This window comes from Oncorhynchus mykiss, chromosome 28, assembly GCF_013265735.2.
Source record: "Oncorhynchus mykiss isolate Arlee chromosome 28, USDA_OmykA_1.1, whole genome shotgun sequence".
In the NCBI taxonomy this organism is placed as follows: Eukaryota; Metazoa; Chordata; class Actinopteri; order Salmoniformes; family Salmonidae; genus Oncorhynchus; species Oncorhynchus mykiss.
The window spans coordinates 25,344,129-25,488,307 of record NC_048592.1 but is presented as its reverse complement, the minus strand read 5'-3'; the positions used below and the strand labels follow the sequence as shown (position 1 = coordinate 25,488,307).

At 42.2% G+C, this 144,179-nt stretch overlaps 1 protein-coding gene across 2 annotated transcripts; it reads left to right on the top strand.

Moving 5' to 3' along the window:
• The first annotated feature begins 75,975 nt into the window (after nucleotides 1-75,975).
• LOC110508789 (zonadhesin-like) lies at nucleotides 75,976-143,858 on the top strand. Of its 2 annotated transcripts, XM_036966784.1 has the most exons (24): nucleotides 75,976-76,050; nucleotides 123,329-123,438; nucleotides 123,927-123,967; nucleotides 124,346-124,593; nucleotides 126,619-127,171; nucleotides 127,359-127,555; nucleotides 127,812-128,192; nucleotides 130,919-131,220; nucleotides 131,399-131,664; nucleotides 132,058-132,111; nucleotides 132,229-132,366; nucleotides 132,660-132,922; nucleotides 133,034-133,118; nucleotides 133,228-133,299; nucleotides 133,411-133,548; nucleotides 134,090-134,352; nucleotides 134,534-134,618; nucleotides 134,711-136,195; nucleotides 136,411-136,619; nucleotides 136,724-136,880; nucleotides 138,728-139,107; nucleotides 140,593-140,722; nucleotides 141,928-142,088; nucleotides 142,367-143,858. In XM_036966784.1, the coding sequence occupies exons 2-23, from the start codon at nucleotides 123,362-123,364 to the stop codon at nucleotides 142,059-142,061; spliced, it is 5,658 nt and encodes a 1,885-aa protein (XP_036822679.1). In that variant the 5' UTR covers nucleotides 75,976-76,050; nucleotides 123,329-123,361; the 3' UTR covers nucleotides 142,062-142,088; nucleotides 142,367-143,858. The 2 variants fall into 2 exon arrangements, with proteins under 2 accessions (XP_036822679.1, XP_036822678.1); XM_036966783.1 differs by lacking the exon at nucleotides 75,976-76,050 and having other exon boundaries at nucleotides 123,237-123,438.
• The last annotated feature ends 321 nt before the right edge of the window (nucleotides 143,859-144,179 follow it).

The window sequence follows — 144,179 nt, the reverse complement described above, 5'->3', positions numbered from 1 at the left end:
GAATTCTCTTAGGAGGTAATACAATTGTGAGGTATTCTAGGTCGGGTGAACAAAAGGACTTGAGTATGTTATCACAATCACACCATGAGTAGTTAATCATGATACATACACCCCGCCCTTCTTCTCCCCGGAGAGATATTTATTCCTGTCTATGCGATGAACTGAGAACCAAACTGGCTGTATGGACTCAGACAGTAAATCCTGAGAGAGCCATGTTTCTGTGAAACGAGTATATTACAATCCCTGATGTCTCTCTGGAAGGTAATCTTCGCCCTCAGCTTGTCGACTTTATTATCCAGAGACTGAACATTAGCAATTCATATATTTGGAAGTGGTGGGTGGTGTGAGCGCCTCCTGAGTCGGACTAGAAGTCCACTCCGAGGATCTCTTCTCTGCCGGCAATATTTTGGGTCAGCCTCTGGAATCAATTCAATTGCCCTGGGGGGTACGAACAAAGGATCCGATTCAGGAAAGTCATATTCCTGGTCATTGTTCTGGTAATGCTGGTGAGTTACCGTCGGTTTGATCTCCAAAAGTTCTTCCCGGCTGTATGTAATAACACCAAAAAAATTCTGCCCTGATAATGAAAGAAATAACACATAAATAAAACAAATACTGCAAAGTTGCCTAGGGGTTGGAAGCTCGGCTGCCCTCTGATTGTTCTGTTTCTAATATCAATTTCACAATTTCTCTCATTTGTACTAGGAACAAGGCTACCTCAAAGCCACATTTACATGCCATGGTAGAATTCATTATAATTTGGAAGCATATCAAATATAATTCAACCAAGTAAAAAAATACTTTCGGTATTATTAAAACGTCTTAGATGTAAAGTCCCCTGTTTAGGGGACCTGCATGGTTCTGGTACCAGTCCCAACCAACATTTCCACTTATAAATTGATCTGTGGACACCGAAGATCGAAATGGCTTGCATTGAGCAATAGTCCTGGTTCCCAAGGACACAGTCGGTTTTGCGCCTGTGTGAAGTAGGATGTGAAATCTGAAACCACTTGAAGCTGTATGTACCTCCTACCATTTAATTCGCTCTTCCGACTGTCCATCAACCCCTGGCTAAACCCTACGTCACAGCCACTGACAAAGCACATGCCTGCAATCCTTACATCGTAGCGCAGCAGGAGAGCGTGGTTTCATCATTATAGCACAGAGATCGATTTGTAGCCATTCATCTAAAATAATGAATAGATGTTAAACATAAAACACTTTCTGTTTGTCATGATGGACAATATTATTATGAGATAAAAGGCGAGTTCCTACGGAGTGCAGGAAGCCAAGCTAAAGCTCTGTGTGACATTCACAGTGGTGTGGACAGATGTAAGGATCAAGAGATATCTTTAGAAAATATGCACATTTTCTCTAGCACTAAACATACAAATATGTATTTTACAGTTATATTATAGTGAAATATTATACAGTGCCTTGCGAAAGTATTCGGCCCCCTTGAACTTTGCGACCTTTTGCCACATTTCAGGCTTCAAACATAAAGATATAAAACTGTATTTTTTTGTGAAGAATCAACAACAAGTGGGACACAATCATGAAGTGGAATGAGATTTATTGGATATTTCAAACTTTTTTAACAAATCAAAAACTGAAAAATTGGGCGTGCAAAATTATTCAGCCCCCTTAAGTTAATACTTTGTAGCGCCACCTTTTGCTGCGATTACAGCTGTAAGTCGCTTGGGGTATGTCTCTATCAGTTTTGCACATCGAGAGACTGACATTTTTTCCCATTCCTCCTTGCAAAACAGCTCGAGCTCAGTGAGGTTGGATGGAGAGCATTTGTGAACATCAGTTTTCAGTTCTTTCCACAGATTCCCGATTGGATTCAGGTCTGGACTTTGACTTGGCCATTCTAACACCTGGATATGTTTATTTTTGAACCATTCCATTGTAGATTTTGCTTTATGTTTTGGATCATTGTCTTGTTGGAAGACAAATCTCCGTCCCAGTCTCAGGTCTTTTGCAGACGCCATCAGGTTTTCTTCCAGAATGGTCCTGTATTTGGCTCCATCCATATTCCCATCAATTTTAACCATCTTCCCTGTCCCTGCTGAAGAAAAGCAGGCCCAAACCATGATGCTGCCACCACCATGTTTGACAGTGGGGATGGTGTGCTCAGCTGTGTTGCTTTTACGCCAAACATAACGTTTTGCATTGTTGCCAAAAAGTTCAATTTTGGTTTCATCTGACCAGAGCACCTTCTTCCACATGTTTGGTGTGTCTCCCAGGTGGCTTGTGGCAAACTTTAAACAACACTTTTTATGGATATCTTTAAGAAATGGCTTTCTTCTTGCCACTCTTCCATAAAGGCCAGATTTGTGCAATATACGACTGATTGTTGTCCTATGGACAGAGTCTCTCACCTCAGCTGTAGATCTCTGCAGTTCATCCAGAGTGATCATGGGCCTCTTGGCTGCATCTCTGATCAGTCTTCTCCTTGTATGAGCTGGAAGTTTAGAGGGACGGCCAGGTCTTGGTAGATTTGCAGTGGTCTGATACTACTTCCATTTCAATATTATCGCTTGCACAGTGCTCCTTGGGATGTTTAAAGCTTGGGAAATATTTTTGTATCCAAATCTGGCTTTAAACTTCTTCACAACAGTATCTCGGACCTGCCTGGTGTGTTCCTTGTTCTTCATGATGCTCTCTGCGCTTTTAACGGACCTCTGAGACTATCACAGTGCAGGTGCATTTATACGGAGACTTGATTACACACAGGTGGATTGTATTTATCATCATTGGTCATTTAGGTCAACATTGGATCATTCAGAGATCCTCACTGAACTTCTGGAGAGAGTTTGCTGCACTGAAAGTAAAGGGGCTGAATAATTTTGCACGCCCAATTTTTCAGTTTTTGATTTGTTAAAAAAGTTTGAAATATCCAATAAATGTCGTTCCACTTCATGATTGTGTCCCACTTGTTGTTGATTCTTCACAAAAAAAATACAGTTTTATATCTTTATGTTTGAAGCCTGAAATGTGGCAAAAGGTCGCAAAGTTCAAGGGGGCCGAATACTTTCGCAAGGCACTGTAGTTAGTGGTTTTCTAATTTAATTATACTATATTTAGAAAGGATGTAAGTCATTTCAAGCCTTTTTCATACAATAGGAAATATGTCATATAAAATATTTCATATGTTCATATTTTTTTATCATATTTGTACTGTGTCCTTGAGCTTGTGTCCTTAAAAGTGACTACACAGTAGCAACCTTTCTTGGAGCATGTAGCATTACTAGTTATTGTTCCTGGTCCTCATGATAAATAATTACTTTCGGGGATTACGTAAATGTCATGTATTGTCATGTTGTGTCTTGTTTCTGTCCCTTCTCTTCACCCTGTCTCCCTCTGCTGGTCGTTTTAGGTTACCTTTTCTCCCCCTCTTTCCCCCAGCTGTTCCTTGTCTCCTCCTAACTACCTCGTCGCCTTTTCCCACCTGTTCCCTTTTTCCCTCTGATTAGTCCTCTATATCTCTCTCTGTTTTTGTTTCTGTCTTTGTCGGATTCTTGTTTGTGTTATTCATGCCTGAACCAGACTATCGTCATGTTTGCTGCAACCTTGTCCTGTCCTGTCGGAATCTGCCGGTCCATCTGAGCCTACGTATGTTTTGTTATTAAAGAAGCTCTGTTTACGTTAATTCGCTTTTGGGTCCTCATTCACGCACCGTAACAGTAAATTGCATGTTAGATCACATGTAGTTACATTTATGAGGTTTGAAGTATTGTTGTATCGTTTACCTTTTTCCCTTGATTCACATTGATGAATGGAAGCTTATATGTGGCACCTTAAAACTATATTTAACTATATACATAGGTGGATATTACTGTGGAAACATGCTCAGTTTGACAGTTTTTCCCACATTTGAGTTCATCATGAATACTGATAGCCTCATTTAGGCCAAACGCACAGTTCCATATTCATTACATCACATTGTTTCCTAAATCATTGAAAGAAATAACACATTGTCCAAATGACAGCCTAAGTGTGTTGAAACAAATAAACCAAGAAACCAAAACATTCATATCATGTATTGTACACATCTGTTCCCTTATTTGATATCTCATCTTCATGCATTCATTAAAACATGTTGAGTCATCCAGTTGGCTGTCTTAGTATGTGAGGCCATACCTGCCTCTTAAATATTTGCCAGCAGCAAAGTCCAGTAAAATATTAATTTTCTTTTGACCTCCGGCTAGGGTGGGCAGCATACATTTGAGCTTCACAGTAAAATATATATATATATATATTTTTTTAAATGTATATAAGTATTCAGACCCTTTGCTTTGAGACTCAATATTCATCTCAGTTGCATCCTGTTTCCATTGATCATCCTTGAGATGTTTCTTCAACTTGATTGGAGTCCACCTGTGGTAAATTGAATTGATTGGACATGATTTGGAAAGCACACACCTGTCTATATAAGGTTCCACAGATGACTGTGCATGTCAGAGCAAAAACCAAACCATGAGGTTGAAGGAATTGTCTGTAGAGCTCCGAGACAGGATTGTGTTGAGGCATACAGTGAGGGAAAAAAGTATTTGATCCCCTGCTGATTTTGTATGTTTGCCCACTGACAAAGAAATGATCAATCTATAATTTTAATGGTAGGTTTATTTCAACAATGAGAGACAGAATAACAACAAAAAAATATAGAAAAACACGTCAAAAATATTATAAAATTATTAGCATTTTAATGAAGGAAATAAGTATTTCACCCCCTCTCAATCAGAAAGATTTCTGGCTCCCAGGTGTCTTTTATACAGGTAACGAGCTGAGATTAGGAGCACACTCTTAAAGGGAGTGCTCCTAATCTCAGTGTGTTACCTGTATAAAAGACACCTGTCCACAGAAGCCATCAATCAATCAAATTCCAAACTCTCCACCATGGCCAAGACCAAAGAGCTCTCCAAGGATGTCAGGGACAAGATTGTAGACCTACACAAGGCTGGAATGGGCTACAAGACCATCGCCAAGCAGCTTGGTGAGAAGGTGACAACAGTTGGTGCAATTATTCGCAAATGGAAGAAACACAAAAGAACTGTCAATCTCCCTCGGCCTGGGGCTCCATGCAAGATCTCACCTCGTGGAGTTGCAATGATCATGAGAACGGTGAGGAATCAGCCCAGAACTACACGAGAGGATCTTGTCAATGATCTCAAGGCAGCTGGGACCATAGTCACCAAGAAAACAATTGGTAACACACTACGCCGTGAAGGACTGAAATCCTGCAGCGCCCGCAAGGTCCCCCTGCTCAAGAAAGCACATATACATGCCTGTCTGAAGTTTGTCAATGAACATCTGACAGATTCAGAGGACAACTGGGTGAAAGTGTTGTGGTCAGATGAGACCAAAATGGAGCTCTTTGGCATTAACTCAACTCACCGTGTTTGGAGGTGGAGGAATGCTGCCTATGACCCCAAGAAAACCATCCCCACCGTCAAACATGGAGGTGGAAACATTATGCTTTGGGGGTGTTTTTCTGCTAAGGGGACATTACAACTTCACCGCATCAAAGGATACGATGGACGGGGCCATGTACCGTCAAATCTTGGGTGAGAACCTCCTTGCCTCAGCCAGGGCATTGAAAATGGGTCGTGGATGGGTATTCCAGCATGACAATGACCCAAAACACACGGCCAAGCCAACAAAGGAGTGGTTCAAAAAGAAGCACATTAAGGTTCTGCAGTGGCCTAGCCAAATCCGTGGAAGGAGCTGAAGGTTCGAGTTGCCAAACGTCAGCCTCGAAACCTTAATGACTTGGAGAACATCTGCATAGAGGAGTGGGACAAAATCCCTCCTGAGATGTGTGCAAACCTGGTGGCCAACTACAAGAAACATCTGACCTCTGTGATTGCATTGATTCAAATAAACCTACGATTAAAATTATAGACGGATCATTTCTTTGTCAGTGGGCAAACGTACAAAATCAGCAGGGGATCAAATACTTTTTTCCCTCACTGTAGATCTTGGGCAGGGTACTGTCGTGACTTTGTATTAGTTAATGTGACGACTGTTGCTCATCGAATGATTAAAGGTTTCTAATTGCGTGATTAACTGAATCAAGAAATTATTAACTCATTAACCTGGGGCACCATGGGAAAATTCGTTTTATTGAGTTTCTATTTCCCAAATTAACTCAAAGAATATCAGAATCTTCGATTTTACAACAGTCGCTAGTTAACCAGTTATCTCTACAGTCTTGTTCTGAATTTCGGATAATCTGCACGGACCCGGGTCTCTTCAATGAGTTCGTACCACACCAATCTTAGTTGAGTATTTATTTACGAGAAAGCTAAAATTATGATAAAATATATACATACAACACATTCTAGGCTATTGATTAGAACTTAGTATAACGTCCAACACACTATGGCGCGTGTTACCCAAAATGGGGATTTAAAAGAGAGAGAAAAAGAGAAAGTACACGAGAGAAATATTAATTCGGGTGAATTTGTCAGCTATGCTTATTCTAACCCTAGCCTTGCCCCAAACTGTCGCTCTTATGTGTTAGAATATAATGATATATATATATATATATACATATATATATAATTAGGTGGGGAAGGTCTCCGTGGATTCTCTGTGTGGACCGTTCAGGCGCAACTCTTTGGTTGTCCTCACGATGTCAGTGTCCTTTTGGCTTAGGAGTCTGTTCCCTCGCCCTTGCTCTGGAAGGGCTCTTCTGAGGACAGACATCTCTGTAGCTCAGACCTCACAGCATAGGAATGAAACAGTGTAGATACACTGATTTGATGAGGAGTGGAGGCTAGGTGGTTCGACTTGAATTCACCCGCTTAGACACAGCTACTCATCCGTAGCTTGGGTAGAAAAATATTTCTTTGTCTTCAAACTTGTGTTGCGTTTTGGATTTGTTGACTTTTTAGACCTTGGCTGCAGCTTGGGCCACGTAGTCTTCTCTGTAAATTCTTTACTCACAGGTTTATACCCTCGTGTCAGAAGTGGGCGTAACCACCTTTAGGGCAATTCTCTGGGCGAAACCATTGTTCCAAAGTCCCTTTATTTAATGTTTAATGTTCTGAGGATGGTTCTCCATATTGAGGGGACACAGGAATGTTGTGTGGCCTAAGATTGACCAGGGGCGATAATCTTTAGGGTTGTGGTCTCCTGTAACCTGACCTGATCAGGACAGTCATGACAGTGCCATAACATTTCTGCAGCATTGACAAGTATCCATTAAGGTTAACATGATTATAAACAGATTATCTCCTAATATACCTGTCCAATATTGAAAACTAAATTCCCCCTTTGCAAAAACATTTAAAATAATAATAATATTAACACTAATAGGAAAAATAAAAATAATAACTCGCAGAAATCTACAGCAATCATTTAGGTGGACCACAAAAAATATTAAATACACAGTAAAACAATAAATATACTGTACCAGTCAAAAGTTTGGACACACCTACTCATTCAAGTGTTTTTCTTTATTTTGACAATTTTCTATATTGTAGAATAATAGTGAAGAGAACAAAACTATGAAATAACACATGGAATCATGTAGTAACCAGTCTTGAAGGAGTTCCCACATATGCTGAGCACTTGTTGGCTGCTTTTACTTCACTCTGCGGTCCAACTCATCCCAAACCATCTCAATTGGGTTGAGGTCGGGTGCTTGTGGTGATTGATGGTGTCAAGAATATGCATATTCTTGCTTCAGGTCCTGAGCTACAGGCAGTTCGATTTGGGTATGTCATTTTAGGCGGAAAAAAAGGGTCCTATCCTTAACTTCTTATGGCTGGGGTTAGTATTGAGAAGCTTGGATGAATAAGTTGCCCAGAGTCAACTGCCTGCTACTCAGGCCCAGTTGGTAATATATGCATATTATTAGTAGATCTTGATAGAAAACACTCTGAAGTTTCTAAAACTGTTTGAATGATGTCTGTGAGTATAACATAACTCATATGGCAGGTCAAAAACCTGAGAAAAAATCAAACCAGGAAGTGGGAAATCTGAGGTTTGTAGTTTTTCAACTCTTTGCCTATTGAATATACAGTGTCTATGGGGTCAAATTACATGTCCTATGGCTTCCACTAGATGTCAACCATCTTTATAACCTTGTTTGATGCTTCTACTTTGAAGGAGGGGGGAATGGGAGCTGAATGAGTTAGTGATCTGGCAGAGTGGCATGAGCTGGTCACGCGTGTTCACGTGAGAGTTAGCTTGAGTTCCATTGCATTTCTGAAGACAAAGCAATTCTCCAGTTGGAACATTATTGAAGATTCATGTTTAAAACATCCTAAAGATTGATTCTATACTTCGTTTGACATGTTTCTACGGACTGCAACGGAACTTTTTGACTTTTCGTCTGGCCTGGGCATCATGAATTTGGATTACTGGGCTAAACGGGCGAACAAAAAGGAGGTATTTGGACATAAATTATGTACTTTTTCGAACAAAGCAAACTTTTAATGTGGAACTGGGTTTCCTGGGAGTGCTTTCAGATGAAGATCATCAAAGGTAAGTTAATATTTATAATGCTATTTTTGACTTCTTTTGACTCCAACATGGCGGATATCTGTATGGCTAGATTTGTTGTCTGAGCGCTGTCCTCAGATTATTGCATGGTGTGCTTTTTCGGTAAAGCTTTTTTGAAATCTGACACAGCGGTTGCATTAAGGAGAAGTGTATCTATAATTCCATGCATAATAGTTGTATCTTTTATCAATGTTTATTATGAGTATTTCAGTAAATTGATGTGGCTCTCTGCGAAATCACCGGATGTTTTGGAACTACAAAACATAACACGCCAATGTAAACTCCGATTTTTTGTTTTGGAACTACAAAACATAACGCGCCAATGTAAACTCAGATGTTTGTATATAAATATGAACTTTATCAAACAAAACATACATGTATTGTGTAACATGAAGTCCTATGAGTGTCATCTGATGAAGATCATCAAAGGTTAGTGATTCATTTTATCTCTGTTTCTGCTTTTTGTGACTCCTCTCTTTGGCTGGAAAAATGGCTGTGTTTTTCTGTGACTAGGTGCAGACCTAACATAATCGTTTGGTGTGCTTTTGTCGTAAAGCCTTTTTGAAATCGGACACTGTGGTGGGATTAACAACAAGTTTATCTTTAAAATGGTGTAAAATACTTCTATGTTTGAGGAATTTTAATTATGAGATTTCTGTTGTTTTGAATTTGGCGCCCTGCACGTTCACTGGCTGTTGTCATATCGATCCCGTTAGCGGGATTCAAGCCATAAGAATTAAGAGGAAGTTACACATCATGAAATTTAGATTTGAAATATTTTGGACGTCAGAGCAACCTTGAGGGAATCTTATTTGATTCAAAGAAAGATATCCATATCATAGGGAAGATATACAAAACCTTGCAGAGAGCATATCCATATCCAAGATTTAAAAGAACTGATGTTGGCACAAGATGCAGGGAATGTTGGAGCATAACAGTTAACAACAATTTAAGCTTAATCCAGTATAAACTAATGTATAGAATGTACTATACAAGAGACAAAATTCACAAATTCTACAGCGCAACTGCAGAGTCATGTGTAAAACTAAGAATGACTCAATAATCCAGGCTTTCTGGGAATGCTATGAAGTCCAAAAGTTAGGGGCAGAGTTAGAAAGTCGAAAGTTGTCTGTCAGAAATATTACAATATAAACTTACCTTTAGTCCGTCTGTCTGCATATTTCAAGACATGTCATATGGGACTGTAGTGAGATACCCAATGGCCTGGATGATTCTCTTCTTATCCTTATCTTGAAAAAACGTATACTAAAAACGTGGAAATCAATCAATCCGCCATCGTTAACATGGAAAAATCTAATTATTTGTTATTGAAATATTGAAATAGCATGGACAACCCGAAAAAACAAATTGGTACAATTTAAGGCCACGTGGCAAACAATAATGTGGACACTAGGGATGGGGGTGTGAGCAATTGGGTGGGAAGATGAGATGTAGTCATTGTTTGTGTGCTTCTGTAAGTTGTTGTTCGTATGTGTATGGTGTGGTGAATTAAAAAAATAAGTAAATATTATTTTACAAATAATCAGATGTTTCTCAAATGTCAAATGTCGAAGTTGTTACAAATGTCAAATTTCGAAGTGTTTAGTTTCTTCGCTGTATGTTCCAAGGTCAAGTTTAGGTATTAACCATTACCTTAACCGTTCGGATTTACTGCCTAACCTTAAGAGTTAAGGTTCTAGGATAGGCTTAAGACAAAATTATCAAAAACAACTTTCAATCACTGGAATCGAACATGCGACCTTTGGAACCAGAAGCAGATGCCCATCCACAACACCCTAGCAAAACCAAAGCCTACTTGAAGTGATTACCGCTCTGAACTGCCATGAATTGCTTTGAAAGGCTGGTCATGGCTCACATCAACAGCATCCTCCAGGACACCCTAGACCCACTCCAATTCGCGTACTACCCCAACAGATCCACAGATGACGCAATCTCAATCGCACTCCACACTGCCTTTTCTCACCTGGACAAAAGGAACACCTATGTGAGAATGCTGTTCATTGACTACAGATCAGCGTTCAACACCATAGTGCACACAAAGCTCATCACTAAGCTAAGGGCCCTGGGACTAAACACCTCCCTCTGCAACTGGATCCTGGACTTCTTGACGGGCCACCCACAGGTTGTAAGAGTAGGAAACAACAATCATGCCACGCTGATCCTTAACACTGGGGCTCCTCAGGGGTGTGTGCTTAGTCCCCTCCTGTATTCCCTGTTCACCCACGACTGCTTGGCCAAAGACGACTCCAACACCATCATTAAGTTTGCTGACAACACAACAGTTCAGAGACTTCAGTCACCCAAGTTATAGACTGATTTCTCTGCTAACGCACGGAAAGCGGTACCGGAATGCCAAATCTAGGACCAAAAGGCTCCTCAATATCTTCTACCCCCAAGGCATAAGACTGCTGAACAATTAATAAAATCGCCATGGACAATTTACATTGACCCCCCCCCCCCCCCCCCCCCCTTTGTACACTGCTGCTACTCAATGTTTATTATCTATGCATAGTCACTTCAGCCCCAGCTACATGTACAGATTACCTCAACTAACCTGTATCCCCACACACTGACTCGGTACCGGTGCACCCTGTATATAGCCTCGTTATTGTTATTCTTATTGTGTTACTTTTTATTATTTATTTTTATTTTAGTCTGCTAGGCAAGTAAGCATGTAAGTAAGCATTTCACGGTAAGGTCTATACTTGTTGTATTCGGCGCATGTGACAATTAAAGTTTGATTTGATTAGATTGTTTGATTTTAGTGGACAGTTTCCATATCATCTCCTCAGACATGGGTGGATGTCGAATACTGACTTGAATCACAGGTGACCTTCCTGACACTAAGTAGCCTGTCACTCTCTCTTTCCCTCTCTTTCTTTCTCTCTCTCTATCTCTCTCACTTTCCTCTCTTTCTTTCGCTCTCTCTCTTTCGCTCTCTCTCTCTTTCGTGCTCTTTCTCTCTCTCTCCCTCTCGCTCTCTGTCAGTATTCTGTACTCTCATTCAACTACAAGACATACTGTAGTGGGCTTTTAGATCTTTAGGTTTCAGGCAAGGTTTAAAGTAGCATTGTGAACTGCCTCCCTTAGACCAATTAGGCTTACTGTTCTGAAAGAACTGTATTAGTGAAAGAAAGTTACTGTATATTGGTGTAAGGGGCAGCAGGTAGCCTAGTGGTTAGAGCATTAGACTTGTAACTGATAGGTTACAAGATCGAATCCCTGAGCTGACAAGGTAAAAATCTGTCATTCTGCCCCTGAACAAGGCAGTTCACCCACTAGGCCATCATTGAAACTAAGAACTTGTTCTTAACTGGCTTGCTTAGTTAAATAAAGGTAAAATATGTAGACAATGTTCTTTCCTTGCAGTAGTATCAATATGACATTTAAGTTAATTGATTATACAATCCCTGCTTTAATAAATAAATGACCCTTAACAACATATTTAACTAATTGCAGACATTAATGTAGTTCTATCTTACTAATACTTTGTAGACTATATGCATTAAATACATGTTCAAATCAAATGTTATTTGTCACATACACATGTTTAGCAGATGTTATTGTGGGTGTAGCGAAATGCTTGTATCCACCCTACTAGATGTATGTCCATGCCCTTTTCCAAGGAACTTGTTACAGCAATGGTAAATATTTAATGGAGTCCATGGTGTGCTTTCTGATCGGAGATAAGAGAACACTAATTAGGGTGTGATAAGAGAACACTAATTAGGGTGTATAAACTCCAGCTGGTGGGATGTGCAGGATAGATAGAAAGAAGGAAAGTAGATAATTGGCCAGTATCTGCTCTGTTGTAGTATAATTTTTTATCTATGGCTTGTGCTTGCCTTTGCTACGCTACTGGAAAAGTTACCGCTATGTGAACGATGTCAACTCTTCTGCCATGTTGTGCATGGCAAAAAGATGAAGAACTCTACATTCACTCTGGAATAACAGGGCTGAAAGGAACATCTTTGAAGACTGGGTATATCAATACTCAAATTCAGTAGTAAACACTGTTAGCATACTACATGGACATGCCTTTTGACTGCTCATAGTTTTTTGCTAGAACAGCATCTCTGAGATGGTACAACTTCAACAAGCTTGTGATTGAAGCCCAAACAGTGTCTTATCTAATATCAGTATTCAGTACCTTCCTCCATTCCTTAAATTCAATCCGGCAGTGAAAAACCTATCTAGCTGAGCTCCGAGGGCACACAATCGCCTGAATCTCAATGTGGCTGCAAGATTAATGTCGGGCCACCTGCTGCGGGGTTTCAATTAATGCCTCAGCCCGTGACACATCAGCATAACAGGGGCCCGTTCTGAGAAATACATTGAGTATATGAAACATTAAGAACACCTGCTCTTTCCATTACATAGACTGACCAGGTGAATCCAGGTAAAAGCTATGATCTCTTATTGATTTCACTTCTTAAATCCACTTCAATCAGTGTAGATGAAGGGTAGGAGACAGGTTAAAGAAGGATTTTTAAGCCTTGAGACAATTGAAACAATTGGAATGCTCTCGGCACCTTGTACAGTCCAAATTGAGGCTATTCTGGGGACAAAAAGGGGTGCAACTCAATATTAGGAAGGTGTTCCTAATGTTTTGTGCACTCAGTGTATGTCACATTATATGAAAGTGCCCTCTCCTGTTGGCTTCCTTTTGAAACTGAACTTCCTGGCTCCTCTAGATTCGAGACTCCTGGTGTCTTGTGTTCTGTAGATCAGAGTTGGGTGTGTACGCAAACTCAGTGTCTCAGTATCTCTGAAGCTCCAGTGGTGGGGCCCTGGAGGCTTGATGGGTGCTTTGAAAGGGACGGCTCCTAAGTACAGGCAGTGGCTCAGCGTGGGACACTGGTTGCCTGCTGGCTAGTGTCTCATTAGTGGAGATATAAAAGAGGGTTTCAGAATGCATTTGGGTATTTTCATCTCATGGGCCTCACAGAGAAGAGGCACACTGTCATCCCTTTGTTTTATAGCACCTGTAAACCTAAAGCAAAAAGCAATTATCTTGTGGATTGTGTGCAAATAATACACACAATTGTATTGTATTGTACTGTAGAAATGTCCTGATTGTTATGAATATCGATTTAGTAATTTTTGAAGTCATTTTATTAGCTGCTTTTAAGTATAAATGTACCCTATTTAAAGGTCCAATGCAGGTGCTTTTATCTCACTATCAAATAATGTCTAGGTAACAATTACTGTAAGTACCTTAATTGCAGAAATAGCTTCTTAGCAGAGAGCAATTTCTCAAGCAAAAATTTTGCGAGAACTGTCTGGGAGTGGTCTGGGTGGTGAGGGAAAAACAAAAAATGTGTTGTTATTGGTAGAGAGGTTAAGAACTCTCTTTCCTATTGTTCTATTAACTAATTTATCACCTGGTGATGTCACCAGTCTGGCCAAAAGTCGATCCCACCAAAACAGGCTGAAATTTATTTTCAAACCAGCTCTGACACTAAAAGGGCATTACTATTATTTTCACAACTTCACAGTATTATTCCATTCTCATAGTGTGGAAATATACTGTACCAGTCAAAAGTTTAGACACACCTACTCATTCAAGGGTTTTTCTTTATTTTAAATATGTTCTACATTGTAGAATAATAGTGAAGATATCAAAACTATGAAATAACACGTGGAATTATGTAGTAACCAAAAAAGTGTTAAACAAATCTAAATATATTTTATATTTGAGATTCTTCAAAGTATCCATCCTTTGCCTTGATGACAGCTTTGCACACTCTTGGCATTCTCTCAACCAGCTCCACCTGGAATGTTTTTACAACAGTCTTGAAGGAGTTCCCACATATGCTGAGCACTTGTTTGCTGCTTTTCCTTCACTCTGCGGTCCAACTAATCCCAAACCATCTAATTTGGGTTGAGGTTGGGTGATTGTGGAGGCCAGGTCATCTGATGCAGCATTCCATCACTCTCCTTCTTGGTCCAATAACCCTTACAAAGCCTGGAGGTGTGTTTTGGGTCATTGTCCTGTTGAAAAACAAATGATAGTCCCACTAAGCTCAAACCAGATGGGATAGCGTATCGCTGCAGAATGCTGTGGTAGCCATGCTGGTTAAGTGTGCCTTGAATTCTAAATAAACCACTGACAGCAAAGGACCATCAGACCTCCTCCTCCATGCTTCACGGTGGGAACCACACATGTGGAGATCATCCGTTCACCTACTCTGCATCTCACAAAGACACGGTGGTTGGAACCAAAAATCTCAAATTTGGACTCATAAGACCAAAGGACAGATTTCCACCAGTCTAATGTCCATTGCTCGTGTTCCTTAGCCCAAGCAAGACTCTTCTTAGTATTTGTGTCCTTTAGTAGTGGTTTCTTTGCAGCAATTCGACCATGAAGGCCTGATTCACACAGTCTCCTCTGAACAGTTGTTGTTGAGACGTGTCTGTTACTTGAACTCTGTGAAGCATTTATTTGGGTTGAAGTCTGAGGTGCAGTTAGCTCTAATGAACTTATCCTCTTTAGCAGAGGTAACTCTGGGTCTTCCTTTCCTGTGGCGGTCCTCATAGAGCCAGTTTCATCATAGCACTTGATGGTTTTTGTGACTGCACTTGAAGAAACTTTCAAAGTTCTTGAAATTATCCATATTGACTGACCTTTAGGACTTAAAAAGTAATGATGGACTGTCGTTTCTCTTTGCTTATTTGAGCTGTTCTTGCCATAATATGGACTTGGTCTTTTACCAAATAGGGCTATCTTCTGTACACCGCCCCTACCTTGTCACAACACAACTGATTGGCTCAAATCATTTAGAAGGTAAGAAAGGTAAGAAGGTAAGAAATTCCACAAACGAATAAGGATCACCAAAATTGAAATACATTACCTCATGAAGCTGGTTGAGAGAATGGCAAGAGTGTGCAAAGCTGTCATCAAGGCAAAGGGTGGTAACTTTGAAGAATCTAAAATATCAAATATATTTTGATTTGTTTAACTATTTTTTTGGTTACTACATCATTCCATGTGTTATTTCATAGTTTTGATGTTTTCACTATTAATCTACAATGTAGAAAATAGTCCAAATAAAGAAAAACTCTTGAATGAGTAGGTGTGTCCAAACTTTTGACAGGTACTGTATATATAAAACACAGGAAAATCCATTTTTGGACTGCACTGGGCCTTTAAACGTGAATATATGAATAACAGCACTATGCAAGCAAGGACTCTTTAAGTCACCCTCAAGGAATCTTTGATAACTGAAACCCTGCATTATCTCCAGGAAGAGCCTAAGGTTGTCCGAGACATTTGCTGATAAAGCAACTTTTGCTGAAGTATAGATATTATGCAGATAATATCAGATAATATAAGATGTTACATACAGATATAATATGAAACGGACACAGGAAAGTCAAGCCCTAGTGTTCCCCAATGACATTCAGAAAGTTAAATATGTACTGTATAAAACAGCATTTACTCACAAACCTTGTCCGTCCTAGATACGTTTTAACACTGACACCCTGAACGTAGCCTAAACAAACTCTCTCTGGCTTTCTCCCAGTAAGCTGCGTACCCTGTGGCTAGCATACAGTACCTGTGCTTATTATAGAAAAGCGAGGAAGTAGAGGAACATTCCATTTGCATTTAATTATCCTTTTCCCCGGTTGTAAAATCAAGGGAACAAGCCTGCATGTGTATTACTTTGTAAATAAACAACTGTATTAAATTGTGCTCTGCTATTGTACCATTACAGTAGTATAGCGCACTCCAATAATGTGTGATATGGACTGTTTAAGTCTCTTTTTCAGATTCATAGTTAGCAGGGCTGTGTTACAATTTAACTATGTAACCTGTAACTACAGGTCAGTTCCACAGTGACAGAGGGACACTGAGGCTCACTTTATCACTTTAAAATATATGCCAAGCTAAAACCATTGATTGCAAAGTTTAACAATCTACATCATACACAGGTGTACTTTTAACAATTGCCACTGAACATTTTACTAAATCAGATTTACTTGAGGAACAGTGCATGTGCAAAGTTAGATAACTGAATGACAGTCAAATCTATTTATCCAAAAACACTGTGAAATATCTATTTTGAATGAAGATTCAAAACGTCTGCAAAAAAACCAACATGTGGTGTCAGCTATGATATGACACCTTGAGTTTGAAAAATCTTTTGGGGTTATTGAACAGTAAGTGAAGCGGATTAACAGAATGACGGTAACAGAATGACGGTAACAGAATGACATAAGGGATCCTAGATCTGAACTATACAGAAATGCATTGTGAATGTCATTCTCTTCATGGTGATGTATCCTGAATAGCTGAGCAAAGGTAGATACATGTAATATCCTCATTTGCATGTTTGGGTATTATTCTACACACTGGCTATTATCCCAATGAGCTTCGCCCCCAAACAAGACCAAATTTGGTTGATCCAGACCGGACCAAATCTGTACCAATCATAGACGTCTATGTTTCACAGGTTTGGGCATCACAGTGCAGCACAGTAGAGTTCAGTAGAGTACAGCACAGCAGAGTACATTACAGTAGAGTAGAGTTCAGTACAGTAAAGAAAAGTACTGTTGAGTACTGTATAGTCCAGTAGAGTACTAAACTCTACTGTACTGAAATATTCTCTATTCTACTCTACTTTACTGTATTGTACTCTACTGTGCTCTACTGTACTATACTGTGCTCTACTGTACTATACTGTGCTCTACTGTACTATACTGTGCTCTACTGTACTATACTGTGCTCTACTGTACTATACTGTGCTCTACTGCGACTGTGGTTTGTGACTACTATGATTTCCCATTGTGGCCAATTCAATTGCAGTCTTTCTGTTACAGATTTTGGTCACCCTGTTGCTGATTTGGCAACAGTGACATGTTTTAAAAACATAATATTTCATAAACAAAATCTTACAGAAGGCAAATACGACTAAACTAAATATAAATTATTTTTCTAGTAGATATTTTTAAGACACATTTTCTATCGGAAAAACGAATAATCCTTAATGAATTGTGAACAATGATGAGGGAGAAAGTTACAGAAGCACAAATATCACCCCCCCAAATAAATACATGCTAACCTTCCCTGTTATTGTAATGGTGAGAGGTTAACAAGTATGATATTTGTGCTTCTGTAACTTTCTCACTCATCATTATTCACGATTCATTCAGGAATATCCGTTATCATGGTAGCATCGACATGAATGTAGAATTGTTTAGAAACATGTTTTATTCTTATTTACAATAAAAGTGACTCCAAAATGACGCAATACATTATTTATCATTAATTTCTATTTCAAAAATCATCTAAAACACAACCTAAACAAACAGCAAATGCATCCAACAAATGTGTAGAATCACAAGCTCGATGTAGTTATTGCGTTCTATGGATATGGGACAAAATACTGAACTTTTTACTATTTTAATACACATATGCATGTAAGTCAATTTGTCCCAATACTTTTGGTCCCCTAAAATGGGGGGACTATGTACAAAAAGTGCTGTAATTTCTAAACGGTTCACCGATAGGATTGGAAAAACCCTCAAATGAATGCAGTCAGTCTAGACTTTAACCTCATAATCGTTGTATAATTAAAATCCAAACTGCTAGAGTACAGAGCCAAAACAACAATATAAAATGTTGCTGTCCCAATACTTTTGGAGCTCACTGTATGGCTTCATTTCCCCAAAATGTAAACTCTTAGCCTTCACTTGACACCAGATTTGATATGTTCCTATAAACGTCACACTGGTGCTCATGGTACATGGAAATGGCCTACAGTAGAAATGCCTCTTTCGATATTGTCTCTTGTTTAATTTGTTCCAAACGTGGGTTCCTTTTCGACGTCAATGTGTGAAAAGAAAAGTTGGGCTGATGATAAAATTGTTCTCGGACCTACATATAGTGAATATTGTTTATCAGGAACCAGATTGATTCGGGCATTCAACGGACAACCGTAAATGAAAGTATGAAATCACAGACGCTGGTGCAGATGTTTAATGCATGTTCTTGGACTATTCTGAGGCATCCCAGAAAAGAAACACAATTGTTCCAAAGACGAGAGAAAAGAGAAAGGGACTAAAATAGCCACCCACTGCATATTCATTCACATGACACATCAAGGTTTATTCTATACTTTCCCAAACACGTTTTTTTCCCTTCACAGCATCAGCATAAATCATTTTTGCTCATCCGTTTCCTGTGATTCCTAAAGTATAGCTCAGGTTAAGACTAAACAGTTGTGGTGTGGGCAAAACTGACATATCTAAATTTGTTAGTAGGGGTAGCACAGGAAATGTTGAGTACAGTAGGAAACTAGAGTAACTTAACTCCTCAGATCCAGGGTAAGAAATGCAGTAGAATTCATGAGACTGGGAAGGAGCGGTCGTTATGGAAAAACATGTACGGGAGGTTCTCTGATTGATTTGTCAAACTTATACATGTGATAAAATACTGCAGTGATGACATTATTACTGTAACTAAGTTGTCTAACATACTTAATGCATGAAATGAATGTGTTTCCCCCATAGAACTGTCCACATACCCCAATCTAAACTCTTAGCAAAAAGGGTTCCAAAAGGGTTCTTCAGCCGTCCCCTTAGAAGAACATTTCTTGGTTACAGGTAGAACAGGTTCTTCAAAGGGTGTACAAGTGTTCTTATGACAGTATTCCTTTGATACGTAGCTCATAGAACACACAACTTAAGATTACCTCTCAAGTTGGATCAGAAAACACTTGAGTTAAAGTGTATCAGATAGTCTTCAGAAAGTATCCCGTAGGAGCATGTCACTGGAGTTCTTCAGCGAGTATCTCTGAGCTGTTCAGTCTATGGGAAATTAGATTGAGATTGCATCCCACGCCCCTCCTAATACACTCGGTTAGCGGACCGTGCCGCTGTTTCTGGGTGATGGGATCAATACAGACATGCAGGATGGGAGGGAGTTGGGGGGACGTTAAGTGTACTATAGGAAGAAAAGACAGGAGAAATCGAGAAAAGAAGAAGGGAGGAGAGAGAGAAATAAGAGGAAATTGAAAGACAATGAAAGCAGAAAGGATAAGAAATAGAAAATAGAGGTGATAAAGGAAGAGAGGATGAGAGGAAATAAAGGGATGCTATGAAAGGGATGGAGGAAGAATGCCCTCTAATGGGTATTTCTGCTTTGTCTGAGAGGTGTCTTATTGTTATGATTTATTCTGATCCTTAAACTGCGGCGGCAGGGTAGCCTAGTGGTTAGAGTGGTGGACTAGCAACCGGAAGGTTGCAAGTTCAAAACTCCTGAGCTGGCAAGTCTGCCCCTGAACAGGCAGTTAACCCACTATTCCTAGGCCGTCATTGAAAATAAGAATTTGTTCTTAACTGACTTGCCTAGTTAAATAAAGGTAAAAAAATATCCTGTAGTCTCAGATATTGTGATAGCACTGACTCATTTTCACTGAGGAGCAGATACTTATTGAGTTATTCACGAGAAGGTCATCAGTGATGTAATCTCAGCATGTACACTGGATCAAGGTAGCAACTTTAAACTTAAAGTGCAAAGTGGTGTAAGCCAGCCAATGTTAGTGGAATGTGTTGTTTTCCTCCTTTCACTGTATTCAAAAGAGACAGATAAACAGCCTCAGGGAGACAATGGAGGAGATGCTCAAGTCTAAGGTCACCTTGACGACTGGAAGAACCCTCATCCCGCTCAGACACAAGGCCTCACGTGAAATCGTCTGAAAAAAAAAAACATTTGTCTGAGATTGACTCTGCAGAGAGAAAGAGAAAGAAAGAAAAAAGGAATGTTTTATTATTGGATCATTGTATGAGTGTGTGTTTGAAAGGAGAGCACTGGGGAGTTTGGAGGGGAAAAATGTAATTTAGAAAATATGAGACCACCTGGCCAATGTTTCAAGCACAGCTTGTTCCCCTCCTTGCTGTCTAAAATACGTTGTTTATATCGCCCAGGGCCATTGCTCTGAGCCTCCGAAGCAGAGCTGTGTCGCTATCCTCTATCCAACCCCTGTTTGGTACGGTACAGTACAGTACAGAGCATGCCGTTTTATCAGTGGCTCTGCGGGATGCCCCATGCCCCCTCGCGCAGCTCCATCCCAGGGTCCAGCGCCAGGGTGCCCTAATCGCAGGCCTCAATGTCTTCAGTCTTGGCATCCCTGGGTCCTACTCAAAGGGTTCGCCACACTCACCCCATCTCTAGCACTACCATTTCCCATTACAATATGCCCTAACTTCCATAATCAGCAGGCATTGCCATTTTTCTCTTTTCTTTCTCGGCTTGGCAGTTTTTTTTCCATTCCTGTTTTGGACGGCGTAGTCGGCAGGGTTAAACAGGAGGTGTAATAAGTGGGACTGCTGTGTTGATGGGCAAGGACACTCTGTTCTTCTCTCTTTGTAAATGCAGGAGAATGACCGTGGTTATTGTAATAGCACCTTATCTACAGATCACTGACAGAACAAAAGAGATGAGAAGTTTCATTCCTTCGCCTACCCAAGAATGAAGTGGAATTCTACTCTAATCGTCCTAACAATTTAGCTGAGGAGTCTGAGTTTTTTGGGGGGCTGTAAAGTGTGTGTGTGTGTGTGTGTGTGTGTGTGTGTGTGTGTGTGTGTGTGTGTGTGTGTGTGTGTGTGTGTGTGTGTGTGTGTGTGTGTGTGTGTGTGTGTGTGTGTGTGTGTGTGCTCACTTTTAGGCGTGTTTCTACAGATTTGTGAGGCTGTTACTACTACAGATCCTCAGTGTCCTCAGCCGAGAAGAGGATAGGAGAGAGACCAATTACAAAGACTCAGCAGCTTACGGCCTCTAAGGAACCAGCTGGAACATCACCATTTATACAGCATCAGTAAAACATCCTGGACAGAGCCCATTCTCTTATGATCTTAGGTAAACTGCCAGATTCCACATTGACAGGCCCTATTTTGCCCCTGTATTTTTTCTCCTCACATCTCCCTCCTGTCTATTTACCATCAGTTCCTTGAACTCAATAGAATAAAAACTCACCCCCTTTTTTCAAGTCCCTTAATTTATGCTCTCAGACTTTCCCAAAAAACAATTGACATCCAAACACCTCTCAGAGAGTAAATACTAATGACAGTGTTTACAGGGAGAACAACACCACACACTAACCCTGCTTATATTCTAATCACACCACCACTGCTGAATTCCTGTCCCTCTGGCTCACCGGTGCTGTCCTGAAAAAGACCCTAGACCCGTGTTGGGAGGATCCCAAAGCTGGCCACTCGGATGCCACTGTCTTCTCTGACGCTGCCTGGGAGCAGGAATCCAATCGGACAGATGGAGGGCTGTTTGAGGAGCGGAGTGGGGCGGCCCGCCTTGCCAGTAAATACTGGCAGCTCACAGATTTAATTACATTCACAGTATGGTAAACGGAACCATGCCAGGGGCCCCAGAACGCACCCACCACCACCCTCCTGTTTTTAGAGAAGACTCCAAGATGCAGAGCAGTGACTTCATTTAAGGGCCTGTGGAGAGACCTAATGGAGAATCAAAAGGTAGAGAAATCATTGTCATCGCTCTGCTGTCTCCGGTGTAGTGCTGATAACACCATTGCTGAAGAATTCTTAGTCAAAAGACTGCTACTTTCCAACCTCTTGTAATGCTGTATATGTCAGTACTGTAGGTACCTTATATGAAATATCTGAAAGCAAGTATATGCCACACAGTGTTGTAAATTCATTACTTTTCAACCTACAGTAGGGGATAGTGAATCAAACCTCTTTCTGATGCAGAATGTCCTCTATCAACTTCCCAATGTGTATTCACGTATGCATTTAGCATTTTCGATTTGCACAGTGGCCCTGTGAGTCCAAAGTCCAATTCGCAGTATGATACTCATCATATGCAGTTATTGTATACCGTGCCCCAAATCACCATCGTAAAGTGTAATATTTTACCGCGAACACTGTAGCGGAAGCAAACTCCTTCCTCCGCTATTCTTCCATCCGCGTGAGGCTACAATACATTGAGTATCCCGGGGAGTTGTGAAGCATGGGGAAGTGAACTGTATCCTACTGCCTGATTGTGTTCATGTCTCTGTAATTAAATGTGTATGTTTACTGCTTTTCATTCAATAACGTTTGGCTACAAATATTGTATCGTTCATAGTTGCAGAATATTGTATACACTGTATAGCCTATATAAATGAGTTAGTTATGGCCTAAAATAAATGTATTCATATGGGCAGAATTTTGTATATACATTTGTTCACATTGTTATATAAAGGCTTAAGGGTAAAAACTGCCCATTCTACAGTTGAAGTCGGAAGTTTACGTACACTTAGGTTTGAGTCAATAAAACTAGTTTTTCAACCACTCCACAAATATCTTGTTAACAAACTATAGTTTTGGCAAGTCAGTTAGGACATCTACTTTGTGCATGACAGATTATTTCACGTATATATATGTATCACAATTCCAGTGGGTCAGAAGTTGACATACAATAAATTGACTGTGCCTTTAAACAGCTTGGAAAATTCCATAAAATATGTCATGGCTTTAGAAGCTTCTGATAGGCTAATTGACATCATTTGAGTCAATTGGAGAAGTACCTGTGGATGTATTTCAAGGCCTACCTTCAAACTCAGTGCCTCTTTGCTTGACATCATGGGAAAATCAAAAGAAATCAGCCAAGACCTCAGAAAAATATTGAAGACCTCCACAAGTCTGGTTCATCCTTGGGAGCAATTTCCAAATAGCTGAAGGTACCACGTTCATCTGTACAAAAAATTGTACGCAAGTGTAAACACCATGGGACCACACAGCCGTCATACTGCTCAGGAAGAAGACGTGTTCTGTATCCAAGAGATTAACGTACTTTGGTGCGAAAAGTGCAAATCAATCCCAGAACAACAGCAAAGGACCTTGTGAAGATTCTGGAGGAAACAGGTACAAAAGTATCTATATCCACAGTAAAACGAGTCCTATATCGATATAACCTGAAAGGCTGCTCAGCAAGGAAGAAGCCACTGCTCCAAAACCACAATAAAAAAGCCAGACTACGGTTTGCAACTGCACATGGAGACAAAGATCATACTTTTTGGAGAAATGTCCTCTGGTCTGATGAGACAAAAATAGAACTGTTTGGCCATAATGACCATCGTTATGTTTGGAGGAAAAAGGGGGAGGCTTGCAACCCGAAGAATCACCATCCCAACCGTGAAGCACGGGGGTGGCAGCATCATGTTGTGGGGGTGCTTTGCTGCAGGAGGGACTGGTGCACTTCACAAAATGGATGGCATTATGTCGAAGGAAAATTACGTGAATATATTGAAGAAACATCTTAAGAACACATTCAGGAAGTTAAAGCTTGGTCGCAAATGGGTATTCCAAATGGACAATGACCTCAAGAATACTTCCAAAGTTGTAGCAAAATGGCTTAAGAACAACAAAGTCAAGGTATTGGAGTGGCCATCACAAAGCCCTGACCTCAATCCTATAGAACATTTGTGGGCAGAACTGAAAAAGCGTGGGCGAGCAAGGAGGCCTACAAGCCTGATTCAGTTACACCAGCTCTGTCATGAGGAATGGGCCAAAATTCACCCAACTTATTGTGGGAAGCTCGTGGAAGGCCAAAAACGTTTGACCCAAGTTAAACAATTTAAAGGCAATGCTACCAAATACTAATTGAGTGTATGTAAACTTCTGACCCACTGGGAGTGTGATAAAATGAATAAAAGCTGAAATAAATAATTCTCTCTACTATTATTCTGATATTTCACATTCTTAAAATAAAGTGGTGATCCTAACTGACCTAAGACACAGGATTTTTACTAGGATTAAAAGTGAGGAATTGTGAAGAACTGAGTATAAATGTATTTGGCTAAGGTGTATGTAAACTTCCAACTTCAACGGTATATCTAGGCCTATATGTGTTTTCTACGATGTATTTTCATTTTAAATAATATGTTTTCTAGTTTTTACGCCATCCATGGTGTAAGATTATGGGGCAGCAATATGTAGGCCTAAAACATGTATTTCAATTAAAACAATTATAAAAGAGTAGGCTGCATGACAATTCAACGCCATAAAAACAAGTTCAGGAACAAATCGTCCAAGAATGTTCTTAGTGTTCTGGTCTCAAGGATTTTGGAGTCATTGAAAGGGTTTAAATTGATAAGTGTCACGGAAAAGTGTCAAAGTAGGCTAGGTGGTCATTTTTCCCAGATGGATTTCGGAGTATTCACGACTGCAACTTAAAAGTGTAGGCAACGCTCTTCAGGTAAGTCTCCAGCCGTTGAGTCGTGGTGTACTTCTCAACCAGTGACTTCAGATCCTTCTGTTGTTTGCAGTAGAGTGGTCTTTGCCATGGTGGTGGAAAGCCAGCAAGACACTGTTCCATTGTCAATTCACCTCTTTGCTGCTGTCATTGCAATGCCTTGATGAACTTCCAAATGGTAGGGATGGTACAGCCAAGATTTGCCGAAAAACGTTGATGCCAGCCCTCCACTCCATTGTTGGTCTTCATCAAGTCTTTCAGGACATTATAGTAGCATTTTCATAATTCAGAAAATAAAAAAAGAGAGAGAAGCAAATTAGTAACCATGTTATTGGCATTGAGCATGTTATCATTGATAATAAGAATATGAATACTAAAGCCATTATTATGTTAAACAAGACATACCTACAGGAAATGTTGGCTTTCTTCCAATGCATCCAACCTTCTCTGCAACCGATGTTGCCTGAAAGTATGTCAGGAGCTCTTTCAGCATAACTTGGAAATAACCCCATCAGTGAGGGTTATATGATCTTGGCATTCAAAAGCATCATATTTGATGCACTTCCAAAAGGACTTATTTGCGGTCCAAATAGGCCTACAAGGTAACTCAATGTATCTTGAGGGGGTCTGTGCACTGCGTAGTACCTTCCACAAAAAGTTTTGCTTGACAAAAAGACACGTAGGCCAATGCCCCTGATGCCACTCTTCTCCACTCTCCACACTAGATGCCGGAGAGCAGACAAATTCCATTGTCCCCAGGCCAGACTCTCCTCCCCCTCCTCTTCAAACATTTCCTTTCTCATTACTCCTGGTCCCTGAAGAGGTGTGGAGGGCTAATACCAGGGAGGCAGAGAGAAACAGCTTTCCACCTGCCGGGGTCGTTGGAGCTGCTCCCATGAAGGGCACAGCTGTTGAATCATTACATGAGTAGATAGGGCCAGGGAACTTCAGTGGCTGCAATAACAACCCCTTCACCACCCCCTCAGCTCAATCGGGGTGAGATGTAAAAAAAATATATATAAAATGGGCACGGTGGCTTGTCTTTAAAAGCACTTAGCGAGGTAGCTAGCGTTGTTTTTGGGTAGATATGTTTCAAATGTGGTTCATCTCTAAAAGCACATACTACCTTAGATGTGATGTTAGCGGGCTAGCGACACAGCCAAGTGTTGATGTGCGATACATCCTTAGACCTTAGATGTTAGCGAGGTAGCTAACTAGCGTTGTATGTGAGGTGTGTGTGTGAGGTGGGCTGACATTGCTGATACTTATGCTTCATTACAGAGACCTAGTTAGGTTTTTTTGGCAGAGAGAAATCAGAGATCAGAGTAAGCTGTATCTGATTAGGCAGGGCGAGCTGAGTGCTGAGACCTTGAAAGCCTAATTGATTAGTTTGTCTCCCCCCACACACTCTTTCTCTCTCTCTCTCCTCTTAAATAAGTGAGATGAATACAGATACACAAAACCGTTGATGCAGTGAGGTTTGCGGGACAACAAGCTGCCAAGTGATGCACTCCACCCGCTAACAAGCAAGTTTCTGGCAATATTTGAACATGTGATTTTTTATAACCGTTTTCTGCCTGTCTATTGAAAAGTTATTTCCGATTGCTCGAGATGTTGTTGAGGAAAGACATCAGCGAGATGACGAAATGGGATGAGATCGGAGAGGAAACATTTCATGCATTAAAATTGGAAATGAAATAAATGAAAGCCATTTTAATGGAATAGCCACAGTGGCAGCATACAATCCAGGATGAGTTTCTGTTGCTGTTGTGAAGGAGATGATCATTAAATCTGGGCACAGGGATATGTGGATAGCACATCAGTACTACCTAAATCAGCTGTCCTTAAATGGCTCTGCCTAGGTAAAAGAGGCAGCAACGAATCAGTGTTAGCAGACTGTGTGTGTGTGTGTGTGTGTGTGTGTGTGTGTGTGTGTGTGTGTGTGTGTGTGTGTGTGTGTGTGTGTGTGTGTGTGTGTGCGTGTTGTTTGTGCTTAGAGAAAGAGTACTTTGAAACCATTTGTTATGATTAATTATGTCTGGAAAAGAGATATTGCTCTTGTAAAGCACTTCCATTAATTCTGCCGCTCTCATTAAACTCTCAAGAAGTCTAATCTATATTAAAGCTCCATCCTTATAAACCAATACAGTATAATCAGTACACACAGTGTTTTGTTTGATGGTAAATAACTACATATTGGATTTGTTGTAAGTAACTGCCATTCCAATGTTCAGTCACAATGTCATGGAGATAAGCAGTCATCTGAACCATAGCGAGACATATCTCCCCTTTGGCCTTCTTAGACAGATATATATTTTTGAGGAGGTCACACCAGGCAATTGTATTGAATCTATGCTTGAGGATATGCTTCCTCACTAACAAAGTAAGGAAATATTTCTAACAGCGAAGGGCATTACAAACCTAAAAATCGTCACAGAATTATGGCCACACCTTTTCCACATAGTAAATTGTGGGAGTATCTTCCTGACGTGAAGATATGTTAAGCCCCATTGAAGCCCATTGACCACAAGTCATCAGTTATTTACATGCACAATTTAATCCACCTTGTTGTTTACACTTCCCAACTAATCATTTTCTTTCTCTCTATTTGGCTGTTTTCATGTTCCCTCTCTGGCCTCTGGCCCCTATTCTCCTCTCAGAATGCCAATACTTCTGCTTCAAGTGCAGAAAGCATCCCACTGTGGAGCAAGGTGACAAATCAAATCAAAATGTATTAGTCACATGCGCCGAATACAACAGTGAAATGCTTACGAGCCCCTAACCAGAAATACAGCTTCAAAAAAATACAGATAAGAATAAGAAATAAAAGTAACAAGAAATTAAAGAGCAGCAGTAAAATAACAATAGCGAGACTATATACAGGGTTAACGTTTATTGATTTATATTTATTTAGCCTTTATTTAACCAGGTAGGCAAGTTGAGAACACCTTTATTTAACCAGGTAGGCAAGTTGAGAACACCTTTATCTAACCAGGTAGGCAAGTTGAGAACACCTTTATTTAACCAGGTAGGCAAGTTGAGAACACCTTTATTTAACCAGGTAGGCAAGTTGAGAACAAGTTCTCATTTACAACTGCGACCTGGCCAAGATAAAGCAAAGCAGTTCGACACAAACAACAACACAGAGTTACACATGGAGTAAAACAAACATACAGTCAATAATACAGTAGAAAAATAAGTCTATATACAATGTGAGCAAATGAGGTGAGATAAGGGAGGTAAAGGCAATAAATAGGCCATGGTGGCGAAGTAAATACAATATAGCAATTAAAACACTGGAATGGTAGATTTGACAGTAGATGAGTGTGCAAGTAGAAATACTGGGGTGCAAAGGGGGCTAAATAAATAAATAAATACAGTAGGGGAAGAGAGAGTTGTTTGGGAAATGTATAGACGGGCTATGTACAGGTGCAGTGATCTGTGAGCTGCTTTGACAGCTGGTGCTTAAAGCTAGTGAGGGAGATAAGTCTTTCCAGTTTCAGAGATTTTTGTAGTTCGTTCCAGTCATTGGCAGCAGAGAACTGGAAGGAGAGGTGGCCGAAGGAGGAATTGGCTTGGGGGTGACAAGTGAGATATACCTGCTGGAATGCGTGCTACGGGTGGGTGCAGCTATGTTGACCAGTGAGCAGAGATAAGGCGGGACTTTACCTCGCAGGGTCTTGTAGATGACCTGGAGCCAGTGGGTTTGGCGACGAGTATGAAGCGAGGGCCAGTCAATGAGAGCGTACATGTCACAGTGGTGGGTAGTATATGGGGCTTTGGTGACAAAATGGATAGCATTGTGATAGACTGCATCCAATTTGTTGAGTAAGGTGTTGGAGGCTATTTTGTAAATTACATCGCCAAAGTCGAGGATCGGTAAGATGGTCAGTTTTACGAGGGTATTTTTGGCAGCATGAGTGAAGGATGTGTTGTTGTGAAATAGGAAGCCAATTCTAGATTTAACTTTGGATTGGGTATGTTTTATGTGAATCTGGAAGGAGAGTCTACAGTCTAACCAGACACCTAGGTATTTGTAGTTGTTCACATATTCTAAGTCAGAAACGTCCAGTGATGTGAGTAGTGATGCTGGACGGGCGGGCAGGTGCAGGCAGCGATCGGTTGAAGAGCATGCATTTAGTTTTACTTGTATTTAAGAGCAGTTGGAGGCCACGGAAGGAGAGGTGTATGGCATTGAAGCTTGTCTGGAGGGTTGTTAACACAGTTTCCAAAGAAGGGCCACAAGTATACAGAACGGTGTCGTCTGCGTAGAGGTGGATCAGAGACTCACCAGCAGCAAGAGCGACGTCATTGATTCATAAAGAGAAGAGAGTCGGACCAAGAATTGAACCCTGTGGCACCCCCATAGAGACTGCCAGAGGCCCGCACAACAGGCCTTCATATTTGACAAACTGAACTCTGTCGGAGTAGTTGGGGAACCAGGCGAGACAATCATTTGAGAAACCAACGTGCTGGGGCCCCCGTTTAGTTGAGGTAGTATGTACATGTAGGTAGAGTGATTAAAGTAACTACAGAGAGACAACAGAGAGCAGCAGTGGTGTAAAGAGGGGGTGGGGGGCATGCAAAAAGTCTGGATAGCCATTTGACTAGGAGTTAGGAGTCTTATGGCTTGGGGGTAGCAGCTGTTTAGAAGCTTCTTGGACCTAGACTTGGCGCTCTGGTACTGCATGCCGTGCGGCAGCAGAGAGAACAGTCTATGACTAGGGTGGCTGGGGCCTTCCTTTGACACCGCATGGTATAGATGTCCTGGATGGCATGAAGCTTGGCCCCAATGATGTTCTGGGCCATTCGCACTACCCTCTGTAGTGCCTTGTGGTCGGAGGCTGAGCAGTTGCCATACCAGGCAGTGATGCAACAAGTCAGGATGCTCTCGATGTTTCAGCTGTAGAACCTTTTGAGGATCTGAGGACTCATGCCAAATCTTTTCAGTTTCCTGAGGGGTAATTGGTTTTGTCGTGTCCTCTTCACATCTGTCTTGGTGTGCTTGGACCATGTTATTTTGTTGGTGATGTGGACACCAATGAACTTGAAGCTCTCAACCTGCTCCACTGATGCCCCGTCGATGAGAATGGGGGCGTGCTCGGTCCTCTTTGTCCTGTAGTCCACAATAATCTCCTTTGTCTTGATCACGTTGAGAGAGAGGTTTTTGTCCTGGGACCACACAGCCGGGTCTCTGACCTCCTCCCTATAGGCTCTCTCATCGTTGTCGGTGATCAGGCCTACCAATTTAATGATGGTGTTAAAGTCGTGCCTGGCCATGTAGTCAAGAGTGAACAGGGAGTACAGGAGGGGACTGAGCACGCACCACTGAGGGGCCCCAGTGTTGAGGATTAGCGTGGTGGATGTGTTGTTACCTACCCTTACCACCTGGGGCTGGGCCGTCAGGAAATCTAGGATCCAGTTGCAAAGGGAGGTGTTTTGTCCCAGGGTCCTTATTAATGAGCTTTGAGGGCACTTTGAGGGCACTTTGGTGTTGAACGCTGAGCTGTAGTCAATGAATAGCATTCTCACATAGGTGTTGCTTTTGTCCAGGTGGGAAAAGGCAGTGTGGAGTGCAATAGAGAATGCATCATCTGTGGTTCTGTTTGTGCGGTATGCAAATTGGAGTGGGTCTAGGGTTTCTGGGATGATGGTGTTGATGTGAGCCATGACCAGCCTTTCAGAGCACTTCATGGCTACAGACGTGAGTGCTACGGGTCGGTAGTCATTTAGGCAGGTTACCTTAGTGTTCTTGGGCACAGTGACTATGGTGGTCTACTTAAAACATGTTGGTATTACAGACTCGAACAAAGAGGTTGAAAATGTCAGTGAAGACACTTGCCAGTTGGTCAGCGCATGGTCGCAGTACATGTCCTGGTAATCTGTCTGGCCCTGTGGCCTTGTGAATGTTGAGCTTTTTAAAGGTCTTACTCACAATGGCTGCGGAGAGCATGATCACACAGTCTTCCAGGAACAGCTGGTGCTCTGATGCATGTTTCAGTGTTATTTGCCATGAAGCAAGCATAGAAGTAGTTTAGCTCATCTGTTAGGCTCGTGTTACTGCGCAGCTCTCAGCTGTGCTTCCCTTTGTAATCTGTAATGGTTTGCAACCCCTGTCACGTCTGACGAGCATCAGAGCCGGTGTCGTGATACTCCATCTTAGTTCTGTTTTGACGCTTTGCCTGTTTGATGGTTCGTCTGAGGGCATAACGGAATTTCTTATAAGCTTCCGGGTTAGATTCCCGCTCCTTGAAAGCAGCAGCTCTAGCCTTTAGCTCAGTGCGGATGCTGCCTGTAATCCATGGCCTCTGATTGGGGTATGTACGTACGGTCACTGTTGAGACGACTTCATCGATGCACTTATTGATGAAGCCAATGACTGATGTGGTGTACTCCTCTATGCCATCGGAGGAACATATTCCAGTCTGTGCTAACAAAACAGTCCTGTAGCTTAGCATCTGCTTCCTCTGACCACTTTTTTATTGATCTAGTCACTGGTGCTTCCTGCTTTAATTTTTGCTTGTAAGCAGGAATCAGGAGGATATAATTATGGTCAGATTTGCCAAATGGAGGGTGAGGGAGAGCTTTGTATGCGTCTGTGTGTGGAGTATAGGGGGTCCAGAGTTCTTTTTCCTCTCGTTACACATTTAACATGCTGATAGAAATTTGGTCAAACAGATTTAAGTTTCCCTGCAATAAAGTCCCCGGCTATAGGAGCATGCCTCTGGGTGAGCGTTTTCTTGTTTGCTTATGGCGGAATACACCTCATTCAATGTTGTCTTAGTGCCAGCCTCTGACTGTGGTGATATGTAAACAGCCAAAAATAATACAGATGTAGGAAGTGTGGTCTACAGCTTATCATGAGATACTCTACGTCAGGTGCGGAATTGCTCCCAACTTCCTTAGATATCGTGCACCAGCTGTTGTTTAAAAAAATACATAGACCACCGCCTCTTCTCTTCCCAGATGCCGCTGTTCTATCCTGCCGGTACATCGTTAAACCAGCCAGCTCTATGTTAATATTGTCGTGGTTCAGCCACGACTCCGTGAAGCATAAGATGTTACAGTTTTTAATGTCCCGTTGTTAGTTTAATCTTCCGCATAAATCATTGATTTTTTCACCAAAGATTGTATGTTTGCTAGCAGAATGGAGGGAAGTGGGGGTTTATTCGATCTCCTACAAATTCTCAGGAGGCGGCCCGACCTTCGGCCCCTCTTTTTCCGCCTCCTCTTCACGCAGATTGGAGCCTGTTCCCGAGGAAGCAGTATATCCTTCACATCGTGGCTCGTCAGAGTCATGTAAGGAAAAAAAGGATTCTGCTAGTCCGTGCTGAGTAATCGCAGTTCTGATGTCTAGAAGTTATTTTCGGTCATAAGAGACGGTAGCGGCAACATTATGTACAAAAATAGTCCAAAAATAAGTTACAAACAACGCAAATAAACTAACACAAAAACACAATCGACTCTTACAATGCCCTGTGTCTCAGATTATGTTTGTGAACAATTTGTGTGTGTGTCATATATGTGAATGTGAATCAATGAAATGGCAGGGGGCAAGGAGAAGGAGATAACTGAATTATAAGAAACGTTGTCTCAATGGTATAGAACTGATGAAAGAAGAGTAAATTAACGTAAACCACAATCAAGGACAATGTGTTTCAATGTGTTTTTTTTACCATGCATGTTTAATAGCACGTCACAACCGTTCAACTATACATCACTGCATCATAACAGATCATATTATTTGCAAGGCTGCAATGCCCCCCAAAGGAATGGTTCAACATAACGCACATCAAGGGAACACATTTATAAATGTGTTACAGTGGACTGTATAGTGAGTCTGTACAATATCTCCTTTGTCTCAATAGTCCTTAATAGTCCTTTGAGTCATGTTGGGATGGTGGATTACATGCTGAACACAGGATACACATGCACAAGTATGAAGGAGAAAAGCTTTCCCTTGGAACAATAACATTTCCAGTGAGCAAAATGGATTGAAAGACATCGTTTCGACGTCCTTTCAACATTTTTTCAATGTTTTCAACACATTTTTTAATGTAATTTCAATGTCTTTTCAACCAAAAATAAATATTTCAATGTCTTTTCAAGGTCTTTTCAACAAAAAAATACATATTTCAACATTGTGTGCTCATAGGGTTGTCCCGACAGTAGGCTACTCTCCAATAATGTGGAAGCATCAATCCTTTCCCTGACCTTATTCTGTTATTCTATGAAGAAGTGTAGTCAACTATGGTTTAAGTGTAATCAAGGACACGTATTGCAATTCTTGGACACCTTTTGAATGTCTGCTTCAGATTAATCAATTCCTGTTCCCGCTCATCATGACAGGAATAGAAAATATATATCTTTTGACATTGTCCATGAGGACCCATCTATGTAGGAAGGACAACACATGGGAGGGATGTGGTCCTTGCGGTAGTGTGGGGTTTGAGTACAAATATTGACCGCTACGGCTTTTATAAAATGGTATATTCAAACGGATCAACATAAAATTGTGCGTTGTGGTACTTTGACATGCAAATGATCCTTCAGCAGAATCAATAGCAGGTCACAAACACTTTGTCACTCTTACTTTGGACCATTCCATTTATCATAAAAGACAGCATGGCAATATTTCTGTCCACACATATTCAGACTAAACTGCATCTTTCTTGCAAGATACATGATAGAGGAAATTGTCATTATCTTACAGACAATAGGCCTACAGTGAGTCAGTGTAAGCAATGCGTTTGACTCAGTTTGTCATAAGCAAACAGTGTGTCGTCAGCGATAATTCTGCCACCAATGTAGCAACCTTGCTTCCCCCCCGTGTCTCTGTGTGGTCAGAATCCTCAGAGGGTTCCCCTCTCTGATGTCCTCTCTTGTTTCATTTGCAATATATATACAAAGCCCACGTCTCTCTACTTACTGTATCTACATGATGGAACCGATGATAGGCATGTTCCTTTACTGCCCTTTACAGCCGCTTTCTCTCCACGGCGGGCCAATGCAGAACTGGGATTAATCTCACATTATCATAACATTATTTATTTGGGTAAAGGCTGACATTAAGCCTGGATCCCTTGGTTTCTGGAGGATATCTCTCTCCCAAAGTAAATACATTCAAAATGCCCCCGATTCAATGCCACGCCAGGCAGGGACGAACTGGGACCAAAAATCGTCCCGGCATTTCTAACACACTGGCCCGTTTTTTTCTAGTTCCCCACACCAGCTGATTTTATTCTCTTGAGTCCAGCACTATTAGCCAAATAATGATAATTCTGCACAAAACCTCCAGGCCATCTGGAATTTGCCCGAACTGCCCTATGGCCAGTCCGCTTCTGACACCAGGCCAATGGAATACACATGAGATGGCTGTTTCATGATTTCATGCAGTGTGGGGGCTGGACCATTGTAATGGAAAATGGGGAGATTTGGCGTTGATAATTCACTCCAACACCTGGATTGTATGGCCACCTACTGTGATGATACCCAAGAGTACAGTCACATGAAGTCAGACTGATTGGTTGACACTATAAATAGAGACATTTTCTGACTAAACTTAACAAAAATAAGAATAAATTATATTACCAAACCAAGACAAATTATATAAAACACAATGGAAAAATACTTTGGAGTACCTTAAATGATTTAATGGGCAGAAGACTCAATTAATTTACATCATGCATTGAAGTTGATGGGTCATTTTTAACAAAACCAATCTAAAACCAATACTAGTAAAGTGGAAAAACCCAGATGTGAAATGGCAAGATTGAACAGTGAACTATCATATTTTTTGTAAAAAATATCTAATAATGAAAGAGAAAAAATGCTTTTTTTGAATTTGATCAACTTAGTGTGGGAGAGGTGGAAAAACTGTTGTCATCCATTAATATTTTTTTTAAATGTATTTTATTTAACCTTTATTTAACCAGGTCGGCTAGTTGAGAACAAGTTCTCATTTACAACTGCGACCTAGCCAGGATAAAGCAAAGCAGTTCGACACATACAACAACACAGAGTTACACATGGAATAAACAAAACATACAGTCAATAATACAGTAGAACAAAAGAAAACAAAAAGTCTATATACAGTAAGTGCAAATGAGGTAAGTTAAGGAAATAAATAGGCCATGGTGGCGAAGTAATTACAATATAGCAATTAAACACTGGAATGGTAGATGTGCAGAAGATGAATGTGCAAGTAGAGATACTGGGGTGCAAAATAATGATTAGCCACCAGGTATAGAAAACCTTGATGGGAAACTATTGAGGATGGTAGCATTCCATATTGCCACCCCTATTTGCCATGTCTTTAACCAAAGTCTAAAGGAGAGTGTGTGTCCACAGGCATGGAAGGAAGCTAAAGTCATTCCACTGCCTGAAAATAGTAAAGCACCCCTTTTCTGGCTCTGACAGCCACGTAATCACTTTGTTGCCTGCTCTTAGTAAACTGATGGATTTGACCAAATACAATGCTATTTTTCAGAGAACCAGTTAACTACTGACTTTCAGCATGCATATAGAGAAGGGCACTCAACTTTTACTGTACTGACTCAGATGATTGGTTGAAAGGAATTAATAACAAGATGATAGTTGGAGCTGTATTGTTAGATTTCAGTGTAGCCTTTGATGTTAATGATCATAAATAGTTAGAAGAAACACACTTGCTCTGGCTTTACATCACCATCCATTGCATTGTTGTAGAGTTATTTATCCTATAGAACCCTGAGAGTGTTTTTCAATGCAGCTTCTCTAACATCAATTACAGTATGCACAGTGCCGTGTCACTCAGAGCAGTTGCCTCGGGCCGTTACTCTTCTCTATTTTTACTAATGATTTGCCAATGGTCTTACACAAAGCTAGATTGACTATGTATGCGAATGATTGTCACCTGGCTTTGGGTGCTACATGTCGGCACCCAAAGCCAGTGAGCTCACTGAAATTCTAAATAAGGAGTTCGAGTCAGTATCAGAATTGGTGGTTAATAATAAACTGGTTTTAAATACTGGACATCTAAAACTATAAGCATTGTATTTGGTTTAAAACATTCTCTAAGACCTACTGTAAACCTCGACTGGAGTTGTGAATAAAGGGTGTGACCATTGAGGAAGTTGAGGAAGTTAAACTCCTAGGTGTAACATTGGATGGTCAATTATTATGGTCAAGTCATATTGACAAAGTTGTTGTGAAAATGGGGAGGGTTATGTCTGTTATAACACGATGTTATGTGTTTATTACACAAAAATCAACTGTACTACAGTTGTTCTGTCTCTGGTCTTGTCCCATCTTGATTACTGTCTGGTAATTTGGGCAAGCGCAGCAAAGAAAGACCTAGGAGATCTGCAGCTGGCTCAAAACAGAACAGCACACCTTGCCCTTAACCGCACATCAAATCTAACATCAACAACATTCATGCCTGTCTTTCGTGGTTGATGATTGATGAGAGATTAACTGCTTCTTTTCTAGTTTTATGAGAGGTATTAATGTAATTCCAGATCATCTGCTAAATCAAATAACATTCAGCTCAGACACCCATATATACCCCACAAGACCTGCCACCAGGGGTCTCTTCATAGTCCCCAAGTCCAAAACGAATGAATGGCGATGCATAGTATTACACAGAGCCATGATCACATGGAACTCCCTTCCATCTCCAATTATTCAAGCAAACAGCAAAATTACATTAAAAAAATATTAAACATATCATGCAATGGTGGCGTTTTGTTGTGGTACAGCCTGAATTTAAAATGGATCGCTGGCCTACACACAATACCCTATAATGTCAACGTAGAATTATGTTTTTACATTGTTTGACAAATTAATAAAACAATCACAGCTGAAATAGGTATTTAACAAGTCACAAGTTGAATGGCCTCACTCTGTGTGCAATAATAGTGTTTAACATGATTTTTCAATGACTGCCTCATCTCTGTACCCCACAGATAGAATTATCTGTAAGGTCCCTCAGTCCATACACAGATTCAACCACAAAGAACAGGAGGTTTTCCAATGCCTTTCACCTCTTGGTAGATGGGTAAAAAAAGCAGACATTGAATATCCCTCTGAGCATGGTGAAGTTATTACACTTTGGATGGTGTATCAATACACCCAGTCACTATGAAGATACAAGTGTCCTTCCTAACTCATTTGACAGAGAGGAAGAATTTCACAATTTTACCATGAAGCCAATGGTGACTTTAAAACATTTACCGAGTTTAATGGCTGTGATAGGTGAAAACTGAGGACGGATCAACAACATTGTAGTTACTCCACAATACTGACCTAATTGACAGAGTGAAAAGAAGTAAGCCTGTACAGAACAACATATTCATCCTGTTTGTAATACTGCAAAAAATGTGGCAAAGCAATCCATTTTTTGTCCTGAATGCAAAGTGTTATGTTTGGGGCAAATCCAGTACAACCCATTACTGAGTAGCACTCTCCTTTTCAAGCATAGTGGTGACTGCATCATGTTGTCGGTATGCTTGTAATCATTAAGGACTGAGGAGTTCTTCAGGATAAAACAAGAAATGGAATGAAGCTGTAACGATTTTCTTCTGTGGAGGAAGGATCAGACCAAAGCGCAGCGTGGTTAGTGTTCAACATGTTTAATAAAAGACAATAAATGTGAACACTACAAAATACCAAAACAACAAATGTGAAAAATCAACCAAAAAATAAATAAATCCTATCTGGTGCATAGACACAAAGACAGAAGACAACCACCCACAAAGTACCCACAGAATATGGCTGCCTAAATATGGTTCCCAATCAGCGACAACGATAGACAGCTGCCTCTAATTGAAAACCAATCTAGGCAACCATAGACATACTAACTACCTAGAAAGGAAACAGCCCCATAAACATACAAAACCCCTAGACAAGACAAAACACATAAATGCCCCATGTCACACCCTGACCTAACCAAAATAACAAGGAAAACAAAGAACACTAAGGTCAAGGTGTGACAGAAGCTAAGCATAATCCTGGAGGAAAACTTGGTTTCCACCAGGCACTGGAAGATGAATTCACCTTTCAGCAGGACAATAACCTAAAACACAAGCCTTACCAAGAAGACAGTGAATGTTCCTGAGTGGCCGAGTTACAGTTTTGACTTAAATCTGCTTGAAAATCTACGGTCAGATCTGTAAATGGTTGTCTAGCAATGATCATTAACCAAATTGACTGAACTTGAAAACTTTTTAAAAATAATAATGGGCAAATGTTGCACAATCCAGGTGTGGAAAGCTCTTAGAGACTTACCCAGAAAGTCTCACAGCTGTAATCGCTGCCAAAGGTGCTTCTACAAAATATTGACTCAGGTATGTGAATATGTAAATGAGATTTGTGCTAACATTTCTAACAACAGGTTTTCACTGTCATTATATTGTGTGTAGATTGATGAGAATTGTTTTTTTATATAATCAATTTTGAATTCAGTCTGCAACACAACAACATGTGGAATAAGTCAAGTGATATGAATACTTTCAGAAGGCGCTGTAGCTGCTGCCTGTATAAAAGCTAATGGGGATCTAAATAAACAAATAAACTCATTACAGTGTGTGTTTATCATTTATTTTTGCCAGGGCCACCAGTCTTGCCTGCACCACTTGTGTAGTTGTTGTCACATCTAGGAATTGTGTAGCATCTTCATGATTAACGGCATCTCCATCAACAATCCATTCTCTTTGACCTATTGTGATGTGCTGTGGGTGTGTGCACATGTGCATGCTAATGCATGGACATTCCTGTATGTGTGTGCATGCATGTACAGTATGTGCTAGCATGTGTAAACACTACCGTGGACTAACCCTGTTATGATTTCAGTGAGAGAAGCCTTTTCTCTGGCTGACTCCAGTTGCTAAAGTGATAATATCCGAGTTTCAGTCTGCTATTCACCTTGTGCACTGTAGACTGTGGGACATGTGCTTTTTACAAGGCTGTATTATCCCCACCATAATGCACTCTCACAATGGACTCACTCTGCCATGCTGTAGTAATACTGAGGGAGAAAATTGCAGGCCACACAGTGATACGATTTAATATATTTTTTCAGCTGCACAGTTCCACACTACCTGCATATCAAATAATGTCCGAAATAGACTGATTCAATTAAACCCATTGTACAGAAGTGCAAAGTTAAAAGGAGTGGAAAAGTGGACAATATGCAGCTTTTAAGTCTCTGTTATATCACATTTACAGTCACTTTGATTGTATTGTTTTTTTCTATCAAATGTAATAAGCATTATAGATTCAGAATCTAAAGTCAGCTATTGTATCTATGACACTGTACAAATCCAAGAGCCAAAGTGTCAATACAGGACTAAGATTTAATCCTGCTACACCTTCTCTGAAGCTCATTGGATGTAGTGTAGCAAGTCTTGCAAACTATCACGGATAACAAAGGGAAACCCAGCCGCGATCTGCCCAGTGACGCGAGCCTACAAGACGAGCTAAATACCTTCTATGATCACTTCGAGGCAAGCAACACTGAACCATGCATTAGAACACCAGCTGTTCCGGATGACTGTGTGATCTCGCTCTCCGTAGCCATTGTGATTAAGACTTTTAAATAGGTTAACATTGACAAGGCTGCAAGGCCTGGCGAATTCCCAGGATGCGTGCTCAGAGAATGCACAGACCAACTGGCATGTGTCTTCACTGACATTTTCAATCTCTCCCTGACCGAGTCTGTAATACCTACATGTTTCAAGCAGACCACCGTAGTCCCTGTGCCCAAGGAAGTGAAGGTAACCTGCCTAAATGACTACCGCACCATAGCACTCACGTCGGCAGCCATGAAGTGCTTTGAAAGGCTGGTCATGGCTCATATCAACACCATCATCCCAGGAACCCTAGACCCATTACAATTTGCATACAGCCACAACAGACCCACAGATGACACAATCTCAATCGCTCTACACACTGCCCTTTCCCACCTGTACAAAAGGAGCACACGTGAGAATGCTGTTCACTGACTACAGCTCAGAGTTCAACACCATAGTGCCCACAAAGCTCATCACTAAGCTAAGGGCCCTGGGACTAAACACCTCCCTCTGCAACTGGATCCTGGACTTCCTGACAGGCTTCCCCCAGGTGATAAAGGTAGGCAACAACACATCTGCCACGCTGATCCTCAACACTGGGGCCTCTCAGGGGTGCGTGCTTAGTCCCCTCCTGTACGCCCTGTTCACCCACGACTGCATGGCCAAGCACGACTCCAACACCATCGTTAAATTTGCTGACATCACAACAGTGGTAGGCCTGATCACCAACAACAATGATTTAGCCTATAGGGAGGAGGTTAGAGACCTGGCAGTGTAGTGCCAGGACAACAAACTCTCCCTCAATGTGAGCAAGACAAAGGAGCTGGCATGGCACTTGGCATGGGTCCCCAGATCCTCAAAAATTTCTACAGCTGCACCGTCGAGAGCATCCTGACCTGTTGCATCATCGCCTGAAATGGCAACTGCTCGATATCCGACCGTAAAGCGATACAGAGGCTAGTGCGTATGGCCCAGTACATAACTGGGGCCAAGCTTCCTGCCTTCCAGCACCTATATACTAGGCGGTGTCAGATGAAGGCCCCAAAAATCGCCAAAGACTCCAGTCACCCAAGTCATAGACTGTTCTCTCTGTTACGACACGGCAAGCGGTACCGGAGCGGCAAGTCTAGGTCCAAGAGGCTTCTAAACAGCTTCTACCCCCAAGCCATAAGAGTGCTGAACAATTAATTAAATGGCCACCCGGACTATTTGCATTGATCCCCCCCTTTATTTTTACGCTGCTGCTACTCTCTGTTTATAATCTATGCTTAGTCACCTTACTCCTAAGTACATGTACAAATTACCTCAACTAACCTGTACCCCTGCACATTGAGTCGGCACCGGTGCCCCCTGTATATAGCTTCGTTATTGTTATTTTATTGTGTTGTTATTTGGGACAGAGAGATAGCTGGAGGGGCATATTTTCTTAATTTTTTTTCTTAAAACTGCATTGTTGGTTTAGGGATTGTAAGTAAGCGTTTCACAGTAAGGTCTACACCTGCTGTATTCGGTGCACATGACAAATACAATTTGATTTGATACATATTAGTATTTCATCACTGATGTAACTTTAATGGTTACAGTTAAATGTTTGAGTTATTTCAATTGAATTTATATACACATATTATGTATCTGTTGTGACGATTGTCGAAAGAAGCGGACCAAAGCGCAGTGTGGTGTGAATGCATCATTTTAATGGATGACGAAAACACAAAGTAAACTGAACAAAACAATAAATGAACAACAACCATTAAGCTATATATGAACTGTGCTGACACAAACACTACACATAGACAATCACCCACAACCCACAATGACAAAACAGGCAACCTAAATATGGTTCCCAATCAGAGACAACGACTAACACCTGCCTCTGATTGAGAACCATATCAGGCCAAACACAGAAACAGACAAACTAGACATCCAACATAGAATGCCCACTCAGATCACACCCTGACCAAACAAAACATAGAAACATACAAAGCAAACTATGGTCAGGGCATGACATCTGTCATTTACAAAAGTAATGGTATTTTATTGTAATTCATGTGCTTTAAAACTATTTACATCTTTCTGTTGCATTAGTTACCAGAATACCTTGCATTAGGAAGTGAGAACACATTTTTAACCCATCAAGTGATCAAGTAGCATGTGGTGAGTTAGCTACCTTTCTTTTGATGTTTTGCACAGTCTAAAGTGGTAAAACATAAGGTGAACAATTTAAATCACTAAAATTACTTTTCATCTCATAACCGAAGTTCTGAGTCATTGATTTGAAGATAATTATGTTTTGGCCTTTTCCTAACAATGGTTTTAGTGCTACAGATTATCTTTATATTTTTGGGAATCTCACCTTTGCTAAAAACACAGAGATGAAAGAAAGGAATCAAAGTTCTTCAACCTCAAAATTTCTTCAACAGGCACATACTGGTAAGTGATTCCAGTTGGAAAGAGGAAAACTACACAACAAAATGAGAATAAGTTCTCAACCACTTTTCCAAAGCTACAGTGCTGCTGTTAGTGTCAAGTTCCATAAGACAGAGGCTGAACAGTCTAGCTGCCTCATCAATCTCACAGTGGATAAAGGACTGGCATAGACTAAGCACAGCTAGGCAGGACGGATTCCCTAAGTAAGACAAATCGATGTGTCTGAGACTGATCAGACTTATCAAAGGACAAGAGACGTAACATGGGAAGACATTTTAGAGAAGGCTCTCAGCTGATGGCACGTGGCAGAGATTGGTTGGTTGGGTGAGGAGAAGTGAGTGAAGAGAAGTTGAGAAGTTCCAGGGTTCATTGCTTTCAGGGTAAAAGACATTGAGCTCTGTCTTGAAAATCTGCATCTTAGCAACAGGGTTTGGTATCCCATCCCTTAACGATGTGATGAAGGTTGTTGTTATTCCATGACCGATATGCCTGGTAGTTTCTCAGAGTAGTATCCAGGACAAAAACAACCTGCCTATCAGTCCAACATGTGAAGAACAGGATGCTGCTGAGGGGAGAACGGCTCATAATAATGGCCAGAACGGCGTGAATGGAATGGCATCAAACACCTGGAAACCATGTGTTTAATGTAATTGATACCATTCCACTGATTCCTCTCCAGTCATTACCACGAGCCCTTCCTCCCCAATTAAGGTGTCACCAACCTCCTGTGATGTGAAGAGGAAATTGCTTTGTATAATTTTGGTCATTTTCTTAACACTGCTGCATGTTGTGTGTGAGTTGTGTCTGTTCATATAATCAAGTTGCGTTACCTGCATTCTGATCTCCACGATGAAAGTGAAGCCATAATTGCCATAGAGGACTGTGTTCTTTATTCAGCCCTGATATCAACTACTGATGTACTATTCAAGGCTGATGGTCAGCATTGATGATTTGCACGTTGATAACCTTGCCACTTACACGGTGCTTTTAATGACAAGGTTTCCACTGAAGTGAGAGAAAATGTGATTTGCCCAAGGACAATTGCACAGTAACAGAATGATACCTAGACTCCAAAACCAATGATTGCAAAGTTAAACAAACCATACAACTCTGTACACAATGACTACTTTTAACCATTTCCGCTGAAAATGTTACAAAACACATTTACTTGAAGAATGATGCAGATGCAAACTTTGGTAACAGAATGAAAGAACAAACAGCACCAACCGTCACTCTGTTACCAAACATTGCATCTGCACCTTGTTCAAGTAAATGTGGTTGTGTACATTTTCAGTGGGCATTGTTAAATGTAGTCTGGTTGTATGGTGTGTTTGACATACAGTTGAAGTCGGACGTTTACATACACCTTTACCAATTAAATTTAAACTCAGTTTTTCACATTTCCTGATTTTTAATCCTAGTAAAAAGGATCACCACTTTATTTTAAGAATGTGAAATGTCAGAATAATAGTAGAGAGAATGAATCATTTCAGCTTTTACTTCTTTCATCACATTCCCAGTGGGTCAGAAGTTTACATATACTCAATTAGTGTTTGGTAGCATTGCTTTTAAATTGTTTAACTTGGGTCAAGTGTTTCGAGTAGCCTTCCACAAGCTTCCCACAATAAGTTGGGTGAATTTTGGCCCATTCCTCCTGACAGAGCTGGTCAGGTTTGTAGGCCTCCTTGCTCGCACACGCTTTTTCAGTTCTGCCCACAAATGTTCTATAAGAGGTCAGGGCTTTGTGATGGCCACTCCAATACCTTGACTTTGTTGTTCTTAAGCCATTTTGCCACAACTTTGGAAGTATGCTTTGGGTCATTGTCCATTTGGAAGACCCATTTTCAACCACGCTTTAACTTCCTGACTGATGTCTTGAGATGTTGCTTCAATATATGCACAGAATTTTCCTGCCTCGTGATGCCCTCCATTTTGTGAAGTGCACCAGTCCCTCCTGCAGCAAAGCACAGTCCAGAACATGATGCTGCCACCCCTGTGCTCTACGGTTGGGATAGTGTTCTTCGGCTTACAAGCCTCCCCCTTTTTCCTCCAAAGAAAACGATGGTCATTATGGCCAAGCAGTTCTATTTTTGTTTCATCAGACCAGAGGACATTTCTCTAAAAAGTACGATCTTTGTCCCCATGTGCAGTTGCTAACCGTAGCAGTGGCTTCTTCCTTGCTGAGCGGCCTTTCAGGTTATGTCGATATAGGACTCGTTTTACTGTGGATATAGATACTTTTGCACCTGTTTCTTCCAGCATCTTCAGAAGGTGCTGTTGTTCTGGGATTTATTCGCACTTTTCACACCAAAATACGTTCATCTCTTGGAGACAGAACACGTCTCCTCCCTGAGCGGTATGATGGCTGCATGGGCCCATGGTGTTTATAATTGTGTGCTATTGTTTGTACAGATGAACGTGGTACCTTCAGGCATTTTGAAATTGCTCCCAAGGATGAACCAGACTTGTGGAGGTTTACCTTTTTTTCTGAGGTCTTCTTGATTTATTTTGATTTTCCCATGATGTCAAGTAAAGAGGCAGTGATTTTGATGGTAGGCCTCAAAATATATCCATAGGTACACCTCCAATTGACTCAAATGATGTCAATTAGCCTATCAGAAGCTTCTAAAGCCATGCCATCATTTTCTGGAACATTCCAAGCTGTTTAAAGGCACAGTCAACTTAGTGTATGTAAACTTCTGATCCACTGGAATTGTTTTACAGTGAATTATAAGTGAAATAATCTGTCTTTAAAAAGTTGTTGGAAAAATGACTTGTATCATGCACAAAGTGGATGTCCTAACTGACTTGCCAAAACTATAGTTTGCTAACAAGAAATTTGTGGAGTGGTTGAAAAATGAGTTTTAATGACTCCAACCTGTGTATGTAAACTTCCGACTTCAACTGTTGATTTTATGCTCATGCTTACATGGTTCTGCGCATGCTTCAGGTTATGAAATCTGAATGCGCTAGCAGTGCTTTGAAAATTGTATGTAATTATACTTTCCTGTGGATATATTGTCTCACATTCCTGCCGCCAAAAGGACCAACAACACAGACAACCGACACTGGGGACACCCCATACACAGCTCTGAGAGAACACACCGAATGCTAATACACAGCCGGGCCCGTGTGTAGCAAGGACCAGCCGGCGACCAGTCACTAACAACCGACCCAGACATCACCCACCCCCTTCCGCTTCTCTCTCGCCCTTCACATTCAAAGAAAGACAGACAACAACACATTTGTGTGGGGGACTGGTGGGGACGTCCTCAGCCATGGAGGGAGAATCTAAGTCCCCAGCAGAGCTGGGAAAAGTTTATTCCCTTGGACTGTCGGCGTGCAGCAGTGATAACTCCTTTGAATCTGCTGGGGACTCACGTGCTATTAAATGTATTATCTGTGACATGCTCATAGTTGTCACGGGAAAAGTTCTGATGGATACTTGAATTTGTGAAAAAATTTTTGAACTTGATGCCGCTAAGAAGCTACTCTTCATGAAGACATAACAAATGTTAACTGAATAAGGAGACTATCAGTGTCTTTAAATTGTTCCTATCAAAACTTCCAAGAGGATCATAATGGGACCTTCCTGGACTATGATCCATTTCCGCCACTGTAACCCTCTACTACTGTAGTTGTACCAGAAAATGGCTGCTCATTGTTCTACTCCAGGTGAGCGTAAATGGATGTGTATTGGAACCAGAAAGAAGGAGAAGAATTGTTCTCGGTGCACCTGCCTTCTTCCTCCGCGTCCAGACAAAATACTTTCAAATCGCTTTGAGGCCCTGTACCAGCTGTCTTCTGCCGAGGACTTGGGTGTTCCCTCCATGGCTGTGGATGCCCCTCCAGCTAGCTACCTCTCTCTGTTCTAGTCAAACTGCCTGGCACAGTCTGGACCACCACTGCCCCCCTCCGCTGGGCCATGCTCTCCGGATCAGAGCTCTGTCCCTGTTGTGGCCTGATTCCATAACACATATGGAATCATGTAGTAACCAAGCAAGTGTTAAACAAATCCAAATATAATTTAGAATTTAGATTCTTCGAAGTAGCCACCCTTTGTCTTAATGACAGTTTTGCACACTCTTGGCATTCTCTCAACCAGCTTCACCTGGAAAGCTTTTCCAACAATTTTGAAGGAGTTTCCACCTATTCTGAGAACTTGTTGGCTGCTTTTCCTTCACTCTGCTGTCCAATTCATTCCAAACCATCTCAATTGGGTTGAGGTCAGGTGATTGTGGAGGCCAGGTCATCTGATGCAGCACTCCATCACTCTCCCTCTTGGTCAAATAGACCTTACAGAGCCTGGAGGTGTGTTGCTTCATTGTCCTGTTGAAAAGTAAATGATAGTCCCACTTAGCCCAAACCAGATGGGATGGCGTATCGCTGTTGTAGCCATGCTGGTTATATGTGCCTTGGATTCTAAATAAATCACCAACAGTGTCACAAGAAAAGCACCCCCACACAATCAAACCTCCTCGTTGATGCTTCACGGTGGGAACCACACATGCGGAAATAATCGGTTTACCTACTCTGCCCCTCACAAACACATGGCGGTTGGTAGCAAATATCAAAAATGTGTAATCATCAGACCAAAGGACAGATTTCCACCGGTCTAATGTCCATGCTCATGTTTCTCGGGCAAAACAAGTCTCTTCTTTTTATTGGTGTCCTTTAGTAGTGGTTTCTTTGCAGCAATTTGACCATGAAGGCCTGATTCACTCAGTCTCCTCTGAACAGTTGATGTTGAGACGTGTCTGTTACTTGAGCTCTGTGAAGCATTTATTTGGGCTGCAATTTCTGAGGCTGGTAACTGAACTTATCCTCTGCATTAGAGGTTCTCAGGGTCTTATTTTCCTGTGGCGGTCTTCATGAGAGCCTGTTTCATCATAGCGCTTGATGGTTTTTGTGACTGCACTTGAAGATACTTTTAAAGTTCTTTACATTTTCCATATTTTCCAGTATTGACTGACCTTCATGTCTTAAAGTAATGATGGACTGTCATTTCTCTTTGCTTATTTAAGCTATTCTTCCCATAATATGGACTTGGTCTTTTACCAAATATCTTCTGTATACCAACCTTGTCACAACACAACTGATTGGCTCAAATGCATTATGAAGGAAACCAATTAACTTTGAACAGGTACACCTGTTAATTGTAATGTATTCCAGGTGACTACCTCATGAAGCTGGTTGAGGGAATGGCAAGAGTGTGCAAAGCTGTCATCAAGGCAAAGGGTGGCTATTTTGAGGAATCACAAATATAAAATATATTTTGATTTGTTTAACAGTTTTTTGGTTACTACCTGATTCACTATTAATTTACAATGTAGAAAATAGTCCAAATAAAGAAAAACCCTGCGATGAGTAGGTTTGTCCTAACTTTTGACTGGTAGTGTGTATCTGTCCCTGTTGCAAAGACTTTGTGTTTTTCTGGGGCAAAAGTTCAGGATATCACCAGGTTGCTTCCCGAGGCTGTGAGTCAGTCACCGGGGGCTGATACTGTCATGGTCGATGTTGGGTCGAATGACATTACGAAGGGCTGCTCAAAACAGCTGAAGATGAATTTTAAAGAACTGATTGGGTCTCTAATTGACACCAACAAACGCCTCATAATATCTGGCCCTCTGCCCTCCCTAAATTGTTGCATTGAACGGTTCAGCAGACTTTTAGCCCTCTATGACTGGCTACGAGACCATTGTAGCTCTGTAGGTGTAACATTTATTGACAATGTTGATACCCTCTGGAAACAAAGCTTGTATTATAAGGAGGAAGGGATTCACCAAAATCATTTGGGCTCCTGGATCCTTTCACAGCATTATAAGGCTGCGTTGAGACTATGACTTATCAATGGCATTGCTAAGCTTCCCAGTAAAGCAAGAAAAACATCTCAGAAAAGTGTTAAAAATATCCCACGTTAACATATGTAGCTTGAGAAACAAGGTTTATGGAATCAATAATTTGCTAGTAACAGATACCATTCATATTCTGACAATCTCTGAAACTCATTTAGATAATTACTTTGATGATACAGTGGTAGCAATACATGGTTAAAAGAGCTACAGAAAATACAGAAATGCCAAAGGAAATGCCAAATGTTAAATACTGTTGAAGTAATATCAATCAAATGTATTTTTCGATCAAATGTATTTATAAATCTCTTCTTACATCAGCTGATGTCATAAAGTGCTGTACAGAAACCCAGCCTAAAACCCTAAACAGCAAGCAATGCAGCTGTAGAAGCACGGTGGCTAGGAAAAACTCCCTAGAAAGGCTGGAACCTAAGAAGAAACCTAGAGAGTAACCAGGCTATAAGGGGTGGCCAGCCCTCTTCTGGCTGTGCCAGGTGGAGATTATAACAGAACATGGCCAAGATGTTCAAATGTTCATAGATGACCAGCAGGGTTAAATAATAACAATCACAGTGGTTGCAGAGGGTGCAACAGGTCAGCACCTCAGGAGTAAATGTCAGTTGGCTTTTCATAGCCGATCATTCAGAGTATCTCTACCGCACCTGCTGTCTCTAGAGAGTTGAAAACCGCAAGTCTGGGACAAGATAGCACGTCCGATGAACAGGTCAGAGTTCCATATCCGCAGGCAGAACAGTTGAAACTGGAGCAGCAGCACGACCAGATGGACTGGGGACAGCAAGAAGTTATCAGGTCAGGAAGTCCTGAGGCATGGTCCTAGGGCTCAGGTCCTCCGAGAGAGAGAAAGAGAGAGAGAGACCCTAGCCCCCGAAACAAACTATTGCAGCATAAATACTGGAGGCTGAGACAGGAGTGGTCAGGAGACACTGTGGACCTGTCCGACGATACCCCCGGACAAGGCCAAACAGACAGGATATAACCCCACCGACTTTGCCAAAGCACAGCCTCCACACCACTAGAGGGATATCTTCAACCACCAATTTACTATCCTGAGACAAGGCTGAGTATAGCCAACGAACATAAGTCAACCCGGACAGGACTCAACCCACTCAAGTGACTCACCCCTCCTAGGGACGGCATGGAAGAGCACCAGTAAGCCAGAGACTCAGCCCCCGTAATAGGGTTTGAGGCAGAGAATCCCAGAGGAGAGAGGGGAACCAGCCAGGCAGAGACAGCAAGGGCAGTTCATTGCTCCAGTGTCTTTCCGTTCACCTTCACACTCCTGGCCCAGACGACACTCAATCATAGGACTTACTGAAGAGATGAGTCTTCAATAAAGACTTAAAGGTCGAGCCGAGTCTGTGTCTCTCCATAAAAATGGAGCTCTATAGGAGAAAGCCCTGCCTCCAGCTGTTTGCATAGAAATTCTGGGGACAGTAAGGAGGTTTGCGTCTTGTGACCGTAGAGTATGTGTAGGTATGTACGGCAGGACCAAATCGTAAAGATGAGTAGGAGCAAGCCCATGTAATGCTTTGTAGGTTAGCAGTAAAACCTTGAAATCAGACATGGCCTTAACAGGGAGCCAGTGTAGAGAGGCTAGCACTGGAGTAATATCAATATGGCTACAGGTTAATCTGCCTCACCTACTGTATATCCCATTCTGGTGGGAAGCTGCTATAGACCACCAAGTGCTATTAGTCAGTATCTGGATAACGTTTGAAATTATTGATAATGTATGTGATATCAATAGAGAGGGTGATTTAATAAATATTGACTGTCTTTCATCAGGCTGCCCATTCAAGAGCAACTGTAACTAGTGCCTGCAACCTGGTTCAGGCTATAAATCAACCTACCAGGGTAGTTCCAAACAGCACAGGAATGAAATCATCAACATGTATTGATCATATCTTTACCAATGCAGCAGAAATTTGTTTGAAAGAAGTATCCAAGTCCATCGGATGTAGTGATCACAATATAGTAGCCATATCTAGGAAAACCAAAGTTCCAAAGGATGGGCCTAATATAGTGTATAAGAGGTTATACAATAAGTTTTGAAGTGATTCCTATGTTGTTGATGTGAAGAATATTTGTTGGTCCGTGGTGTGTAATGACAAGCAACCAGACGGTGCACTTGACACATGTATGAAATTGCTTATCCCAGTTACTAATAAGCATGCACCCATTAAGAAAATGACTGTAAAAACTGTTGAATCCCCATTGATTGATGGGGAATAGAAAAATGATATGGTTGAGAGGGATTAGGCAAATTAGATGGCAAATATGTCTAGCTGTACAACCGATTGGCAAACGTACTGCAAATTGAGAAGTCGTGTGACTAAACTGAATACAAACAAGAAGAAACTACACTATGAAACACAGAATGATAGTAAAAAGCTTTGGAGCACCTTAAATAAAATTTGGGGCAAAAAGGCAAACTCTGCTCCTTCATTCATTGAATCAGATGTCTCAGTCATTACATTGATATTGCCAACTACTTTAATGATTTTTTAATTGGCAAGATTAGCTTAGGCATGACATGCCAGCAACAAATGCTGACACTACACATACAAGTATATCTGACCAAATTATGAAAAAGAAGCAATGTCATTTTGAATTCCGTAAAGTAAGTGTGGAAGAGGTGATTTATTTTTTGTCCATCAACAATGACAAGCCATTAGGATCTGACAACTTGAATGGAAAATTACTGAGGATAATAGAGAATGATATTGCCACTCCTATTTTCCATATCTTAAATTTTAAGCCTACTAGAAAGTGTGTGCCCTCGGCCTGGAGGGAAGCGAAAGTTATTCCCCTACCTAAGAATAGTAAAGCCCCCTTTACTTGCTCAAATAGCCGACCAATCAGCCTGTTAACAAACCTTAGTAAACTTTTGGGAAAAATTGTGATTGTCCAGATATAATGCTATTTTACAGTAAACAAATTGACAACAGACTTTCAGCACACCTAAAGGAAAGGACATTCAATAAGCACAGCACTTACACAAATGACTGATGATTAGCTGCGAGAAATTGATGATTAAAAGATTGTGGGGGCTGTTATGTTAGACTTCAGTGCGGCTTTTGACATTATTGATCATAGTCTGTTTCTGGAAAAACGTATGTGTTATGGCTTTACACCCCCTGCTATATTGTGGATCAAGAGTTACCTGTCTAACAGAACACAGAGGGTGTTCTTTAATGGAAGCCTCTCCAACAAAATTCAGGTAGAATCAGGAATTGCCCAGGGCAGCTGTCTAGGCTCCTTACTTTTTAAAAATCTTTACTAACAACATGCCACTGGCTTTGAGTAAAGCCAGTGTGTCTATGTATGCGAATGACTCAACACTATACATGTAAGCTACCACAGCGACTGAAGTTAACATGGTGCCTTACAGGCAGACAGGCAGGGAGACAGAAAGGGTCTTGGTGCTACAGTATGTTGAAACAGCAGGCCCAGGGAAGATGAAGACAGAGTGAAGGCACACAGCAAACATTTTTGTTTTCACCTACACACACACTTTTCCACACTTTTATTATCCTCGGGTCCAATGGAACCGAACACCACATATGTAATACAAATGTGTAGTGGGGTGCACAGTGTGCACTCAATGAAAATGTTTTATTTTACATGTTCTTCACAGAAAATGTGGCAAAGCCAATGAGTCTCAGGTTGAAAAAATAATTAATTGTATCATTTTTCTTTTAGTAAACATTGAAAATGGTTCCCACAGACCCGAACACCTTTATACACCAAGGGTTAATATCATTCTGAATCGAACATCCAACTAAAGTCTAATCTATTGCTGTATAAAGACGCCATGGCCTCCGAGAAAAGCAGAATAAAAAGAAAGAGAAAGCGAAGAAAAGAAAGAACAGGGAAGAGAAAGAAATAAGTGGACCAGAGAGTTAGTGATTCCTATAATGGGAAACTCCATTTTCCTCCTCCTGCTTCCCTTTTATCCAGGCAGTCCCATTACGGACAGGAACATGTGTTTGTGAGGTGGCAGGGAAATGGGTCTGCTTTGTTTAGTCTGGTGTCAGCTTAATGAAAAAGTGCCATCGACTTGGAATGGGAGGCCATGTGCAGCAGTGTCTGTCTCGGTCTCTGTCGCCACTCTCGGCAGAAAATAACTATTGATCACTCACCAGAGACAGAGAGAAAGACAAGGATGGGAAGAGGAGGAGGAGAGAGAGAAAGACAGAGAGGGATAGAGAAAGAGAACATGGTGTAATAGGTTTTTCTCAGCAATCATGACTTGGCGGTTAGATTTTCCTGATAACAATATGCACTGAGAAGATGTCATTGATGAGAAATGTTGTCAATAACACAAAAATGTTACTCCGAAAATGTTTATTCCGAAAGCCATTGGAAAAAAAACATCTCAAGACAAAACAGTAAACACTTAAACTTGAAATATCAAATGAAAAGATTAACCCCAAAACACAAGTCCTGCTATCCATCTATTCATCTGTCCCTCTGACCCGCAATTTCACTACTCCTCTGCCCCTTCACCTCTCCACCCTTCTACCCCTCTATCTCTCTTCGCCCCAACCCCTCCACCTCTCCTGCCCTCTACCCCTCCACCTCTCTTCCCCTCTACCCCTCCACCTCTCTTCCCCTCTACCCCTCTACCTCTCCTGCCCTCTACCCCTCCACCTCTCCTGCCCTCTACCCCTCCACCTCTCTTCCCTTCTACCCCTCCACCTCTCTTCCCCTCTACCCCTCCACCTCTCTTCCCTTCTACCCCCCCACCTCTCCTCCCCTCTACCCCTTCACCTCTCTTCCCCTCTACCCCTCCACCTCTCCTGCCCTCTACCCCTCCACCTCTCCTCCCCTCTACCCCTCCACCTCTCCTGCCCTCTACCCCTCCACCTCTCTTCCCCTCTACCCCTCCACCTCTCTTCCCCTCTACCCCTCCACATCTCTTCCCTTCTACCCCTCCACCTCTCTTCCCCTCTACCCCTCCACCTCTCTTCCCCTCTACACCTCCACCTCTCTTCCCCTCTACACCTCCACCTCTCTTCCCCTCTACACCTCCACCTCTCTTCCCCTCTACCCCTCCATCTCTCTTCCCTTCTACCCCTCCACCTCTCCTCCCCTCTACACCTCCACCTCTCCTCCCCACCTCTCCTGCCCTCTACCCCTCCAACTCTCCTGCCCTCTTCCCCTCTACCTCTCCTCCCCACCTGTCCTCCCATCTACCCCTCCACCTCTCCTCCCCACCTCTCCTGCCCTCTACCCCTCCTCCAGCTCTCTTGCCCTCTTCCCCTCTTCCCCTCTACCTCTCCTCCCCATCTGTCCTCCCATCTACCCCTCCACCTCTCCTCCCCACCTCTCCTCCCCTCTACCCCTCCTCCAGCTCTCCTGCCCTCTTCCCCTCCATCTCTCCTCCCCTCTACACCTCTCCTCCCCACCTCTCCTGCCCATCTCTCCTCCCCTCTACACCTCCACCTCTCCTCCCCACCTCTCCTGCCCTCTTCCCCTCCATCTCTCCTCCCCTCTACACCTCCACCTCTCCTCCCCACCTCTCCTGCCCTCTTCCCCTCCACCTCTCCTCCCCTCTACCCCTCCACCTCTCCTCCCCTCTACCCCTCCACCTCTCCTGCCCTCTTCCCCTCCATCTCTCCTCCCCTCTTCCCCTCCATCTCTCCTTCCCTCTTCCCCTCCATCTCTCCTCCCCTCTACCCCTCCATCTCTCCTCCCCTATGCCCCTCCACCTCTCCTCCCCTCTACACCTCCACCTCTCCTCCCCACCTCTCCTGCCCTCTTCCCCTCCATATCTCCTCCCCTCTACACCTCCACCTCTCCTCCCCACCTATCCTGCCCTCTACCCCTCCACCTCTCCTGCCCTCTTGCCCTTCACCCCTCAGCCCTCTTCTCCTCCATCTCTCCTCCCCTCTACCCCTCATATTTAATGAGTTGTCAGTCCCCTGCTGAGATCCAAACAGCTGTACCAAAAAACACCACTCCGTATTTCATGAGATGAAGCGAAAAGGGCCTGGTGACATTTTGACTCCTAACTTACTGTGACTCTGCGAATGTTTTTAGTGAAACTAGTGAGACATTTGAGTCGATAAAGGTGGCACTCTGGTAATGGTAATGCCTTCCTCTTGGCCTGTAGTAAGTCATAACTTGACTGTCTGGTCCATTGATAGGGATTTTTGGTTGGTACAGTACAGAGTGGATTTCATTTGTAGATACACTGTGAGGTTTGACATGTAGTGGACAGAACATGAGGATGGATGGACGGACACACACACACACACACAGAAAATCCTACTATGTGTGCTTCTGTAGATGTATTACCATTTGTATTCACACAGTATCGATAACAAAGCACAGCCAATCAATCTCGGGGAATGAAATCCAACTGTAAACCAATTGTTTTGTGTGATGTTCCAGCTAACGGCTAGTCGTATTAAAATTATTGATTAACTGCATGTGTTTTTACACACAAAAAAAATCCCATTACAATCTATTTCATTACAAAAAGCCTCTGGTATTGTATTTAACAAAGCATTTACCTCAACTAAATTACAGGGGGAAACAATAACAATAAGAAGCAGTTTTGTCTACATTTTGTTTTGAATTCATAAATATTTATTTTCAAGCTGCTGCAACCGGGGCTTAATATAATGTTGAGCATTAAACTGCAACACTCAGAATACGCCTGGAATGTGGATGACAAATCCACCTGATTAGATGTCACAAAGAGACATCATCCGAAACCGTGCATTATATTTCTCATGCCATCTATTCTCAATGTCCCAGTGCTTGGTGAGACAGCCTGCTGATAGGAATCGGAGAGCATTTGGATAAATAGAAAATAACTGATGGTTTCACTTCTCACAATATGTATGGCTGTCAGAAAGATTCTGGAATGATGCATATGCTGATTGTAAAGGTACTGTATCAGTTTATTGACAGTGAACAGGAGTGCATGTTGATTTTATAGGGGTGGTGGGAGATAAGTTATAGGCTGAATCGGAATAGATGTTTATGTCAATCATGAAGAAGTATGTTGATTCCATACATATTATTATTGTCCAGTTATCCAAAGCATGTATAGGGGGAAATAAGGCATTGTCTATTATAGGATGTTTGGTGTCACTTTAATGCCAACAGATGATTTAGAATCTGCATTTGAGTTTGTAGAGTTCTATGTACTCTATATCTATATCCCTGACATGAATCTACCGTTTCAGCATCACTGTTAGCACCAACATTCTGTACACCTATGGCTGTGCTCCTATCATGGTGACATCAATACTTCACCAGCAGCTGGTCCCTGGGTTTTTTCCCTTACTCCCTCCAACCCCTCCGAGGCCAGGTTTCTGGCCCCTTGCCCAGGGTCATGTCACCACCACGCACACCCATCTTGTTGTCTGCTGCGCATCACCGCAGAGTTCAAGAAGGGGCAACCGCTTGGTAAGGAGCCGTCTGTCGGAGACGCTGACACCGCCCAGGGAGAATATCAACCACCACTCTTTCCTGTCTCTCTCTCTCTCTCTCTTTTTCTCTATCGCTCCTTTGCAAAAAAACAACAAATAAAATGGTATTTGTCACATGCGCCGAATGCAACAGGTGTATACTTTACTGGGAAATGCTTGCTTACGAGCCCTATACAGTGGAAATACACAAGAATGGAGCTAATTACAGGGATTACCAGTACCAGATCAATGTCCACGGGTATGAGGTATTTAAGATAGATACACTATATACACAAAGGTAAGTGGAAACCCCTTCAAATTTGTGGATTCAGCTACTTCAGCCACACCCGTTGCTGAAATTGAGCACACAGCCATGCAGTCTCCATAGACAAACATTGGCAGTAGAATGGCCCGTACTGAAGAGCTCAGTGACTTTCAACATGGCACCATGATAGGATGCCACCTTTCCATGGAAGATTTTAGCATGTAAATCTTGGTAATGTAGAGTCCAAATGAGTGAGAGGACACTGAGCCAATCATGACGCAACTAGAGTAGATTACCAACCCCTAAACTACGTATTTTCCGCTGGCTGCCCCACAACCACAGAAAGCATTGAGCTAGGCTGAAACACCTGCATTTTGGAGCTGCCTTACTCAAGAAAGCAAAAAACAGTCCAAGTTTATATGCAGCTTTATTAACTCAATTATACATATTTTTACATTGTTTGCAAATTGATATGTGTTAATGCCAAAATAACATGCAAAACTGCCCCACCTGCCCTGAATGACGGGTTGCCACTGCACCTTTCCAACAAGTCAGTTTGTCAAATGTCTGCCCTGCTAGAGCTAACCCGATCTACTGTTATTGTGAAGTGGAAATATCTAGGAGCAACAACGGCTCAGGCGCAAAGTGGTAGGCCACACAAGAGGACAGAATGGGACCGCCGAGTGCTGAAGTGCATACACTCATTACCGAGTTCCTAACTGCCTCTGGAAGCAATGGCAGCGCAATAACTGTTTGTCGGGAGCTTCATAAAATGGTTACCATGGTCGAGCAGCCACACAGAAGCCTAAGATCAACATGCATAATTCTAAGTGTCGGCTGGAGTGGTGTAAAGCTTGCCGCCAGTGGACTCTGGAGCAGTGGAAATGCGGACAAAATCTGGGTTTGGTGGATGCAGGAGAACACTACCTGCCCCAACGCATAGTGCCAACCAAGTTTGGTTGAGGAAGAATAATGGTCTGGGACTGTTTTCATGGTTTGGGCTCGGCCCCTTAGTTCCAGTGAAGGGAAATCTTAAGAATACAATGACATTCTAGATGGTTCTGTGCTTCCAACTTTGTAGCAACAGTTTGGGGAAGGCGCTTTCCTGTTTCAGCATGACAATGCCCCCGTTGACAAAGCGAGGTCCATACAGAAATGGTTTGTCGAGATCGGTGTGGAAGAACTTGACTGGCCTGCACAGACCCCTGACCTCAACCCCATCGAACACCTTGCGATGAATTGGACACCGACTGTGAGCCAGGCCTAATTGCCCAACATCGGTGCCCAACCTCACTAATGCTCTTGCAGCTGAATGAAAGCAAGTCCCCTCAGCAATGTTCCAACATCTAGTGGAAAGCCTTCCCAGATGTGTGGAGGCTGTTATAGCAGCAAAAGGAGGACCAACTCCATTTTAACCTCACTAGGGTAGGGGGCACTATTTTCACCTCTGGATGAAAAGTGTCCCCAAAGTAAACTGCCTGTTACTCAGGCCCAGAAGCTAGGATATGCATAATTGGTAGATTTGGATAGAAAACACTCTAAAGTTTCTAAAACTGTTACGATAATGTCTGTGAGTATAACAGAACTGATTTGGCAGGCGAAACCCCGAAGACAAACCACCCCAAAAAAACTAATTTTCAGCTTACTATTTTCAATGGCTAGTATTTTAATAATAAGGTTAAGTCCTCCCAGATTGCAGTTCCTAGAGCTTCCACTAGATGTCAACAGTCTTTAGAAAGAGTTTCAGGATGGTTTTTGGAAATTGTAGTTTTTCTCTGTGGCTCCCATTTTGGCTGGAGTGTTTCGGAGTGCATGGAGGAAAGCTCGTTCTTTCTTATTTATCTCCGGTAATGAACATACTATTCTCTGTCTTAAATTTGATCATTTATTTGCATATTAGGATACCTAAGGTTTGAATATAAACGTTGTTTGACCTGTTTGGAGAAGTTTATTAGTAACGTTTGGGAATAATTTTGTATGCATTTTTATGGATGGAAACTGAGTGGATTATTGACCTAATCTCGCCAGCTAAAATGAGTTTTTATGGATATAAAGAAGAACATTATCAAACAAAATGACCTTTTGGAGTGCCAACAGAAGAAGATCATCAAAGGTAGGGCATTTTTTTAATCGATATTTCTGACTTTCGTGTCGCACCTGCCTGGTTGAAATATGATTTTCATGTGTTTGTATGCGGTGTGCTGTCCTCAGATAATCACATCGTTTGCTTTTGCCGTAAAGCCTTTTTGAAATCTGACACGGATTAACAAGAAGTTAAGCTTTATTTTGATGTTTCACGCATATATTTTCAAGAATGTTAAATATTTTAATTTAATATTTTTGAATTTCGCGCTCTGCAATTTCACTGGATGTTGGCCAGGTGGGACGCTATGGGAGGGAGATGTTCGATGAGCAGGTGTCCACTTACTTTTGGTCATGTAGTGTATGTACATGAAACTGCACATGTGCTTGGCGGTCATATGTGAAAGTAATATGAACTTTCTGTACAAAAAAAGTAAAGGTAAACAAGAAAAAGTCACTAAATAGCAAAGTCGGGTTGGATATCGTAAAATGATGCCCTTCTCTGTTAGCACCATATTGTTGTAGTCCCTGCTTCTTCTCTCATTTCATCATTCCCTCCCTTGCTGTCTCTCCTTACATCTTTCCTTCCCCTCCCTCCCTTTGCCGGCTCAAGTTACTGGCAAAAATCTGTTTCCCTCACCTTTCTCCTTGCGCGTGGTGGCAGGATGTTGTCAGAGCGTGAGGGAGACCGGCTGGTGGAAAACCTGCTCCAGGCAGCCATGTGTGACTGTGTCCACATCAAACTTCCTTCCCAAAAAAAGGGTGCTGTGATGGGGAACAGAGGCTCCCCACTCCCTTATTAATGGAGGTCCAGTCTGGTGATGAAAGAGAGAACAGCTCTAGTTATTATTTGATAGTATTTCCTTAGGTTAAAGATATACAGGTTAGGACAGCGTAATCATTCAATGCGGAAGCGTTCGAAAATAAACAAATTCATGGGACTAGCGCCGTTACTGATTATACAGGATTAGCATTGAAAATGTGACCAACAGTCAGGAAATCAAGTGGCTGTAGATAATTTGAAATACTTTTAAGTAAATAGAATGACAGTAAAACAGTTATGCTATGGTTCTGCTGAGTAGTTAGCTGAAATTAACTACAATTGTTTTTATTTTCCATTTTGATGGCAAACTTTCTGTACTGCTAACTGTCGTGCCTCTGACTTCATTAATGTGATGACAAGCTATTTTATCAAATCGATTACATAACGATTATGTGATTGAATTAAACCATGCAACAATTAACTCATTATTAACCTGGGGCACCATGGAAGAGTTAGTTTATATAGAGCGGCTATCTCCCGAATCCACTCTTACAGATCTGAAGATCTTTTATATATATATATATATATATATTTATTTATTTACTAGCTAATTAAACAATGACAGAATATACAATACATAATAACATTATACAGTAAATACCATCCCTAGTGGACTAAACAAAAACAGTTGGTTATAATACGATAGATTCGGTGAGGAAAAGGGGGGGGTTGGAAGGAAGACTAAGGAATGGGTCTCTATCGGACATGGAAGCTATTCTCACATAAATAAATATGCCACTAAAGATCGCTCGTTTGGAGAAAGGTAATGCATTGTATTTACGTGAAGCTGGCCTTGATAGTTGAGCTGGTGGTGTGAGGCTCTGGTTTGCCCAGTCGAGGTCGCCGTTGTCCTTTGTACATTCTTCCGGGTCGTCGTGGAGTGAGATGTTGTGGTTTTCTGCATCGGTCAATGTTCTTACTAGATTTTCTACCTTTCCATATGCAGTCTGTTAGACTGTAATCTAGGATTCACTTCTTCTTGAGTGATCAATAGTTTCACGTGTGGCGCAAGCTCTCATGTTTTCTGGCCTGTAGAGTTGAATTAGCATTAGCCCTTTTTACACGTGAGGACAAGTTCTCACGGTATTTGAAAATGAGGTGACTTTTCGTCATGGGGGCTTATATTCTAGAGTGGAAAAAGGGTTGGTTCATAATTTCTAACAAATGTCTATTCACTTGGGCGTTGCCACTGACTGGTCACACTTACCATAAAACATACACTTTTCATTTTAGAAGACAAAATCACATTGCTGTCTTTTCAAAAATATTCTTATATTTTGTTAAACACTTTATCCAACATTCAGACGCAAGCCTCATAACTGAGGAACCTGTATAAACAGAGTTAGGGTAATGTGGCTGTATTGTCTTTCATGAGGTCACAAACATGAAACAAAACGGACTGGGTCGTAGCTGGCTTCTCCACCGACCATTTCCACATTCTCTAAATTAGGAACCATGTTTAATTCTCCAATTCGGGGAGGTAGGAATATTTGATGGGAGAGTTCCTTTGTTCTATTGTGACCCTCTCTCTCTCCATACGGCATGGTCAGGGAGAGAGGAGTCTCTGCATGGAATTTATGACGTGGGTGTTAAAGTCATAAAACTGGGGGGGTTCACATCTCTGATAGAGGGCTAGCATCATGACATAACATTTACTTCCAGTCATTTCTGCTCGCATTGTGACTAGGGTGGGCATTCTATGTTGATTTTCTATGTTTTGTATTTCTTTGTTGTTTGGCCGTGTGCGTGGTTCTCAATCAGAGGCAGCTGTCTATCATTGTCTCTGATTGAGAACCATACTTAGGTAGCTTTTTCCCACATGGTTTTTGTGGGTAGTTATTTTCTGTTTAGTGTTTTCTGCACCTTACAGGACTGTTTTGATTTTTCGTTTATTCACGTTGCTGTTTTGTACTTCAGTGTTCAGTTAATAAAAATCATGAACACGTACCACGCTGCGCTTTGGTCCATACCTTCTTCATACGACGACTGTTACACATTGCTGGTTCTATTGTTTAGAATTATTCCACATTAATGCAAAGAGTTATGGGACATTAGAATCATCTTTTTCTAACCTGTGTATGTTCATTCTAAGTATTTCCTGGGCAGATAACATTGGTCAGGAAAACATCATGGCTATAAATGGGGCCCCAGCAGGTGAAGTGACACTTGGCCCATGAGGAAGGGAAGCAGTGGAAATGCTACAGGGGCAGCGGTGGCCATCGCTGCTTCTTCGCTTCCTCTCATTCCAGATCTTTAATTGGTTGCTCAGAGGACACCTGAGCCCCACAGTTACAAGACATACCCTAATGTCCACCCCATGTGTCTGACATCATGCTGCCTCGAAACACAGGCACATATAAGAGACTGTACATTGCTGTACTGTACATAGAATAGGTATCTAAAAAGAACATAGTGAAATAGAATCTCAGAATCTAAGAATCTCAAAATATTTTCAGTTCTTACCTTGATTGGAAAAGGGCAAAGGGAATGGCAAGCAGATTCCACCTGCAATTCTGTAAATCCTGGAGCCATAGTAATAACAGCAGCATATTTGACACATTATAAGATCCTAGGCTTATTGTAATTTTTGACAAAAACTGTTCTTTACATTTTATAAAAGTACAGACTCAGAGCTTCAAAATGGAATATCATCTAATATATCATCCGATAGACTGTATCAGATGATGTATCAAGCCGATCGACTGTATCAGATGATATATCAAGCCGATTTAAGTCAAAACAGTAACTTGGCAACTCATTCAACATCGTCCTGGTAAGTAACTCCAGTATATATTTGGCATTGTGTTTTGGGTTATTGTACTGGTGAAAAGTGAATTTGTCTCCTAGTGTCTGTTGGAAAGCAGACTGAACCACTCTACACACACATACATTGTAATAATGTTGTATGGGGTATTATACATTTTGTATTGTAGATATGTAATGGTGTAATAATGGTACAAAAACGTTTTATATTTTGTTTTATGTGTAATGTAAGTGCCTGAATGTGTTTGGACCCCACAAAGAGTAGCTGCTGCCTTGGCAGCAGATATAAACTTGTTTTTCTTCTAGGGTTTTGCCTGTGCTTGACTCTATTCCTTTTCTTTTTGTCCAAAAATACTCCCTAATCCCTGCCAATGACAAGCATACCCATAGCATGATACAGTTACCACTATGCTGGAAAATATGAAGAGTGGTACTCAGTGATGTGTTGTGTTGGATTTGTCCCAAATATAACACTTTGTATTCAGGACATAAAGTTAATTTCTTTGCCACATTTTTTGCAGTTTACTTTAGTGCCTAGTGCCTCTGCACAGGCTTCCTTCTTTTCCCTCTATTTGGGTTAGTATTGTGGAGTAACTACAATGTTGTTGATCCATCCTCAGTTCTCACCTATCACAGCCAATAAACTCCGTAACTGTTTTAAATTCACCATTGGTGAAATCTCATGGTGAAATCTCTCAGCGGTCTCCTTCCTCTCTGGCAACTGAGTTAGGAAGGACGCCTGTATCTTTGAAGTGATTGTGTATATTGATACACCATCCAAAGTGTAATTAATAATTCACCATCCTCTAAGGGATATTCAATTACTGTTATCTACCAATAGGTGCCCTTCTTTGCAAAGCAATGGAAAACCTCCCTGGTCTTTGTGGTTGAATTTGTGTTTGAAATTCACAGCTGGACTGTAGAACCTTACAGACCATTATTTATGTGGGATACAGAAATGAGGTATTCTTGTTAAACACTATTATTAAACACAAAGTGAGTCCATGCAACTTATTATGTGACTTGTTAAGCAAATGTTAAGTCCTGAACACATTTAGGCTTGTCATAACAAACAGGTTGAATATTTATTGAAAAACATAATTCCACTTTGATATTAATAGGTATTGTGTGTAAGCCAGTGACACAAAATCTCAATTTAATCCATTTTAAACTCAGGCTGTAACACAAAATGTGGAAAAAGTCAAGCGGTGTGAACTTTCTGAAGGCGCTGTAGCTATATCTTTTCCAAAAGTCTGCGGTAGGTCTATATACTGACCAGGGGAGCCTCCATTCTGTTGTAGAGGGAGTTCGGTTAAGTGCACCGACCTATGGCAAAAGAGGTGAGGGAGGAGTGCCCTTCTTTAATCAAACAGTAATCTGCGCCGCTTGGCCATGCTGTCAACAAGACAGTATGATGCGTCGTTCAGAAACATACAACATCTATTTAAAATAATATTATATTTTGATTGGGAAGGCAGATAAATCCTTTTTATCAAAATAAATCATTGTTGCATGTGAAAATACAGAATCCTACTCATTATGTTTTGAGCTGACTTTGGATCCTCGCTCACTTCAGGGAGGCAGCCCAGTTTTCCGGGGGCAGGCCCAGGGCATTAATCGAATTCCCTCATTGACAGAAGCCTGTGACATGACAGACCAATCAGGACTCAACTCTTGGATTGTTCAGCCCCTCCTTTATCTCAGCCAATCATAGCTAGCCCGGGAGGATCCTGTCTTTCTCCCTATATACAGTGGGTCAGGAGTTATTGGATCCCTTGATAAAGATAAACAAAAAAGACTGTATCAAATAAATAATACAAATATTGAGCTACAGTATATTGAATGCAAACATTTTTGCGGGGATTTTTTTTAAACTAATACATTTTTTCAGAGAAAGACATTTTGTTTAAAAAGTAATACAAAAAATCTAAAAAGATGGGGATCAAAGTTATTTTATCCTGTCTTCAATACTCCAGCACCCTGCCCTTGCGAGGATAACGACGGCTGTTCTCAACTGTTTTATGAGATTGGCGAACATATTGGGAGGGCTTTCAGTGAGGTTCAAGTCCAGATCATTTTCTGTTCAATTAACCATTTCTTTGTGGATTTTGAGGTGTGCTTGGGGTTGCTCTCTAGCTGGAAGATTTGTGGCCAAGTTTCAGCCTCCTTGTAGAGGCAGTCAGGTTTTTGGCTAAAATGTGCTGATACTTGGTAAAGTTGATGATGCTGTTGACCTTAACAAGGGCCCCAGGAAGCAAAATTTTCCGCATATTGTGTGGCCAAAGATATCTATTTTCATGTCATCTTAGCGTAGCATTGCCTGGAATTTGCTAAACGTCATTGTCACTTGGATTGGAACGGATTCTATGGTCATATGACACGTTTGGCCACGTTTGGCTTTCGAAAGAGCAATTGTATTAGTGTAAAATAATATAATTTTTTATTGTTTTGAGTGCACAAATAGCTCAGTATTTTTACTTTACCTTTAGTTAACTAGGCAAGTCAGTTAAGAACAAATTCTTATTTTCAATGACAGCCTGTTCAGGGGCAGAACGACAGATTTGTACCTTATCAGCTTGGGGATTTGAACTTGCAACCTTCCGGTGACTAGTCCACCGCTCTAACCACTAGGCTACCCTGCTGCCCCATTTGTATTATTTATTTTATTCAATCTTTATTGCTCATCTTTATCAAGCGATACAATAATTCCGTACCCCATTGTAGCTCAGTGCTTTCTCCTTGGCTAAACTAGGTCTGTAATTTAGCATTTTTATACATATTTACAGATCACATATTTTTTTAAATTAAGGCACATGAAAGTTCACATATTCAAGAAGGCATTTCTGCAAATGCCTAGGATCCTGTAACCAGTTACATATACAGATACGAGCACATACACACACACAGGTGGAGGTTGCCGTTGGTATTCGGACTTGACTTTGAGGCTGTTTTCATTTGGTCTTGGCAGTGAACGTGTTAGGGTCTGTTGACAGCAAAGCCAATCCTGCCAATATCTACAAAGGGCAGTGCTAGACACGGAATTGCTACAATGCACCATAACATTCACCTCTCTCTCCCTCTCCTCTTTCTCTGTTTCTCCCTCTCTCTCAACATCTATTCCCCTACAGAATATTGACAAAAAGATGTGTCCTGTTTGCAGTTTAAAATGTAATCTGTGGGGTGAAAACTATGTCACACTACCACACACAGATAGCAGCAAGTCAGAAGGAGTCTGGCTGAGGAGAGGAAGGGCAGAGGAAATAGATATGTTATATTGCAAATGTTTGGAAAACATTGTAATTTGGAGAGTAGTGGAGCCTCCTCCAGCTCTTTGTTTTTGTGGACTATAAAATAAAGCACTTCATGTACATCACCCACATTTTTATGAGCCCGATTCTAATTGAGATCACGCTCCTTTCCACTTGATATTTGCAATTAACACAGAATGCAGGCCTAGATATAGATGTTCCGCCAAACCGTTGTTGTTGTATCCTTGCTAAGAGTTTTTCAGTTTGAGAAAGGCAGTGAATTTGAATAAGCTCAACTTCATGGACAACTATTTCTTTGCATAAACCTAATTTAATGCTTTATCCAGAGTCCCTGTTCTCCCTATTTCAAATCATGACAAAAACTCTTCAGGATGCCAAAGACAGCCGTTTTAAATATTGAGTCAATTGTTTGGCTACTGTCTCCTGTCCCTTTGTCACAAGAGATGCAACACAAAGACTCAGGAAAGATTATTGTCTGTTAATACCACCAGCTGAACTGATGCATGTCAGAGCAGCCTGACCTGCCTGCAGCTCTCTCTGACCTTCCATCTCAACAAAATTACCAGAGCTACATATACAGCAAACCTCAGTCACATAAAACCGTTCACTTGAAAATTATACTTGAAAGTGAGATGCCGTCATTCAGATAACAATAGTCCTGAGTATGAATGTAAAAATACATTTAAAAAATAAACATCCATGGCATATATAAAAAAAGACTGCAGTAAATTACCTCTAAATGAGAGAGATGGCTCTGCAGTGGATAGCTGCCATCTAATGGGCTCCTAACCAATTCTGCTGAAGGAAAGGATGAAACAGCGTCTGTGCCACCAGGAAGTACAGATAGTATAAATCCCCTCGCATGGTCCACACAGCCGCACAACTTTCTCATGGTTTCTGGAGGGAAATGCTGTAGGAATGCTCAACCGGTGTCGCTCATTCAGCCAACAGAAACTTTCAACCGGTTTTCCCCATTAAAGTAGCGAGTCGGAGACTGAGGCCGAGTCTGCTCTTGTCTCTACTCCTCCCGTTACGGGGTCTGAGACGCCGAAGCTTCCCACCATTAGCTCTGACAAATTGAAAACCCTAGTCATTGGCGGCTCCATTACCCACAGTGTTAGACTTAAAACGAATCATCCAGCGATCATACACTGTTTACCAGGGGGCAGGGCTACCGACGTTAAGGCTAATCTGAAGATGGTGCTGGCTAAAGCTAAAACTGGCAGGTGTAGAGAGTATAGAGATATTGTTATCCACGTCGGCACCAACGATGTTAGGATGAAACAGTCAGAGGTCACCAACTGCAACATAGCTTCAGCGTGTAAATCAGCTAGAAAGATGTGTCGGCATCGAGCAATTGTCTCTGGCCCCCTTCCAGTTAGGGGGAGTGATGAGCTCTACAGCAGAGTCTCACAACTCAATCGCTGGTTGAAAACTGTTTTCTGCCCCTCCCAAAATATAGAATTTGTAGATAATTGGCCCTCTTTCTGGGACTCACCCACAAACAGGACCAAGCCTGGCCTGCTGAGGAGTGACGGACTCCATCTTAGCTGGAGGGGTGCTGGAGGGGTGCTCTCATCTATCTACCAACATAGACAGGGCTCTAACTCCTCTAGCTCCACAATGAAATAGGGTGCAGGCCAGGCAGCAGGCTGTTAGCCAGCCTGCCAGCTTAGTGGAGTCTGCCACTAGCACAGTCAGTGTAGTCAGCTCAGCTATCCCCATTGAGTGTCTGTGTCTCGACCTGGGGTGGGCAAAACTAAACATGGCGGTGTTCGCCTTAGCAATCTCACTAGGATAAAGACCTCCTCCATTCTTGTCATTATTGAAAGAGATTGTGATACCTCACATCTCAAAATAGGGCTACTTAATGTTAGATCCCTTACTTCAAAGGCAATTATAGTCAATTAACTAATCACTGATCATAATCTTGATGTGATTGGCCTGACTGAAACATGGCTTAAGCCTGATGAATTTACTGTGTTAAATGAGGCCTCACCTCCTGGTTACACTAGTGACCATATCCCCCGTGCATCCCGAAAAGGCGAAGGTGTTGCTAACATTTACGATAGCAAATTTCAATTTACAAAAAAAAATGACATTTTCGTCTTTTGAGCTTCTAGTCATGAAATCTATGCAGCCTACTCAATCACGTTTTATAGCTACTTTTTACAGGCCTCCTGGGCCATATACAGCGTTCCTCATTGAGTTCCCTGAATTCCTATCGGACCTTGTAGTCATAGCAGATAATATTCAAATTTTTGGTGAAACTAGCTCCCTGGTATACAGAAAATACCCGAGCTCTGAAGCAAGCTTCCAGAAAATTGGAACGGAAATGGCGCCACACAGTGTATACGAAACAATGTATACGAAATGCTTCAGTCTGGTTTTAGACCCCATCATAGCACTGAGACTGCACTTGTGAAGGTGGTAAATAACATTTTAATGGTATCAGACCTAGGCTCTGCATCTGTCCTCGTGCTCCTAGAACTTAGTGCTGCTTTTGATAACATCGATAACCACATTCTTTTGGAGAGATTGGAAACCCAAATTGGTCTACACGGACAAGTTCTGGCCTGGTTTAGATCTTATCTGTCTGAAAGATATCAGTTTGTCTCTGTGAATGGTTTGTCCTCTGACAAATCAACGGTAAATGTTGGTGTTCCTCAAGGTTCCGTTTTAGGACCACTATTGTTTTCACTATATATTTTACCTCTTGGGGATGTCATTCGAAAACACAATGTTAACTTCCACTGCTATGTGGATGACACACAGCTGTACATTTCAATGAAACATGGTGAAGCCCCAAAATTGCCCTCGCTAGAAGCCTGTGTTTCAAACATAAGGAAGTGGATGGCTGCAAACGTTCTACTTTTAAACTCAGAAAAAACAGAGATGCTTGTTCTAGGTCCCAAGAAACAAAGACATTTTCTGTTGAATCTGACAATTAATCTTGATGGTTGTACAGTCGTCTCAAATAAAACTGTGAAGGACCTCGACGTTAGTCTGGTCCCTGATCGCTCTTTTGACGAATATATCAAGACTGTTTCAAGGACAGCTTTTTTCCATCTACGTAACATTGCAAAAATCAGAAACTTTCTCTCCAAAAATGATGCAGAAAAATGAATCCATGCTTTTGTCACTTCTAGGTTAGACTACTGCAAAGCTCTACTTTCCGGCCACCCGGCTAAAGCACTAAATAATCTTCAGTTAGTGCTAAATACGGCTGCTAGAATCCTGACTAGAACCAAAAAAAATTATCATATTACTCCAGTGCTAGCCTCCCTACACTGGCTTCCTGTCAAGGCAAGGGCTGATTTCAAGGTTTTACTGTTAACCTACAAGGCATGACATGGGCTTGCTCCTACCTATCTCTCTGATTTCGTCCTGCCGTACATACCTACACGTACGCTACGGTCACAAGACGCAGGCCTCCTAATTGTCCCTAGAATTTCTAAGCAAACAGCTGGAGGCAGGGCTTTCTCCTATAGAGCTCCATTTTTGTGGAATAGTCTGCCTACCCATGTGAGAGACGCAAACTCGGTCTCAATCTTTAAGTCTTTACAGAAGACTCATCTCTTCAGTAGGTCATATGATTGAGTGTAGTCTGGCCCAGGAGTGTGAAGGTGAACGAAAAGGCTCTGGAGCAACTAACAGCCCTTGCTGTCTCTACCTGGCCGGTTCCCCTCTTTCCACTGGGATTCTCTGCCTCTAACCCTATTACAGGGGCTGAGTCATTGGCTTACTGGGGCTCTTTCATGCCGTCCCTAGGAGGGGTGCGTCACTTGAGTGGGTTGAGTCACTGATGTGATTTTCCTGTCTGGGTTGGCGCCCCCCCTTGGGTTGTGCTGTGGCGGAGATTTTTGTGGGCTATACTCGGCCTTGTCTCAGGATGGTAAGTTGGTGGTTGAAGATATCCCTCTAGTGGTGTGGGGGCTGTGCTTTGGCAAAGTGGGTGGGGTTATATCCTTCCTGTTTGGCCCTGTTTAGGGGTATCATCGGATGGGGCCACAGTGTCTCCTGACCCCTCCTGTCTCAGCCTCCAGTATTTATGCTGCAGTAGTTTATGTGTCAGGGGGCTAGGGTCAGTTTGTTTTCTCTGGAGTACTTCTCCTTTCTTATCCGGTATCCTACGTGAATTTAAGTATGCTCTCTCTAATTCTCTCTTTATTTCTCTCTCTCTCAGAGGACCTGAGCCCTTGGACCATGCCTCAGGACTACCTGGCATGATGACTTCTTGCTGTCCCCAGTCCACTTGGCCGTGCTGCCGCTCCAGTTTTAATTGTTCTGCCTGCGGCTATGGAATCCTGACCTGTTCACTGGACGTGCTACCTGTCCCAGACCTATTATTTGATCATGCTGGTCATTTATGAACATTTGAAGATCTTGGCCATGTTCTGTTATAATCTCTACCCGGCACAGCCAGAAGAGGACTGGCCACCCCTCATAGCCTGATTCCTCTCTAGGTTTCTTCCTAGGTTTGGGCCTTTCCAGGGAGTTTTTCCTAGCCAGCGTGCTTCAACACCTGCATTGCTTGTTGTTTGGGGTTTTAGGCTGGGCTTCTGTACAGCACTTTGAGATATCAGCTGATGTACAAAGGGCTATATAAATACATTTGATTTTATTGATTTTATTTGCTGTTCTTATTTTTTTTTGTAAATAATGTTTCCGCCATCATATCCTATTACCGAAAAAACTTTTGTACATCAGAACAGCAATCACTAACCTCGATTTGGATGAAGATTTCTACTTCAAGCAGCGCTGGATGTTCTGCTTACCCCGAACGCTCTGATCACAGTACTCGAAAGAGAGGCAAGCTAGGCAGTGTCATGGCGAGACTACGTCGACAATCATGTAGACTACCATTGCCTTCTGTTTTGTTGGCAAACGTGCAGTCACTGGAGAACAAATTGGATGAGCTTCATTCGAGACTATCCTATCAACGGGATCTGAAAAACGAATATCCTATGTTTCTCGGACCTGTGGCTGAATGAAGACATGGATATACAATTTGCTGGTTTTTCTATACATCGTCAAGACCGGTCAGCAGACTCGGATAAGGCGAGAGGCGGATAGGTGTGTATCTTTGTTACCACCACAAATCGTTGCTATCACTAAGACCACATCCAACGAGCTGTATAGGGCCATAAGCAAACAAGTAAATGCACATTCAGAGGAGGTGTTTTTCATGGCCGGTGATTTGAATGCAGGAACACTGATATCTGTTTTACCTCATTCTTACCAGCATGTCACTTGTGCAACTAGAGGCAAAGACTCCAACCATCAATAAAGCCATAAACTATGTTCTCTGCTGCCGGACGGCAAGAGGTACATGTGCATCAAGTCTGACACCAACAGGCTCTTGAACTGCTTCTATCCCCAAGCAATATGACTGATAAATAGCTAACAATATAGCTACACAGACAATCTGAGATAACCTTGCATCTATATTGACCTTTTATTTCAATCTTTGCCCTGTCTCCATGCACACTCACAGGGCCCTACACACTCACACTGTCACTCCACCACACAAACACTCACTCCGTCATCTGCTCACTCACATATAATATACACATACATTTATATTTACTCTACACACCCGCACACCCACTCACATTATAGCTGCTGCTACTCTGTTTATCTTATATCCTGTTGCCTAGTCACCTTACCCCTTACATATCTACCTCCATCACTCCAGCATCCCTCCACATGTAAATATGGTAAGTATTTCCTGTGTAGAGTTTGCTTACTTCCTTACTTTTTGTGTATTTCATATTTCCTATTCTTATTTCTGGTGGGGGTTTTCTATTAATACATTATTATTGATTATTGCAATGTTGGGTTTTGAGTTTGCAAGAAAAACATTTCACTGTACTTGTGCATATGACATTAAACCTTGAAACTTGAAACAAAACTCTTGATCACCTTTACTCCACACACAGCAACTCATACAAGGCCCTCCCTTGTCCTCCCTTTGGAAAATCAGACCACAACTTTATCCTCCTGATTCCTGCTTACAAGCAAAAACTCAAACAGGAAATACCCGTAACGCACTCTATACGGAAGTTTTCCAATGAAGCGGATGCTAAGTTATCCAATAAAATTAAGGAGTTTACCACATCAGTCACCGGCTTCATTAATAAATACATTGACGATGTCTTCCCCACAGTGACAGTACGAACATACCCCAACCAGAAGCCGTGGATCACAGTTAACATCGGACTCTTATAAGAAATTAATCCGGACTCATAAGAAATCCCACTACGAACTCAGACGAGCCATCAAACAGGCAAAGCGTCAATACAGGACTAAGATCGAATCCTACTACGTCGGTTCTCAAGCTTGTTGGATGTGTGAGTGCTTGCAAACTATCATGGATTACAAAGGGAAACCCAGTTGTGAGCTACCCAGCGATGCAAGCCTACCAGACAAGCTAAATGCGTTCTATGCTCGCTTCGAGGCAAGCAACACTGAATCATACATGAGAGCACCAGGCACCAGCTGTTCAGGATGACTGTGTGACCTTTCAACAAGGTAACAAGACCACAGGGTGGAATACCAGGACACTTACTCAGAGCATGAGAAGATCAGTTGCCAAGTGTCTTCACTGGCATTTTCAACCTATTTCTGACCGGGTCTATAATACCAACATGTTTTAAACAGACCACCATAGTCCCCGTGCCCAAGAACGCCAAGTTAACATGCCTAAATGACTATCGTCTCATAGCACTCTATAGCCATGAAATGCTTTGAAAGGCTGGTCAGGGCTCACATCAACACCATCATCCCAGACACCCTGGACCCACTCCAATTCGCATACTGGCCCAACAGATGCACAGGTGACGCAATCTTTATTCCCCTCCAAGCTTATCATTAAGCTCACGACCCTGGGAATGTACACCTCCCTTTGCAACTGGATCCTGGACCTCCTGACAGGCCGCCCCCAGGCGGTGAGGCTAGGCAACAACACATTCGCCACGCTGACCATCAACACGGGGGCCTCTCAGTGGTGTGTGCTTAGTCCCCTCCTGTACTCTGTGTTCACCCATGACAGCACAACTCCAACACCATCATGAAGTTGCTGATGACATGACGGTGGTAGGACTGATCACAGATGAAGATTAGGCAGCCTATAGGGAGAAGGTCAGTGACCTTGTAGTGTGGTGCCAGAACAACAACCTCTCCCTCGACATCAGCAAGACAAATGAGCTGATCGTGGACTATAGGTAATGGAGGGGCAAGCATGCCCCCATCCACATTGATGGGGCTGTAGTGGAGCGGGTCGAGAGCTTCAAGTTCCTCGGTGTCCACATCACAAAGGATCTATTATGGCCCAAAAAATTGTCAAAGACCCCAGCCACACAAGCCATAGACTTGTTCTCACTGCTACCGTACGGCAAGCGGTACCGGTGCACCAAGTCAGGAACCAACAAGACCCTGAACAGCTTCTACCGCCAAGCCATGAGACTACTAAACAAGACTGCTAAATAGCTAATTAAATGGGGCTCCAGAGTGGCGCAGTGGTCTAAGACACTGTATCTCAGTGCAAGAGGCATCATTGCAGTACCTGGTTTGAATCCAGGCTGCATCACATCTGGCCATCATAGGGTGATGCACATGGCTTGGGGGTAGAAGCTGTTCAGGGTCTTGTTGGTTCCTGACTTGGTGCACCGGTACCGCTTGCCGTACGGTAGCAGTCATTGTAAATGAGAATTTGTTCTTAACTGAGTTGTCTAGTTAAATATATATTTAAAAAATGGCTACCCGGTCTACCTGCATTGACCCTTTTTTGCACTGACTCTATGCACAGATTCACACATACTTACACTGGCATCCCAACACACATATACATACACACACACATAGCATGCGCACACATGCATACTGATGCCACACACACACTCACACACACATTCACACTCACCACATACGCTGCTGCTACTGTCTATTATCTATCCTGTTGCCTAGTCACTTTACCCCTACTTATATGTACACAGCTACGTCAATTCATTTGTACCCCTGGACATCAACTCGGTACTGGTACTCCCTGTATATAGTAAGGTTACTTTTACTCGTTATTCATTATTCACTGTGCATTTATTCTTTATCTTTAACTCTGCATTGTTGGAAAAGGACCCGTAAGTAAGCATTTCATTGTTAGTCTACACCTGTTGTTTACGACGCATGTGACAAATTTGATTTGATTTGATGACAAAAGACAGCAACATCTCTGCTTTTGAATTATCAGACCAGACCACAGTGGCATGCACTTGCCAATCCAATTTTAAAGCAAAGATAGAGATGGACAGACAAAAATAATGATAGAGAAAGGGGTGATGCCTGTGACAGCCTTCACCACGGCCCTAGGCGGCTTCAGGGCAGTGTCGCTGCACCTCCCCTGCAGTGTCAGATCTCAGCCAAGCGTCTCCTCGACTCTCTTATCACTGTGCCATGCTGTGACGGCCCACAGAACCCTATTGGTTCTTTCTGACAGGGTGCATCATTTGCAGTCGGAGCGTAGCAGCGGAGAAAACCCACGCAGACAGCTGTTCCGCACACACACACGCACGCACGCACACGCACACACACACGTGTTAATACATACAAACATACACGGAGACACACACACAGAAGTGCACACAGACTCACACACGCACCATGTGCAGACAGCCAGCTCTGATTGTGCCTCTTTGAGTCCAGATAACGAATAGGAAAGATGTGTTTGGGTAGCCCCCAGCACATTCTGATAAGGGCTGAATGAGGTGTTTCATGGTGGAAGAAATGGAACGAGGGAATGAGAGAAAAAAAGATAAATGTACTGTATGATTTATTTATTCGGAAGGTGTTGTGAAAGGAAAAGGAATGGAAATACTGTCTGATGTTTTTTTATATTACATGTCCTGTATACATCGCCTAGACTTTAGGATACGGACAAAACAGTGGCTGTGTTTAATGGAATCATCACACCTTCTACAGTAAGAATGTTTGGCCTTCTGCAACCTTCACACCACCACTGCGTGAAATTGAAATGTATGTCCCTGTTTTGTTGAATCCAAAAGTGAAGCTTTTCAAAAGTGTTTGATGCGGTCAAATACCAGAGAGTAGGCCTCACATTTAACATTTCAAACACACCTCTGTTAGAATTCTCAAAGGATTTCATTGCGATAGACACTCTAACAGAGAGAGAGAGCGAGAGACGTTCACTTATGCTTCTTAACTCTCCGTTGTAACGTTATTTCCTCCAGGCTTAACATAATTGTCACGTCTCCATATTTTGGTATGGTGTTGTCGTGGAAACCACTCAAAGCTGTGTTTAATCAGCTGGAAACATATGCCGGGTCGCGTTCGCTTGGGCGGGAGAGGGCACACACTCTTATGTGCGCATAATGAGGATACGAGAGCCTCTCACACATACACACACACACACATACACACAGAGAGATAAAGCCGCCAAAGTGTTTCACGTGGGACCCTTTTATCCCCCAGCTTCCCTTTAAACCTGAGACTAAAAGAGAGAGAGAGAGAGAGAGAGCGACAGAGAGAGAGAGAGACAGAGACAGAGAGAGACAGAGAGAGAGAGAGAGAGAGACAGAACGAGAGACAGAGATAGAGACAGAGACAGAGAGAGAGAGAGAGAGAGAGAGAGACAGAACGAGAGCGAGAGAGAGTGAGAGAGACAGAGAGAGAGAGACAGAACGAGAGAGAGAGAGACAGAATGAGAGAGAGAGAGACAGAATGAGAGAGAGAAAGAGAGAGAGAGAGAGAGACAGAGAGAGAGAGAGAGACAGACAGACAGACAGACAGACAAATGACTTTCACTCCTGTTCTCAAGTAGGCCTCTCATCATACATGCAATGGCTAATCTAGTCACGAGGCTTGAATTGCTGGCACATAGTGCCTGGTAACACAGTGCAACAAATTGAGACTTCAAAGTGGTGTGGTTAAAATCAAGGCGGGAGAGGGAGAGAGCCTGCTATAGCTGTATAAATGTTCTATCACATTGACCATATTATTTTTGGGAAGCCCAATTATTTATAGGTTTTGGCATATAACATTTATATGTTAAAATAATTTCAAAGATGCATACATTCAGATTTTCCCGAACTCACTCCTTTGTTAAAATCACTTGCGCTGTTTGAGCTTTTAAGTCCGCAATTGAGGGTGGAGGTTCTATGGTTTATGCTAGATGGTGATGGACTGAGAGATCAGCCAATTAAAACCAGCGGTTGTTTAATCCGCTCTTGCCATATACTTCCAGTCAAGTCCCGTTCTGAGGCGCTGTGAAACCAGACGGTTCAACAGAGAGCCGGCTGGTGGACAAGATTACGCGATGGCCTATATGGCCCTTCTATGGTTGGAGATCTTTGAGTTGCTGTTTTGGCTCAGTAATAAAAGCAGAGGCTCTTAATCTTAATAATAAAGGATGAACATGTTTCACCTTTACTATTTCAGCACCAGCTCCATCGGACCGGTTGTGCCGGTGTTCCATGTCACTGTGCATCTAGCTCTCTCAGTTTCAGAGAATTTTGAGGAATGGCCCCGAGGTAGAAACAAATTATCCTCCCTTGTTGTTGTTGACTTATTCAGTTATTCGGCCGTGTTGCAAATGGACCCGTTCTGCGCAAATGGAACCTTCAGTGCTGAATGATTAATTGTTAGAAGTCCTGGAAGGTTTTTTAGCTGCGAGGCTTTGGACAAGCTCCTCTGTCATCCACAGAATAGAGAATATGCCAGCGAATCTGGGATTTCAGCAATCATGAGGAAATGAAGTTGTAATTCGACATTGAAAAGTGTTTGGGAGTTCACACGCAAACATATATGTGATGATTTATAATCCACTAATGTCATTGGTAGCTAGGAAATATCTTGAGCTTGAAAAACTACCCCACAATTACAAGCTGCAGGTGTTACATATCAGCAGCAAGAGAACACCTCCAGGCAACAACCAGTTTAGGAGATGTTCTGACAATAATGGCAGGGTGCTTATTGCTTTTGTTTGTCATTTCCACTTTCATGACTTTGCTCCCATATTTAATTTGTGTTGTTGTTTTGATATTGTGATGCATTTGTGTCATTGCATGTGGCTTTAGTAAACCACACACACACCATTGCTTAAAGCAAAACATGTTTCTGATTATAGCACATTAACCTGCTGATCTGTTGGCTCTCAACTTGGCCAGGATACCCAGAAAGGTCTCTAGTACAGTGGGTCCTGCCAAGCATGCTCACAAACACACATACATGCACCCATGCTCACACACACACACACACACACACACACTTCACTCAAGAGCTCTAGGAACCAAATGTTTGTGTGTGTGTGTGTGTGTGTGTGTGTGTGTGTGTGTGTGTGTGTGTGTGTGTGTGTGTGTGTGTGTGTGTGTGTGTGTGTGTGTGTGTGTGTGTGTGTGTGTGTGTGTGTGTGTGTGTGTGTGCACATGTGCATGCACCAGCATAAGTATCTGTGTGTGTGTGTGCACGTTTGTTTGTGCACTGTGTTTCAGTGAGTCAGTCTTAACTTGCCCTAAGTTATGAACTGAAGACTGACACCAGGACACAAGAGGGTGGCGGTGTTGGTCTTGGTTGGACCCGCCCGGCTGCCACCCACAGTGTCAGGCCCTGTGGTGTTTCCAATGCGTCACTCAGTGCAGTGAGTGGAACCGATGCTCATTTGATTAATCTGGCTAGGGGGTAAATGAAAATCATTAACGAGTCTCCGCCGCCTCCTAGTGCAAGGCACAGGAGAAGTGATTTGAATTGCAATGGTGTGCAGTTGGACAAACTCTCTCCCAGGCTGTTTTGCCTACATGCTGATTTCTGAGTGAGTGGTTTTGTTTAGTTTTGTTTCTTAGTGTCAATTTGACTGAGCACTGAAAAATATGATATTAAAATTAAAATGTTAATACAATTTTTGTTTTTATTCATACGGGTAATATGTCAAATATACAAAGGACCTTAAGTCATGTTTATAGGCTGAATCTGTGACCTAGTGTTACTAAGTGACTAAGTCAAGTAATCAGTAAAGTAGTCCTGAGACAACCACATGCTACATAATGCATCCTTGGTTTTGTCAGAGAAAGATTGGAAAGAGCTCTTTTACTAAATGACAATAAATATTTATGAATGTTAAACTAGGCTAAGAGAGAGAGAGACAAATGTTCTATCACATTGTTCTATCACATTTACCATATATTTGAGAGAGCCTAAGAGCATGTGAGGGTGAACGGGCAAGAACAATAATGAGAGAGAGAGAGAGAGAGAGAGAGAGAGAGAGAGAGAGAGAGAGAGAGAAACCGTCTTGACTTGCACTGAGACTGCACTTGTGAAGATGGTAAATGACCTTTTAATGGTGTCAGACCGAGGCTCTGCATGTGTCCTCGTGCTCCTAGACCTTAGTGCTGCTTTTGATACCATCGATCACCACATTCTTTTGGAGAGATTGGAAACCCAAATTGGTCTACACGGACAAGTTCTGGCCTGGTTTAGATCTTATCTGTCGGAAAGATATCAGTTTGTCTCTGTGAATGGTTTGTCCCCTGTCGATGCAGAAAAAGTTGCATGGGGGGGGGGGGGGGCGATAAGCAACCTCAGTTGCTGGGTGGGGTGGGATGCATGCTTTCTCAGGTTTGGTAGTTGGGGTGGTGGGGCTAAGCGGGGAGGGAAACATGTTTGCCAGGTGGGGAGGGAGGATGCAGGCGGGTGGATGGGGACTGAGGGTGGAATGAATCTTTGAATGCATTTCTTTGATTCTTTTTGTACCTGTAACCCTCCCTCTGAAAAAAAATGACAAAATGAAATAAAAGTTGGTCACAAAAAAATTGATAGTCTCTTTTGTTTCTACGTGAAAGCCTTTACTAGACCCATGCTGCAGATCCAAAATTGATTATTTTGTCCAACCAGAGACCCTCGACTGTATCTGTAGGTCTCAACGCTCCATTGTTAACAGCTTTGGATAAAAGACTTGTTAGAGACCAGAGACAGATTCAAAACACACGCACACACACACACAGTGAATCTCTTTAAGTGTCAGTAGATAAAGAAGCATAGCTCAGTCTTCCAGCCATAACACTCGGTAACTGTATGGTTTGACTCCCTCTTTTAGGATGGGGAATCAGAACTATGCTGAAGTTGATAAGCCTTTCAGATGTATTCTATGATGTACAGTATATTAGTTTTACATTATGAATGATGTACAATTCTCTGATGTTTCATGTTCATGCTCAGACAGCTATTTTACGTGACAAAAATAAATGTTTAAAAATCTGATTGAGCTCTTAGAGTCCTCTTACACAGAGAAAAGAAAGTTGAACGACTAATTCATTCATTTATTTTTTAAGTTTAGTGGATCTAATCCTCCTTTTAGACAGACAACCCATCAAAATAAAAAGCTAATAGCCTAAAAAGGAGCTGTTCTTTATTCTAGATCCTCTTGTTTTGTGGAAGACACACTTCCAAGTAAAAAAAAAAATACCGAACCAAAAATTATTTTATTATAATCAACGGTTAACAGAAACTTGGCCTCGGTACGAAACAAGCTCATTGTTAGCGGGGGAGGCAGGCACAAAGACAAAGCTTTCGTGAACAATGCAAAAATGGCAGGAAATGCTCTGTGTCACTGCCTCCAACTAGCTAATCCCTCTCTGCTCTGAAAAAAAGACAGGCTAGCTCCCCAGGTGCTAGGATACGCACCTATTCTCCCTTTAATTGTCATGAAGCAAAGACACTCTCTCGTTTACACCCAATTGCATGGCTGCACCCTCTCTTTATCTCTCTCACTCTCTCTTTCTATTTCTCTCTCTCCCATGATTTATTAATGAGGGACATGCTTGTTTTACACACCACGTAGGAGCCATGTGGTGGAGCCCTGTGGGGCCCTGGGCCTGCCATGCCAAGCCAGCCTGTAATCTGCTTACAAACAGAGGACACAGGCTCGTTCGCCTCACCAATTACAGCTTACTCTCCAATCCTGGCATCATGGCTGGGTGTGGGTTGTGCTGGTTGGAAATCTTTTTATGATGTCCTTCAAAGAGGAGATAGAAGACAGTATCTGCTGTCAGCAGGTGACTCATGACCTGAGTGTGTGTCATGTGCATGATGTGACCAGTTGTAACTAGAGTAAAATCTCCCTGTATGGACGTCATGATGTGTTTAGTGTCGCTTTAAGAATGGAAAGAATGTTGTAGCTCGAGGCAAGGTCACCAGAGCTGCCAGGTAATATCAGCGTATATCATCTCTTAACTGACTGGGGTGGACAGTATGTCAACTGGACAACTTACAATGTACATGGCTATTTCAGGTACAAGCGGCATTTGACCAGTAATTCCACCTTATTCAGCCCGTCCCTGGTTAAAAGGATAGAGTGTACAATAGAGGGGATGTCTGGTGATTGACTGAGACGTACGTGACTGTAGCAAAGCTATTTTCCAAGCTGAAGAGTAGGGTCTTTGTCTACATCAACCAGCTGTCAATCAGACAGGCACCATGACCTCCTCTCCAGCGGACACCTCTCAGAACTGACTGTACAGATGTAGGATCTTCATTTTAAAAAAGCCAGTTAAGAACAAATTAATATTTACAATGACGGCCTACACCGGCCAAACCTGCATGACGCTGGGCCAATTGTGCGCCGCCGTATGGGACTCCCAATCATGGTCGATTTTGATACAGCCTGGAATTGAACCAGGGTGTCTGTAGTGATGCCTCTAGCTCTGAGATGTAGTGCCTAAGACCGCTGCGCCACTCAGGAGCCCCATTTTTCCACCCCGCTGCAAGAGAACTTTCCTGCAATGGAGAAAATGTCACATTTGTAGAGTATTTGAGGTTTAAAAAGGCTTCTGAAGTTTGTAATTTCCACTTTGACTGTTTGTGATTTCAGACTTGATTTCCCCTTACAATTTTTTTAATTAAATTCCATTAATTATAATCCACATACTAATTTACATTTCCTGTTGCTGCATTATTGTCCTGCTGTAGCAAACTGGCTAAAATTAAGATCCCACACCTGTATCAAAACACACACAGACAGAGAAACATTTTTATGTTTATTTGCATGAAAGAAAGCTATTTAGAGGTATATCAGTGTTTTGCTATTCATCTTTTATTTCTAGTCACACTGTGTATTCTAGTTGAAATTGTGCTCAGTTTTAAGTGGTTTCTGAAAGGACACTGGTGTTCGTCCTGAAATGAATTAGTAACTGGGCAATTACACAGTAAAGGAAACATTTACAAAAAAATGATTTAGTGCAGATGAGAGTTCCAAAAACTCTGGTAAAAATCTGCTCCAAATAAAGATTCAACATGTCTACAGAAAGACTGGGCTGTCAGCTATGACATGTCTGCAGAAATAATGGGCTGTCAGCTATGACATGTCTGCAGAAACAATGGGCTGTCAGATATGACATGTCTGATGAAACAATGGGCTGTCAGTTATGACATGTCTGCAGAAACAATGGGCTGTCAGATATGACATGTCTGCTGAAACAATGGGCTGTCAGTTATGACATGTCTGCAGAAACAATGGGCTGTCAGCTATGACATGTCTGCAGAAACAATGGGTTGTCAGTTATGACATGTCTGCAGAAACAATGGGCTGTCAGCTATGACATGTCTGCAGAAACAATGGGCTGTCAGCTATGACATGTCTGCAGAAACAATGGGCTGTCAGCTATGACATGTCTGCTGAAACAATGGGCTGTCAGATATGACATGTCTGCAGAAACAATGGGCTGTCAGCTATGACATGTCTGCAGAAACAATGGGCTGTCAGCTATGACATGGTACCTTGAATTTGAAAAAATATATTTTGGTTATTGAACTACCGTAACTGAAGTATATGTACACCTGGTAACATTACTACGGTGACAGAATTTCGTCATGGGTCCCTGATCTGTATAATTATGGATATTGTAATATTTGTGTTGTGGAGAAATTACCAGGCAGGAGACGAGAGTACAGTCAGTCTCGTTTAGTCAAAACCCCTCGTCCTCTACAGCACCCACCTGGCACAATAGTGAGCATGTTCATTTCCTATTAGGTGTAGAAATGTAACATTGCCGTAATACATTACTGCTTAGTAACAGAATAGTAACTCATATAAACAGATGTAGATCACAGATACTACACTCCTCCCCCATAGTGTTTAACTCCCAGAGGACAAGGTAAATACTTTAGGGAACAACTAATGCAATATCTGAACAATGCATTCTTAAACATTTTTAACTACTGTACTTTTCAAAGCCCAGCACAAATCCAGGGGATTTTTCTGCCCTAAGATGGAATTTGTGTCCTAATAACTAACCCAGCTAATGTCCTTTTTCTTTCCTTTTATCTAGGACAAAATAAAGTGTTTGTTTGTTTTACTGTCTGTTACCTCCTGAAACAGCTCAACTCACAGGTCAAGCTTTTGAGGTGCCCTTCGCTGTCAAATAGGATATCTCCGCTCCTCCTGGGCTTCCGGTGGTGGGCCAGGTTCGGTTGGAAGGTCAGGCTCTGTCTCTCCCGTTCATCCACAGTCAGGAGAATAGTCCTGGGGGTCGTTATTGTTCTTGTTCTCTCGGCATGTCTCTGCTGGCGCGTTGGACTGTAGCAGATGATCCACATGAAAGTTGGCATGGCGATGACCAATTTGGACTTGGTAAGTCAAAGGTCCTCTACGTTGCAAGATCACACCTGAGTTGCTCAGGCGCTTGGGGTGTCTGAAGACACGTACCATCACCCTCTCTCCCTCTTTGAATTATCTGACAGTCTTTGAGTGTCTGTCATGAGCTTTCTTCTGCTGTAGCTGGTGCTTTGCCATAGTGCTTGACAAGTCTGGTTTCAACAATGTCAGGCGGGTACGTTGTTGGCGTTTCAGAAACAGTTCAGCTGGTGTACATTCCGTTACTGTGTGTGGTGTGTTACGGTTAGTAAACAGGAACCGGGGAAGCCTTTGGTGGGTGGGCACAGACTGAACCTCGAGTCTAGTTCAGGCCTTCTTAAAGGTTTGCACGCCTCTCTCCGCTGCTCCGTTTGATGCCGGACGGTAAGTTGGTGACAGCATGTGCCTTACCCGTTGTTCTTGAGAAACATTTAAAAATTGTTTGACGTGAAAAGAGGGCCTTTGTCCAATATGAGCTCCATGACTAGTCCAAAAGATGCGAACAGGTGTCTGAGAAGATTGATGGTCTTCTCAGCTGTGGTCAGTTGAGTAGGGAACACTTCCATCCACTTGGAATGGACATCGACGACAACAAGGAAATGTTTCTTGTCAATCTCGGCGTAATCCACATGGATGCATTCCCATGGTGTAGCAGACCATGACCATGGATGAAGAGGTGCAGCAGCAGGCTTGTTGCGAACAGCTTCACAAGGTGAGCAGTAGCCTACATGCTGTTGAATGTCCTGATCCAGTCCAGACCACCACAGATAACTGTGGGTGAGTGCTTTCATTCGAGTGATCCCTGGATGTCCCTCATGCAGGTCAGATGGCAATCTCCTTTGGAATTTGCGAGGTACCACCACCTTTGATCCCCACAGAACACATCCTTGATCAGTGGACAACTGGTCTTTCTTGTCGATGAATGGACGAAGGTTATCGTAATTTACGATGGTTGGCCTGGTCTGTCAACAGTTGGAACTTCCTTCTGTAGAGCAATTCCACTTTGTATCGGCCTGCAGCAGTTGGTGAAGCGGATGCAACAATGTGGACAAGTTTGACACCACCTTACTGTTGGTTGGGTGCAGGTCTTGTGCATCAATCTTGTATCCGAGATACTGAACTGAGTCCTGGAGGAACTCACACTTGCTGCGTTTCATTCTCACTCCGTATTTCTCCAGTCTTGACATCACTTTGTCCAGCACTACAAGGTGCTCTCCAGTGGTTGGTGCTGACACGAGGATGTCGTCCATGAAGCACACAACATTGTCTATACTATCCAAGATCTGATCCATTGTGTGTTGGAATATCGCTGGAGCTGTCAAGATTCAATAGGCCAAGCGATTTAATCTGAATAGCCCCTTGTGTGTACTGATGGTAAGATAATGTTCTGACTCCAGATCCAGCTTCAGTCGCTGATAAGCGAATGCCATGTCCAACTTACTGAAAACCTTCCCCCCCAGCTAGAGTGGCAAACAGATCTTCAGCGTTTGGAAGGGGATATTCCTCTGGTAGTATGCAGCGATTTACTGTGACCTTGTAGTCCCTGCACATTCTGACGGTCTTGTCTTTCTTTGGGGCTACAACGATCGGAGCGGCCCAGTCGCTCCTCTCTACTTTCATGATGATGTTATTCTTCTGTAGGCGGTCGTGGTTCGTGAAAGATAGGCTTGGTTCCTTCTTGCACTCTGACTTTTGTTGTGAAGTCTTGTATTTCGCCGTAGCCATCTTTGAAAAGTTCTTTGTGCTTCTCCAGCATGTTAGTGAGTGTAGCCTGACTCACTGGATTGTCATTTCTCAACTTGATCTTTTGTAGCCAGTTTCTGCCTAGCAAGGCTGATTTTTCTCCTTTAACAATGACAAGCGGTAGCGTCCACTCTGTCCCCTCATTCCGGAGTGGTACCTGGATCTGCCCTAACACAGGAATAGTGTCACCAGTGTGTGAAGAAAGGCGGATGGACGCTGGCTGAAGAGGGCACTCTTTCAGTTTTTCTTTGTAGAGTCTCTCTGGAACCAGAGATACAGACGCTCAAGTGTCCAGCTACATTTGTACTGGTTTTCCAGCAAACTCCATGCTAAGATAGATTCCATCTTTTTGTTGTTGAGCTGTGTACACTGTGAACAGTTCCAATACTGTTTCAGTTGTACCTTCCTCTTCGTGTGCTGTGTCTGACACGTTGTGCCCTCTTGCTCTTCCAACCTTTCCACAATTGTGGCACTTTTCATTTTGGAATCGACATTCACTGTGCTGATGATTATCTCCCCCACATCTGTAACAACTGGCCTTAGACCTTTGTGATGTGGGCTGCTTTGTTGTTGTGTAACCTTGAGGACGGGACTGAGAAAAGTGTGACAGTGAGCCTTTTCCACCACATGCATCACTGACCATGTGAACACCTTTCTGACGTTCTGCATGTCCCGATAGCTCAATAGTATCCCTGTGGGCAAGCTCGAGTCCAAGTTCGATATCACAGGCTTTCTTAAGGTCAGGTCCTTCTTTGACAGAAGCCTGTGATATGCTTCACCTGTGAGACCACATACAAACTTGTCTCGGAGAGCGTCATCAAGAAATTGTGCAAACTCACATGTACTTGCCTGCCTTTTCAAAGCAAGGATGTAGTCAGCCACAGTTTCCCTTTGACTCTGGTGACATTGGTAATATCTGAAACGTTTTGCAATGAGAATTGGCTTAGGCTTGAAATGCCTTGAAAGAGTTTCAGTCAGTTCTGCATAGGTCAACTCCACTGCTTTTATTGGTTCAATGAGACCTTTCAGCAATCTATACTCAGTTGGACCCAAAACACTGAGAAATACGTCTGCTTTCTTTTCATCTTTGATTTCATTTTCAGCCAGCCAATGCTCAAAACGCTCTAAATAGGAATCAAAATCCTCTTTTGTAGCCTCAAAAACTCTGGTACTCAACCAATGGTTGCCATTTTCACAGTTAATTATTCAGTTTCCTTATTCCTTGTATTCCTTAATTTTCATCTAATTCTTCACTTTCTTCATTTCAGAAGTGTCTGCAATTACTTAATTCACTGCACTCATGTGTAAAAATTAACACATTTCTTACTTTTTTTTGTTGTACATTATTTCTCCACTGAGATTGCCTAATGACAGTTTTTTTTACTTAACCTCCAGAGGGCAGTGTCACCATTCTGGACTCCAATAGGCTTGCTACTTGGCAGTTCCTGAAAACTGTACCAGCTAGCAGTAATTAGCCTTTTCTACTGGCAAAAAAAAATACAAAATAACTGACGATTTACATAATTATTTTTGAGTTTCATTACTAACGAGTTTTAATTACGAGTTTTAATCACTTAATGATTCATAAACCAATTTGATATCAGTAAAATCACCATTACTTATTACTTCTGGGAACTTTCATGAGAGAGAGAAATTTGAAAATATCTGTAAAATACAGGATGTTGGATTTTGGTAATGGAATTACTGTCACATGGGCTGACGCTGGAGAGACGAAGCGGGTACAGGGAGTCAAACATTTAATGAATAACGGACATGGAACGAGACAGGAACAGCGTCAGTATACGAGTAAACACAGACAAAAAACTACAAATGCATCAGCAGGGAACAGAGCAGGAAACTGACAAATATAGGGGAGGTAATAAACAGATGATAAGTGAGTCCAGGTGAGTCCAATATCGCTGAAGCGCGTGACGATGGAAGGCAGGTGTGCGTAATTGACGGCAGGAGTGCATGATGCAGGGCAGCTTGGCGCCCTCAAGCTCCAGGGGAGGGAAGAGTGGGAGCAGACGTGACAATTGCAAGGCACATATTTCTTAAACAATTTCTCCAAAATTAAATATAATATTTGATATTTGTTGGTAGGGGTCTTTACATCCACATTATTGTGTTTTGATGTATTCCTGATACCTTTTAAGACTTTTCCTGGTATATGTTTTTCCAGAAATCAAAGCCTTTACTTATACCAAATTTTTAAGATTTAAAATGGTTGAAAAAAGTATTCGGAAAGCATTCAAACCCCTTGACTTTTTCCACATTTGTTACGTTAAAGCCTTATTCGACAATTGATTAGATCGTTTTTTCCCCTCATCAATCTACACATAAAACCCCATAGTGACAACGCAAAACCGTGTTTTAATAAATTTTTGCAATAAAATAAATATATATATATCACATTTAAGTAAGTACTCAGACCCTATACTCAGTACTTTATCTTCTTGGGTATGACGCTACAAGCTTGGCACACCTGTATTTGGGGAGTTTTTCCCATTCTTCTCTGCAGATCCTGTCAAGGTTGGATGGGAGCGCTGCTGCACAGCTATTTTCAGATCTCTCCAGAGTTAGATTGGGTTCAAGTCCGGGCTCTGGCTGGGCCACTCAGAGACTTGTCCCGAAGCCACTCCTGCGTTGTCTTGGCTGTGTGCTTACGGTTATTGTCCTGCTGGAAGGTGAACCTTCACCCCAGTCTGAGGTCCAGAGTGCTCTGGAGCCGGTTTTCATCAAGCATCTCTCTGTACTTTGCTTTGTCAATATTTTCCTCAATCCTGACTAGTCTCCCAGTCTCTGCCACTGAAAAACATCCCCACAATATGATGCTGCCACCACCATGCTTCACCGTAAGGATGGTGCTATGTTTCCTCCAGACGTGACACTCGGCATTCAGGCCAAGGTGTTCAATGTTGGTTTCAGCAGACCAGAGAATCTTGTTTCTCATGGTCTGAGAGTCTTTAGGTGCCTATTGGCAAACTCCAAGCGGGCTGTCATGTGCCTTTTACTAAGGAGTGGCTTCCTTCTGGCCACTCTACCATAAAGGCCTAATTGGTGGGGTGCTGCAGAGATGGTTGTCTTTCTGGAATGTTTTCCCATCTTCACAGAGGAATTCTAGAGCTCTGTCAGAGTGACCATCGGGTTCTTGGTCACCTCCCGGACCAAGGTCCTTCTCCCCCGATTGCTCAGTTTGGGCTGGGCGGCCAGATCTGGCAAGAATCTTGGTGGTTCCACACTTCTTCCATTTAAGAATGATGGAGGCCACTCTCTTCTTGGGGACCTTCAATGCTGCATAATGTTTTTGGTAACCTTCCCCAGATCTGTGCCTCGACACAATCCTGTCTCAGAGCTCTACAGACAATTCCTTTGACCTCATGGCTTGGTTTTTGCTCTGACATGCACTGTCAACTGTGGGAACTTCAATAGGCAGGTGTGTCCCTTTCCAGATCATGCCCAATCAGCTGAATTTACCACAGGTGTACTCCAATCAAGTTCTAGAAACATCTCAAGGATGATCAATGGAAACAGGATGCACCTGAGCTCAGTACTTTCCGAATGCACTGTATGCCTTCATTGCCCAAAATATAAGTCCTTAGCATTCATTTGACACACAGTTTGGAATGCTCTTATGAACTTCACATGTTGGTGCTCATGGGTCCTTTTCGATTGAAATGCCCAACAGTTGGTCAACTAGGAGGATACACAAAAGTTCCTTCCAGTAGGGTTTTCATGAGAACAATCAAAAAGAAAGAAGTATATATGATGGCTATGGCATAGCCTTAGCACCTCGTTATCATATCTGAAAAATATTTCACATTCCCACACAAGTCTTGATTCCCAAAATTGATAGCTCCTTCCAGCAAAGGAATGCTAATGTTGTAAACATGAACATTCTTGTTGTTTAATATTTTACTGCCTACTGCTGGTGTAAATATGTTTAATAAAACATAGTGTCATTGCGGCACTGATTAGTGACACTAGAAAGTTAATAGATTCATTTTCAGTTTGCATAGCTACACAGACAGATATCCATGTCACCTTTTCATGAGGGGTTTCCTCACTTGATGACATGTTGTCAATAAAACATTGATTTAGATTACATTATTCATGACTCTTTTGGAGTAGGAATCATTACCAAGACTTTTTGCAAGCTTTGAGTACCACTCAATGGGATGGAAATGATTCCTTGTGAATATCTGATGAGTGTCGCAGCCTTTTCTCTGTCAGCCCATTCATATCCATATTGACGAATGGGAGTGGCCGAAAGTAGCCACAATAACAATCCGCTCTATAATCCACTCTATGGCTTCCACTAGACTAGAATTACACAATATATCTAAATACTGTATAGATCAATATACTGTATTTCCATCTATGTAGCTACAGTATGTATCTCATTTAGTTCACAGGGACAATTCACCATAAAATGCATACTGTACAAACTGCTAAATGCTGTGACTACCTATCCGTTGATCCTGAGCAGGCTAAGAGATAAACTAGCGTAGCATCAACAACAACTATCAGACAGGGAGAAGACACCGACGTCAAAAACAATACCTGTGCCAGTAGGAGGCCCAAATCCTCTCAGATGTAAAACTGCTTTCATCCAGAAGCCTGAAAGTCTTTGTAGAAAGTGGGTCAGGAAAAAATTCTCAACCTACTGATGCCAAGAAGTTATAATTGGGGCTTGGCGCATCGAACATTTCTTGACATTTTGACAGGGAACAATGTAAAGGCATTATATATAAGCCTACATTTTTCTATAGGTATTTTTTGCAGTGTCTAATGCTAGTACATGGTCATACAATGTTGAAATAACTTATCCTATGGTCTCTTCCATCATGTCACTAAACCAGCTTACTGTACCTGTACTTCGAACTGAAAGAGAACATATTATTACTCAGTAATGTGCTTCTCTTGCCTGTGTGCATGTGTGTATGTTTTCCCATGGCCTCAGCCCACTGCAATAATCCTGGCTGAGACTGTTGTACAGCAGCCCCGTCCTCTGTCTCTCTCTGTCCTGGGGTGGCATCTGTCTGAGGCTGATATGCTGCACAGAGAAGGAGCCTCTCAGGCTGTTTTCATTCGCACTCTGGACACTACTCCCTCTTGTCTGCCTGCCTCCCTGCCTGCCTGGGTTTCTAGCTGAGATGTAGAGTGGGTAGAGAGAGAGAGAGAGAAAGAGAGAGAGAGAGAGAGAGAGAGAGAGAGAGAGAGAGACAGACAGAGAGAGAGAGAGAGAGAGAGAGAAGCTGTGATCGTGTATGCATATATGAAGGGTAGGCTTTTACTGTTATATACAGTAGTACTATAATGTGTGTGTGTATGCATGTTTATTTGTATTAATTGCTATCCCGCACCAACCTTTGAGGTCAACATAAGTGGATATTTAAAACATCTAACATGACGTGTGCCAATTGTGCAATCAGAAACATTTCATACCAAATAGCTGTATGAATATTCAAACATATTACCTCTGAACATGTCCCCATCCAATTTGATTTGCATAGTCTTTCTGCATTGAGCCACGTGTGGGTATGTTTCCAAGTAATAACAATAACAGATGATGTTCAGTATCCCTATCGGGTGATTACATCTACAATGATGAGCATTTAAAGGGCAAATGGCTTTATGCAACACTGGGCTCTGTGGACACACTGGGGCTCTGAGCATCCACTCAAAAGTGGTTTGGCACGCAGCTGCAGGCAGTACTGTGCTGATTGTCTGTTTATGTGTGTGTGAAAGCCAGTGTTTAAATTAGTTGCTGTTGTCAATAGGTCTGTGATCAGGGAAATAGTCAAATAAAACGTAAACATAACATAAATCAAACCATTGTTTAGCTTTGAGTTATAATTCAGCCCTTGAGGGCCTCCCGAGTGGTGCGGGGTTCTAAGGCATTGCATCGCAGTGCTAGCTGTGCCTCTAGAGATTCTAGGTTCGAGCTCTGTTGCAGCAGGCCGTGACCGGGTGACCCATGGGGCAGCGCACATTTGGCCCAGCGTCGTCTGTGTTAGGGGAGAATTTGGCCGGCATGGATGTCCTTGTCCCATTGCGCACTAGCGACTCCTGTGGTGGGCCGGGTGCAGTGCATGCTGACACACTCGCCAGGTGTACAGTGTTTCCTCCAACACAATTGGTGCAGCTGGCTTCCGGGTTAAGTGGGCATTGTGTCAAGAAGCAGTGCGGCTTGGTTGGGTTGTGTTTCGGAGAACGCACGGCTCTCGACCTTCGCCTCTCCCGAGTCCGTATGGGAGTTGCAGCAATGAGACAAGATTATAACTACCAATTGGATACCACGAAAAAGGGGTAATTTAGCCCTTGTGTTTTACTATAGACTGAGCAAGTACAGAACGATTCCTTTTTTTTTTAACATAATAATTCACAACTCTGAATTATATTTAGAGCCAGAATCAAAACATTTGAAAGGTCTTTCAAGATAATTATAAACCACATTAAAAATATGTTAATCTAATAACCATTGTGTCCACACTCATACCTGGCACTGTGTTTATTCAAGTGTCGTCTCCAGCCTCCATTTCCATTCAACAGTGCGACCCAACCACTTCTTTGTTTTGGATTTTAAGGACCATGGGGGTAGATCGTGCAAATCAGAAAGAGGTAAAGGCCACCTCATTGTGAATCGAAGGACGGTTTTTGTGTGTTTGTTTTGTTTGAGATGTGATTGCATATGTGCATCATACTGTTCTCACAAAGGAACAAAATCTAACTTTCCATCCCTCACTCCCCTGCATTTGACCCCTGACCTTGGCTCACCGCCTGTCAACACCAACTCTCCCTCAACCGATACCAGCTTGGCTCGTTCTCTCTCTCCATTGATTATGGTCATTTTGTACCTGAAAACATTCATTAATCTGATTAGCATAGCGCCTGGGTCCAGTTCATTAGCCCTGGCCAGCTGACACCCACACAGGCAGGCAGACGTCTGGCCGCCCATAAGGATCCATCACAGAGCCACTGAGCCCTGAAGAGCACCGGGGCAGGCAGGGAGGGAGGGAGGGAGAGTAGACAGGTAAAAAGGTATGTTGGCAGGCAGGCAAGGCCAGACAGGAAGGAATCACCAGCCACAAACACAAGAGTGCATGGATGTAGGAGCAGGTGCATACACACCGTACACACATACACACACACACACGCACGCACACACACATAGTCCAACATAAAAGTTCTGAAAGACTGAGGATCTATGAGGCTCAAAAGAGAACACTCTTGGGGGGGGGGGGAGATGAAGGGATAGTGGGTGGAGAAGGAGGAGAAGAAGGCCACCCTACAAATAAAAGGCTGTGGCCTGATCAGTCAGAAGGGCTCCCTGGAGACCAGCACCACAGAAGGAGTCAGATTAAACGTGATTGAATTCACAGTCATACAGTCTTCAAAGGCCCAGGTTCATATGAAACACACTGCGCCGAGGACACATGCACTCTCTTTATCTTTCCTTCTCTCTCTCTCTCTCTCTCTCTCTCTCTCTCTCTCTCTCTCTCTCTCTTCTCTGCCCTCTCTGTGTCAAATTCAGAGCCTGGATATCAAAGTCAAAACCCAAATATAAAATGGAGAATGAGACACTCACAGACAGTTTTAAGGCATTTATTTGGTCATGAAAACTACAAACTAGAGTTTAGGGTCTTTGTGTTGCTTCTCATCCTTATTTGGATGCTTTTCACACGTTGTGACATTTTCAAACATTTATTTTATTTTAGAGTCCTTGGACTCTGTTTAACACAACCCATAATTTGTGCCTCACTTTTTTTGTATCCGGAACAGAAGGGAACCATCAACAGACCGTTGTGGTCAAATGAGCACATCCTTGAGTCAATAGAACACCACACGCTCTTAATAGCGTTTTATTGGACATTTTTAAAGGGACATGTTTGCTTGGCAAGCAATAGAATGGGGCCTATAGATTGTTTATTGACTCTGGGTTGTGTAATGTCTGCGTCCAACTCACACTCCCAAACACTTAGATCCTCAGAAAGCAGCCCACTTTCCAGCTCACTCTTCAGATCCCAATCATCGGAATTCTAATCACCTGTTCACACACCTGCATGTCATACTCCCACTCTATTCATTTCAGTTCCTTGCACCCCATCACTGTGAGATATTGTTTGTTTTGAGACACACTTTTTCAGGGCTCTGTTTATGCCTCTCCTTTTCTCCTCCTGTGTATGATAGTTTTTGTCTGCCTCACTCACTGCGCTTTTTGCCTATTCCCTGCCTGTACTGTTGCCATTTCTGGACCTACCGTGTATGACCTTCTACCTGCACCTGGACCCAGCTACCTGCCTCGTCCTATAGTCCCTGTCATTAAACATCTGCTGCGCTCTGCGCTTGAAATCAGCTCTCTGTCTCCCTCGTGTTCATTACAGAATATCTCAACCAGAAACGACAGATGGATTCAGCAGAGCTGCAGCTACGTCTAGCCCGACAGGAGGAATGGATTGATAAACTCTGCAACCTCCTTCGCCAGTCCGTTCCTGCTTCACCGATAACAGGTGCCACAGCCTCCTCTCGTTCATCCTCCCCTATATCCATGCCTAATAAATGCGACGGATCCCCAGGGAAATGTAAAGGATTTCTCATGCAGTGTAACCTGTACATAGACCATCACCCCGCTAACTTCACCTCTGACAAAGACAGGGTGGACTGGGTGGATAAAGCAATGCTTTATCTTGGCCAGGTCGCAGTTGTAAATGAGAACTTGTTCTCAACTAGCCTACCTGGTTAAACAAAGGTGAAATAAAAATAAAAATAAATAAAAAATTCCCTACTCACAGGAAAAGCCCTGGAATGGGTCACAGCCCTGTGGGCAACTCAACGTTCTGATCTGTCCTCTGAATCACGTTTCCACGCCCTCTTCAAGGAGATGTTAGACCATTCAGTTTCAGGTCGTCACACCGGGGACCTGTATTTGTGAGCTGCGACAGGGCCATCGCTCCACCAATGAGTAAGCCCTTGAATTCCAGACCATGGCTGCCGACAGTGGATGGAGTGAACCAGCTCTCCTTACAGTCTACCAGAGAGGTCTTAATTGGGAGTTACAGACTGAACTGGCCTGCAGAGGAGATTTAACGGACCTAAACCATTACATCCGGATGTCCATATCCATTGGCAACCTACTGGTGAACCGCAGCCCTATACAGTCGTCCATTTTCCTGTGAGTCTTCCACACCCTTCTCTCATCCAACACGGTCCAATAGCCCTGAACCCATGTAAGCCCGTCTCAAAGCTGGCCGAGAGACAACGTGAAAACCTATGCCTCTATTGTGGAGAGAGTAACCACCTACTCACTAGCTGTCGGATTCGCCCCCCACAAGGGGGTGACCGCAACCCCTCCACTTCCACCCGAGTAAGCACCTCTACGTTTTTGAATATTACCAAAAGGCAGTATGGTATCCCGACTCTTCTTTCTGCTAATGGGGTCACTCAGTTTGTGGAGGGACTAGTGGACTCAGGGGCCGCAGGACATTTCACTGACGAACAAGTGGCACTGCAGTTAAGAGTCAAACTAATCCCTGTTAATCCTCCCCTTAGGATGAGTGGAAGACGGCGTTCATCACCGCTAGGTGTCACTACGAATACCTGGTTTAGCCCTACGGTCTCACCAATGCTCCCGCAGTCTTCCAGTCCTTCATGAATGAAGTTTACCAGGACATGATCAACCAGTTCCTTATCGTATACATTGACAATATCTTGATCTACTCTCACTCCCTTGCAGAACACGTACAGCATGTGTAACAGGTCCTCCAATGGCTACAGGACCACCATCTTTATGTCGATGCTGAGAAGAGAGCCTTTCACATTACTACGGTAACCCTCCTAGGGTTCGTGCTGACACCAGGAGGGGTAAACATGGACGAAGGCAATGTCACGGCCATGCTTAACTGGCCCAAACCTACCACCGTAAAGGAACTAGAACGTTTCTTGGGGTTCTCCAACTACTACCGCCGGTTCATCCGAAACTGCAGCAGCACAACCGCTCCTCTCTCAGCCCTCACCAGCCAAAAAACCTGTACACTCCAATGGACCGACACTGCCCTTACTGCATTTGAGACCTTGAAACGCCTCTTCACCTCTGCACCCATCCTTAGGCAGCCAGATTCCACCCTTCCTTTTGTTCTGGAGGTGGATGCTTCCGAGGTCGGCGTAGGAGCGGTTCTCTCTCAGCGGGTCAGGGCACCTCCGAAATTACACCCATATGGCATCTTCACCAAGACACTGTCACCCGCTGAGAGGAACTATGATGTCGGGAACCGAGAGCTTCTCGCCATGAAGCTGGCTATTGAAGAGTGGAGTCACTGGTAAGAGGGAGCTCATCACCCATTCCTTGTCCTTACTGACCAGCACAATTTGGAGTACTTAAGAAGTTGAGCCTCTTACTCAACCCCAGACATGCTCGCTGGGCACTCTTCTTCACCCGCTTCAACTTCACCGTCACCTATCTGCCCGGCAAGACGAATGTGAAGGCTGATTCCTTATCCGTCTATTTGACTCCCCTTCTTCTAACCCAGCTCCCGACCCCATCCTGCCTCCGTCTTGCGTCGTGGGACCCATACAGTGGGAAATCCAATCAGCCTTCAAAGGGGCCCCTACGCCACGACCCAGCACCTCTCAACGCCCCTGCAGGCAAGACCTACGTTCCGGCGTCCGTCAGGCCCCAACTAATGCAGTGGTGCCATACCTCGCTGACTACTGGCCATCCCGCAATCACCCAGTCCACAGAGCTACTGATACGCTTCTTCTGGTGGTCATCCCTAACAGCAGACGTCTGAGATTACGTTCTCTCCTGTCCCGTCTGTGCATGGGCAAAGATTCCCTCACCAACTACCTACCGGTAAACTCGAGCCTTTACCTACACCACACAGACCATAGTCTCACATCTCCATGGATTTCCTCACGGATCTGCCGGACTCTTCGGGCTTCAGAACTATTTTAGTTGTAGTGGACCTGTTCTACAAGATGTGCTGACTCATCTCCTTTCCGCATTTACCTAATGCCATGAAAATGGCTGAGTGCATGTTCTAACAGGTGTTTCGTCTGTATGGGATCCCGGAAGACATCGTTTTGGATCGGGGACCCCAGTTCATCTCCAGGGTGTGGCGAGCCTTCTGCGCCCGACTGGGGGTATCCTCCGGATACCATCCCCAAACCAACGGGCAGACGGAACGTCTGAATCAGGAAATACGGAAGTACTTTGCACCCATCAACCACATGAGTGGAGTCGCTATCTAGCCTGGGCAAAATACGCACATAACTCCCTGGTGCATTCCTCAGCCCGGAACTGTGCCTGCCATCTATGAGTGGTTTTGACGGAGCGAGCAGGTTTGGGAGACCACACATTGGCACCTCCAACAAGCGTCCCTCTCCCAGAAGCGGTTTGCTGACCAGCGTCACCGACCTACTCCACTCTTCCACCCTGGGCAATGTGTGTGGCTCTCTACCCGGGACATCCGACTCCGTGACCCCTGTAAAAAGTTCAGTCCCCGGTTCATTGGTCCCTTCAAAATAACACACTGCATCAGCCATTACCAGATCTCCTCATCCTTCCATGTGTCCCTCCTGTGTCCCTCTCCATCCTCCTGTGGTACACCTCAGCATTTGACGTCAGCGGTGCACAGGCTTATTCTATTCAAGCCCTCCTTGACTCAAAGCACCCTTGTGGTCGCATCCACTACCTGGTGGATTGGGAGGGGTACGTACCCGAAGAATGATCCTGGGTTCCCGCTCATGACATCCTTGACCCAACCATGACCCTGGCTTTCCACCATAACCATCCTGACCGCCCAGCTCCACGCCCCTAGGCTGTCAAGATCCCCCCCCCCCCCCCCCCCCCCTCCACTGTAACGTCTGCGCCACACTCCCAAACACTTAGATCCCCGGAACGCAGCCCACTTTCCAGCTCACTCTCCCAGATCCCGATCATCGGAATTCTAATCACCTGTTCACACACCTGCATGTCATAATCTCACACTATTCAGTTCAGTTCCTTGCACCCCATCACTGTGAGGTATTGTTTGTTTTGAGACACACTTTTCCGGGGCTTTGTTTATGCCTCTCCTTTTCTCCTCCTGTGTATGATAGTTTTTGCCTGCCTCACTCACAACGCTTTTTGCCTATTCCCTCCCTCCCCTACTGTTGCCATTTCTGGACCTACCATGTATGACCTTCTACCTGCACCTGGACCCAGCTACCTGCCTCCTCCTATAGTCCCTGTCATTAAACATCTGCTGCGCTCTGCGCTTCAAATCAGCTCTCTGTCTCCCTCGTGTTCATTACAGGTTGTGTGAAGCCTTTGCCTCTGACGGTGTGGTGAGGCCTCAGGAGAAAATTATGGATTCCTGCTCCTCTGTCAGCATCAGTACATTGGTTAGGTCAGATGTCTGAAGGCCATAACATCATGTGCATTCCCACACGGAGTAGCTTGCATACACAAACAGACACAGAAAACTTGAGAGGAAGTTACTTACCCTCCAAGCAAACTACTTGATGCAAGTATGGAAAGTATGTACATGTCATGATGAAATCAATTGAAAATGTTCTGCATACCACCTCCTCTGGGTTAGACCTGAGGGACAAAGACATTTTGAGCAGTACAATAACACACAATTGTCTTTGAATAAATATTTACAATAAACCAGGGTCTATTCCTTAAAATCTGAAAACCGATCTTTAAAATCACTGGAGTCCATTCCACTGGAAAATAGTTCACTGTGTACTTCCCTGGGGCTTCAGTCTGTGTTTTCCGTCAATGATGCAGCTCGAGCTCCACCCCCTTTCCAGTTTCTCTATGTTTGTCTGAGATCCTTCCTCATTGGCTCCTCAAGCCGTCATTCCTTCCTCATTGGCTCCCCACATGCTGCTTCTGCAAGGCTATTGCTGTGTTCAAAACAACTGGGAACTCTATCTCTGACATCCGACTTCAGCGAGTTCAAAACAACTTGTAACGAGCTCCGACTGGGAAAAATTGATTTGAACTGTTTATCCAACTCGGAATTCCAAATCGGGAACTTGGGCCTCTCTCTAGAGCTCAGACCTTCCGACTTGAAGATCACTGACGTATATGATTTGATATCGTATTTTTCAGAGATCCCAGTTGTTTAGAACGTGGCATGTAAATAGAGTAGCACAGTTGAGTCATAATACCCATATGTTTCTAAAATTGCTAGGTTTTTATAGGTATTATGAAACCTCCACTATGAGGCTCCATACAGGTTTTAAAATGCAGTGAACAAACGGGAATACATCTGAATGATTGTACCTGCCCTCTCGCAGGGGTGGGTCTGCCAATCGGGCCTCGAGTTGCTCCGGTTTCCTCCTGTTATTGCACTACAGTGGTTATTGGCAATGCTCCTATGAATCCACATGGTGACACGCCAAAACAAAACGTAAGCAAAATCACACAAAATACATGTCAAAAAGAGTGAGAGAAAGAGATTTCCTGGTAAAATGCATAACATTTTCATTTGATTTAGTCATTTCATGACAAAAATGACAAATCAACTCAAACTTTATTTGTCACATGCACCGAATGGAACAAGTTTAGACCTTAACATGAAACGCTTACTTACAAGCCCTTAATTAACCAACAGTGCAGTTCAAGAAGAGTTAAGAAAATATTGGACATGCGCATGCACTCCTTATTCAATCTGTTCAGAAACACTGTAATATTGCTTATTTATCCACATTTTCCCTTGGTAATTAATGTGATGACTTCACTTCACTCTAACCCTTATTTCTTCTTCCTTCCATCAATTTGGGTTACAACAATCTTACTTTATTCACCTATGTTACCATTAGAAGTCTCAACTCTGTTACCATTAGAAGTCTCAACTCTGTTACCTTCAGAAGTATCAACTCTGTTACCATTAGAAGTCTCAACTCTGTTACCTTCAGAAGTATCAACTCTGTTACCTTCAGAAGTATCAACTCTGTTACCATTAGAAGTCTCAACTCTGTTACCTTCAGAAGTATCAACTCTGTTACCATTAGAAGTCTCAACTCTGTTACCTTCAGAAGTATCAACTCTGTTACCATTAGAAGTCTCAACTCTGTTACCATCAGAAGTATCAACTCTGTTACCATTAGAAGTCTCAACTCTGTTACCTTCAGAAGTATCAACTCTGTTACCATTAGAAGTCTCAACTCTGTTACCTTCAGAAGTATCAACTCTGTTACCATTAGAAGTCTCAACTCTGTTACCTTCAGAAGTATCAACTCTGTTACCATTAGAAGTCTCAACTCTGTTACCTTCAGAAGTATCAACTCTGTTACCATCAGAAGTATCAACTCTGTTACCATTAGAAGTCTCAACTCTGTTACCTTCAGAAGTATCAACTCTGTTACCATCAGAAGTCACAACTATGTTACCATCAGAAGTATCAACTCTGTTACCATCAGAAGTCTCAACTCTGTTACCATCAGAAGTATCAACTCTGTTACCATTAGAAGTCACAACTCTGTTAAACTCGGAAAACCATTAACTAAAATCTCAAGTAATTGAGTCAGATAATTAATTAAGTTCTTGAGGGAGCTCTATTCTAAAGAGATTCTAGAACGAGGAGTGGAAGCATGGCGGCAGCTCTACCCCCCTCTCTCTGCAAGTTTCGGCTGAGTCTATGGACCAAATGTCCCCTCCCTTTCCAAATGTCAAAGATGTGCACACCTGCTAAATCGTGATTTGTTCAAATAACCAGTGATAAAAATACTGTGCACTTTTAAGGCGGGCACGAGCTCTAGGGGCCTGTCATCAATGAAAAACATGTTATTTTAACTGATTGGCGATATCCCCCTTATACTTTCAAACAAATGCTGTGGTCAAGGCTACGACGGCACCAGTGCAATGAGTGGAGCTTTACTCAGGTGTTCAAAAGCCATTTCAGAACGAGAGCCTAATGCTTCTTATAGTTCTTTATGAGTTTAAGTTTAGAAAACAATCTCTCTGCAGAAGCGATATTTACAGAGGTAAAAGCAGCTTGATTACCGTAGCAACGTCAAGGGAACTAGTCAGAAGGGAGGAGGGTTTCAAATACAGCAGTTCTGCAACATCTTTAATTGAGCCTCTCATTCTCCTTCATTTCCAGCCTAAACACATTATGGAAAGAGATGAACTGCATAGGAAGCTTCGGGGACAGGTAGTCTGGATACTGAACAGTCAATACATTTCCAGATGCAAACAGATTATCATATTTAGCGGACAACAGTTCTTGTCCCTTATCTCTGGTATTTCTTGGCATGCATCCTTCTAGACTAATGCTAAATTGTGTTCATCGCAATGGACATATAAAGCACAATGTCTCAAGAAAGACTGTCTGGGTTGGCAGTACTCAGTATAGAAAACAGACGGGCCTGCAAGCTGGACCTACAGGCCGTTGTGAAAACATTTGCAACAAAAAAAATGGTCAACTTCGGGAGACCAGGGGAGTCTCTCAAGTTAGATTCAGATTGATTCGGCCTAATTTAATTTACCTTGAACATTGCAGCCCATTTATGTAGGCTATTAGCCAGAAAAAACCCGCTGAGTTTAACAATAAATAGTGGCTGAATTTATCGTCAAGCCAACACATTTTTCCTCATTGTTAGGCTATTTGATGTGTAATTAGTTTATTTTTTATTTTAATTTTAAATAGCACCTAAATCGCAGCTAAAGGCGGCATATAGCTTCATATAGTACACTGCATAATGAAACAATCCCTAGTAAGCTAGTGTTTTGAGGGTGTACTGACTATTATTTGGCATTAATAGACTGGTTTTATGCACAGCAACATTTTAGCCAAGCTGGGAGAGAGTGCGTTAATGGCTTGTTCAGGTAGCCTATACAGGAAGCGCTGCTTATTTTTAATTTATTTTTAAATGTAACCTTTATTTAACTCGTCAAGTCAGTTAAGAACACATTCTTATTTACAATGACGGCCTACCAAAAGGCAAAAGGCCTCCTGCAGGGATGGGGGCTGAGATTTAAAAAATATATATAAATATAGGACAAAACACACATCACGACAAGAGACAACACAACGCTACATAGAAAGAGACCTAAGACAACAACATAGCAAGACAGCAACACATGACAACACAGCATGGTAGCAACACAACACGACAACAACATGGTAGCAACACAACATGGTAGCAGCACAAAACATAGTACAAACATTATTGGGCACAGACAACAGAACAAAGGGCAAGAAGGTAGAGACAGCAATACATCACGCAAAGCAGCCACAACTGTCATTAAGAATGTCCTTGACTGAGTCTTTGAATGAAGAGATTGCGATAAAACTGTCCAGTTTGAGTGTGTGTTGCAGCTCGTTCCAGTCGCTAGCTGCAATGAACTGAAAAGATGAGCGAACCAGGGATGTGTGTGCTTTGGGGACCTTTAACAGAGTGTGACTGGATGAGGGCTGCAGTAGATATCTCAGATAGGGGGGAGTGAGGCCTAAGAGGGTTTTATAAATAAGCATCAACCAGTGGGTCTTGCAAAGGGTATACAGAGATGACCAGTTTACAGAGTAATATTGGTGGTAAATCTGATGGCCGAATGGTAGAGAACATCTAGCCGCTCGAGAGCACCATTACCTGCCGATCTATAAAAATGATGTTTCCGTAATCTAGCATGGGTAGGATGGTCATCTGAATCAGGGTAAGTTTGGCAGCTGGGGTGAAAGAGGAGCGATTACAATAGAGGAAACCAAGTCTAGATTTAACTTTAGCCTGCAGCTTTGATATGTGCTGAGAGAAGGACAGTGTACCATCTAGCTATACTCCCAAGTACTTGAATGCGGTGACTACCTCAAGCTCCAAACCTTCAGAGGTAGTAATCACACCTGTGGGGAGAGGGGCTTTCTTCTTACCAAACCACATAAGATTTGTTTTGGAGGTGTTCATAACAAGGTTAAGGGTAGAGAAAGCTTGTTGGACATTAAGAAAGCTTTGTTGTAAAGCATTTAACAAAAAATCTGGGGAGGGCCAGCTGAGTATAAGACTGTATCATCTGCATATAAATGGATGAGAGAGCTTCTTACTGCCTGAGCTATGTTTTTGATGTAAATTGAGAAGAGCGTGGGGCCTAGGATTGAGCCTTGGGGTACTCCCTTGGCGACAGGCAGTGGCTGACACAGTAGATTTTCTGACTTTATACACTGCACTCTGAGAGAGGTAGTTAGCAAACCAGGCCAAAGACCCCTCTGTATATTCTAAAACATCAATTGGTAGCTGATTGGTATTATATTGAATTGAAAATGTATTTGACAATCTACAATATTGAATTTCCAACTTTAATTACTGAAAAAGTTATTACATTATTGCAGGCATTGCTACGCCGTGTATAGCTTCATGAAATGTTCATGAAAGACTTAACCTGAGAAAATGACGGCCAAATAGGCCTAAAACAGAGTAGGATTATTAAAACATACCTCATGCCCAACGCTATTAATCTCCTATGAATTCCATTTATTTTTCATGCAGGCAACAGCAAATTAAAGCAATTCAATTCCCAATATCATAATTAAAATCCACATCTCCCTTCTTCTCCTAATCCCCCTCTACTATTTGAGCAGCTTTTTATATGTTATCAGACTTGTTCTTGGCCTCAGATAATGTGTGTCTTCGTGGCCTCTGACAAGCTTCTTCCCTCTGCCATTTGGAGCTTACTTCTCTGATATTTGACGGTTGACATTCAAAGGTGCTCTTTCTACCTGACTGTGGTAGGCTCTCTCGCTTGCTAATGTTATCTGTTTCGCTCCAGTTTAGAGGCGGAGAGGTGTGGAGGTTGGGGCGCTGGAGGCAGAGAGAGATTTTCAAAGCATAATGACGGTTTTGCTAGGGCGCCAGCCTGCCTTTCTGCCTCTTCCTTTCACAGAGCACAGGGAAAAATTGCTTTCATTCTTTCAGTCAGACTGCAGAGAGCCTTCCTTGGGCTTGAAATTAATGTCCTTAAAGGGCAATTCCACCATTTTTCAACCTCATTTTAATTATATCTAGCACAATACCAGTGTCAACATATGTGAAACAAAATGTAAAGTTCTACATTATAACATAATCAAACATTTCAAAAACAGTGATTTTCAAATACTATGAGATTTGCGGTGACGCTCCCTTGGGATAGAAACTCGTTGCAGGTTTTGAAAATCATTGCTTTTTACTTTTAATCCTACCATGTGATGTCACAGAGAAGCATTTTTAAAGACCTTTCTTAGATCATAGAAACACACCATTTTCTCATAAGTAGACACTGGTTTTGTGCTGGAGATAATGAATATGAGGTTAAAAAGTGGCGGTAATGCCCTTTAAGCTAAGCCTCTGTTGTAGGATGAATATATCCATATTACTGCCACAATTAGACTAACAAGGTTTTTCCTCTGTCTTTGCTTTTCTTAGTTTCCATTTAGTCAACTTTCCACACCTCTAGGAAAAGGGTAGGATTTCATGCTGCTTTCGACTTATTGCTAGCATGACTCACACACACATACAGCGTATTCCCTTGTTTAACCTTGATTTGGTGTGCAGATGACTGCCTGTATTTATGCATGTCAGTGTGCTTGAGTGCACGTGTACACATACTGTATCTACATGTGTATGAAAGTCTGCCGGACACAGTTTGTGAAGTAGCTCAGGTTGCTCCTCTCTGGTCCACTACCCTCTGGTTTTTGGGCAGGCGACCTCTTGGCCCCGCCAACAGCCTGCGGAGCTGGAAGACCTCTCACAGCCCAGTGGCTCGATGCCTCAGCTAAGGTGAATAAGAGTAGATATCCAGCCCTGCGTGAGGTCTGCACCTCATCAAAAACCGGTCTAGGCTGGTTTGTCCAGCGAATCAAATCAGGACCAGCCAGGCCAAACTATTTCAGTTTTTGAGTGGAATCCCTGGATACGCCTCAGTCATTTCAACACTGACTCCATTCCATATGAAATAGAACCTCCAAAACAATGATGTTTGGACATTGTGCATGAAGCCGACAGGCTGTGTGGGAGTCACCACCATATCGTTACGACATCACCTGCCTCCGTGTGTTTGAGAGACAGAAGAACATGGCCATCGATAATATCATCTCTTCATAGTATTTTAAAGCACACATTCAAATACGAACACATATACAAAAGGTGCTTCATACACAATCGATAGAAATACAGTACAGACAGTGAAACCTTTAAAGTGGACACAACAAGCACAGAGACATACTGCACAATAGGACAAACTAGAATAATGACAATAACATCAATGCAGAGCAAACACACACACTCAAAGACCTGCTGACTATTGTAGGCAAGACAGTACATCACCACCCAAAGACATACCACAAAATCCAAACACATTAGGAGAAAAACAACATTAGTCAAAGACGTAGGTGTGTATTCAGGTGATATATATAGTCTTTAAGAAGTATGAATCAGTCAGTCAGAAGCTCTAACTATGCACCCGGAAAGGAGCTCAGGAGAGTTGATGACATCACTGCTCCCGCTGTGCTTATACCCTGGTCTATGAATAAATAATGAGTGTGTTTCTTCTCCGAGCGATCTAAGTAACGCCGAGTCCTCACAGTACTTGGCCTCTCTGCTCTCTCTGCTCGCTCTGCGGGCAGGCACATTTAACATTCATGAGGCTTATGTCATCCTTCTAACATCGCCACGTTACGTTAGACTACATCTGAAGCATCTCACGCTGAAATAGGACTGAGGGGGTGTGACGCAGAGCACGTCATCCAGACACAAACAAAAAAAACTTTTTGAAAGCATTCACCGCAAGTCTAGATATTTACAACAATAATTGATCCTGTGTGTTTTTTGCATATCCCAACTCCACCTGAAACACCCACAGGGAGTGGGGTCACAATTGTCCAGCACCCCTGGAGCAATTGGGGTTAAACGCCTTGCTCAAGGGCACAGCTTGTCAGCTTCAGGATTTGAACCAGTAAACCTTCAGTTACTGGTTCAGCACTTTCACCTCGAGGCTACAAGCCACCCCTCTTTCAGTACCCTTTGAGCTTTGAGTAGAGCCAGGGACACTAAGCAGGTTCTGAGTGAGTGCCTGTTTGCTTGCTTGTTTAGTGTGTATTTGGAGACAGCAGGTGAGTCCACTTCAGAATGATTTCAGTCAGTTAGCTCAGTGAACTGCAGCTACTCTCAGCATCAGTGTGTGAGTGCTGACCTATAAACTGATTGTGAATTAACACAGCCTCCATCCTTGGCCTTTGAAGGTTACAACACTAACACCACTGACTCTACTCACCGCTGCACTACCTGTAAACATCAACCTTGGTGGGGAAGAACAAAAAGGTCTATAGCTTTATGTTCCTCTCCAACACACAACCTCCGTCCATCTCAGCATAGGTATCGGACTCTGGGGCTCTCGCTGTCTCTGTCTCTGTATCTGTGTCTATTTCTCTTCTGCCCCCTCTTCCCTCCTCTCTCTCTCTCTCTCTCTCTGTCTCTCTTTGTGCTCCATTGGTTTCCCTTTTCTCATGGCAATGGGCCACAAATATTGCCGCTGTGACCCTCTAACCCCTTCCGTTTCCCTTTGGGGCGGGGTCTCCATTTTCCATCAGAACCCCTCTCTGATAGAAAATAGGGATGACAATCAAACTGAAAATGATTAGCAAAACAATTAGAAGTGCTGATGGGACAGTGTGTGGTAATGAGATGGTGCGTGTCATTGTTGTGTATAATGGAGTGCAGTTTAATGCTAGTTGAGGGACACATAGGACACTGGGTGGTCTCTGCCATGGTATTTTGCTAGGGAGCATAGGGATTATCAGGGAAATCACTGAACGCAGTATATTCAATTCCTTATCAGATTTAACCCAAACATAAACCAATATCAATTGGTTTTATAATGAATTTCATATTTCTTTCATTGGTTTAAATATGCGATTATTGGCATGAAGGGTCTTGCTGAGTTAAACTCTTCCTCTGCAGATTGCATGTTTCTAAAGTTTATAATGTAGCTAAAGTACTATACCCTCATTCCAGTTGAAAGGCACCGTTGTAAGACGTGTATATTTATTCAACACATTAAGTTTGTCACTATGCATCTCTACAGTAGCAGGGACAGATCATTTAAGGTTTGTTTCCATTTTGTTGTCAGTGGGATAATTCCCACTGCCAGACTGAGAACTTTTGCAGTCTCATGTCTCGGATTGTTTTCTTTCTGAGAGAGAAAGAGCACCACCCTCTGGCTAAATGATAGAATGACCTCCAAAAAACCCTCCGCTGGTGAGTCATTCTAGAATCCACGTGATATAGTCAGCAAACAGAGAGAAATATGAAAACACAGTGAAAAAATGTATGCATAGAGACACAAACACACATACACACACATACATGCACAAGCAGGTACACATCCACACAAATAAGGATGCATGTGACTAGAACACACCATAACCTTCGGTCCACACCACACATACTATCCTATCACGCTTTAGCACCTTAAAAAAGGGCTTGCTTGGCGGGCTGTATTTCCTATTCATGCATGCTAGGCTAGTGGAGAAGGGGAATACATTACATTGTGTTGAGCATGATGAACAGAAGAAGACTCGAGACAGAGCCCTGAGGGGCCCCTCTCCTCTACTCCTCCTCAGAGAGAAGCTCAGTGTTTAAAAAAGACAGTTAAACACTACTACTGTATTGATCATGTCTCCCTGATAGGCAGTGCTGAACCACTGTACCTGTATTCATTACATTACCTGTTCAACTGGGAAGGGGTGATGAGGTAAAGCGCTGATTGTGAAATGAAGTGCCATGAGCCGAACGCCTTAGAATCACCTTAGAATTCAATGGAAAAGTGCCAATGGAGTGCTAAGTCACTAGGGAGGAGAAAGGGTATGTTATGACCTATTTGGAAGAGAAGAGGTGTTTTGGCTGATGACCAGCTGGTAAGAGCCAGTTTCCTATTAATGTGCCATTAATAGGAAACTGGCTCTTACCAGGCTATATATTATTATTGAATGAAAATCAATGTGTTCTAGAGCTTTATTTAAGCAATAAGGCACGAGGAGGTGTGGTATATGGCCAATATACCACAGCAAAGGACTGTTCTTAGCACGACGCAACGCGGAGTGCCTGGATACAGCCCTTAACTGTGGTATATTGGCCATACACCACAAACCCCCGAGTTGCCTTATTTCTATTATAAGTGGTTACCAACATAATTAACCTCGATTTGCCTTATTGCTATTATAAGTGGTTACCAACATAATTAAAGCCGTAAAAACAAATGTTTTGTCATACCCGTGGTATACAGTCTTCATAGCTCGAACCACCCAGTTTGTAATGCTTTATAACCGTCAAATAACGTATTCACCTTCGGCACTTCAAACTGTTGACACAGTCAGACCTGTGGAATAGAATACAATTGTCTTGTCTAATAGTAAGATGAATAGTCAATAAAATAAGTTAAAAGCTTAATGACTTTTCATTTGTAATTATTGAATAGTCTGACTTTATTTATGTTACCGCCGATTTAAACTGTTTTGTGATTAGTTGACTTGGTCTACACTTCTACATTCTAGAGAGGTGCAGTCTGTCATCCTCCCTGGGCAGTGTTTTCTGATATGAGCAACTGCTCTCTTTTTTTCAAAATGAGTCTTTCATTGAAAAATAGGCCATTTCTGCAGTAGTAGAAGGATATTAAATGGTGAGTTCTGCAATATGTCCTTATAAATGTTGCAGTAACTTTAAACTTTTACTGTAGGGGGCTAAATAAACAGTCCATCTATCTACCTCATCCCCATACTGTGTTTATTTATTTATCTTGCTCCTTTGCACCCCAGTATCTCTACTTGCACATTCATCTTCTGCACATCTACCATTCCAGTGTTTAATTGCCATATTGTAATAATTTTGCCACCATGGCCTATGTATTGCCTTAACTCCCTTATCTTACCTCATTTGCACTCACTGTATATAGACTTTTGTTTTCTTTTTTTCTACTGTATTATTGACTGTATGTTTTGTTTATTCCATGTGTAACTCTGTGTTGTTGTTGTGTCGAATTGCTATGCTTTATCTTGGCCAGGACGTAGTTGCAAATGAGAACTTGTTCTCAACTAGCCTACCTGGCTAAATAAAGGTGAAATAAAAAATAAATAAAATAAATTAGGGTCACACAGTGTTTCTTGGTAGACAAATCTACTCTATACTGTATGACAAAAAGTATGTGGACACCTGCTCGTCAGACATCTCATTCTAAAATCATGGGCATTAATATGGAGTTGGTCGACCCTTTTCTGCTAAAACAGCCTCCACTCTCCTTGCAAGGCTTTCCACTAGATGTTGGAACATTGCTGAGGGGACTTGCTTCCATTCAGCCACAAGAGCATTAGTGAGGTCTGGCACTGATGATGGATGATTAGGTCTGGCTCGCAATCGGCATTCCAATTCATCCCAAAGGTGTTCGATGGGGTTGAGGTCAGGGCAATGTGCAGGCCAATCAAGTTCTTCCACACTGATCTCTTCCACACAAACCATTTCTGTATGGACCTTGCTTTGTGCACAAGGGCATTGACATGCTGAAACAGGAAAGGGCCTTCCCCAAGTTGGAAGCACAGAATCATCTAGAATGTCATTGTATGATGTAGCGTTAAGATTTCCCTTCACTGGAACTAAGGAGCCTGAACCATGAAAAACAGCCCCAGACTATTAATCCTCCGCCAAACTTTACAGTTGGCACTATGCATTGGGGCAGGTAGCGTTCTCCTGGCATCTACCAAACCCAGATTTGTCCGTCGGACTGCCAGATGGTGAAGTGTGATTAATCACTCCAGAGAATATATTTCCACTGCTCCAGAGTCCAATGGCAGCGAGCTTTACACCACTCCAGACGACGCTTGGGATTGCTCATGGTGATCTTAGGCTTGTGTGCGGCTGCTCGGCCATGGAAACCCATTGCATGAAGCTCCCGACCATCAGTTCTTGTGCTGGCATTGCTTCCAGACGCAGTTTGGAACTCGGTAGTCAGCGTTGCAACCGAGGAGATGCGTGAGCTGTGAGCTAGTGTGGCCTACCACTTTGCGGCTGAGCCGTTGTTGCTCCTAGACATTTCCACTTCACAATAACAGCACGTTATAGTTGACCGGGGCAGCTCTAGCAGGGCAGAAATTTGATGAATTGACTTGTTGGAAAGGTAGCATCCTATGACGGTGCCACATAGAAAGTCACTGAGCTCTTCAGTAGGCTATTCTACTGCCAAAGTTTTACCTATGGAGATTGCTTGGCTGTGTGCTTGATTTTCTATACCTGTCAGCAATGGCAGTTGCTGAAATAGCCAAAAATACTAATTTGAAGAGATGTCCACATACTTTTTTATATATAGTATACTTTGAAACAAAGTATACCCCTCACACATATGATTATGGCTTAAAAAAAGAAGACACCTGTACCATGTCAGATACAGAGTTGAAACATGTTCAAATTTGAATTTGCATCCCAATATTACACTTTATACACATCACGGAAGACTGAAATATAACAAAACAATTTGACATATAAACACTTGATTTTCAGCGTGAATTTTTAAATGATGTTTATTAAGTATGAAATTAAGAAAAATGTTAATAACATTCCACCCATGAGGCCACTAGAAGGCGTTTGGTAATTTGACTGCAGAAAAGGGCTCCAACCATAATGCTATGGATCCACTTTAGCAGTTATGCTAGGCTCAAACATAAATCTGCTGGTGCCTGGGTGCAAATATTTGCCTCTCGTAGTGTATAGTAAGGAGCACAAGCCCTCACGTGTCAATATTGGGCTCTTTTACTAAGAGCTTTGGGAGTTTTAAGGAATTCTACATTTGTGAATCATAATATCCAGAAAAAGATGTAGACAAAACAGGAGAAACAAAGCTATCAACATACTGCTTTTAAGTCTTCCCAAACGTCTCCATTTATTCCACTATTTTGTCTTAGACATAGGGAATAGGGACGAGAATAAGAGAGAAACAAAAAGTCAATAGAGCCAACTAGTAATGTCTGTGACATGAGGGAGAGCTCAACGTCTGCCCTAGAGAACCCACTGTTATCCATCACTCGTGACCTTGACCTGGCAGTGTTCTGTAGGAGTGGGTGTCCCGAGCCCTCTGGAGACTGGAGTCAGCGAAGAGAGAAGAGGGTTGAAGATATCCATATGCCACGCTTGACCTATCCCCAGATGAAAGTATGCTGTCTGGATTGATTTCTTAACAGAGGTGACCTTTTGGGTCTTCGCCTCATCAGGGGGGGAGAGAGGAGAGAGATAGGGCGGAGGTGTGTCCATTAATGGGCTTGGAGTTTTAGAGAGAGGAGATGATAGAAAGAAGGGGGAGGGCACACAGACTTATTATGTTGACACAGGTGAAAATTCACTAGAAATAGACCCCAGAGAACCAGATAAACGACTGTATAATGGTGCCTTCAGCTCAGACAAATACATTCTGTATGGTTTGGATGAGTAATTTCTTATATACAGTATATAAATGCAAAGAGCACTTTACATTTTATAAGGGAAAGTGGGGAAAGTCACGCCATCCACTACCTATGAATAGCACCTGTTTTCAACATTAACCCTAACATTAAACTAGCTGTGGAGTACAGCAAGGATAACATAAATGTTTTGGACCTCGACATTAGTAAAAATGACAAAGGTTGTTTGCACACATCAATCTTTAGGAAGCCTACAGATGGGAATACCATTCTGAGGGCAGACAGCTTTCACCCCAAAAGGCTAAAAGAGAATATTTCATATGGCCAATTCCAAAGTGTCCGCAGAATTTGCGATCAGGAAACAGACTACAGTGTCAAATCTGCTGAATTGGAGAATCGCTTCTTGAATCAAGGCTACAGCGTTCAGGTCCTGAAAGATGCAGGTATAAGGGCTGGATTACTTGACAGAGAGAACTTGTTGCGAAGGGGAATGCCTTGTGATACATCGGAGAGAGTGTATTTTGTTACAAAATATAGCACTGAAGCAGAGAACATTAAAAGAATCATTAAAAATAATTGGGGAATCATCCAAAGTGATACGCTTCTACGCCAAGTCTTTCCTGAGCCACCAGTCATAAGCTTTAAGAGATGTCCTACCCTAAATTACAAATTAGTCCACAGTTATCTTCCGGGTGACTCTCAAAAAACTTGTCTTGACCACAAACCCAAGGGCTCTTTTAAATGTAACCATTGTAACCATTGCAGAATATTGCACAGAAGAAGTATTTTGTTGACACAAATTCCAAAATGAAGTATTACGTCAAGCATTTCATTAACTGCAAAACCACTCATGTCATCTATAGATTGGAATGTCCACAGTGCAAGGTGTTCTACATTGGTATGTCCACAGTGCAAGGTGTTCTACATTGGACGGACAAAGCGACACCTTCAAGACCACTTAGCAGAACACAAGTATGCCATACGGGTAGGAAATGAAGACGACCCCATGGCAAGGCACTACAAGTCCTTACACCATGGCAACCCTGCCTCTCTACAAGCTATGGGTATTGATCATGTTCCAGCCTCTATTAGAAAAGGGGACCGTCTTAAACAGTTAAATCAAATGGAAAGTTTTGGGATTTACAAACTACAGGCCACTAAATACCCTGGTTTAAATGAAGATATGGATTTCTCACCCTTCCTGAAGGGTCGTGATAGGTCCATTTGCTGTCATCTAGTGGACATTTTGCTCAATTGCCCTCAGCTATGTTTAGACTGTTGTTGTTCATGTTTTGCTGTGTTCTAGTGTACTAGGGAATATATTGCTTTCTTATTCTTGACACTTCTCCCAGTCATATTTAAGGTTAGAACTACCTTTCTAAGTGGTCTGATACTTCTAGCTTGGAGTTGTATCTTTATGATAACATAGCTACAGCATTTCGCCTTTTAATGTGTATATTATTGCTTACTAGGTGTGTCCAATACATTTTGTAACCACTCCTTCTTTAAATTAGGGTTAATTGGAAAAGCTGTTCAAAAGAGGACATTGTATTCCTTTTTTTTTGTACTCCCTGATGAAGGCCATGCAGCCGAAACGCGTCAGTTTTTAAAAACTTTGTTTCTATTGAACATGCCATACTAATAAAGGCATTTTAATTAATTATATGAAGAGTGTCTTGGTCCTCCTTTCTTTTTGATGACCAATTTACCCCTTTTACCAAAGGTAAAATGTACTATTGTGTACCTTAGTAGTGCTTCCCTCCCTCCTATTTCTACTAGCACCTGTTTTCTGTTGTTTTGATTTTTATTGACTGAGTGGAATATGTTAAATTATATATTGCATCTCAAGTGGGTCCAATTCATAGACTTATATAAGGTCCCATTACATTGAACAGCATGTTGTGTGGCCTTAGGGTGCCTTGTAAAGGAACGAGACATGTGGTACTCTTATCGTTCTGTTTCAATATCTTGTGCGTTCCATTTATGTGTGTTTGAAAAGCCACATTCCAATGCCTGCTCGGGTGTTCTACTTTAAGCCTGGGTTGACACATTGTCACCAATGAGGAACAGGTAAATCAAATCAAAGTGTATTTGTCATGTGCGCCAAATACAACAGGTGGAGATAGACCTTACAGTGAAATCATTACTTACAGGCTCTAACCAATAGTGCAAAAAAGGTATTAGGTGAACAATAGGTAAGTAAAGAAATAACAGTAAAAAGACAGGCTAAAGACAGTAGCGTGGCTATAAAAAGTAGCGAGGTAGTATGTACATGTAGATATGGTTAAAGTGACTATGCATACATGATGAACAGAGAGTAGCAGGTGCGTAAAAGAGGGGTTGGCGGGTGGTGGGTGCGGGGTGCGGGACACAATGCAGATTAGAAGTCGACCGATTATGATTTTTCAACGCCGATACCGATTATTGGAGGACCAAAAAAAGCCGATGGACCAAAAAAAGCCGATGCCGATTAATCGGACAATTTATTTTTATTTTATTTTTTTATTTTTTTTGTAATAATGACAATTACAACAATACTGAATGAACACTTTTATTTTAACTTAATATAATACATCAATAAAATCAATTTAGCCTCATAAATAATGAAACGTTAAATTTGGTTTAAATAATGCAAAAAAACAGTTGGAGAAGAAAGTAAAAGTGCATTATGTGCCATGTAAGAAAGCTAACGTTTCAGTTCCTTGCTCAGAACATGAGAACATATGAAAGCTGTTGGTTCCTTTTAACATGAGTCTTCAATATTCCCAGGTAAGAAGTTTTAGGTTGTAGTTAATATAGTATTTATAGGACTATTTCTCTCTATACCATTTGTATTTCATATACATATACATTCATATACATTGGCTGTTCTTATAGGCACTTTAGTATTGCCAGTGTAACAGTATAGCTTCCGTCCCTCTCCTCGCCGACAACAGCCACACTCGAACCATCGTTACCCATCTCTCCACAAAAGCCGCGGCCCTTGCAGAGCAAGGGGAACAACTACTTCAAGGTCTTAGAGCGAGTGACGTCACCGATTGAAACGCTATTAGCGCGCACCCCGCTAACTAGCTAGCCATTTCACATCGGTTACACCAGCCTAATCTCGGGAGTTGATAGGCTTGAAGTCATAAACAGCTCAATGCTTGAAGCACAGCAAAGAGCTGCTGGCAAACGCACAAAAGTGCTGTTTGAATTAATGCTTACGAGCCTGCTGCTGCCTACCATCACTCAGTCAGACTGCTCTATCACATTTGAAATCATAGACTTAATTATAACATAACACAGAAATACGAGCCTTATGGTCAAATCCGGAAACTATCATTTCGAAAACAAAACCTTTATTCTTTCAGTGAAATGCGGAACCGTTCCGTATTTTATCTAACGGTGGCATCCATAAGTCTAAATATTGCTGTTACATTGCACAACCTTCAATGTTATGTCATAATTACGTACAATTCTGGCAAATTAGTTCGCAACGAGCCAGGCGGCCCAAACTGTTGCATATACCTTGACTCTACATGCACTGGACGCAAGAGAAGTGACACAATTTCCCTAGTTTAATATTGCCTGCTAACCTGGATTTCTTTTAACTAGATATGTACACTTCTGTGTATTGATTTTAAGAAAGTCATTGATGGTTATGGTTAGGTACATTCGTGCAACGATTGTGCTTTAGTTAAATCATCCCCCGTTTGGCAAAGTTGGCTGTCTTTGTTAGGAACAAGTAGTCTTCAAACAGTTCGCAACGAGCCAGGCGGCCCAAACTGCTGCATATAACCTGACTCTGTTGCACAGAACGCAAGAGAAGTGACACAATTTCCCTAGTTAAAATAAATTAATATTAGCAGGCAATCTTAACTAAATATGCAGGTTTAAAAATATATACTTGTGTATTGATTTTAAGAAAGGCGTTGATGTTTTGGTTAGGTACACATTGGTGCAACGGCAGTGCTTTTTTCGCGAATGCGCTTGTTAAATCACCCGTTTGGCGAAGTAGGCTATGATTCAATGATAAATTAACAGGCACCGCAACGATTATATGCAACGCAGGACAAGCTAGATAAACTAGTAATATCATCAACCATGTGTAGTTAACTAGTGATTATGTTAAGATTGATTGTTTTTTATAAGATAGGTTTAATGCTAGCTAGCACCTTACCTTGGCTCCTTGCTGCACTCACATAACAGGTAGTCAGTCTGCCACGCAGTCTCCTCGTGGAGTGCAATGTAATCGGCCATGATCGGTGTCCAAAAATGCAGATTACCAATTGTTATGAAAACTTGAAATCGGCCCTAATAAATCTTTAATTAACCTCTAATGCAGATAGCCCGGTTAGCCAATGTGCGGGAGCACTGGTTGGTCGGCCCAATTGAGGTAGCATGTACATGAGTGTATAGTTAAAGTGACTATGCATATAAGATAAACACCTTGCGGTCAGAGGCCGAGCAATTGCCGTACCAGGCAGTGATGCAACCAATCAGGATGCTCTCGAAGTTACAGTTGTAGAACCTTTTGAGGATCTCAGGACCCATGCCAAATCTTTGTAGTTTCCTGAGGGGGAATAGGCTTTGTCGTGCCCTCTGCACGAATGTCTTGGTGTGTTTGGACCATTCTAGTTTGTTGTTGATGTGGACACCAAGGAACTTGAAGCTCTCAACCTGCTCCACTACAGCCCCGTCGATGAGAATGGGGGCGTGCTCGGTCCTCCTTTTCCTGTAATCCACAATCATCTCCTTAGTCTTGGTTACATTGAGGGATAGGTTGTTATTCTGGCACCACCCGGCCAGGTCTCTGACCTCCTCCCTATAGGCTGTCTCGTCGTTGTCGGTGATCAGGCATACTGGTGTTGGAGTCGTGCCTTGCCATGCAGTCGTGGGTGAACAGGGAATACAGGAGGGGACTGAGCATGCACCCCTGTGGAGCTCCGAGGATCAGCATGGCAGATGTGTTGCTACCTACCCTCTCCACCTGGGGGCGGCCTGTCAGGAAGTCCAGGATCCAGTTGCAGAGGGAGGTGTTTAGTCCCAGGATCCTTAGCTTAGTGATGAGCTTTGAGGGTACTATGGTGAGCTGAGCTGTAGTCAATGAATAGCATTCTCACATAAGTGTTAATTTTGTCCAGGTGGGAAAGAGCCGTGTGAAGTGCAATAGAGATTGCATCATCTGTGGATCTGTTTGGGCGGTATGCAAATTGGAATGGGTCTAGGGTTTCTGGGATAATGGTGTTGATGTGAGCCATTACCAACCTTAAAAAGCACTTCATGGCTACAGACATGAGTGCTACGGGTCTGTAGTCATTTAGGCAGGTTGTCTTTGTGCTCTTGGGAACAGAGACTGTGGTGGTCTGCTTGAAACATGTTGGTATTACAGACTCAATTAGGGACATGTTGAAAATATCAGTGAAGACACCTGCCAGTTGGTCAGCACATGCCCGGAGCACACGTCCTGGTAATCCGTCTGGCCCCGCAGCCTTGTGTATGTTGACCTGTTTAAACGCCTTACTCATGTCAGCTACGGAGAGCGTGATCACACAGTCATCCAGAACAGCTGATGCTCTCATGTATGCCTCAGTTTTGTTTGCCTCGAAACAAGCATAGAAGTGATTTAACTCGTCTGGTAGGCTCATGTCACTGGGCAGCTCGCGGCTGTGCTTCCCTTTGTAGTCTGTAATAGTTTGCAAGCCCTGTCACATAAGACGAGTGTCAAAGCCGGTGTAGTGTAATTCAGTCTTAGCCCTGTATTGATGTTTTGCCTGTTTGATGGTTCGTCGCAGGGCATACCAGGATTTCTTGTAAGCCTTCGGGTTAGAGTTCCGGACCTTGAAAGCGGCAGCTCTACCCTTTAGCTCAGTGCGAATGTTGCTTGTAATCCATGGCTTCTGGTTGGGGTATGTACGTACAGTCACTGTGGGGACGACGTCCTCGATGCACTTATTGATAAAGCCAGTGACTGATGTGGTGTACTCCTCAATGCCATCGGAAGAATCCTGGAACATGTTCCAGTCTGTGATAGCAAAACAGTACTGTAGTTTAGCATCTGCTTTATCTGACCACTTTTTTATAGACAGAGTCACTGGTGCTTCCTGCTCTAATTGTAGCTTGTAAGCAGGAATCAGGAGAATACAGTTGTGGTCGGATTTACCAAATGGAGGGTGAGGGAGAGCTTTGTACGCGTCTCTGTGTGTGGAGTACAGGTGATCTAGAATTTTTTTTCCCTCTGGTTGCACATTTAACCTGTTGATAGAAATTTGGTAGAACTGATTTAAGTTTCCCTGCATTAAAGTCTCCAGCCACTAGGAGTGCCGCCACTGGGTGAGTGGTTTCCTGTTTGCTTACTTCCTTATACAGCTGACTGAGTGCGGTCTTAGTGCCAGCATCTGTCTGTGGTGGTAAATAAACAGCCACGAAAAGTATAGCTGAAAACTTTCTAGGCAAGTAGTGTGGCAGCAATTTAGCACAATATACTCTACTTCAGGCGAGCAAAATCTAGAGACTTGTTTAGATTTCGTACACCAGCTGTTGTTTACAAATATGCACAGACCCCCCCCACCCCCCCCCCCCCCCCACCCCCCACCCCTCGTCTTACTGGAGTGCACTGTTCTATCTTCTGACATCACATTGTTGTTTTTAGATTATGCATTTACAAGGTTTTCAGTATTTTTTATGTTTTCAGACAATGCGATTAATCACGATTAAGGGCTGGATTCAATCCGTATTGCAGAAATATTGCAGAAGATCCACGTTAAAATGTATAGGTAATTTCCAATTGAGCATGCAGTGTTAACCGGGAATGAACGCCATTGCCATTACATTTCTATTGAGTTGTAACGCTGATATTCCTCGATGGATTGAATCCAGCCCTAATACAAAAATAGTGCACTAAAATTACAAAATGTAAACACAAATTAACTGATCAATATGATCATGATGAGACTTCATTTTGGGTTATCAATTGATTCGATATTCAGTTTCACACTTACATAACAGTAATTGTATCTTAAACATTTTTATTCAGAGGAATAGATTCAGATTAATGGGCAGAATAATTTGTAAGATATTATAAAAACAGTATGTACTTTTGAGCTTTCATTTAATTTCATATCAGAAACTATGAATGTTTGCTAGAGGGACTAATTAATCAGAGACAGTATAATTAATACAAATAATTTCGGTACGCATACCTCACAATTATATTTCAAAGACTGTAACCCCATCTAAAACCATACCACGCAGCAGAAACATACTGTATCTGTACAGTCAAAGCTTTCCTTACATTTCTGTGCTGCACCAATTAGTAATGGATAAGAAATGTAGCTCACATTAGTGGCTCACTTCCTGACACCAATAACAATAATAATAACAATAATCAATTATCCTTATTTCCAGTCTGGTCCACACTTCATGCATGAGAATTTGCGTCATACAGTCATCAGAGTGCCCTCCACCTGATTTGCTAGGTCGACTTTATAACTTGATAAAGAGACTGAGAAGACGGTTCAAGACCCATATCGATTGACAGCCAACACCCTTCCAAGGCATTAAGACTGGGCAAAGGGCAAGATTTGTCCGTTTTACCGTCAATCCATGGCCCAAATCCAGTAGTAAAATAGGAGGTGAATAATTAATTGGCTATATTGACAATATCATAATTACAAAATAGAAACTAAATTGTTACGTGGTTCCAATGACCAACAGATCTAAGTGGTCTCATGCAGGTAGAACACAGTCAAACGAGAATGTTCTAGATTTAAAATATCATGCTCTCTTGCTGTACTATTTTAACATGCTACTGTTCCTTACAACCAACAATATGTTGGCATGCCTTAGCAACCATTAGGCTCCAAACTACAGAAAAATGCAGCCAGGCCCCATTAAGATGCTGGAATGTATTCTGATAAATTCCTGAGGAGGACACACCTAAAAGTGATGTGTAGATAATCTGTGATCCATCTGTTGAGAACCATTATAGATTTCATTGATTCTTATACTGTACATACAGTCAAATCAGACTCTCTCTCTCTCTGAGACGCCAACACACACATGTTATCAATGGAGCAGTTAAGAACAGTGTCAATATTTGTTTGTATTGAGAGAGAGAGAGAGAGAGAGAGAGAGAGAGAGAGAGAGAGAGAGAGAGAGAGAGAGAGAGAGAGAGAGAGAGAGAGAGAGAGAGAGAGAGAGAGAGAGAATAATTAGAGGGAGCATACTTAAGTTGACACAGGACACCAGATAAGACAGGAGAATTTCACCAGATAAAACAGACCGACCCTAGCCCCCCGGGAATAGACTATTGCAGCATTGATACTGGAGGCTGAGACAGGGGGGGTTGGGGGACACTGTGGCAGGACCAACCAGGCAGGATATAACCCCACCCACTTTGCAATAGCACAGCCCCCACAACTACAGGGATATCAACAGACCACCAACTTACTACCCTGAGACATGGCTGAGTATAGCCCACGAAGATCTCTGTCACCGCACGAGCCTGAGAGGCCGCAAAACAGAACAGGAAGATCACGTCAGTGATTCAACTCACTCAAGCCGAGTATAGCGGAAAATGCCTGGCACAACATGACGCACCCCTCCTAGGGACGGCTTGGAAGAGCACTAGTAAGCCAGCCCCCATAATAGGGTCAGAGGCAAAGAATCCCAGTGGAGACCGGGGAGAGAGAGGAGCCTTTCAGGCAGAGACAGCAAGGACATTTCGTCACTCCAGTGTCTTGCCATTCACTTTCGCACCCCTGGGCCAGACTACACTTAATCATAGGACCTACTGAAGTGATGAATCTTCAGTAAAGTCTTAAAAGTAGAGACTTTTAAGTCTTTACTGAATTTAGCTCTGTAGGAGAAAGCCCTGCCTCCAGCTGTTTGCTTTAGGGACTATTAGGAGGCCAGCGTTGTGTGACCGTAGCGTACGTGTAGGTATGTACGTCAGGACCAAATCGCATAGATACGTAGTCCATGTTATGCTTTGTAGGTTAGCAGTAAAACCTTAAAATCAGCCCTAGCCTTAACAGGAAGCCAGTGTAGAGAGGCTAGGACGGTAGTAATATGTTCACATTTTTTCTTTCTGGTCAAGATTCTAGCAGCCGAATTTTAGCACTAACTGAAGTATATTTAATGCTTTATCCGGGTAGCCAGAGAGTAGAGCATTGCAGTAGTATAATCTAGAAGCGACAAAAGCACAGATTCGCTTTTCTGCATCATTATTGGACAAAATGTTTTAGATTTTTGCAATGTTACGAAGAATAAAAAAAAGCTGTCTGAAACACAAACTTGCAGGGTAGGAAATTTTGGAGCTTCAACATGTTTCGTTGAAATGTATAGCTGTGTGTCGTCCGCATAGCAGTGAAAGTTGACATTATGTTTCCAAATTACACCATCAAGAGATAGAATATATAGTGAAAACAATAATGGTCCTAAAATGAAACCTTGGAATACCAAAACTTACCATTGATTTGTCAGAGGACAAACCATCCACAGAGACAAACTGATATATTTCGGACAGATAAGATCTAAACCAGGCAAGAACTTGTCCGTGTAGACCAATTAAGGTTTCCAATCTCTCCAAAATAATTTGGTGATTGATGGTGTTGAAAGCAGCACTAAGGTTAAGGAACATGAGGACAGATGCAGAGCCTTGGTCTGACGCCATCAAAAGATAATTTACCACAGTGCAGTCTCAATACCTATGATGGGGTATAAAACCAGACTGGAGCGTGTTGTATACATTATTTGTATTCAGGAAGGCAGTGAGTTACTGCACAACAACTTTCTCTAAAATATTTGAGATGAATAGGCCGATAGTTCGATATAGGCCAATAGCTTTTTTAAATTTTCTGTGTCAAGGTTTGGCTTTTTCAGGAGAGGCTTTATTACTGCCACTTTTAGTGAGTTTGGTGCACATAGGAGGGCCAAGCACAGAAGTAGCTCTTTCAGTAATTAAGTTGGAATAGGGTCCAGTAGGCAGCTGGAAGGTTTAGAGGCCATGACTATTTTAGTGAATGTGTCGAGAGATACAGGATTAAAAAAAACTTGAGGGTCTCCATTGATCCCGTAATTTGTTTTCTAATGATCATGATCTTTTCGTCTAAGAAGTTCATGAATTCATCACTGCTGAAGTGAAGGCCATCCTCACTTGGGGAATGCTGCTTTTTAGTTAGCTTTGCGACAGTATCAAAAACACATTTAGGATTGTTTTTCTTCTCCTCAAATCAGGTTGTAAACATTTAGATCCCCGATATTTATTCCACGGAACAAAACTAGATCCAGGGTATGACTGTGGCAAAACCCACCCGAGTCAATGATGGCTCCGAAAGCCTTTTGGAGTGGGTCTGTGGACTTTTCCATGTGAATATTGAAGTCACCAAAAATGTGAACGTTATCTGCCATTACTACGAGGTCCGATAGGAATTCAGGGAACTCAGTGAGGAATGATGTATAATGGCCCAGGAGGCCTGTAAACAGTAGCTATAAAAAGTGATTGAGTAGGCTGCAAAGATTTTATGACTAAAAGCTCAAAAGACGAAAATGCAGTCTTTTTTTTCGTAAATTGAAATGTGCTGTTGTAAATGTTAGAAACACCTCTTCCTTTGTGGAATTTGCGGGGGATATGGTCACTAGTGTAACCAGGAGGAGAGGCCTCATTTAAGAAAGTAAGAGAAAGTCTCGAGCCATGTTTCAGTCAGGCCAATCACTATGGTTATGATCAGTGATTAGTTATTTGACTATGGCTGCCTTGGAAGTGAGGGATCTAACATTAAGTAGTCCTATTTTGAGATGTGAGATATTATCACAGTCTATTTTAATAATGACAGGAATGGAGGAGGTCTTTATTCCAGAGAGATTGCTAAGGCGAACACCGGCATGTTTAGTTTTGCCCGAACTAGATTGAGACACAGACACAATCTCAATGGGGAAAGCTGAGCTGACTATACTGACTGTGCTACTGGCATACACCACTAAGCTGGAAAGCTGGCTAACAGCCTGCTGCCTGGCCTGCACCCTATCTCATTGTAGAGCTAGAGGAGTTAGAGCCCTGTGTATGGTGATAGATAAGATGAGATCACCCCTCCAGATGGATTGAGTCTGTCTCTCCTCAGTAGGTCAGGCTTGGTCCCGTTTGTGGGGGAGTCCCAGAAAGAGGGCCAGTTATCTATAAATTCTATATTTTGGGATGGGCAGAAAACAGTTTTCAACCACCGATTGAGTTGTGTAAATCTGATGTAGAGCTCATCACTCCCCCTAACCGGGAGGGGGCCAAAGACAATTGCTCGATGCCAACACATCTTTCTTGCTAAATTGAAGGCTTTGTATGGTCAATCCGACATCTGCATTGGCCATGCAACATTTACAACATATGTCCTCTGTCAGGGCGTTCATACTTCTTGCACTTCGCAGAGCAGCGCAGAGCTGTTGTAAAGGAAGTTGTCAAGGAAGTGAGTTTGTGTTTACACTGGACCTCCCACAACATCCCTATACCATCTACACGCGCCAGTTTTAGCCTCAGCCAGCACCATCTTCAGATTAGCTTTTACGTCAGTAGCCCTGCACCCTGGTAAACAGTGTATGATCGCTGGATTATTTTTTTTAAGCCTAATATTGCGGGTAGAAGAGTCGCCATTGACTAGGGTTTTCAATTTGTCAGAGCTAATGGTGGGAGGCTTCAATGGCTCAGACCCCTTACCTAATGTTCCTTCTAAACTGCGCGTGTGTGGGAATCTCCCCCGGGAATGCCAGCAGAAGAAATATGAGCACGCACAGAGAAGAACGAGATCGAACTTCACTCAACTTTCTAGAGTTTTCCCCGTTAGTCAACACTATCAAAGTTTCCTTTTACTGTGGGAATTGTGATCGAATCAACGCAATATTAGCCACTTTTAGTGCAACATACCAAAACAAAACAAACTATGCAAGACTAACTATGGAAGTGATTTTGTTCTACCTAAGTACAGCTAAGTGTATGTAAACTTCCGACTTCAACTGTATGTGTGATGATTGTGAGGCGCAATACAAATTCAATAGTCACAAGACAGGACTTCAAATAGGCCTATAGCACATCAAGGGAGCTGTAACCTACTGTTTAGATGGGTTGAATGGAAACGGAAATCTGGACACTGACTGTAGGTCTATAACCTCTCACATTAATAATAACTCCGGCAGAATTAAGCATTTATTGTAGTAAATTGATACACCAAATGCAGGCAAAATGTGGATTTGGGAACAGGAGTGGAGAAATATGATTCATTTATTTCTGCATCTTGATAGAAGGTAATGCTCAGTTAGAAAAGCAACATTAAAGCTGATTGTATTTCAATCACATTTTTCCTACACATAAAATAAGAAATTGTTATTAACTGACTTGCCTAGTTAAATAAAGGTTAAATAAAAAATAAATAAACAGAAAATATGCGTTGAAGCCGAACTGAAATCTTATCAGAAACACGTTGGGTCGTTTTCACAGCTTTCTTTTTCTCCCCAGTCCCGAAACGCCTTTGCTCCGCGAAAGATAAGAGAGAAAACTGTCCCAATGTCAACTAGATTAATTAAAGCATTCATTCTATCGATCTATTACATTATTCTGTGGATAAAGGGTTTATTTAGTCTTCTAGAGCAACATATAATGGCAAAAGAAAAACTACATGTATCTAAGTATAGACAAGTTTACTAACACATAGCCTACCAATGTGTCGGGAATTAGAAGCAGAATCATCTCTATCGTTCTGCTGTCTTTGACTTTCGCTTATAGCGCATTTTCTATATTTGCGTGTTAGGGTTGGGTACGGGCCTCAGATTTTCACTTTATCAAATGCAGTCGGGCGGTTGCGGATGGGTTATTAGTGATTGCGGGTGAACAAACAGCTGACCCGTGCACCACTATTGCACATAACCGGTGGAGAGACCTGCAAAGGCTCGGGCTCTGACTTCGACTAGTTGCTTAGTGGGGGAAATCGGCTGACAGTTTCTATCCGCTGAATGAGCTACACCGGTTGAGCGTGCAGACAGCATTTCTTTCCAGAAGCCATGAGAAAATTGTCGGACTTCAGGGACTGTGCACTACTACCTGTATTTACTGGTGTCACAGACGCTTTATCATCCTTTCCTACACTTAAATTGCCTCGGGGGGGGGGGGGGGGGGGGTGGGGGGCTGGAGGAGGTCCTGCAGATTTATGTCCAGATAACGCGTCCAGGGTGAAAAAGTATTGGGAAACTTGTTAGATACAGATATTCATTAAATAGTTATTAAGAGTAAACATCGAAAACATTTGGCAAGTAGCCAAGTAGCAACAAACAGTACAATAGTACAAAGACAATGCGTACAAAGACAAAGACAATGCGTACAAAGACAATGCGGAAGTACGTTGAGTCACCAGTCACTTTAGATGGGGGGGAAAAGTAGGCTTTTATATTATTACAGGCAAACACTTGGTAACTTTGTTCATTGTGCATGTGATATTGATATAGCCCTATGTGTAAGTACCATATGGATAAATATATGGATAAATTCATGTATAAATATGTAATGACACACGTTAGAAAATAGTATTTTGACCAAGTGTTTAAATGTCCATTGCCATTTTGTCGATATAAAATGAATGATTTCGAACAGTAATCTGCTTTTATAGCTTACAGATCTTCAGCCTAACCCGTATGCTCAGGACATTTCGTCAAGAGAGTTATTGATACTCCACGAATACTTTACTACATGACATATGGGAACATATTATCAATCAGATTAGTCCCTTACATAAAAGTATGAAACTGCAGTAAAAGTACACTGACTGCAGTCGACTGGGGTATTTTGGACGCAGTAATTGCAGAACAACAGCAATTATACTGCAATCTTTTTTCGTAAGGTGTGCCATTATTCATTTCATATCACAGTTCCCTTAATGTGCTTTTGTTGTAATTGTAATCCCTTATGGGTGCATTGTTATCTGGCTAGCAGCAGGTTTGCATGGTTTTAAAGGGTAGTGCCACCCTCTTCAGATAGATAAGAATGCATAGATCAATAGAGTAGTAAGAGCCTTGCATCAACAGATTTTTCACCCTGTCGGCTCAGATATTCAAACCAGCGACCTTCCGGTTACTGGCACAACACTCTTAGCCGCCGCTAGGCCACCTGCCACCCTAATGATTGTCATGAATGCTCTCTAGACACACACTCTGTCACATAATATTATTCCTCCTAGAAGTCACTGAACTTTACTTTGCTTTACTCTTACTTGACTCGACTTTAATGAATGCACATGTATCTTCTGTAAATGTGCAATTTAGCTTAAAGGCTCATTTCCATTTGTAGTCCCTGGATTACAGATTAAGTTTTCATTGAGGAGGAAGTGGCTAATATGATACATGTTATAGTGCATGTCAACAACCTGGAGTATTTCACATTCGGAACTGTTATATAGTACAGATGTAGGATCCTAATTTGAGCCAGTTTGCTAGAGCAGAAAAATTATCCTGCAGCAACGGGAAATGTAAATTATTATGTGGATTATAATAAATTGACATTTTTATAGGCGTTGATACATTTTTTGTTAGGGAAAATCAAGTCTGACATTTCTAAATGGAAATGACCAATTTTAGAAGCCTTTTCTAAACCTCAAATACACTGCAAGTTTGCAGGTGTCCGAAATAAGCAAATAAACTAACTTTAGCAATGTAGTTTTCCAATAGAAAAATGTCTAAGCCAGGCGTGGAAATGGGGGGGGGGATCACTCTGGGAACCCACCAATGTATAATCCTTGAATTTACCTTAAAAAGCACAATTTTACTACCGTAAATTCACTCCCAGAACCCGATTCCCCTGAATTTCCCCTCACTTCCACTCTTGATCTTATCAATAAGTACATTTTTAATTAATTCTATAAAAAATGTATCTCAGTGATTGTCCTCACTTTTTCCTTGTGATTTTTATATGGTCCTATCTCCTAAGAAGTGGAAAAAAAGCATAATAAAACAGCATCTTTTGATTATCATCAATCTCTAATCAGCGTGGCGTAGTCTACTAGCCATGTCATAGCTTTGATCCTATACTAAATCCCTGACCTGGAGACTGACACACTTTATAGTAACTGTTTCTCAATCAATTCGTCAATTCAATGTCTGTTTGACGCCATACACCTGACCACCCCCATTTTCTACTTTACCCGCCCACTGCTCTGGGTTTTACCTTATCAGGTGTGTGCTTCCCCCTTATAAAAGCCTGCCTGCTCTCCTCTTCCCAGTCAGAATCCGACTAAGACCTGACAAAACTCGGAGACTCAGTACTCTCCACTCTCTCTGTACAACGAGTGCAAACTGTGTTTTATCTCTAGCCTCCATAAGGGACCACAGCAAGGAGAACAGCCATGCTAGGAGGCACCTACACTGGGTTGGTGGCTACAGCAGCTCTCCTCTGCCTGCTACAGGCAGGAACCAACGCAAGGTGGGTCTCACTATCATACTGTATCTCTTGGTCTAATGTCTAGCATCTAACATACTTTTAGTTACTCTCTCTCACTCTATCACTTTCCCTTCTCCTACAACACACTCCCTTCCTCCCTCCCTCCCTTCCTCCCTCCCTCCCTTCCTCCATCCATCCATCCATCCATCTGCCTTGGCATAGGTATCGGACACTGGGGCTCTATGTGTTTGTGTGTCTCTTTTCTGCTCCCTCTTCCCTCCCCTCTCTCTCTCTCTCTGGCTGCATCTCAGTCTTCTCACTTCTATGATTACTGTCTAAGTCCTTATTATGTCCACGTTAGTATTAATAATACTAATGCTGAACTTTTGTTTGCAACTTGTTCTCTGATAGCACCATGACATCGAGGTTAGGATGTTGATGTATTGACAGGCAAACAACGTGTTCTACTTTGATATCCATTTCTCTTCCAATGTTTTGATTTGATCCTGATGTTGTTTTTCTTCCTTCAGCATTGAAGGTGACAGCTCATCAGTTACCAGGACAGATGCAGGTGCGAAATAGTTTTAAAAACAAATAATGCTTAGCATTGTTTTGCTGTTTTTTTTTCAAACAACACAATGATTGCAAAAGGAGAAATGGGTTTTGTCAGTAGAACTAGCAACCTATTCATCAGTCTGGCTTATAGGCTACACTTGTGTGCAGTTCACGTCCTTAATTCCAGTGTCATCCACACCCCCAATTTCTTGCTACAGTAACTTTGGAGAAAGACACACCTTTATTAAAAGCCAAAACACAGAATAGTGTATTAAAATTTTTACATTTTCTCTCTCTCTCTCTCTCTCTCTCTCTCTCTCTCTCTCTCTCTCTCTCTCTCTCTCTCTCTCTCTCTCTCTCTCTCTCTCTCTCTCTCTCTCTCTCTCTCTCTCAGGGACCTGTACTGTCCACAGCAACCCCCACTACAGCACCTTTGACGGGGCCAACTTCCGCTTTGTGGGACCCTGTACCTACGTCCTGACCCGGGTGTGTGCGCCTTCTGAGACACCCCTGTCCCACTTCAGTGTGGAGGTGAAGAATGAGCTGAGAGGGAACTCCTCCGTGTCTGCTGTTCAGCAGGTCAAGGTGGAAGTGGAGAACCTCAGGGTCTCCCTGTACAAGAGACAAAACCACCGGGTCATGGTGAGTACCTTGTAGGTTGTTACATTGAAGTTATAATGGTTTATTGGTTATAATCAATTACAATTACAATAACAAGGTTGTAGGTTGGTGGAAATCCCCATCGACTGAGGATGAGGGGTCACCATTATGTAGATGTATAAAAATTATCCAACCATTAAGTAGAAATTCTGTTTAATAATACTAAACTACAGTCATCATTCTGACTCCAATATGATGTGAATGAATGCAACAGGCCCTGTGGGTCTCTGGAGGAAATAGCAAGATAGCGAATCATTGCATCACCGACTCAGTATGACTATAATGTCTAACTTGCACCGTTATGCAATTATTATGACTAGATTCAAATAGCTAATCCTGGCAACCAATGTTCTAGCATTAAGTTATTGAGGCCAGCAGATCGGGGATGTCAACGTGGTACCCAAGCATGTGATATGTGTTTAGTTTATATAACCACTATCAATAGACCTATTACATTATAGGCTTATAGTCAATCAAAGAATTACTCTGTAAAATGAGGAATGCATTTACTCAATTCAACAATTAGAATGTATTAGTCACAAAATAATTGACAATCCAACAATTACAGTGTAAATGAAATACATGATACATTAGAGAATAACACAGAGTAAGTAACTATCACCAATAGGTTAAGACTTAAAAGTTGTTACACGTGTCTTCAGGTCAGAATAACCCATAAGAGAAGAAATGATGTGTATCTGATACACACAGGAGCTTGGTAGCAAGTTCTCAAAGTATGAGCGAATTCACTGCCCTTTTAACCAAATTCAAGCGGGAACGCATCCCCAGCCTTAATTAACATTTCTGAGCTCTTTGCTAGTGAAAACAAAATACAGGAACAACACACCCAGATTCTAATCTAATCAATTGAATTGGAATGTTCTGACCAGACAACAGGAATGTGCCTGATAACCAATCAACCCAACATACAATTTCAATCCAGTCACTTTAAAAATGCATCAACCAGAAAACATACAATGCAGTTAGACATATCCAAATGTGCAGCCCTTTATGAGCTCTTGAAACAAACCAAACATGACAATTTAATTCACACAGTAACATTCATTTAGTCAATTCACATTTTCATCAGTCATCACACGTCTCCTTGTGTCAGTGACCCCAGGACTTCTGGGGGAACATCTCTTCATTGAGATTGCCACAGATAAGGTGTGTTTCTCTCCTGTGAAATGCAAATATGCAGCCATTTATGCAAATAATGCCAATGACCATCTCAATCATCATTATTCACGATTCATTCAGGAATATCTGTAATCATGGTAGCATCCACAATGTAGAATGTAGAAATGCATAGAAACATATTATATTATTATTTACAATATAAGTGACTCCAAAATAACACAATACATTATTTACCATTAATTTATATTGGGCACAAAATCATCTGAAACACAATCAAAACAAACAGCAAAAGCATCCAACAAATGTTTACAGTCACAAGCTTGATGTAGTCATTGTGTGCTATGAATATAGGACCAAATACTTCACTTTTTACTACCCTAAAATACATAGAAGTGAATTTGTCCCAATACTTTTGGTCCCCTAAAATATGGGGACTATGTACAAAAAGTGCTGTAATTTCTAAACAGTTAATCCCATATTGATGAAATACCCTCATAACCATTATATTATTGCAAATCCAAACTGCTGAAGTACAGAGCCAAAACAATAAAACATTTCACTGTCACTGTCCCAATTCTTTTGGAGCTCACTGTATCTGCTGTTTCCATTGACTGATATCTTTAAAAGTATTTACAATACAACTAAGTTCAGATGAGTTCAAAGTTCTGTTACACAATAATGTACAATAATATGAAACCTTATCAGGTTTTCAAAGTTTTATGGGCCATTAGGGCATTCATTTGTCCCCTATTCCAAAGTATTGAACACCTTGATCCAGTAAATATTTACTACATACTAACATAGATGTGGGAACGGCAAAGAAAGACCAAAGTCTTTCAAGCACACTAATCTGTATCATGTTTCCAGGTCAATGGCATTTGGAGGAAACTCCCTCTGAGCCTCAATGGTGGCACTGTCAACATCCAAGGCAACGCCGCTTCAGTCGCTGTGGAGACAAACTTCAACCTTTTTGTATCCTACGACGACGCCGGTGCTGTCCATATCACCGTTCCCGTATCGTACTCCGGTAAAGTCTGTGGCATGTGTGGGAACTTCAACTACCTGAGAGATGATGATTACAACACACCTGGCAGTTCCGAGGCCGAAGACTCTGCCACATTCGGACAGAACTGGCAGAGCGAGGCCTGTGACTTGACCGTCCTCCCCCTTGAGTGTCAACCAACTGAGGAGGCGGAGTATGCCAGCGAGCCATTCTGTGGGTCCCTGGTCTCCAGGCATGGGCCTTTCTCTGGCTGCCAGTCTGTTCTGGGAGCAGAGAGCTACTTCCGGAGCTGTGTGGTGGAGATGTGTGGAGCAGATGGTGACCCAGAGGTGCTGTGTGAAGCCCTGCAGTCCTACTCCGATATGTGTCTCAAGGCCGGGGTGCTCGTACCAGCCTGGAGGACCTCGACTATGTGTCGTAAGTTGTTTTATGGTTTCCTCTTTTCACCTTCCTGTTGTAGTAAACAGTTTGCTCTTATTAACTGGTGAATTTGGAGAGAACTTGATGACGATGATGATAATGATGATGTTGGTGGTGGTGATAGCCCTCTTTTACACCATGACCAGACTTTTGTCTCATATCTCTCTCTCTCTTCCTCCCCCAGCCCTGGAGTGTGGTGCGAACAGCCACTACAATGCCTGTGCTAAGGGCTGCCCTGAGGTCTGCTCCAGCATGGATAATCAAGGGGTGTGTGGGAGGTGTGAGGAGAGGTGTGTGTGTGACCCAGGCTTCAAGCTCAGCGGGGGGAGTTGTGTACCTGCAGAGGACTGCGGCTGCTGGATAAAGGGAGAACACTATGAAGTAGGGAATGTTAACACACACACACACACACACACACACACACACACACACACACACACACACACACACACACACAGACAGACAGACAGACAGACAGACAGACAGACAGACAGACAGACAGACAGACAGACAGACAGACAGACAGACAGACAGACAGACAGACAGACAGACAGACAGACAGACAGACAGACAGACAGACAGACAGCACACACAGAGAATGTTGGTGTTCATCACTCTTTTCTTCACCCTTTTCTAGAGAGGAGAGACGTTCATGGGAGGTGAGTGTAATCATGTGTGCCAGTGTATGGGTGGGGACAGACTCCAGTGTGCTGCTTCCTCCTGCGCGGCCGACGAGGTGTGCAAGGTCAAGGAGGGGGTCAACGGTTGCTTCCTCTCCAGCCCGGCCACCTGCCACGTCTACGGAGACCCTCACTACATCACCTTTGACGGCAAGGCATACACCTTCCAGGGGGGCTGCAGCTATACCTTGGCCAAGACTTGCGGCGGGGACACACCTGTCCAGTTCTCAGTGACGGGCCAGAACTGGAACCCCAGAAACGAGAGCAGTGCCAAGCTGGGCGCAGTGGTTCTGGAGACAAGCGGTCTGCATGTAAAGATGCAAAACTACAGTGCCACAGTAAGCATGAAAACTACAACATTGTGAATAATCTTTCTTTACTTGTTGTGATTACATTAGCATGCATTGCTGACCCACTGGATTCCCACTAGCCTTCCCCACTGTTCTGTATTGCTTTGGCATGACAGGTCAAATAAACGTTATGCAGACTAGTAGTGCAGAATCTAACTGTGCCTATCCATTATATGTCTTCATTTGTATTTGTGACAATTCAGTGTACTTTAGTGTCTACAATTTGTCCTGTGAGATGGTGGAGACATACAGTACCAGTCAAAAGTTTGGACACACCTACTCATTCAAAGGCTTTTCATTATTTTGACTATTTTCTACATTGTAGAATAATAGTGAACTGGAATTGTGATACAGTGAATTATATGTGAAATAATATGTCTGTTAACAATTGTTGGAAAAATTCCTTGTGTCATGCACAAAGTAGATGTCCTAACTGACTTGTCAAAACCATAGTATGTTAACTAGAAATTTGTGGAGTGGTTGAAAAACAATGTTTTAATGACTCCAGTCTAGGTGCATGTCAACTTCCCACTTCAACTGTATAAACATTCATACATATACACATATATACACAGACACATGTACATATATACATATACTCACTTTTTCTAAGAATATAGCTTCCTTTATTATTCCCTGCAAATCCTACCACCCCTCCCCCAATTGGAGTCAACTAACCAACAATAACACTTAGGCTTCTACTTCCAGCTCATTCATACTATATACATTTTACAGACACAATCTATTTTTACAGTAGTTATATTTTCTTTGTTTTTAGTCCTGACCTTCCTCTATTTCTGATGTCCATCCAGTTTGATTTCTATTTGCCATATATTTGTAACTGTGCTATTTCACAAAAGTTCTGAACCTATATACATTTTACATACCCCGTATGTTTTACATTGGTTATCTTGTTGTTATTAGTCCCACCCATCAGCTCCATTCAGCCCCTCCCATATATCTCTTAAAACATATATTTATCAACTGTGCTGTGATGTTTCACAAAAGTACTGAACTTTTCTATTCTTATAGTTTCTACAGATTGTAAATTAAAGATAAACATTTTTGCTAAAATAATGATTATATTATTGATCGATTGACTATGACTTTTCAAATCACCCAGTATTGCTATCTGCAGCGTTAGCTCTTGGTAAATGTTGCAATTCTTCAGCCATTCCTGGACCTGTGACCAAAAACGAGCTACATATGGACAGTACCAAAATGAATGATCTAATGACTCTGCATCCTCGCAGCAAAATCTGAAGACCTGGGAAGATTGTATCCCCCATATATAACACACTCTTGGCATTCTCTCAACCAGCTTCACCTGGAATGCTTTTCCAACAGTCTTGAAGGCGTTCCCACATATGCTACACACTTGTTGGCTGCTTTTCCTTCACTCTGCGGTCCAACTCCAACTTGAAGTCGGGTGATTGTGGAGGCCATGTCATCTGATGCAGCACTCCACCACTCTCCTTCTTGGTCAAATAGCCATTACACAGCCTGGAAGTGTGTTGGGTCATTGTTCTGTTGAAAACAAATGATAGTCCCACTAAGCTCTAACCAGATAGGATGGCAAATCGCTGCAGAATGTTGTGGTAGCCATGCTGGTTAAGTGTGCCTTGAATTCTAAATAAATCACTGACAGTGTCACCAGTAAAGCACCCCCAAACCATCACACCTCCTCCATGCTTCACAGTGGGAACCACACATGCAGAGATCATCCGTTCACCTACTCTGCATCTCACAAAGACAAGGCGGTTGGAATCAAAAATAGCAAATTTGGACTCATTGGACCAAAGGACAGATTTCCACCGTCTAATGTCCTTTGCTCGTGTTTCTTGGCCCAAACAAGTCTCTTCTTGTTATTGGTGTCGCTTATTAGTGGTTTCTTTGCAGCAATTCAACCATGAAGGCCTGATTCTCCTCTGAACAGTTGATGTTGAGATATGTCTGTTACTTGAACTCTGTGAAGCATTTATTTGTGCTGCAATTTCTGAGGCTGGTAACTCTATTGAACTTATCCTCTGCAGCACAGGTAACTCTGGGTCTTCCTTTCCTGTGGCGGTCCTCATGAGAGCCAGTTTCATCATAGCACTTGATGGTTTTTGCGCCTGCACTTGAAGAAACTTTAAAAATTATTGAAATGTTATGGATTGAATGACCTTCATGCCTTGAAGTAATGATGAGCTGTTCTTGCCATATTTGAGCTGTTCTTGCCATAATATGGACTTGGTCTTTTATCAAATATGGCTATCTTCTGTATAACACCCCAACCTTGTCACAACACAACTGATTGTCCCAAACGCATGAATTAACTTTTAACTAGGCACACCTGTTAATTGAAATGCATTCCTACCTCATGAAGCTGGTTGAGAGAATGGCAAGTGTGTGCAAAGCTGTCATCAAGGCAAATGGTGGCTACTTTGAATAATTTAAAATATATTTTGATTTGTTTAACAGTTTTTGGGTTACTACATGATTCCATATGTGTTATTTCATAGTTTTGATGTCTTCACTATTTTTCTACAATGTAGAAAATAGTAAAAAATAAAGAAAACCCCTTGAATGAGTAGGTGTGTCCTAACTTTTGACTGGTACTGTACATTACTCCAACAACAATTCAATTTAATTCAGTTCAGTTCTACTGTCATCTATTTTACTTGGCTCTACTCTACCTTACTCTACTCTACCCTCCCTACTCTCCACTGTAGGTGAACCATGTTTGGCAGCATCTTCCTGTTACAGTAAATGGCACATACGGCGAGGTGAAGCTGTACAAGAAGAAGCAGTACACTGTCATGGAGACGACTTTTGGCCTTCGGATGCTGCTGGACGACCAGAGCAGGCTTTTCCTGCAGCTGGACGAGCGCTACAAGGGTAAGATGTGCGGCCTTTGTGGTACCTACTCCGATGACCAGGGGGATGACTTCCTGACCCCTAACGGCACCAAACCCGAGACCAACGTGGTCACGTTCGCCAACAGCTGGAGAGTGAATAGTCCGGAAGACGATCGGTGAGTGGGTTAATTGTTTTAAACCATAACGGTAACGGTACAATGGTCATTTGGTTCGTAGTTAATGACCATATCCGGTGCATAATATGAAATGCGGAACCATGGTTGTGTCATCAACACTATTCTATGAACAAATCCAGTCCACCACTGATCTCCTCTCCTTTCCCTTCTACCCTAGATGTGTTGCCTCCCCCTCTGCCCCCCAACCATGTGACTCTCATTTGGACGAACAGGGCTACCGGGAGTGTTCCAAACTGCTGCGCGAAGCCTTCAAGCCCTGCCACCCCTTCGTCCACCCCACACCCTACATCGACAGCTGTATGTCCGACCACTGTGCCTCCGGCGGGAACATGCATGTGACATGTGACTCCCTGAGGTCCTATGTGACCACCTGCGAAGTGGCCAATGTGACCCTGCCTCCCTGGTGGAACAACACCGCCTGTGGTGAGTGTTTTTTGATGGTGTTGTTTTCGTAATGATGATGATGTATTGAGTTTAGAGGCAATCTTCAGGTTTTAATGTAATTTATATTTGGTTATGGACCCACTACTACGGTGAGGCTATCCTAATAGGAACACCGTACCATGATTGGATGGAGTTTGCTCACCTCATCCATCATCGTACACTTAGCTTTTTGCTGTAGTCTTCAACTTGGATCCTTCATTCCTTACTCCATTTTTATTTTCCTTCCCCTCTTTCATCCCTAATTCCTGCCCTTTTTTCCCTCCTCCCCTCCGCCCTACTTCTCTTACATTGCCCTCCCTCACATCCACCTGAACCTGAGGCTTGTCCAATGTGTTCCTGTGAAAAACTTTGCTGTCTGTCTTATCTTTGTAGATAGTCTCCCTGGCCCTCCCACAATACCACCAGTTACTACACCTGACAAGGAACGTAAGAACCTTGACCACATTATTTTTGTATAAAATTGATCAATGGCAGCGTTTCCATGCCTTTTATACCATCTGGTTCATTTGATGACAGCTTTTTCTATGGTTCTGCCTCCTACAGTTTGTCCTCTAGACTGCAACTTTGACAAGAGCGAGTGTGGGTGGGAGCAAATTATTCAGGACAGTTTTGATTGGAGGAGACTGAGAGGCCCAACCCCATCTGACCTCACAGGGCCAACCCAAGACCATACCACAGGAGGTGAGAGGTTACATGGTTGTGAGAAAAAAATATCTGAAACGACCAATATCTTACACACCCAGATCCAATCTCAATGTTCAAATGTGCATCAGTCACTGTTATTCAATGAATGCATTATTCAATGAATGCGTCAATACATGGTTGTAGCCTATCGACTTGTACAGATAGTTATATATATATATAAATACCTGTCTACATAGAAGATACCATAGACACCATGGAAGCAAGCCATTTCAGAGCTAATATGCTGTGAGTCGTGATGTTAAAGTGTGTCTGCGGTGTTTGTTGGTCAGGTGGCTCCTACATGTACATTGAGGGTGACGGTGTTTACCACGGAGACTCTGCCCGTATGATGAGCCCTAAGTGCCAAAACGGGCCGGGCAAATACTGCCTGCGCTTCTGGTACCACATGTACGGACAGGCCACAGCCATGGCTCTCAATGTCTACCAGCTTGACCAGCACAACAGAAACAAAAAACTGTGGTCCAAAGCCAACAACCAGGGCTCCACATGGTATCCGGCAGAAGTGGATATTATAATCGATGGGTCATTCAAGGTAGGAGAAAGTCACAGAGGTTTAAGAGGGTTAACTAGTGTGAAAAGATTGTGATTTTTATAAAGAGAGGGGGGATTGTTTTTCATCCAACACAAAATGTCTCTGTTTCAGATCATCATGGAGGGAATACGAGGCTCTGACCCTCGGTCTGATGTGGCATTTGATGACGTCTCCATCCACTATGAATCATGCTCAGGTGAGTTTTTAATTATCATAGGGACACATACTTTATCTAATCCCTGAATGTCAGATAAGAAAACGTTCACCCTTTATGACCAATGTCACTCCTTTTCTTCCTCTGGCAGGTTCTTCGATTGGTGGTATTAGTGGAGCTTCAGTTCCTTCCTCAGTTGATGGAGGAGTTGCCCCACACCCAGGTACATAACATCTATAGACACATTTTCTTATGGAAAGATATTTCAGAATTATATGTTAACATTTTAGACTCATGTTGACATTTATAAATGTTCCTAATGTTCCCCGTTCAGTCTGCAACCTTGATTGCGCTTTCGAGCAGGACCTCTGCGGTTTTACCCAGCTTATGACAGACGTTTTTGATTGGACAAGGCACAGTGGCTCCACCCCCACTGCCATGACTGGGCCATCAGCTGACCACACAAAAGGAAGTAGGTGTTCGTAGGATGTGTTTGGCTTGACAGTCACTGGACCCAGGTTTCAGTCCCGGTCGGGGCTACCGCCTGAATGTGCGCCAATATGCTTATTGTTGGACATTGCAATGCTTTTTAATGCATTGTAATGGTTGCTAAATCTCCAAAACTCAAACAACGGACCTGAAAGTCCAAATTGGATTGAAAGACTCAACTATTCTTTTTGCTCAATTAACCTCAATGGCTATATCGTTAGACCTACACCCTTACATAAACAAGCTGACCTGTCCCATTGCTGTTAGAACCCCTAATTAAATCTAAAGGAATTTCATGTGACCCCACCTCTTTTTTTATTTTTTTACCCCCTTTTTCAATCTTGTCTCATCGCTGCAACTTCCCAATGGGCTCGTGAGGCAAAGGTTGGGTCAATGGTCCTCTGAAACATGACCCGCCTAACCGCTTCTTAGCACCCGGGATCAAACCCGGGTCTGCGCCACTCAGGAGGCCCTGTGACCCCATCTCTAATCTTATCTAATCTATTCTCACCTATAATCGGCAGGTCCATTTGGTCACTACTTATACATCGAGGCCAACAGTGTGTCTAACGGAGACACGGCTCGCCTCCTCAGCTCTGAGTGTTCTGACCCCGGTCCTCAGTGTCTGCAGTTCTGGTACCACATGTCTGGCTCGGCCGAGACCATGGGTCTGCACGTCTACCTGCTCCAAGGCCGCTATGTGGATGAGGTGTGGGGGAAGAAGAACAACCAGGGAGACTCATGGCAACGGGCTCAGGTGGATCTGATGACCACTGGACCTTTCCAGGTAGTGGTGTGACCTTGGTCTTGGTGTAGCCCCTGGCCTTTTCCACCCTGTATGTTGTAATTTAAAGACTAGCTCGTTCATCCAGAGGTCCTTTTGACAAAATGTGTTTACTTTACCTGTTTGTTATATATCAATTTTCTATTATGAATTTTTCCCCTGAATGAATTTACTTTGATCTCAGATCATCTTCGAGGGCCACAGAGGCACCACTGATCAGTCCGATGTAACTATAGATGATGTATCTCTGCATCGTGGGCGATGTGCAGGTAAGGGTCACTCCCTCTATAGTTCATATTGGTCAAAAACACAACCATGTTTAGGGTCATTGTCATAATATGGATATTATTTTATCTTCTAGACTTGATTAAGCCACCAACACCAACAGAGAAACCTGTTCTCCCTCCAGTGGACAAGTCCACCACTGCACCAGCTCCAACTACTACAAGACCTGAACCACCCACAACAACTAGGCTACAACCACCAGCAACTGATAGACCAGAAACACCAAGACCAACAACTGAAAGACCAGAAACACAAAGACCAACAACTGAAAGACCACAACCACCTAGACCAACAAATGAAAGACGAAGACCACCTAGACCAACAACTGAAAGATCACGACCACCTAGCCCAACAACTGATAGACCAGAAACACCAAGACCAACAACTGAAAGACCAGAAACACAAAGACCAACAACTGCAAGACCAGAAACACCAAGACCAACAACTGCAAGACCAGAAACACCAAGACCAACAACTGCAAGATCAGAAACACCAAGACCAACAACTGAAAGACAAGAAACACCAAGACCAACAACTGCTAAACCAGAAACACCAAGACCAACAACTGAAAGACCAGAAACACCAAGACCAAGAACTGCAAGACCAAAAACACCAAAACCAACAACTGCTAGACCAGAAACACCAAGACCAACAACTGAAAGACCACAACCACCTAGACCAACAACTGAAAGACGAAGACCACCTAGACCAACAACTGAAAGATCACAATCACCTAGACCAACAACTGATAGACCAGAAACACCAAGACCAACAACTGAAAGACCAGAAACACCAAGACCAACAACTGAAAGACCACAACCACCTAGACCAACAAATGAAAGACGAAGACCACCTAGACCAACAACTGAAAGATCACAACCACTTAGACAAACAACTGATAGACCAGAAACACTAAGACCAACAACTGAAAGACCAGAAACACCAAGACCAACAACTGCAAGACCAGAAACACGAAGACCAACAACTGCAAGACCAGAAACACCAAGACCAACAACTGCAAGATCAGAAACACCAAGACCAAAAACTGAAAGACCAGAAACACCAAGACCAACAACTGCTAGACCAGAAACACCAAGACCAACAACTGAAAGACCAGAAACACCAAGACCAAGAACTGCAAGACCAGAAACACCAAGACCAACAACTGCTAGACCAGAAACACCAAGACCAACAACTGAAAGACCACAACCACCTAGACCAACAACTGAAAGACCACAACCACCAATGCCAACAACTGATAGATCACAACCTCTAAGACCAACAACTGAAAGACCACGACAACATAGACCAACGACTGAAAGACCACGACTACCAAGACCAACAACTGAAAGACCACAACCCCCAAGACCAACAACTGAAAGACTACGACCACTAAGACCAACAACTGAAAGACTACGACCACCAAGACCAACAACTGAAAGACCAAGACCACCTAGACCAACAACAGAAAGACCACAAACCCTACAACCAACAACTGAAAGACCACGACCACCAAGACCAACAAATGCAAGACCACAACCGCCCACCACAGCAAGACCAAGTAAGTCTTTGTGTCCTTCGATAGCACAAAGTTACAATCTTCATTCATCACATACCCCTCCTTTAAAACAAGTTTTATACAATCTGTCTTTTCAAAACGGAAAAACACTAAGTACAAGGGAAATGTAATCTCTGTACTTATACTTGCAGTCAGTGTGATACATATGTGATACATATTCTTTACACTCAACATCGTATTTGTTATTTTCTCTCTAGCGCCATCTTGCCTAAAGAACAGCCATTACATCTCCTGTATCTCCGCCTGCCAGCCCACCTGTAAGCACCTCCACGGCCCTCCTGACTGCCGTGCTGATGAGCCCTGTGTACAGGGTTGTGTATGTGACGACGGCTTTGTTCTCAAACAGAGGGTGTGTGTGCCCATCCAGCAGTGTGGCTGTGTAGGCAGCAATGGCAACAGTCATAATGTGAGTAACCCAGCACAAAATTCTAAACTGTTTTTAGATGTAGCTACCTAGTTATATGTGTAACATGTGCAGTGTAATTACTTTAATGATCTATTTGATTTCAGTTTAAAGAGAACTGGTACACTGAGCACTGCCATCAAAAGTGTGAGTGTGATGAAGGCGACGGTGTGGGGGAGATTGACTGCGACGATGAAAATGGGTGTGATGAGGATACTGTCTGTTTTCAGAATGAAGCCGGACAGTATTTCTGCAAGTCAACAGGTATAGGCCACACTTGACCTGCTCAATGGGCTGTACAAATGTTTTCCCATGCTACAGATGGCTATACAGTGCCTTGCGAAAGTATTCGGCCCCCTTGAACTTTGCGACCTTTTGCCACATTTCAGGCTTCAAACATAAAGATATAAAACTGTATTTTTTTGTGAAGAATCAACAACAAGTGGGACACAATCATGAAGTGGAACAACATTTATTGGATATTTCAAACTTTTTTAACAAATCAAAAACTGAAAAATTGGGCGTGCAAAATTATTCAGCCCCTTTACTTTCAGTGCAGCAAACTCTCTCCAGAAGTTCAGTGAGGATCTCTGAATGATCCAATGTTGACCTAAATGACTAATGATGATAAATACAATCCACCTGTGTGTAATCAAGTCTCCGTATTAATGCACCTGCACTGTGATAGTCTCAGAGGTCCGTTAAAAGCGCAGAGAGCATCATGAAGAACAAGGAACACACCAGGCAGGTCCGAGATACTGTTGTGAAGAAGTTTAAAGCCGGATTTGGATACAAAAAAAATTCCCAAGCTTTAAACATCCCAAGGAGCACTGTGCAAGCGATAATATTGAAATGGAAGGAGTATCAGACCACTGCAAATCTACCAAGACCTGGCCGTCCCTCTAAACTTTCAGCTCATACAAGGAGAAGACTGATCAGAGATGCAGCCAAGAGGCCCATGATCACTCTGGATGAACTGCAGAGATCTACAGCTGAGGTGGGAGACTCTGTCCATAGGACAACAATCAGTCGTATATTGCACAAATCTGGCCTTTATGGAAGAGTGGCAAGAAGAAAGCCATTTCTTAAAGATATCCATAAAAAGTGTTGTTTAAAGTTTGCCACAAGCCACCTGGGAGACACACCAAACATGTGGAAGAAGGTGCTCTGGTCAGATAAAACCAAAATTGAACTTTCTGGCAACAATGCAAAACGTTATGTTTGGCGTAAAAGCAACACAGCTGAACACACCATCCCCACTGTCAAACATGGTGGTGGTAGCATCATGGTTTGGGCCTGCCTTTCTTCAGCAGGGACAGGGAAGATGGTTAAAATTGATGGGAAGATGGATGGAGCCAAATACAGGACCATTCTGGAAGAAAACCTGATGGAGTCTGCAAAAGACCTGAGACTGGGACGGAGATTTGTCTTCCAACAAGACAATGATCCAAAACATAAAGCAAAATCTACAATGGAATGGTTCAAAAATAAACATATCCAGGTGTTAGAATGGCCAAGTCAAAGTCCAGACCTGAATCCAATCGAGAATCTGTGGAAAGAACTGAAAACTGCTGTTCACAAATGCTCTCCATCCAACCTCACTGAGCTCGAGCTGTTTTGCAAGGAGGAATGGGAAAAAAATTCAGTCTCTCGATGTGCAAAACTGATAGAGACATACCCCAAGCGACTTACAGCTGTAATCGCAGCAAAAGGTGGCGCTACAAAGTATTAACTTAAGGGGGCTGAATAATTTTGCACGCCCAATTTTTCAGTTTTTGATTTGTTAAAAAAGTTTGAAATATCACATAAATGTCGTTCCACTTCATGATTGTGTCCCACTTGTTGTTGATTCTTCACAAAAAATACAGTTTTAAATCTTTATGTTTGAAGCCTGAAATGTGGCAAAAGGTCGCAAAGTTCAAGGGGGCCGAATACTTTCGCAAGGCACTGTATCTTACTCCAGGCCCAGTGCACTACTTCTGGGATTCATTTTTTTTATTTTTTTTATTATATTTATATATTTAATTGTTTTTATTGTGATTTTTAGGGGGCTGCACCCCTACTTCCCGTGGCTATGCCTATGCACTGATGTCCCTACTGTTGCCTTCCAGACTTCAGCGAGTGCTCTATCAATGGAGAGCCAGAGTACAGAACTTTTGACAACATGAAGCATGACTTTGACAGCAGAAACTCCTACATTCTGGTCCAGACCACAGGCCTGTCCAAGAACCAGCAAGATGTCTACATCGAGGCCATCATTGAGATCGTCAACCAGGATGGTGTTGACAGTCATGGGGACAGTAGACATGGTGGCGGTCGTCATGGTAACAGCAAGGATGAGGATGACAAGCATAAAGACAGCAAGGAAAGGGACAGCAATGAAGACGGCCATGATCACAGCAAAGAGAACGACAACCGTCTGCGATTCAGAGGACTGAAGATCAGAGTCTATAACCACACAGTGGAGTTCAGAAACAACAGGAAACTTGTTGTAAGTATTCTGGACATATACATTACGTAACATGACAAGTACAGTATAAGGCAATTCATAGCCTGTACTTCTCTTTATACATTATTTATAGCGGTCTTTCTAGGGTTTTTCATCCTCACTGTTTTGTAATCAGTTGCCCCATGTCATATTGAACACCTCTCTAAAACATTATCTCTGTCTAGGTGTTAGAATTGTTACAAATCAAAGTGTATTGGTCACACACACATGATTAGCAGATATTATTCCTGTTGTAGCGAAATGCTTGTGCTTCTAGCTCCAACAGTGCAGGTAACAGGTAATATCTAACAAATTACACAACATACGTCAGCATTATTAAGTGAATGAGATAGCGTAGAATAGTGTAGAAAACTGTAAATACACATGAGATGTGTGAGCGCGTGTGGCAAAACCATGCACAGCCCATTGGGAGGGCAGATGCTCAAAATAAAGAAAGGCAAACAAAAACTACATTTGATTTGATTTCATTTAAGTTTGTTCTGTTGCTGACATCTATCGCTGAAGTTGGAGACTTTTATCTCCCTCACCAACTTTAAACATCTGCTATCTGAGCAGCTAACCAATCGAATCAGCTGTACATAGTCCATCGGTAAATAGCCCACCCAATTTACCTACCTCATCCCCATACTGTTTTTATTTATTTACTTTTCTGGTCTTTTGCACACCAGTATCTCTACCTGCACATGACCATCTGATCATTTATCACTCCAGTGTTAATCTGCTAAATTGTAATTATTTGCCTACCTCCTCAGCCTTTTGCACACAATGTATATAGACTATTTTTTTTCTTTTTTTCTACTGTGTTAATGACTTGTTAATTGTTTACTCCATGTGTAACTCTGTGTTGTCTGTTCACACTGCTATGCTTTATCTTGGCCAGGTCGCAGTTGTAAATGAGAACTTGTTCTCAACTAGCCTACCTGGTTAAATAAAGGTGAAATAAATAAATAATAATAATCTGCCTCTTACTAACAAGCAGTCAGATTGCCCCATTCTTTGTCCCTAACAGTGGGAAACAGACCCAACTCTAAAGTAGCCTCCTACCAGTATTCAAGTCTCCCCCTCTGGTGCCTGCAGCCGGTAGCCACTGCATGCAAGTCAGACGAGTGCAATCTGGGGCGGGAGGGCGGGGAGGGGTATAATATTCTGAGATTCAAGAGTTTAAGAAATGATCTAGATTGATGTGCAATCTGTTGCATTTAACAATGTTACTAAAAATGAAGAGATTCAAAATATAATTCAAAAGTAATTCCTAAAATTCCAAAAATCCACAAGCTGCAAGGGCACTTTTTCATAGGAGGGCAAAAGAGCAGTCGCTCGGGCACTGGTTGAGCCTTATCTGTGCAGTATCAAATAAATGGTTCATGACAGGGTTGTAGTACACTCTGAACTTCAGAGGAATGCATATTATTTTGTTTACTAATATTGTCACTTCTTCGCTTGTTCTCTTTCTCTCCCTCTCTCTAGCTGGACGGTAGGAGCACCCGTGCCCCTGTCTCACCAGCAGGTGGTCTGAGGATTCTGGAGCGTTCCTCTCGTATCTACCTGAAGACAGACTTTGGCCTCTCCGTGGAGTTTGATGGAGACAGCAGAGCAGGTAACACCACTGTTATAGTACAGCCATCTCAGTAGTCTCTCTTATGATAGGACAGTAAGACAGCTGTACAGACCACACAATATGGCTTTATCTGTGGACAGATAATATAATCATACTATTATCATAGCTGACACCTTTTTTCATATTTTGGTGAAAATGTGGTAACAAGACAACATATCAATCCAAACACATCTGTGTAATGTTTACGATATGCTATAGATGTGCAATGTATGCTTTATGATATGCAGTAAACTGCATTATGATATACAGTAAACTGCTTTATGATATACAGTAAACTGCTTTATGATATACAGTAAACTGCTTTATGATATGCAGTAAACTGCTTTATGATATACAGTAAACTGCTTTATGATATGCAGTAAACTGCATTATGATATACAGTAAACTGCTTTATGATATACAGTAAACTGCTTTATGATATGCAGTAAACTGCTTTATGATATGCAGTAAACTGCTTTATGATATACAGTAAACTGCATTATGATATACAGTAAACTGCTTTATTGTCATGCGTAGGTGTAATAGGTGGCAGGGAAGTCAGGCGCAGGAGAGTCATATACAGTAAACTGCTTTATGATATGCATTAAACTGCCTTATGATATGCAGTAAACTGCTTTATGATATACAGTAAACTGCTTTATGATATGCATTAAACTGCCTTATGATATGCAGTAAACTGCTTTATGGTATGCAGTAAACTGCTTTATGATAGGGGTGGCAGGGTGGCCGGGTGGCCTAGTGGTTAGAGCGTTGGACTAGTAACCGCAAGGTTGCAAGTTCAAATCCCCAAGGTACAAATCTGTCGTTCTGCCCCACTGTTCCTAGGCTGTTGAAACTAAGAATTTGTTCTTAACTGACTTGCCTAGTGAAATATAGTAAACTGCTTTATGATATGCATTAAATGGCTTTATGATGTAAACTGCTTTATGATATGCATTCTGGTTTAAACTGCTTTATGACATGCGGTAAACCTCTTTATGATATAAACTGCTTTTACTATACAGTAAACTTCTTTATTATATACAGTAAACTACTTTATGATATACAGTAAACCGCTTTATGATATGCAGTTTAAACAGTAAACTGCTTTATGGTATTCAGTCAGCAGCAAACTGCTTCATGACATACAGTAAACTGGTTTATGTATTGCAGTAAACTGATATCCATGTGCTTACTTTCTGTAGAGATCATCCTGCCCCACACCTACAAGAGGAGGGTGGGCGGCCTGTGTGGCAACTTTGACGGCAACAAGAAGAACGATATGATGAAGCCCGACAGTAACCAGGCCAAGAGCATCAAGGAGTTCAGAGAGAGCTAGAGAGGACAGACTGAGCATAACATGGAAGTATGTAGTCACAGAAACCAGTACTAGCTACCACTGCCATGTTATTGTCTGCCATATCGTGTGTGGAGTGTAAAGTACGGCATCCATATTAGGAACTCCCCTCCTTATTTAACTTTTTTAGAATTTCAAGTTCCACTTTAATTATCTCTCTACCAAGCAGAGAGATTTGATTTATTGGGGAACAATGCTAGTCATTCTTATTTTTTATTGATTGCATATGTTACATATTTAAAGAGCACCAACACCAAGACTGACTGCTCGTTCTTTTATGTTTTCAGAGGATCATCTTCCCTTCGTAACGTTGTCTAAGGCCAGTGACCTGACCTCCATGCATCAAGACCATTGATTGCGTAATATTCTTCTCATAGGCGGACACTTTCCTTCCTACAATGGACACAGCTTATTTGAAAGTACTTGGGTTAAACAAAAAAAAACTTGGGTTTTTGTGGACTGTATGGAGAGGAGATCAATGAAGTATTCTACTTCTTCTATATTACTGTTGGTTTAAATCCTGTTGTTACTGCGGCTTATGACCCACCTGTGTGCCTTCTGAGATCTCTTTCAGTCTTACTATAGGTTCTTTGCACAGTTCACCTAGTGTATGAATCAATGTACACAAGTTACATATTTGTGTATTACTGCTAATGTGTACTATATATTCAAAAGCCCACATTCCTTTAGCTTTAGGCTGATGTCCAATAGTTCAGTGACTGTAATGTGCCATATTACTGTATGATAATAGAAAACGAGGTAAACAAAGGATGCAAGTGTTTTAGCTGATGTTTTATCCCACTGAATGTATGTTTTATTTCTTGAATTATGTATCTAGGATTGATAGGAATTTTATGAGATCTTATAAATAACAAATAATGATTCACACTGCACCGATTCTGTATGTGTTGAAAGCAGTAGGAAAGTCCAGTTTAAAGAAGGGATAACAAAGAAGCAATGGTTGTAACTCACGTGGCTTGAAAAACTCGAAAAACTCTGGCCCCTGGTTATGGTGTATTATTTATTTCCTTATTAAACAGTCTGGTCATGTGTGTCTCCATTGGTCTAGTCAGAGGAAATACACACCATTCCTTATATGTCAAACATTAACCAATAATGAAAAGAATGTTCTTGTTACTAAACGATTAGACGCCACTGTGACTTGTAGGTAATTAGATACGACTGTGGTGTCAAGTCTGAGGTAATAGGATATTTCCAAACTTGAAGGAAAATATGTGTTTGTGCACCTAGCAAACCATGGGATTACTCACTCTGTGTTTGTCTGCATACGTGTGTGGCCGTGTGTATGATTGCCAGTGTATTCATTCATACCCACATAAATGAATGTTCACCACATTTGGCTGTAAGACAGTAGGATGGATGGGTCTACAGTACAAATCGTGCTTCTGATGCTGTTTCTGCTTCCCTGTACACAGGGGACCTTGTCAACAGGTAGGGAACAAAGAGAAAGGACAGTTATTGACATACAATCTATTTGATGTTGTTTTTATTTAGAATATTGGGTTATGTTCGACATCATTTTGAAATGTTTATTGTTGGGTTGATGGATCCTCCTAAAGATCTGATGGGTGTGGGCAGAAAGTATGATTTAATTTGATAGCCAATGTTGAAATTCTAAAAAGATTGATATGAACCTTACAATGTTTCAAAGTCCAAGATATACGATAATCACAAATCAAAAGTGTAGTCCATTATTGCATGACGTAAGATGATATCGTTTTGTGTTATAACAATAATATATCACTTTTCTCTTACTGATCAGATTTATCTGTCACCATATCTATATAATTTACTAGGCAAACATCTACAGTGCTGTGAAAAAGTATTTGCCCTCTTCCTGATTTCTTATTTTTTTCTTCACATTTGTCACACTTAAATGTTTCAGATCATCAAACACATTTCAATTACACAAAGGAAACTCAAGTAAACACAAAATGCAGTTTTTAAGTGTTCATTTAATTTATTAAGGGAAAATAGCTATCTGAACCTTCATGGCCCTATGTGAAAAGTAATTGCCCCCCTTTGTTAAATCATGAATTTACTGTGGTTAATCAAATTTTTTGGAAAGCTGAGTCCAAT

Bases quoted from the DNA above. Each gene is read 5' to 3' on its own strand.
- LOC110508789 (XM_036966784.1), top strand. From the start codon at position 123,362: ATGCTAGGAGGCACCTACACTGGGTTGGTGGCTACAGCAGCTCTCCTC. The intron at 128,193-130,918 runs GTAAGCATGAAA...TCTCCACTGTAG, and splicing joins TGCAAAACTACAGTGCCACA to GTGAACCATGTTTGGCAGCA. The intron at 140,723-141,927 runs GTAACACCACTG...TACTTTCTGTAG, and splicing joins TGATGGAGACAGCAGAGCAG to AGATCATCCTGCCCCACACC.